The sequence below is a fragment of the Calonectris borealis genome, chromosome 2 (genome assembly GCF_964195595.1).
Source record: "Calonectris borealis chromosome 2, bCalBor7.hap1.2, whole genome shotgun sequence".
NCBI lineage: Eukaryota > Metazoa > Chordata > Aves > Procellariiformes > Procellariidae > Calonectris > Calonectris borealis.
Window position 1 is genome coordinate 25,541,561 of NC_134313.1, and position 113,219 is coordinate 25,654,779.

The window sequence follows — 113,219 nt, forward strand, 5'->3', positions numbered from 1 at the left end:
CACTGAGACCTGATGAGGTTATGAGGAGAAACACTGTCTGGGGTTTCCATTCCACTGTTGGGCATTTCTGTTCATTCCTCTGAAGTCCATCAGTGCTGAGAAATGCAAGTAAAAAAATCTTTTCTTTCCATAAGAAATATGTCTCACTGTCTTGCCAATCTCTTCTTGCCCCTTATCTTAGGGGCAGAGTTCAAGCCTTTTGGCACAAACAAACAATCAAACAATCCTGGTCAACCTGATCAGTGGTAGTCTCAGCCCATTAGTGGGCTATGTGCTGCAAGTGTTTGCTGGGTAGGCTTTGGGACAGAGGATTTGCAAACAGGGCTTTCAAGGTGAGCATGGTACGTGGATGTTTATGAATCTTGAGTAAGAAAAACTGACAGGTAGTACAGACAAAACCTTGAACTTCTAGACCAGAGGAATCAATGGAGGGATTCAGAAAGGGCAATGTGAGCAAAGGTATGGGCCAATGCTGAGCACGGGAGTGGGTGGTACGACCTAATGTTTGATCCAGCAGAGAGCTGGGTAGGAAGCAAGGCCAGTGACCATAGTCCAGGCAGGCTGATATCTGGAATATTTTGGTACAGGGGGACCATGCTCAGTGACCAAGTGGAGGGTACAGGACCCAAGGAAGGGTTCTGTGCTACAACTCAGTCAGTAAATTGAATGTGTGCAGGCTGAATCTCTGGCGCTGAAGCTAACTGGCACAGGAGGGGCCTTAAGCTCGCTTAGCTTCCAAAAAAGGATGACTGCATGCAAACCCTAACTTGAGCTACATCTCAAATCATGCTTTCAAACTGTTTAGGAGTGTTTGTTGGCGCAGACCCAAGGCACGACAAGGATTGTTCTTACAACCTTACAGTTACTGGGATTGAGTTCAGTGCCTAGGAACAATCTCTGGTGCTTTTCAATTTACTTACATAGATGATGTTTTATACGCAGCAAGGGACAAGACAAAGTGTAGGCCAAGGTCTGGAGCAAAGACCAGTCTTCAGTTGCTACGAACTCCATCATTCACAGACACACACACATGCTCCCCAGTTCCCTATGGCACATTATGGATCCCCAGTAAGGTCAGACACCGAGCCTACCCAGCAACTAGCCCTTGCATCCTCTTGTCTCCAGTTGCCTCATGCACAGAGACATGCACACACACGTGCACTTGCACACATAAACAAACGGGTCTCCCAGTCGACCCTGAGACTCCATGGTCTCTGCAGGAGTTGGCCTTGATCTCCTGGTGCCTCCAGTAGCCAGTTCCTCCAGTGGTCTCACTCACAGACATGCACATACCCAGCTCAGGCTTATGGCCACTTTGATACTCGGCTCCCAGGCCACTTCTACCCACCGGCTAGTCTGGCTTGGTATTTGCTAGCAACGACACACTGATGTACGAACCCTTACTCGCTCGGGTTGCTGGCACCCCAGGCACATGGGCCCTTACAACTTGTCGTCCAAATCTAGTTGCTGGCACTTAGACCTCCGTACACACTCATGCATGCAGAAAAGAGTCCCCTCACCCAGGAAAATAGAGATGGAGGTTAATGAGAAGAGAGGACACACTGTGCTGGTCAGGTGCAGGGCATGGCCCAGCAAACATACTGACCAGCCACGTGTTTATATGCAACCAGCCCCTTTTATTTCCTTATTTCTTTCTTTTCTCATGTTTGTTCCTCCAAAGCAATCTTGATCCATCTCTTTTCCCATCTGTGGTCCTTCTAATCATCCCATAATAAGTCCCATACCTCCCCCTCAGACTGGAAGGTGCTCTGGAGAGCCTTTCCATTGACTCACCTTGCTGGATGTCACTCCTGGCCCATGAGGCTGATCGCGCCTCAGTGACAGCCCCTGGAAGGTTTGGGTCAGGGGCTCTGTTTCTCTGATAACAAATCTTAACAGGCATAAAGCAGCATCAGAATTCCCTGATAAAAGTAACATTTTAGAAATAAAATACAGAAAAAATAGCAGGAAAAAGTGAAGGAATGTATGGATGCAAAAACTTACAAAAAAGTCAAAACCTTGTTACTGATGATCTGTACTAACCAAGACAGAAGGATGGTTTCCAAGGGAGATATTAAAGGTCTTCTGTTGGACTCTCCCTGAAAGCTTGATGTCTAGCAGTCATGTTGGCAAGACAGGTTGTGATGTAAAGTCAGCTCTGCATCATTTCCATAAAGACAGCAACTGACTGGGTGCTTCTGGGTGAAACCAGAAGTGCCTGTCTAAATTCCAGCATGGTGTGTTCCACTTAACCCACAACCAACAATACATTTTCCTTATGTCTGGATTGTTGGGACCAGGATATAATTTTAAAAGTTGCTCAGAGAGAAGCAGACAAGCGTTGGCACACTCACCCTCTGTGCTATGGCTAGGCAGTCAGGTCGGCAGTGAACAGGTCTAGTACATCAGGGTTTATGCCCCTTCCTCTGCAGCCATGTGAGGAGGACAGGCAGCGGACTGGTCACCGTGTGAAGCACTTTTTGGAAATGTTGGCAAGGAAGCTGCTGGGATGCACATGCACGGACGTGAATAAAAAAAGCATTTCCTTACCTTGTCTTGCACCATTGAATGCACAGGTGGGTTGGTTCTTGTTGCTTGAGTGGGGGAGCGGAAATATCATGGACCTCTTGTTGCTTTGTTCACAGGTGTCACTGTAAGGCTGGAGATACTGATTATTATGAATGAGATCTGGATCTCTTGGCCTTAACAGAAGTCTCATTGTAGAGCCACATGCTTTCTGTAAGGATGCTTCAAATGATAAGGGCTACAGTCTGAAGATACTGCTTTTGTGAATCAAGGTTACTGGTGATTTTGTCAGCCTTATGTAAAAAAACACGTATCCAAGACAGCTGTAGCTGCACATCCACTGACTGAGGAATGAGGAGATCAGGAGTTTTTGCTCCTTGGCATAGATAGCATAGATGTTGCACAGAGATACTGGTTCTTGGATTACATGGGAATAACAGTGCAGAAAAATCACATATCCATTACTTTTAGGGAGCAGATTTTCAGCTTTATTCTCCACCTAAGCCTGTAGCAGGAATAAGTATATGTCTTCCAGTGAATCCTTTAGGAGCTAAAAGCATTAAATGGTATTAAGCTTCTCCAACTCAGTTTGAAGCCAGAGTACAACAGATTAGAAGCCACTAATTAGTCCCTGCTGTCCCTGCTCCTCAGTTTTACTAAGTAGTCTCAGCTGCTATGGAGGATCTGGACTTTTCTGCTCACAAGTGAAGAATGTTCTCAAGGACCATGCTCCTGAGGCACAAAGCATCCATTGCAGCAAGCCATGTAGCCTGTCGCGAATGAGTGGTTTAGAGGCCGCTTAAAGAATCACCGTCAAAGAAATTAGCAGAAAGTGATTTTAATAGAGATTTAAGCGGCCTCTAAACCACTCATTCGCGACATAGCCTAAGAGCTATGTTTAGATGGGTGAAGCCACTATGGTTTGAATGACATCTGCAAATGTCATTAAAATGTTACTTTTCAGCCAACCTGGTGATTCTAACAAGAGGGTCCCCAGTGCAGAGACACAGCGTTAGTGAGCTGCCAGTGCAATTCCCAGCCCCATGCACTGTGCCGAAACCACATCTGCAGTAATGACACCAGACTTGGACGGCTTGGTGCAGAAAGTTATGGCCAGCTCTGGTCTCTGCAGAGAGGAAAAGGGAAGGGTTTAGAGTGACTTTGCACCTGTGAAACAATGTGCTGCTATTACAATGCCCAGCACCAGCCAGTCTTTGCTCCAGGGAGGCCTGGAGTGCTTTAGAAAGCTTTCGGTAACAGCTATGGTCGCTATAAACACAAACGGAGAAAGCAGCTATTAAAAGATTTTTGAAAGGCTCTCTGTTGGTTTCTGCTCTCTCTAGCTGCCTTTGGAAAGGTTAAGGATGCAGTGAATGCCAAACGACAAGCTTTGCAGTCCCCAACACTCCTGAGACCTGAAAGAAATCTGCTGGTAATTGTTTTAAGCTAATGATTCCCTGCAGGTTGATTGCTGCTTATGTGCCGAGGGGTGAGAGGCTGTAGTTACAGAAGTTATGAAAACAAATTGCCTCTGTGTTAGGGAATGCCAAGCCGCCTGCTCAGTCTAACCCACTTCTACATTTTTTATTTTAAGGTCTGTTTACAAACTCTGAGTTTGGGTTCTACTGATTAAATAGCCCCCTGCTAGGATTTACTGGGATAAATCCTTGAACCACAGGAGGGCATTGATAGCAGCATACTGTCTCTCGTAGTTAAATTAAGGGGGACTTCAATATGTTGCATTTAATGCAAATCACATTGGCTACTTTTGGGAACTTCCTTCTCTTGGAAAAATAGAAAAAAAGATGATCTTTTCAACAGATGGGAATTGTGTTTAGTCCCCATCTGTGACTAATCAATTGCTCCTCCATGGTATTAGGCTTGGGTTGGAGCTGGAAAATCACCTGGTCTCCAGAAAAGCCGGCAAGGAGACTTCATTCTGGGGCTGGATTCTCCAGAGGACTTGGATACACGGGTTCTGTCTGCATGGATCTGTAGGAGCCAGAGCACAAAATGTGGTTCCCAAACACCCCAGCTCAGTAACTGTCTAATTCTGGAGACAACTGAGGTCCCTGGGGAAAGGTGCAAGGAAGGCAAATGCCTGCTGGAACTTAGTATTAGGTGCTAAAACCAGAGAGGATGCCCAACCCTGTTGTGCAGTGTCTTTGCAGAGCATTAACCATGTGTGCCTGCCTGGTCAGCAGTGCTGGCAGACACAGGCAGGTTGGAGGCTGCCAGCTTTGAGCTACCTGGCACATAGGGCCAGGCACTGCCTATAGCTGTCCGGTAGGATAAGCTGAACCAGGATGTCCTAACCTTAAAATTCTGAGGTTAAGACGTTTTGCTTAAGGTGCAGCCCAGAGTAGTGTCTTCAAGTGAAGGTGGGTGAGATGTAGACCATTCCCGTGTGTTGGGTTGCCTCTTGGCTGCCTTGCGCAGTGAGCCACAGCCACACAGTGTGCCACCAAACAGTGCTGCCCCTCAGCACCATGTCTCCTGCAGGCTCCTTGCCGGTTCACCAGGGAAGCTGGGGCCGGGAGCCCTGCAGCAGCACCAGGCTCTCAGCTGAGATGCCTGCTGCACAGTGACACTGTCACCTCCTGGGGCAGTTTGTTGGAGGCAGAAAGCTGAGCTGGCTCCTGATTTAGAGTTGGTTTTAAACAGGTATGTGTGAATAAAAGTGAGGTCTGAAAGAAGACAGGGGGATCCTCTGATAGGGGAGTGTTCTTCAGAGCGTTGTAGAGAGAGGTAAGCTTAGCAGCCCATCCAGACCAGGCAGAGAAGAAGAAAACTGCTCCAGGGAAGGGATTCCAACACCCCCACACAGCCTAATGACCAGCAGTGCACTGGGCACAAGGTGCTTTGCAGGAGCACCTTTGCCAGAGAGACCAGGTCCTGCCTAAAGGAAGGCATTATGTTGGGAAGTCTAATTCAATGACAAATCCTGTGCTTATGTGGCCACCTGCCCTCGGCTGAGCAGAACGCACCTCGATGTTAATAATGGGGATGTACCCAGTTAACTCCAGAAGGCAGAGTGGGAGCAAGTGGACCTACAGGAGATCCAACAGATCAGAAGGTCAGGCAGGCTAGCAAAGGAGCAAGGTGAGCTGCACAGAAACTCCACTTGTTCACCGTAGTAGGCCTGGGGAGATGGCTTTGGGGCTGTGAGTCCTGTAAGCCAGTGACTGGGGTGAGGACTAGACCTGGGACTGCGCAGCACCTGCTGCAGCAGGTATAAAGGGAGATGCTCTGCTGTCTTGGTACATATGTGGAAGTAGACACCCAAAAAGTATGAAGTGAATGCAAAAAGACTCAGGTCTTATCTCTGACCACGGCTTGTCCTCTTCACGCCCTGTACCAACGAGGAAAATGTGTGGTTTCAACCTTCAGGGGTCAGTACTGGCCATTTTCAGCTTGCTGGGGAGCTATCGGGAAGCTGGCAAACTGGGCAGAAAAGGACGGATTTGGATTTTCCTCTAACTCTCCCTGAAGAGCTTAGAGGAGAAGTTCCTCACAGACCTTCTGTCCCCGCTGCAGCCCAGGTGACCGTGGCAGGGATTGCCCAGCAAGTGTCCAATGCACGTTGTGTCAAACCTGCATAGAAAGCCCTCTGCAGCAGACCTGTCTGCTTGACGTCGGCTATGGGATGCCACTGCAGGGACTGATGGGGTAAATGTATAGTAGTGGACTTGGTTCAAGCACTCATGTGCCTGTGCCATCCAACATTCAAAGGCAGAAGAGATCCAAGTGCTCTCCATTGATCACATAAAACTCACACCTGAGAATGGGCAACTGTCCAACCTACCTACATGGAAGGTGATTTGGGCCTCAAACACAGCATTAGGTCCAGGACTGGCAGGCAATATAGACATAATACCTAGAATTCCAGCTTCATTTTGTCAGTCTCATTTTTGATGTTCCATCAGTAGAAGTCCTATTCCCATTATTATTTCTAACATTACGTTTTTCATCACCACCAGCCCATGGTGATGTTCTAAAACAGTAGCATAAGCCCTGGATTTTTTCCATCATGTGCAGGCATTGAAATCATTCTGTAAACGCCTCAGCAAATAGGACACAAGCTTCTCTGGGAACCTGTGCATTTTATGTAAGATGAGTATGTGATCATTTTGAACTCAAAGGCTATTTTTGTGATGTGGGGGAGAGAAAGGCAGTTAGAGCTGAGAGCCTGGATGATTTCAGAGGCGTGCTCACCAAGGGAGGTGAACTTTTCCCCTCTCTGGAGCTTGAGTCTTTCAGTGTAATCACTGCTACGTTTTCCGATGAAGCCAACTTTGGGGAAATATTTATTATTATCTGCCGAGGGAAGAGACATGCATGAGATGATACCTACAAACAAGAACACGTTCTTTTCCTGAAGAATTTAAACTGATCAGAGTGGGAAGCAAAGTCTTGAAGACAGTATTATTATTCAATCTGTCCATATGAAACCTGCTTTTTCAGAATCAGCAGGACCTTCACAAATCTTGTAATAGGCAACTGCTTCTTAAAATAGTGTAACACAGACCAACAAGCCAACTGAAACCAAGAACAGTAGATTGCCTACACATTCATGATTTTCTTTAAAAATTACCAATTGATTACACCCCTCTCAGAGAAATATTCCTACCTATTGCAATACTCTGTTCAGCTATATCTGGCTGTAAGCTTCCAAGTCAAATAAGCTAGTAAGTGTATACACATTTATGTTTCTCTTGGTAATCATGACCTTTCCGTAGTATTCTGCAGGCAAATGCTCTAGCTGTCAGTGATATAATACAGATGCAAGTTTCTCTGTCAAATAAAGCTGTGCACTAGACATGCAATCTCATTGCTCTTGAAATAAAATCAACATGGAAATATTTTTATTTCTACAGTAACTTAAATTAGCAGAAAAATTGCAACTGACTATAATCCCCAAGCAACTAAATGGTATGCATTTTGGAACTCGCTTCTCTAATAAATTGACTACTACAATCAATATGGTCTGCATCATCGTCATGAAAAGAGTGCTTTCTTCCCATCCGTACAATAAGGCACATAATTACCTCTGCAGGCCAAGAAATCCTTCGGCAAATATACAAACAAAGAAATATAACAACAGAGGCTCACAACAAACATCTGAACAATTTCTATCAGTGATGTTTTTGATGGTATCTGTCACCTCATTTTAGGTTTCATTAAGTGATATGTATCACTGGCCAATCAAAACTTACAGTTATTCATTCCAAGAGCATTTCTCTGCCTATTACACTTGTTAGGAGATGAGGCAATTTTTTTAGCCACGCAGTTCATAGATGCAGGGGGTTTTTAAGCCCAGAAGGGACTACCAACTAAGCCCGACCTCCTGTGTATCTCCAGTTTTTCAATTACTTCCTATTACTTCTGAGTCCAACAACTAGTTTTTTACTAAAATTTAGCTTGCAGAAAGGCATTCTGACTTGAACAGGGGACATTATGAGAAAATTATGGAAAATCCATCCCTTCCAATTTTTTTCCCAGTGGTTAATTGTTCTCACTGCTAAGGATCTGTGCTTTATTTCTAATGTGAATTCATTTGGCTTCATCTCCCACCCATGGTTCTCGTTATGCTTTTCTCCATGAAAACAAAATGCCCCTTCAAATCGGTTATTTTCTCCTATTAACGTGCTTGCAAATTAGTTCTTTGTCTTCTTTCTTTAAACCAGGCTGATCTCTTTAAGTCTCCCAATGCAAGGCATTTTCTGTGGCCCTCCAATATTTTGATGTCTCTTTGCATCTTCTTCAGTTTCCCAGGAGCCTTCTAAAAAACTGAGAAAGAAAATGCTGGTGATACACAGTACTGTGTATCTGTGGTTTCAGTGCCCATACTCAGTGGCAGACTTCAGTTAGTTTTGCTCACCATCAAGGCCTCTACAATGTTGCACTGGGAATTTCTAGTAAGGTATTGGTTTACTGGGACTGATCACTCATCCCAAGCTAGGATCCTCTCTGCAAAGATTTGGTCTCCATTCCTTGTTCAGCAGTATATAACGTAGAATTTACCTATATTAAAGGGTATTTGGATAGAACAAGCGCAGACTTTCAGTCTTGCATAACTGTCTAGCCTACACAATTATTTACCTTTCTGTTATCAAATATCTTATTAGCAATGATTTTATGCTTCCAGATCACTGGTGAAGATATCAAACAGTGCCAGGCTCAGCACCCAGCCTGCCAGAGCCTTAATAAAGCCAGCCTGATTTGATGATGGCTGTCACTGTGATATGTCAGTTCCTCATCAGCTTAGTGTTCACTTTATTGATATTTTCTAACGCTGTCATCAGAGCATTGTGTAACACTAGATCTAGTACCTTGCCAAGGTGGAAGTGTATTATTTATACAGATTGCCTTTACCAACCGAAGTTGTGATGAAAAATAAAGTGGGGTTGTTGGAAAATAACTGCTCTTTACCTATGTATAGTTGTGAACTTGCTGAATAAACCGTGATCAGATCTAGAAAATGTAACATCCCCTCACTCTATAGAGAAAATAACTGCTCAGTGTGTATCGTGGTGGTGTGGTCCCAGCCATGAGCTCACGGCCACCAGCAGTTCCCAGAGCCTCCTGAGGGCTCGGCTTCTCCCTCCACGGCCCGTCTGAGAGCAGCTGCGCCCGCCGTCACGCTCCTGCTGTTTGTCCCACCCCACTTCAGCAGGCTGGAGAGATGGCGCCGCTGGGGAGGAGGCTTTTATTTACATTCATTTCAGTTTAAGAAGAGGAAGCAAGATGGGGTCTTAGGCCAGCCTAGTGTTGTCCTCCAAGGGCCTGTTTAGCCCTGGGATGGTACTTTCTCATCAGTGTTTGCCTTTTGTGAAAGTCACTGTGAATCTCCCCTGTGAAATGCCCTCTCCTCCCCCAGGAGCCAGGGAGCCTTAGACGGGCTATGGTAGCCCCACATATGTCCATTTGGTGACCTTCTCCATCCTTCCATAATGATCCTCTGCAATTGGAAAAACCGCATCTGGCTACATAAACCAGCTGTGGGTTAACTTCAGAGTGCTAGAGCAGCTCTGATAGCGCCAGTGGAGCTGGAATTTGCTGTGTAGCACTTGGCTGGCAATTGCAACAAACCTTTGAGTGGCCAAAAAAAAAAAAGCATGTGGGTTGCAAACCATGTGAAGACCCTTTTCTTCCCTTTGCAACTTCTCCCCCAGATTTGATGTTTTTTCCTTGATGGCAGGGCTCTGCTCTTTTCCTTTGTAACTGAAGAAGCTTATTGCTAGTTTGTGGGTTTCTGAATAAGTGTCACCCTTTATTGCTCATGTGCAGCAATGATATTAAAAATAAACCAGCCAGTTGTCATAGATCAGGAACATGCATATGAATTAGAAACAGACAGTAAGCAATATCTGGGAAAATCCATATCATCAAAAGCTTAGAGTGTTGTAGTCTAGTTTAGTTAGGTCACAGGTGAAGCTGTTTGGAAATAGGATCAATAAATAGGTTTGTATGAACTGTGAGTGTATTTTTAGTGAAACAAATTTTAACTCAGATTTAACCATTTTCCTGTAGAATCTGAAGCCTGAGCCCCGCTACGCTGAGTTTCTGCGGGAAAGGCAGGAGAGGAAATTGAGCAGAAATGAGCTATAAACAGAAATGAAACTAACTCGATTATTCTAAGTCCTGAGCCTGAACATAAAATGGGTGCCATTAAAATATGGAAATTTTACACCATGGTCATTTATCTTTCTCTTGGCAAAGTCTGGGGAATTCAAAATATTCCCCCCTCACAGAAAGTTTGAAAGAACTGATGCTGACAGTGAATATTCAGCATTGAATGCCATCTTCTGCAGAGGATGAGAAGCCCTCCTGATGACAATACAGGCTATTTATATACGTATAAAGCAATGTGGTACCTTTACTGAGAGCTCAGCTCTGTGCAGAAGGCCTCTGGTGCTGAGAGCTTTTCTTCAACTGGGAATGTGGTGTGAGGGCTGTGGGAGAGGCTTGGAGGGGTTGCAACCGGATCTAACCTGATGTCAATGCATCTTACTGGTTTATCTGCTGAAATGAGTTGTGCAACCCATAAAGTGAAGGTTTGTTTTCCTCATCCATATGACAACCAGCTTGCCAAGGCAAGTAATCTACTAGTATAATAAATGCCTAGAATACAGGGCAGTTGGCAACCAGACGGTGATTCTGTGAGTTGCTCCATATTCTGGGCTAGTGGCAAAGTTACTCTCTGCCGTGGAAAATATCAACGTATGAGATAGTGCCGCCAACACTGATTTTAACACAAGTCTCATCATATTTCTGTTTGGTTTTTTTTTTTTTTTTCTCCTTAGAGCTGCAGAGAAAAGTAATTGAGTGAGAATCTTAGTTTTTATTTGAAAATGGAAGGACAGTAGAAGAAAAACTCACAACATGATGCACATGCATCTTAATGCCTCAGAAGACAGACCAAAAAGAAAACACAAACAAATGGTGAAGGGATTGATTGATCTGCTAAAAATCACCTAGTTAAACTAATTTCATGATTTCTGTTTTGTAGGGATATCTCCTGCGTGTTTGACAGCTTTGGGCAATGCAGATGCTGCAGCAAGAAACCAAATGGAAAGCAACCTACATGACAAGGGGCATTCCTACCAGCCCAGGTAAAAGAGCAGTTTGGCTGTCTTTGCACGCTGTTTTTAAGCTAGCATCTGTGTTTATGGACACTCGGGGAGCAGCTCCACACCAGCTGGATGCAGGCCAGGGTGCGGCTGCTTCAGCTGCGGCCCTGGCTGGAGCCAAACCCAGCCAAACCCGGCTCCTCCTTGCGCTGGCCCTGGTGCACGTGTGGTGTGCTGGGGGCTTGTGTAAGACCTCGGGGCTTGGAAAATGTGAGATTGGGAAAGGGCTGAGGGGACAGGCTGGGGTTACAGGGTCTGTTGGAGATTTCTCTGTGTGTAAAAGGCCGGAGACTCCTTGCCGGCTTGCCTGACTCTGCAGAGCTGCTCCTGAAGGATGAGCTTGGGCAGAGGGCACCAGCCCCTCCACCAGCAGTGGGCCATGAGCGGTACGTCTGGCCTGAGGGAAACATGAGCTGCTTGATCCACAACGAGTGACTGTACTGGGTCTCCCTGTGACAGCTGGTGGTGGTCCTGCCTGCCTCTTGGGCACATTGCTATACCTCTAGTGCCCATCTCCACAGCCCCTGGACTGCACGGTCCTGCTGGGGCCAGAGAGGGCCCTTGCCTGTGACGAGGGGAAAGTGGGGCTGCTGGGTGAGTGTTCCCCCTTTTCCACTCAGGAGGCACAGAGACACCGGCTGTGGGATCCCTCCTCAGGCATGAAATGTGGCAAGGGAAAGGGATGGCTACAAACAGGCCTCAGCCAGTCTGGGTAAGGAAATGAACTCATGGTCAGTAATAATATCAAAAGGACAGTAGAAAAATTACAGCTGCGAGCCTGGAATACAACACAAACACAAAATAAACCTTAAAAGCCCCCAGAGAGAACTGCAGAGGTGCCTCCACCCTTTTTGGTTGTCAGCAAACTTCTCAATGGCAAAGGGAGTGGAAGGCATCGAAATGCACTCAAAACTCTGCATCCCTCCAGGCTCGTAACGTATGCACCTCGTAACTCAAGAAACGCAGGCACCAGCTCAACGGGCAGACAACATTTTTTAACCTCTTTCTATATCATCTTTTTTTTCCAATAGGAGAAAAGAGGCAATTGGACTCATATATTACTAGGGTTCATTAATTTGTCTCCTCAAATGGCAAGATGATTCACAAACTCATACTCAGTTGTTTTCCAAGTGGAATAATAGATTTAAAATTTTCCTTTCACAAACAAAATTCACGGGGCCAAAATTTGACAGTTGCTGCTGGCGAGTCTCTTCCAATGAAAATAGGTGTCCTTCACATGCCGAAACCCTGTGCAGAGCCAGAGCCTGTAAGCAGAGTGCCTTGCGCTTCTAAGTCTTTCTGAACAGGGGCCGAGATCGCTAAATCTGTAACATAAGGACCGTGTTCTGAATTACAGCACAGTGAATAATTGGCAGCGACTGACTTGCCTAGTGAACGTTACTGGCCTTCCAAGTAGACTTGCCCCAACGTTTCTAAATGCGTTCAATGTGAGCTGCTCATGCACAGATGTCTGTGCATCGCTCTGGCTTTGCCTGCTCGGTTGGAAGCAATTAATGATGTTAGTGTTTGATGCTCAAAATTCAGGCTGTAGAAGTCTCAGGAGTTCCTTTCCTCCCTCAGAGCGAATGGTTTGTGTTGTTTCAGAGCCCCAGTTAAAGGAAGCATTCAAGCATGTGCTGATGGATGGACGGGGCCTAAAGCAGGCTTCCAGGGTGGATGTGCGCAAAGCAGAGTTTGTTTTTTCCTGTAGCATTTGCTGACGCTGCCCCATCCTGGCTCACAAGCCTGCAAGTACACTCATCAGCCAAACTCAGTGCTTCAGGCAACTTCCTTACCAAATTTGCCAAAGATTCATGTTCCAAAAATTGCATCTTTCAGTTCTGAATAAAGGATGTTTATAGTCCTCATTACTGTGTAATAATGTGAAAAATGTATAAAACATGTCAGTGCTGTCTTTAAGTCTTTTTGACAAGTGGAGCTCATTTGAGACTCTAAATGCTCAGAAGTCCATGGACAGATTCCTGACTCCCCATTCAAACAAGCTTCGAATCAAGATCTGCGTGTCTTGGACTACATCTCCATTGTCTTGTAAAGGCAGTCTCAGGACCCCCATCAAGAGGGGCTGCGCCAGCCACGCTTGCTCCTACCCCCTTTGGCATGATCGGAGGTACAGCCCGCACACACGCTCCAGGGGACATGGGAATACGTGTCCAAACACCGCCACACGATGACCTGCCAACAGGCAGTCTTGCAGAAGCAACCAGCCAGTGGTCGCCACAGCAGCCAAGTGACTCAGAGATGCGCGGGCTGCTGAGCCCATCATCCTTCAGAGCTATGTAGACATAGACTATGAGATTAAAAGCCAAAATCGCGGGGAAGACAGATGAGGATTTGAGCCCACAGTCTACTGAGAATGTAGCAAAGCACTTAAGCAAAGCAACAGTCCAGCAAAGCACTTAGCATGCACTTAACTTTAAGCCTGTAAGCAATTAATTTTTGAGTATTCATAACTATAAGGAATCAAAAGAAGAAAAGCTGTCCTATATTACACTGGTGAGCAGATTCATAGGCCTGCAGTACGATGTTGTGAGGGTGGCCATATATTTTCCTTCCTTATTGAGTGAAATGAGACCTTCCAAAGCTTTAAAAATGTCCTGTTGATAATTATTAGATTGATTAGTAGTTACTGAGAAGGAAAGTAAAATGACGATTGCATCTTTCTTCCTCAACATCTGCCTAAACAGCCACTCTCCTTCCCCAGTGCTCTTACCAACGCTCCCTTGTAATACTGCGTACCGCGAGTCTATTAATGTATAATACTGAAAGAAACTCCAGCACTGTGCAGTGTACGATCCATCCTTGTATATTTAAGCTGTGTGAGTCACAGTGCATCTAGAGATCTCCTTCCATGTAAGTGTGATCTATTTACAAGCATGCGTAGGTTTTCAGAGTTTCACAATAGCTGGCAGAAGAGCATAATTTATCTAAAAACTCTCATTTTATTCTGGCCTATTTGCTAGTCATGTGAGTATAGCTTTTTTTTTTTGAAAATACAGCATCTGACTCCAAATTCAAAGTAAAACTTTGATCCTGCTCTATCTGAGGTGCTTCGTTTTCAAGAAACTTTCTCCTGTCCGGCCTTTGACATTCAACACCAGGTGTTTTAATGCAGAATAAACATGAATTTTATCCTTGTGTTTCTTGTAGAATCTGGTATCTCCATGTACTGTGCATATTTCAGAAGTCGAGGACATTCAGGCAAATAAAAGCCACTGGATTGTGCCTAACACAAAGCTGGTACACAATATAACTTTTACGAGCCTCACAAGATTAATTTAGACTCAGAAATCTTTATTATCCTCATTCCTTTGTTGAAAGTAATAACTGAAACCACAAACTACCATCAGAAGAACCACCCAAGCAGTGAGTTGGTCACTGGCAGATCTTTTATATTAGACCACTGGGGCTAAATTCCATTTGCCTTTCTGTGCCTGATGTTCCTATTGACTAGCTCCAGGCAGCTGCCTGCTTACTGTCTTATTTAGGTCCTATGAATCACCCTCTGAGGCTCCCCCACCGCCATAAGGAGATAGGTGAAATTTAGGCTACAGGTTTTTTTCTACACCTACTCAAAGATGAGGATGATTTCAGTGCAGCTGTGCGTGAGTGTGGGGCTAGGTCCACAAGTTGCTGGCTCCCTCTTCACTGACCTGTTTGCACCTACCCTTTCTTGCAGGTTCTCCATCTGTGTGTCGTAGCAGTGATGTTCTCTTGGAGAACAACAGCAGGTGAAGGCCTCCCTCTTCTTCTGTTCCTCCGGAATTGTATCAGATTGTGTAAAGCAATGAGCTAAATTAGGAATATGGAAGTTCCAGGGGTATATGGAAATAAAAAGGATTTGTGTTGCTTTGTGAAACATTTTGAGATGTATTGTTGGAGCATGCTATATACAAGCTATATTGATACATGCTATCAATAACTGGCAATTCAGCCCAGAAAATAAATTCAACAAATGTAGCACTGTGCAGAAGAGTGGAGCTCTCGCTTTTCAAGGCTTTGCAGATCACATTTGCATTCACAAATATGGTGAGGTGCCCCTAGAATATAAGTGCCCCATAGATTGAGACTAGCATTAAGTAAAGAAAAACAAAAAAAAGAACTGCAATGGAGCATCACCAGTCATCTCTATGCGCAGTAGTGGACAGGCTGTAAGGTGCGACTCAGGTGTAGTCACTGATTATTCACACCAGGTATCTGACTGGACACACAGGCTTCTGCTTAGACCCCATTTCTGGGTGTATTTCTGGGGTGTAGGAGGACGCAGCAATCATTTGTAAGCAGCTCTGTCCAATTACAGAAGGGGGACACAGCTTGGGTGTGTACCTGGCCCAACATGCTCAAAAACACTCACAATTCCAGGAGTTGACTTGCAACGTGTGTAATTTTTTTATCAAAAGAAGCAATTTCTGCCCTGGGCTGCATACTCACACCTCATACTTTGGAGTTCGCTCTGTGTATCTGATAGCAGAATTTAAAAGCAGCACAAATTTGCCAAATGAGAAACCATAAAGAATCCCTCTCCTGGGGCAGCAGCCTCAAAAATCCCATGAAACGGCTCTGTGAAAGCCTCCTGCAGCCAACTTTGCAGATAGTTCCTCTCTGTGGTTTCAGGCAAGTAAGAGCTGTGCAGTTCTCACCCTGTTGAATTAAATAGCAAATACCTCAATGACAAAGTGCAGCCAAGATTTCACCCAGGAATTTAAGTGCTACAGCACTATAGCTTCCTTTCCTGACAACTGGGAGAGACGGACAACAGCTTGTTTGGGCATATTTAAAAACAAACTGTTGAAAGGAAATATAAGAGTGTTGCTAAGATCCTTCGGGCATGTTCCTTATTCGTGCTATAAAACGTGACACAGAAAAGCAGGAGGATTTGTTGCTGAAGGTTAATGCTCTTTCCTTCATACCCAGCAACAGCACCGTGCTGTACTGCTTGGAGGAGCTGCTCCGGGGAGTACCTTGGTCGTATTTTGCCAGGAATAGGAAGGCTGATTTCACTGCTGCTGTTGGAATTGCTCCCTCCCTGCACGCTGTTGAATCATTTGTGCTGATGTGGACGTATTTTGGGGTATGCCTCCTCTTGTACAGAGATGTCTTTTGCTTTTTGGTAAGGATCACCTGTGCCACATGACAGGTACTTACAATTGGGGGTAAAGTGACCCGGAGCCTCCATTCAGGTTCTTCCTGCAAACCATATTTCTAGCTGATCTGCTTGAGCACTTCGTCAGAAGGATGAAACTGTTCCATAGTTTGTTTCCCTGATATTTTTCAGAGAGTGTCTGTGAAAGTTTCTGAGCCTGAGGGTGTTTCTCAGACAGGACAGAGCTTACCTGCATACAGACCTTTACAGTTGCTGGTGGTGCTACCTCCTCTCAGTTGTGAAGAAATGCTTTGGTTAGATGGGATGAAGGGAAATTCCCTCTCTTTCTTGTGAGCACATGCGACCCTGGAGAGCAAGATTTAACTACAGGAATTAGGAAAGGATTTTCTGAGGCTGCCTTGTTCAGCTTAGAGGCATGTCACTGGGACAACTCCGTGGCTAAGGTATTGGAGTGACTGCAGCAAGGCCATCACATTCAAGTGATACTGAACAGAGGAAACATTGGCAGGGCTATGGTGTCCTGGATCAATTTATGTACTGCAGTCAATCCTGGGGCTATGCAGACACACGTCTGGTTTCTCTAAAGAAATGTACCCAGGCCAAACCTCCTCAGGCCCCAGCTAGGTGAGAACATTGTTATATCTGAATCTTGAGCAAAACTTGATAATGTACCTTAAACCTTTTCCTTTGCCACGCCACTTTTAAAATAGATCTTATCAGGTAGATACGTGCAGACACGTTTTTACTGTTGAGGAGAATTTAACATTGGAGCAATTTATTTAGAGATGTGTCTCTCTTGGTCAAGTCTGGATGTGTTCAACAATAAGTTGGAGACATGATGCAGAAATCAGCCCCTGAGATTTTCTGTGTCACATGAGATCCAGCTACATGATTTTCAAGTATCCTTCCATCTTTAGACACTACATCTATGTCTTCCTTGGCCCAGAGAGAAAAAAGGCTTGAACGTGTGAATGGCATGCCTGTTGGCATGTACACGCTGTGGATAAAGTGGGTTGGGGCCTGAGAGAGACAGAACCCTTTATTTTTCTGTGCTTGACTTGATTTTTTATATATTTTCCTTGTATGTTATATACTTTTTTTTCTCCTTCTCCTGTGCTCTCATTGCACACCAAAAAGTGCTTTTCCTTACTTTCCTTGATTTTGAGAATCTTTGTATGGACATGAAAATTTTGCAATACTTGGGTAAGTTTTGGGTCATTCTTGCAAAAAGGTAGATCTAGTCCAAATCTACTCATTTCCATTCAGATAGCTGAGCATGTAATTCATATGAGTAAGATTCAAATGCAGCTCATAATAAGACGGCATGTATGCCAGGGAAGGAGATGATCTCCTTTAGGTGGCCTCTTTAGTTTGGACTAGATTCCCCATTTTAGTACTGCGAGTCATTTTAACATGTGAGTTTTGTTGTGTCATTAGAGGTGGTCCAAAAGCAGAGTGTCTGATGTGAGAAAAATTTGTAAAATACTGGCTTGGGCCAAATTGGCCTGAAAACTTTTTTCCTGTCTTCCCTACTTACATTCAGGAGCTGCAGCAGTCCCACCCTCCTATCCTGCCCTGCAGACAGAAAGGCTGGGGCTTGTCTCAGTCCTCCCAGGACTTGGCTCTGCAGCTGGGAATCAGGCAGCTCCACCTGCGGCTCTTGCGGGATGCCAGCATCCCTGCCCTGACCTAGGGAGCCAAGACCTGGTCAGAGCCGGAGCTTGCAAGCTTGTCACTTTTTGGAGTCGTTGGGTCTCCGGACTCAGGGCGTGCTGCCTGGCATCCCTCCCCCAGCCCTGCAGACCGGGCTGGCTGCCAGAGGCCCTGACTCCGGGGCTACCCTGCCTATGAGCAGAAGTCCCGACTGCCAAGAGACTATGGCAGACACGGCCGGCTGGGCTGGCCCGGCATCACGGACCCAAAGAGAGGGGCACTGGTTTTACATATCCTGCCCAGAATCCAGGCAGGGTTGTGCTTATTTAATTTAGTGAAAGCTTGAATGAACAAGAGTTTTTTCAAACAAAAACATTGCAGGAGTAGAAACAAAAGGTTTTCCCATGAAGTGTAGTTTTGTCAGGAAAATTCCTTGCCATGTTTCCTATGACTACAGGTAGCCTCTAGAGCTAGCAAGGAGCTTCTTTTCAAAGAATGCACATAGAGTCTAAGATATGAAGCAATAAGCCCTCCTCACTGGTGTTTCCTATTAGCCACTACAGCAATCTGTATTACCTTTCTCACTTCCCACAGATTTCTGAAAGATAAACTAATCCCATCATGATGAGGCCTGACCAGTCCAGACCAGATGCCCTCAAGAGCAAGGAGTGGTTCTAAGGATCCCTTCTGATCCTGAAAGGTTTGTAATAGAAACCTTTTGTAATTGTGCTAATCTTCAAAGAAGCGATGCGAAATTCATGATGGGGACGACAAGCCACAGGAGTCGATATTTTAAAAAAATGTATCATTTGCCAGGACTGCCAGCTGCTGGCCAGACACTGAATTAGCTGCCTTCCTCAAAGAGAGATGTCCCCCATCTGCTGAATAAACGCTTCTAAGTGCACATTTTCACAGCTGAGGTTTGAACCAAGAGCCTTGTGGTCTGCAGACAGCAGCTCCACAAAGGCAGCCAAAAAGTTTCTTGCTCTGGACTAGACAGGCAGGAAGCTAAAGCCTTTCTCAGCTGGAAGCATTCTTTGCCTATCTCACAACATCCCTTCCAATCATATAAAAATCTTTGAAGGAGAACATCTCCCTGCAATCCTTCACAGAGCGAATCCACTCAGGAAGGCATATTTTTGGGAAGGAGCCAGCTTTGCTTGGTGGTCCTGGCTTTTGGCATCCACCAGGACTCAGTAGGGAAGAGAGAATAAATAAAATACTATTAAGAGGTACAACAATGTTACCAAATGGGATTGTGCCTTTCCCAATTAGAGTTGTTTTTCCTATCTCCATATGTTGCATATTACAGAGCCCTTTTGTTGGTAAACATATCCATGGCTCCCTGCAGGGGTGCCAGGGCCACTCACCAGCAACTTGGAGACTGAAATTGTGCATGAAGTCCGACATGCCATGCAAAGATGGTCTTGTTTCCATGTGTACTCTACTATAACACAGAGAGGCTCTGAGAAGCTGGAAGCTGCTGGCAGTTGGCACAAGGATTCTTCCACAGGTACCTCTCCCTAAAAAAAGGAGGAAGGTTGGGAATAGGCTTAGCGATTTTTGTTTCTTTGTATGGTGGATCCACAGTAATGATGAAGCAGCTGAACTATTTCCGTTGCTCCCTTCTGTCTGGCAATCTCTGAGACCTTAGTAAGGACTACGGTAACATCACATTTGTGAGTCAGGCAATGTCATTGCAGTTTGTAGTTGAGATATGAAGAAGTAAAGTGATTTTTCCCAGCACTTAGCACAGGAGCTGGTAACACAGGCTTAACAACTCACTGTGCATCAGCTGAGCTGTGTCTGTGTTTCTGCTCTCAGCCCACAGCAGATCCAACTTTGCTGTCTTTCTCTGTGGATCAAGTTAAGTTGTTACCTAGCCTTTAGTGGCAGACTTAGAGGTTATAAACACACGTACAGACAGTTACCGTGGCTTAGCCGTTGCGTGATTATCTGCTATACCATCGTAACTCACTTTTGTGTCTAAGCTTTGAAATCACCTGGCACGTTGTTGGCAGAACAGGCAATAAAATTCCCAAATCCGGGTCCTCGGAACTGTACTTTAAGTACTGGCCTGTCAGTTCATTTAATGCTGCAGCAAACCAGGCACAACTTCATAACAAAGGAAGTTCCTTGAGCAGGAACCACAGGAGACTGAATTTTCTAGTGTAGGTACAGTATGGGCTTTGAAATAGGATCTGTTTCTGACTCCAGCTGTTTTTTCGTTAGCCTTTCCTGGCTAACTGAGTAAAAGCCGATGGGCACCGGAAAACATCTTTGTCGTCTATTTCTCCATTAGTTGCTCTGAATGTGTGTGATTCAAGACTGATGTAAATCATCGTTGCCACCTCACTCTATTTATCTGTTTCCTCAGCAGGCTCTCATGGTAACCAGCAACTACTGTATTTAAAGAATGCACTGTACCACACCTACTCGGTACAGTGCTTTGCTACCGAAGAGTGAGAGAAAGAGAGAAAGAAAGAGAAAGAGCTGGAGGTAAAAAAAAACCAACAAAAGAAGATGGAACCTCATGTCCTTTATCAGAAGAAGGGAAAGATTAGATTTATTTCTGGAGTGACTATGAATACCAGATCAGCTAACTGCAGTTTAGGAGGTCTTTCTATACAGTCTACCCAGTCCCAGTTATTTTAATTCTGTGTTGCCAGCTGGCCTCTGCAGAAATCTATTCAGGGTTCAATTCTAAACAGTAATGTTTGGGAAAAGTACAATCTAAAACAGACAGATCTGTATGTGTTTAGGTTTTGCTTTCTTTCCACTTTTAAATATTAAAAATTGACTCCAGCTGTGGGGTAAAGTAACGCCCAACCTATAAAGACACTGACAAATAAATCACAATGCAATTTGCTGTGCATTTTCTGAGGTCTAAACACCAGCTCTTGAAAGGAATTTTCCATGATTACATCTTGGGAAGATATCTGCACTATCAACAACTCATTTGACTTTTATACTTCTTAAAAGTCATCGCATTCCAGCAGGGCCAGACCCTGCCATTACTTCTCTGGCACATATCTCAGGAGTTAACTGAGCTATCTGATGTTACTTAGTACATATGCAAAGCTTCACTATCCCTATCTAACAAGTTGTTAACCAGAATAGCTACCTTATGTTTTTATAAACCACTTTTTACAGGGGTAAATCGCTGATCGACTGTTCAGCCCCCTCAGCCGATCAATTCTGCTTGGGTCCACTTCTTTGCTGTGTCAAGTTTAGGCAGCCTTGCCTGAAGTTAAAGCTTTTATTACTGTTCATCTCAAAATCACTGAATAGCAGAAGGTTTCCCACTTCATCAGTGTGCAGCCCAGAGAAGTCAGGTTTAGCTTCTGAATTTTGATCTGGCTTACCCTGGCTCATTTTGTGGCCCTCAGTGATCACTCCTGCCTGTCCTACATTTCCTCCCCAAAAAGGGCTAAATATTTTGTGTTTGAGAAAGGAAGACGACGACGGAAATTCCACCCTAAAGGCATGGCACTTCTTTTTTTCAGGGAGCAGCCATTAATCCACAGAGTCCCCTTCATCTGCACAGCCTGGGTAATAATCTAGAAATAGCTCCGATGTTGATATCATATTTTTAAAATTATAAATTAACTTACAATTGAAAAAATCTGGCTTTGAACCAAAACCCCTTGAACTATCCTATTTCAATTATTTACAAAACATTAAAAAAAGAAAGTTTCTGGCCATTGCCCTGTTCCTGCCAAAAGTTGCAATGTAAACTTTTTTGTGGGGAAAAATAATTAAAGCAAAAATTCCTGACCAGCTCTGCTCTGCATGGCATTTCACTGGCGCTTACTTCAGATCTGCAAGTTGGTCTCCCCTTCAGAGCCAGCCTGCGGAAAGCCTGTCCCCACCAGGGAGGGGATTTAAGAGGTTCCTGCTGTTCCCTGCCTCCAGCTACGCTACTGCTGCCTCTGTGGCATTGGCTCAGTGTTTTGTGTAGTTTTGTTCTGAACCAGATCAGTGAAAAATAAAAAGAAAAGGCTCTGCTAAAGTATGCTTTTGTTTCTACCGGATCAGTTTCCTGATCCAGGCAAAGTTTTGCATTTTCCTAATGAGGGCAATGGGAAAAAAAATGCTGATGGAGATGCTTGGACCCTCCTGCACATCTGCCTGGTCACTGGAGGAACCCTAAAGTACAACTTCACTTTTAAAAGACATCACTGGGCCTACAAACAGGTTGTTCTTGTCCCAACACTTTTGCTCTCCCTGTTCAAACACCCGCTCATAGGTTCACTCGTGGGCAGTGTCAGACCATTCTTCAGAGCATCACCCTCCCCACGTTCAGCTGAATCTTTTTGTTGGGGTTACTGGACCTTCTTGCCCTCAGGAGGAGTGCACTCAAGAGCTCCCCTTCACTTGGAAATCCAAGAAGGAGAAAAAAGGGCATGTTCTTAAGCTGAATAGAAACTACAACATAAGAATGAGGTAACTATGAGAAAGACTTAAAGACCCCAAAGCTGTTGCCAGCAGCAAGAGTTGCAAAGAAATCCAACCAAACCAAAAGGGTTTCAGTGAATGCAGCTGATGTCGAAGGTGAAGAAATCCTACCAAAAAGGCTGGAAAATAAGAAGTTTTAAGCAGATGCACGATGTAATTAATAGTAACAAGGGGACAGTGCCTTAGGGCAAAGCAGAGGGGAATATATGAAGTTTATTGTGGTGGGTTAGACATTTCATGCAGGAGGGCCTAATAAAACTTGGAAACTCAAAGAATTATCAAAAGCAATCTCTGACCAGAAGCAATTGACTTTCAGTTGTGGCAATATTGCAGAGTTAAGATAGATAAAAATACCTGCCTTTAAAAGGGGTGAGGGGTGGAGAAAGGGTCTGGAAATTTATAACTTAGACAGCTTTGCGATGATTTCAAGTTATTCAAATAAATGCATTTATTTAGGAGCACCTAGGTGGAAAAAATATGATAAGAAACAGGAACGTGGAATTGTCAAAAACAGATCACATCAAAGTAATCTACTTTCCCTCTTTGAAAAGAAATGGACATCATGGAAAGGGGGAAGTAAATGTGATCTGTCTTGACTTTTTAGTAAGATTTTCGACATTTTTCTATATGATGTTCTCATGCAGAAACTCGTCAGTCTGGTCTAGCTGAAACTGCTATGGAGAGGAGGCACAAATACTTGGAAAATGCAATTTAAAAGGTACTCGAAAAGTAGTTCTCGGGAATTTGCTGAATAAGTTGCACACATGAGGTTTCATAGAAATCTGTAGGGCTTGGTACCGTTCCGTATTTTCATGAATGTCTTGAATGATGGAAGAGCAAACGTGCTTGTGAAATTCACATATGACACCACGCTGGCAGGCTCTTTGGGGACCAGGAGAAGAATCTAAAATGATCTTGATAAATTTAAGAAATGGTCTGAAAGCAATTAGGTGAAATTCAATAAAGGCAAATACAAAGTCCTAGACTCGGGAAGGGAAAAATCTATCACAGAAAGACAAAATACATGCAGGAATGTCTCTTTCTAAAAATACGGCAATTTTTGAAGCAGAAAGGACTCAAAATTGCAGTCCAATTTTCATGAATCCTGAGAGCAATGAGAGTGTCAGGTAATGAATGGGTACTCCTCTAAGACTTTGGCCTTAACTTTTCACCTACATGAAAGATCACAGAAGCTCTCACATTTCCATTTCCTAAAAGACAGGGAAGGGGCAATAGGCTGGCTTTGTTCTCCCCTGGTGCTGCGACTCTTCCTTACTGTGCTACTGCTATAAGTTAAGGTGTATTTGGAAACCCCAGGAGGAAAGAATGAGGCAAAATATATGCCTTTTGTTTTCTTCATAAATATCTGTACGTCAATATCAATATCAAGACCCTCTTTATTTTCCTGGCTGATCATATCCTGCCTGGCCACATGGAGTTAAATCAAAGCAGGCTGTTAGCAGGAAATGAAACAATGTAAAGCCATAAGTAAGTATAAATGTATAAGGTCAGATCATGGAGAATACCAAGAGTCCCTGAGAAAGCGATGGGAATCGATCGATGAGAAAATGGCTCTTTCTGTGGCTCTGAGTGCGCGCAAGGTTTGTTACCGGAGGGAGATTTTGTTTCCCGGTGGGGAGGCACGATGGCCACCACAAGAAATCTTTGTTGAACGACAGCTCTGTGATGGGTTATTCTGCCCCGATCCCAGCATGGGGTCAAAGGAGAGCAACAGGCCAGGAGGACGCTGGTGTGGAAGGCAATGTGGGCAGGGGCTTCTGGAAAGAGCTGCTGCAGGACAGGCAGCCGCCCGGGGAGGGACAGGGGCTGCCTGCCCTCCGCCTGCGCGTGAGGAGCCTGGAGCCGATGCTCTCACTCTCCTCTGCGGCTCTGCAGCCTTGCGAGGATGAAGAGATCAAGCTTCTTTTTTAATGGTGTTAATGATCTCGACTCCCTCAGGTCTGTTTACAGTGACAGCATTTTACATATCCTTACTTACACAGAGAAAGGCTAATTTGGTTTTTAGAGCTGTTGTCACTAACGGGGCTCCTCTGGTCAGCACGGTGGGTTGGTTCACCGGAGGGTGACACGGGAGGCTTTCCCTGCAAAGCAGGATGCGCTGCCTGCACCTTCCTCCGCTCCCCCGGGGCGTGGGTGACCTCTGCCTCCCCCACTTTGTGAGGTGGGGCTCTGGGTCTGCTGTAGTTTTAAAAAAAAGCATTCTGGTGGATATAAAGGGCGTAGGCATTTCAGAGGCCTTGGGAGTTAAGTGGGTGTAGGAGAGAGCGTGTATGTCCTACATGAACCAGCTGAGGGCTATGCAGAAAGAGAGAAAGGGAGAGACGGTGCAGCGCTGGAAAAACTGAGCAAGTGACAAATGTTCTCCCTCTTAGTAAATGAGTAAGCAATAACAGAAAATAAATACAGATTCACTGTTTTAACTCAGAGCCAGCTCTTGCTGCCTTCAGCATGCGGGCTGTTCCTGGGCACAGCAGCCTTCAGCATCATGCAGTTTTAATGATGTCTCTGCAGGCACACAGACAAATTCTGAGGAGATCAGTGGTTTTATATAGGAGGACACGTGGGTTGCTACTGTCTCCTTTGTAAGCTTTAAGAAATTGGTGGCAATTTTGCAAACAAGAAGATCTGAAGATCTAAATATTAATATGCCACTTAGAGCCACTCAGCAAGTAACGCCCGCTCTTCCAAGGATGGCAATTGCTTAAAATAAAAGTTTCCATCAAAAGCCCAAATAATCTCAGTATTAAATCCAACTACTCTGCAACAAATGGCACTTTTTTCTCCTTGTCATTATACTGTAATGGCAAAATAGAGGCAATATTTTACCTTTTATTAATGTCTCTGTGTTTGATTAAATTATCAGTATCGTAAAGGCTATCAACTGCCACCCAGAGAGAACCAGGTTCATGACAACATGACTGGCTGATGGAAATGAATTGTGGCTATGCGCTGAGAAGTGGCGGTGTTAAACCAGTATTTGCTGTCTGAAGAGAGACGCTATTTGCAGAGGAAGCTCATTCCTGTGCAGAGGTGTTTAAATGTAATTCAAGCACTTAGGATTTTGCGGATGGGTGATTTTCACTCTATGTGTATTTACCTTCGTTCTCACAGCTGAAGAAGGAGATCATTGCTGTCAGCTCTGAAGTACTGAAGTGCCTCTGGAAAGGGAAACATCACCTGTGGCTCCCGTGTTCGTTGCCAGCCTCCCACGGCCCTGTGCTCCAGCGTGGCAGGTAACAGGGACACCTGCACCCATGGTTGGGCTTTCCTCGCTGCCAGCGAACGTGGCAGGGGTGGAGCTGAGGGCATTAGGTGAGGAGCACAAGGCTGTAACGATGCTTGTAGCCTGGCAAAGAAACACCGTGGATTCATATGACATATAAAGGGAATACGTCTTACTTGCAGTTGTGGGTAGGACAGCACTGCAAAGCAAACACCAGCCTTTCTCCTTACAGCATCCTTTTCCATGTCCAGGTTTTCTGGGTTTCCACCATAAACACAAAAATATTGCCCCTCCTAGCTGCAAAATGTAAGAAATCCAAGTGTAGGAGTCAAGCAGAGCCCATCAAATGCTATGGGATTTAGGTTTCCTAAATTCTCCAGCTGAGATCACGGTTATACTCAAGGACCATGCTGTCCCTGGAGATAGGGCACTTCAGACTGTTGTGCCTTTGCTTGCCAACTCTTGAAAGAAAGAGAAGGATAAATTAATCTCTTATGTGCTGAGGGTGTGTTCAGCGATCCACCTAGCTTGGAAGGAGTTTACGAAAAGGCTCAGGGCTCAGTTCTACAAATGTTTATTGCTACATTACTGTGACATTGTTCTGACAGAAAATGTTGGCTTCCTATCAATTAGTTAGGAAAGAGAAAAACGTCCTAAACCAGGCCCTTAACTCTAGATTGTCCTCTGTCTTTTGAGGAACAAGTAATTACAACAGCCTCTGCTTTTATTTACTCAGTCGCAGTCACTGAAGTTTCATGTAAGGAAAAATGTCACGAGTGAGACCAAACAGATCAGATAATCCCTTGGTCTCCCTGCTGACAGGGTGAGGTCAGTGCTTGCTTTAGCCCTTGCACCATACCAACTGCAAATTATTATTACCATAATTTTTTTTGCCTCCTGCAAAGCACATCCACATGGCAAGATGCTGAGTACATCGAAGCAATTTTCAGTGGTCCTTTCCTTCTGTGCTCTCCTGTCTCTGCTTCTCTGTCCCTCACTGCGCTGTCCTGAGAGCACTTTTTGTCAACTGTAAACGTGGAACTGTATGTGAAGCTGAGACTTTGTGATTTTGAAGTATCTGCTTTTGTCTGTAGGAAATCATTAAGTACCACTGGTTGGCTAGAGATCCAGGGGAATGTCAGTATTTGTTGGTGTATACCTTATAAATCATAACGTAACTCAGAGCTGTGAGACTGTGTAAGTGCCTACATTATATAGGCAAGTGTTGCTGCTGAGATCCCTGCTCTCCCTTGCTCTGCTCACCCCTGGAGGTACCTACTGCAGCTTTCCATTCCTCAGCACGGACAAACATCCTATTCAGGATCCAGCTGTGTTGATGGAAAAGATGCTGCTGGCAGGTGTCCACGTTCTTCATCCCCACAGCTTGCTTGTGGGGATGCAGGTGGAAGCGCTTTGTAGCCTAACCCCAGCATTGGCTCAGGCCAGCAATTTTAACTGTTTTAAGTCACCCAGGGTGATTTGGACTGTAGGAGTCACCCAGGATGATTTGGACTTGCCTGCTTGGAGGGATGGGGGTATTCACACCCCCATCGGTGCTAAGAGAGGGGAGGACAGTAATCACAGCTGCACCCAGAACTGCAAGGCTGCAACCTTGAATCCGAACAAGTGCACTGGCTTAATGGAATCCATTTAAAGCTGCCATAATTAAATTGATGCATCTCTGTACATGCAGAATAGGCGTGAAGTCTCACCTGAGCTTGTTACACTTGCATTACATTGGATTTGAAGCACATGAGAAAAGAGCTTGCACCTTCCCTGCACTGGCATCTTTGGACACTTTTGCAATACTAGCAACTGAGCCCAATGTTAATGTTGTTTGTTGGCCCTGCAACTGGAAAGAGACACCAGTGGGATGGTTTACGCTGGGAAATTACATCATGTTAGAACATGTTGCTCGGGACTCCTGGTGACTACCACAGTGTAATTTCCCGTCATAAACAAGGCCTGTGAGACAGCTGTGGGGAGGCCGAGCAGCAGTGGACTGGGCTGATCCTGCTCCCGTCTGAGCTCCTTGGGCAGCGGGTGACTCAGCCGCACACCGCAGGCGCTGCAGCCGGGGCAGGGCTGAGCCCCAGCCCTCAGCATCATTCCAATGGCATGGTGCAGGCACGCTGTGTAGCTTTGCTTACTGGCTGTAAGTGCCAACAAGCTTTTTTTTTGTTTTTTGTTTTCCTTTTTTTTTTTTAGTGGCCTTCAGAGAACTAGATCATGCTTTTTTTTTTCACAGTTTCAAAATAAGCAAAATCTCTCCTCTTCTCCTAGTAACTTTGGCAGACTGCTACCAAGATCAGAATAGGAAAGTGTTGATTAACAGGCTCTGTATGCTCAGTTCTGTGACTGAATGGGCAGTCAGTGCTTTTAGGCAAGGATAAATACGGCAAAACACTGTGCAGGCTTTGAGGTTCCACTATTTAAAATTCATTTGCTCCACAAAGCGAGGGTTCATTGGCTCCCTGCCATTAGGCAACTACGAAGAAAGAAAAAATAATAGCACCTGCAAGAACGGCTAATTTAAAATTTAAATGGGAGCCTATGGTTTAATTATGTGTAAGGAAAGGTTAAATACCAAAAAGTAGTTTGTTATATTTCAGATATTAGGTTAATTATTCCCAGGTCATGCCAAAGTATTCAGTACTTTGCTCATATCTCTTCAGTCATCCTGTGCACATGCTGCATCGCTTTACACAGGGTTTTGGTGAGGGGTGGTGGTCGTGGGACTTCTCACACCAGGTTCTTAAGCAAACTCAAAGAAACATGTTATTTTTGCATATTGTGGTGTGTGCATATTTTATAGGGTGAAGTAGGAGATTTTTACATCAAGATAAGGGTAACTGTAAGCAGAAAAAGGTATAAAACTAACCCAGGAAAAAAAAAAGAAAAAAAAATTCTTCAGCCAGATCGGCTCGTGTCTCTGATTTTCCACAGGGCTGCAGGATTGCAAGAGCTGAAATGAGAGGAGGGAAGGAGTGTGCAGCCAGGGCTGGGGCAAGAGGGATCTGGAGAAAAGGAAAATCTCTTCCAGTAGCAGTCCCTGTTAGATTGCTGTAACATCTCATCTGTGAAACCTCAGTTCCAGTCACATCCTTTAGGATCAACTTTTGTTCAAGGACAAAGTTTAGAGGATTGAGAGATGAGCCGAGGAACTCGGGATTACCGTTGGAATTGAGAAATTTCAAACATTGAAAGGCGTTAAATCGGGGACAGTCCTTGACATCTGAGATGCCAGGAAGACCACTTTGGACAGAGGGCTCTCTTTTGGTTCAGCACAATGCTTGGGCTTGCTTCATACACATATCTGTTTAACTCTACATTGCAGCACTAAAGGTCCTGTGGAAAGCAGACAGTGATTTCAGAGCCTTTGGTGTCTGGATGGAGTGCCTTGAAGTGATAAGATTTTCAAGATGAGATGTACAAAGCTCCTACAAAGCCAGGTCCCCACATAGCATTGCTGTATGAACTACCCAAAATGAAAGCCTATGAAACCCCTAGTCACTTGGAAGTCTTTGTCTATCATTATTCTCCACTGGATAAATAGGAAGCATGAACTGTGGGTAAGGCCTTGTAGAGGTACAAGACTTGAGCTATCCCTAGAGGAGCTTTCTCTTTACTTAATTTAAAAACACATCCCTTTCAATTCCTGTGTATTTTTTCCCTTGTGGTTAGTATCACACTCAATTTTACTGAAAAGCAGCTCACAATGAACCACTTCAAAGATAATGCTACATTTGCAAAGGAAGGAATTTCTCTCTGACAGTTCAGCAGCACCAGCATGTGCTGGAAAATAAGCAGGCACCACCAGACAGTGTGCTACACATGGGGAATCCTAAACAAACAAACTGCTTATAATGTGACCGCATGCAGAGATCTAACACGATTTCGAAGTAGCTGCTTTCAGTACCTTGGAGCACTGATTCAAACTGCACAGAGCAAAAAGAAGTTGCTGCTGGTCTCCATGTGAAAATCGTTATTAGGGGAAAGAATTATCGTTTTGTCATGTTTGTACAGTGGAGTCTTTGTCTGTGCTGGGGAATTGTAGGTGCCACCAGAATGCAAATTTTTAACAATAACAGACACCAAATATACTCTTCCTTGTTGAAAATACAGGGATTAGAGGAATCTGTATTCACATCTTCAGGCAACATAAAATTGAGCTACTGGTACAGAACTAATTTATTACAAAACCTTGATACTTGCAACATGCTATTTAAAACCACTGACGTATCTACACAGGGAACACTTGCAAGCCATACCCGAGGCTGATGGGTGACCTACAAAAGCTAAACCGCCTGGCAAATACTTTTTCCATTGAAATTTTTCAAATGAAAAATTTGCTTCTCTTCATTCTTTTTTGTCTTTTCTGTGGCAAAACATTCTTTCCTGGACAATTTCCAAATGTTCATTTGGAAACCTGAGACTGAGTTGTGCTTTTTTCAGGTCTAATAAGAAAAAAAAAAACACCATTGCAAAAAAATAAACATCCATTTTCCAAGCAGCCTTATCAGTGCTATGACTGCTCATGGTGGGAAATTCACATTCAGCGATAGGTAAGGCAAAAATAGCTAAAGGTTATTTTAGTCCACTTTGACCTGAATGTCTGTGCAACGCTACAAAGCCAATTACAGTTAGAGTCCAACCCAGCAGCCTGCCGCCCCGATCCCCATCCCCGGCACCATACAGCCCTGCAACGTGCCAGGCAGCCTCTCCAGCAGGCTGTAGCAGAAGCTGCTGTGCAGCAATCCCAGCTGAAAGACAGCATGCCCCAAATTCCTCTTCCCTCCTGCCACCAGGGATGGGCATGTGTATCTGGACTGGCATGGTGCCTGCCTGTCCATTGGGATTTCCTGTCTCCCAGGTTAACCCTGCAATACTTTTAGCAAGCAATTAGAATAATTTTTTTCTTCTTCTTTTTAATAGTCTTTGTCTACATTTGGAACTTTCTAAGTAGCAAACTCAGGAGCTATACAGGTTAAATAAATGCAATCTCAGAAGTCCACCACAGGCTTAATGGCATAATCCCTACTTTGCCATTCCCATATCCCAGGACAGAGGGGAAAAGGGAGGGTGTACACACACAAAACATTCATCCTGAAGGACAATACAAAAACAGAAAAGACAAGGGGACGAGACAAGACTTTACAAAAATGGCAAACACAGCTTGCATCCAATGTAAAAAGTTAAGGGAAACATGTTACAGCCTTCAAACTCCAAAATACCATTTCTCACAGAGAATCTAAATCACCCTCGAGGAAAAAGGGAAAAAATAAAACCTCCTCAAAATGTCAAAGACCTAAAATCCGCTCTGGCTTACAGTTTCTATCTGTATCTCAGCTATTTATAAAGCCAATCTCCACGGTTTCTGTCATACATTTCAGTTACACACGTCCTGAGCTAGCAAACTAGTGGATACAAACCTGACCTATATAACCATGGCAATAAGTGAAAGATATCTATGCACACTCTAAACCGTGCTTATTTAAATAACAAGAATTGCTGCATTTGATTTATAAAGAGATGAGTAGGTTTCTGCATGAAACTCTACTAATAGTTGAAAAAACCTGTTCCGCTATGGACTGGAAATGGCTCTCCCCACCCACACATGCATCTGGGATTCGATCAATGACCTTTAGGAGAAACCTATTCCGCTTAGAAGAGTATATTACAGGGCACAGGAAAACCTTGCAGGCTTGAGATTTGGGTGGAATCCATTTATTCCACATGTGCAAAGACTGGATGAGGAATTGGAGGATCCGCAACAACCAAAGTGAAACCCCTCCATGTGTTACACACATAAGCCACTCTTGATTGAAAACCTGTAAATCTTTTCCACATATAATATGTTTCCTTGTCTGGTAGAGCTTGATTTCAATTTATACTGCTCTTTTTTTCTTTCCATCATGTTCAAAACTATCATAAACAGTCTGTAAACTCTGTATTGCAAATGGCTTTCTAATAATAAAAGAGGTATTTTCAGAAGAAAGATCAGTTCCTCATGTCTAAGTCGAAAAAGGGACACTGTCACGCAGTCCAAGGTAAAAAAAAAAGATCTATTCATCTTAAAATTATTATAATATGGTAAAAAATATAATAAATATAGGAAGGAATGTTCTACAGACTCTAAATAAGGAACCAAATTTCTGGCAAGAAAAGAAATACTTTCCCCAAAGGAAGTTAAAACTCATGGAGCATCCTTGATGGAGGTATTTTCTATATGAGTTGTTTTTGAGAACTTGAGTACATATTCTAATAAAACTGTCTAGGTCTAAAAAAAACCCAGGTCACAGGCAAAATATGTATTTTCTCCACTAATGCAGTTAGTTTCTTCTTCAGTGAAGTACTTAAAATCCATTATTTGTCTGAATAAAATGTAACCCTCCCCCCAACAAACACCCTTGCAAAATCCTGTTTACTTACACTGTGATAGTATTCCTCACCAAAGCAAACATCTGCACTTCTGCAGCAAATGCTTTGGGGATCTCTACTTGCTCTTTCAGGAAACATCTGTGTCAATACACCTCAGTGAAGATGTTCTCTGTGAAAGAAATCTATCACCATGTTCTTGATTTATTATTATTTACTGTTGTGCTGTCCAAATAATCCCAAAAGTTTATCCCCATCTCTGAAGATCTGTACAGGTTTTGTTTGCTTGGAGGGTTTTACAAAAATGAAAGCAGCATTTCCGAAACACTGTAGTGAGTATTGTTGCAGTTAAAGCAAAAAACATTGGACTTTGATCTTTGGCATTTATAAAAGCTAGTTTATAATCAGGATATCTTATCTGTTCTTAGAAGGCAAAATGCTACATTTATGAAAACAGAACTTCTAAGGAAATAAACCTATTGAATCTTAATTTAAAACGCAAATGCATAAAAAGATTTTGTTCTTTGTAATGTGAAGAAAGCTTGTTTCCAATTCCCCAAATATTTTAACAAGCAATATTGTGTGTTTACAAGCATTGCGATATCAATTGACTGGTTATTAAACGTATTTGAGCTCTTCCCCTGCTCCCAGCACACTCACACACACAGAGAGACATATGTGGTATTCATGTTAACAATTTATTTCTTGGAGGGAAGAAACCAGTGCTTGCTCAGTCCAGTTATCCTGGTTGCCCCGGGTTATTTTAGATTTTATGTTTAATATTGCAGGGATTTTATGGATTTACCAAAATACCATAATTTTTATTTTTAAATCACATTTTTTTCCAAACAGATCCAATCCAGATCGGACCTTATCATACTCTGTTTCAGTTCACTGCCACCATATGTGAGTGTTGTCAAGGCTGTAATACATAAAGTATCTGGCTCCAGGGCTGGTTTCACTGTGGTTTTGGAATACAGATTTTATAATATGCAGTTTCCTTCCTCTGAAGTCAATGGGCTATTCAGTGGAATAAGGTTTCTGAGGCACAGGTCAGATCTTCAAAGGCACATAGGCACCAAAATCCTGTTTAAGGATATTCCACTGATTTGAAGCAAGGTGCCTGCCTTATTCCCTTCAAAGGTGGGGGGATTCCCCAAACCATAGCTAAAGCCAGTTTAAAGAGGCACTCAGGCACTCCCCAGACAATCTCATGACTACTTGTCCCCTAGCCTTACTGCTAGGCCACTAACATAAGACACAGGTGGGATGTGCCCTTCTTTAGGTGAGACTCAATTGATGCAAACAGAGCCATCCTCAGATTGCTCCAGCTCATGCTGTGGATGAGATTGAAAGACCTGGTGGATTTTTTGCCCTTGGATTGCTTTCATTTCCATGATGTTACTGCACACACACGTGCAGTGAGCTTGCTGCACAGATGGTCTGCATACACGTGCCTCTGGTATGGACATCTGATGCTTCTGGGACGCACCAGACTGGCTGAGCAGGAGCAAAGCAGCTGAATAGCACGTAGGCAACGGCGTTGATAGTGTCCAGAAGCACTGTGCTTTCTGTGTCTTCCCTATGAACGTGCGACCTCTGAAGCTGCCCCAAAGCATCAGATCTGCTGTGTTGGTGCGTGGTGACAACAGCACGTGCCTGCAGCAGAATTTATCATCTGCTGCAGCACAGTAGCCACGGCTGCGAAGTCTGGAGGGGTGCCAGTGCACTTGGAGCTATTGTACTGGACCTTCAACCAAAGCTGCTGTACGCCCAGAAACTTAGCCAAAACCAGAGAAATCCTCAAAATGAAATTAAATCTCCAAGAGAGAAAAAGAGGACATGTGCTGGAAAACTCAGCTGCGTGGCATTTTGACTCCCAGCTCCAGAGGAACATCGCCTTGCTCGGCTGTCCCTTGGGCTCTGGCTATCTTATTTGGACTCGTACTTTCTGATAGATCAATGTTCTCTGACTTCTTGGGATGTGTGTGGACAGTGGCAGACTTAGGTCAAAATTTGCAGTGGCAGAATAATGGCTTCAGCTCTCTACCTGTTGATTAAGAAAAACAGTTCTGAAAGGGCCTTTCAGGCCAGAGCTACACTACAAAGCCTTGTTGCTTTACCTGTTTTAAAAGGTGCAGGTAGGAAGGCTCTGCAGAGGGACCTGGACAGGCTGGATCGATGGGCCAAGGCCAACTGTATGAGGTTCAACAAGGCCAAGTGCCGGGTCCTGCACTTCGGCCACAACAACCCCAGGCAACGCTACAGGCTTGGGGAAGAGTGGCTGGAAAGCTGCCCGGAGGAAAAGGACCTGGGGGTGCTGATTGACAGCCGGCTGAACATGAGCCGGCAGTGTGCCCAGGTGGCCAAGAAGGCCAATGGCATCCTGGCCTGTATCAGAAATAGTGTGGCCAGCAGGAGCAGGGAGGTGATCGTGCCCCTGTACTCGGCACTGGTGAGGCCGCACCTCGAATACTGTGTTCAGTTTTGGGCCCCTCACTACAAGAAGGACATGGAGGTGCTGGAGTGTGTCCAGAGAAGGGCAACGAAGCTGGTGAAGGGCCTGGAGCACAAGTCTTATGAGGAGCGGCTGAGGGAACTGGGGTTGTTTAGTCTGGAGAAGAGGAGGCTGAGGGGAGACCTCATCGCGCTCTACAACTACCTGAAAGGAGGTTGTAGCGAGGTGGGTGTTGGTCTCTTCTGCCAAGTAACCAGCGATAGGACGAGAGGAAATGGCCTCAAGTTGCACCAAGGGAGGTTTAGATTGGACATTAGGAGAAATTTCTTTACTAAAAGAGTGGTCAGGCCTTGGAACAGGCTGCCCAGGGAAGTGGTGGAGTCACCATCCCTGGAGGTATTTAAAAGACGTGTAGATGAGGCCCTTAGGGACATGGTTTAGTGGGCATGGTGTGTTGGGTTGACGGTTGGACACGATGATCTTAGAGGTCTTTTCCAACCTTAATGATTCTATGATTCTATGATTCTATATGACTGGAGATTTAAATCATCAAGCCATCAGGACGTAGACTGGGCATGTTTGGTCATATTACAGGTCCTGCCATAAGACAGGTAAGAAGAGACAGGGAATAAGCCTGGCTGCAGGTTTGCCCAAAAGGCAAACCAAAAAAAAAACCCAAAAGGTTTGCCCTTACTCTGAAGAGCTGTGTCATTGATTTCAGTAGGAAAAAATAGAGCCCTCATATACATAGATTATAATCTAAAACTTGTTCTGAGCAGGTATTAAACTGGATAATCCAAAGGACAGTTTTGGCTTTCTGGTGTTTGCCAGAGTGGGAAAGAATGTCAGGAAAAAAAAATCACCCCAAAATTTTCCTACTAATATTTTTTTCCCTAAGCTGCCACCAGCCACTCTCTGTCCCCGCCTCCTCGGTGACTTCTCATGTTCCTACACAGCCAGAGCAGATACTGCTGCGGTATTTAGGGTCGAGGCGCATCTTCTTTAACTACGTGTATGAAAAGCAGGTCTTGGTTCCACAGCAAGTTCCTCCGCTTGCCCTGGATCCCAGGGAGGTCTAGATTGGGGACGGGGCTGATCCAGGCCTCTTGCAGGCCTGCGGATGGGGAGAAGGGGTGAAGGGAAGGCAGATGGGCACCCCCCAAGGATGGAAGAATTGAGCAGATATTGGAGCAAAACCTCACAGGCAATTTCTTCCAGCTAATCCCTGCCATAATTTTTCCCACAGCAAAGCTGATCCAGTACATCATTTCCATGAGACAGGAGGCAGTTTTATCACTGCTCACTTCTCAGAGGTCTTAGACACTTGCTTTTAATCATATAGTGTATGCTGACATCTGGTGGCATTCAGTAACCAAATCTTCATCAAATAAATAAGTTTCAGTTTTAAGGAGTCTGCATTCTTATTTTCCCTTAGTTGGGTCCAGAAACTGAGGATTCCCCCCCAGACCGTCTCAGACTGGGGATTACTCCAAAGCACACGTATGGGGCTGGCATGGTCCTGGACCTCTTGCGAGACACTTACATGGGCACTTGCCCCCAGGTAAGGAAGGACCTGCCAGCCAAGGGACCCGACTGCGTTCAGACACAGTCGTTGCAGCACAAAATGGAGCAAACGGCATCTCACCATTTCCCATTCTGAGCACAGAGAATCACTGCACTAAAAAGGAGTGATGCAAAACTACCATGGGCTTTAACAGGAACAGTCTCTTAGGTGGTAACGCTTCTCCTGTAATTTATTTTATCTTTATTTCAAATGGGAGAAAAAGAAGCAAAACGGCATGTATGAATAGCGAGTGTGATGTACCAAAACCTTGTTTCATGGCAAGTGAGAATAAGTAGCGTGGAGTCAGCTGTCATAGTTTAAAAGATATCCATGATGTAGCTGTTCCATTAAAATTTGGATTAAAATCATGTTTAAATTTCATTTCCTCCAGTCCTTATCCTGCTTTTGATTAGTTTTAAGAGCAGTTGATGGTCTTGTGATTTGAAGATTTTGCATTTTAAATTTTGTGTACATGGTCTGGAATTTTATGTGAATTGTGGGTTTGATCTTTGACCTCTGTTTACTACAGTCCTGATTTGCCACTAATTTGATAGCAAGGCATAAGGGCCTACTGTAAACAAGCTGCTCACTTTACATAGCTATGTTTGGCTCCTAAATGAAGAAGTATGTATGGAATATACTTTGGGTACTGTAGCCTCCTAAAGAAATAATAAAAACCACATCACTGCTTAGCTCTCCAGGTAACGTTTACATTTGGAGAAAATAAGTTGCATGCCTAATAGAGAGAGAAAATACAATTCTTATCCATCTTAGGTTTGTTTGTTTTAAATTGTTCTTTAAAGTATTTGAGAGCTCAGGCCGTCTCTTTTGAAGTCAGTGGGAACTTTGCCATTGATTTTGAAAGGATCAGGATTAAGCCTAAATTGGTACAGTCTAAAAGTCAAAACTGAAAATGTCCAAAGTCTGCAAACCTCTCACTGATCCACCATCCAGAAAGGAAGGACAAAAGCCTTCTCCAAGGTCTGTAATGTACATCTTGGTTCCAGGACTCCTGTTTTTTGTACGTTTGTAGACTTCAAGAGGGAAAGCAACTTCCAGTCAGGACTGTAACTGAGAGCATATAGAGTAGGACATACTTGCACCATGGACTTGTAAAGCTGCTGGGGGAAGGGAGATGAAAGCTGCTTGTAAAAACCAATAGGCTGTTTGCACACATCTTCCACAAGTTGTCTTTTGCTAACACTACACGGTATACCCTTGCCTGCAACCCACCCCGGGCAAATTCCCCAGCTCACAAGTTCGGGCCTTCAGGTACGGTCTTACACAGAGTAACTGACCCAGCAAAGGTCTGCTGGTGGACATTTAACTCAGAAACATTTCTGTTCATGCTGCACAAGCTTAGCACTTTTTATACTAATCTGGCACTAGCAGCCATGTTCTCTGAGCAGCAGGTAAAAGCAAGGTTTTCAGCTTTCTCCTGTATCACCCAGCTGGGACTATCTATCCCAGCAGTGAACTTCCCATCACCTGGGCTCTATTGTCACAGTGGAGAGCAGATGGTGGTGGGAACACCTCAGTACCCTGGAGGAAAGGCTGTTTTCCTATTTGGCAGAGGAGGAAACCATAACCTCTTTCATTTTCTGGCTTAGGGAGTCTTGGTAACTGTGACCAGAGCCCAGTAGTCAAGGACATGGACTCTTCTCAGCTAAGAACGTGGTTATCTACAGTGACAAAATGTAAGCTCAGAGAAGTAATGGGACATGGGCAAGCAAACATGAAAGGCTCTCTTGTTTCCTCTTCGGACACCCAAGTGCATTGAGAATCTGAAATGAAGTGACCCTGGTGACAGGTCAAGCTATCCATGGATGACTTCAGGAGGCTAAAGCAATTAGAGTTAGGAAACTGCATAATGACCCTGTTGGCTTATGTGATCCCAATATCAGACAAGCCAGAGTTCAGGGAGACACATGGATCAAGCACCTTCCCAGATCATCTGAACCTGAGGTTGACAAAGCACCACTGCAGTCTCCAAAGCCTTGTGACCCAACAGGGGAACATCACCTTCTGTTAACAAAGACCCATGCTTGGCCAAAGACTATCAGATACAAATACAGCATCCAAGTGAGGGAATCCATGCAATTAAAACCCACAATAATCTCTTGTGTCTCCATTGCTCAGAAGTAACCCAAGAGCCTGATGGGAGCCACTGAAGAAGGTGGGTGTCATTTCTCAAGCTGAGTAACCCCTTCTCTTCTACCCCAAAATGATTGGCAATAGAATGGGAGGACTTAAAGATTGCCACCTTGCAGATTACTCAGTTTAATCAACCTTGAGATTTTCTAGCAAACCAACTCAAGCAGCATCTACTCCATCTTCACAGGTGCTACCTCCTGCTGTGTGCTACTCAGAGGGAGTGAGATGCTACTCACAGGGAGAATCGGTCCTGTTCTGATTCTGATATGGTTCAGCCATGACAGCCTGACACAAACCTGTACTTCTGTTGCCTTTGCCCAGGTATAAAGACAGACAAAGCCAGCAATAGCAAGTCAGGTCACCTTCCCTGTGGTATTTCTTGAGCTATCCCAGAGTCCCCACAGTACAACAAGGACAACAACTGAAAATACACACACAGGGAATCATACATGGTGCATTCTGAATACATGCCCAGTGATGTGACCCTGACTCTGGTGCCAGATCTCTGCTGTGCTGTTTTGCTAATGTATTGTAGTGCCCCCTGAAAACACCTTATATTTCCATGGTTTTGAAGTGGCTCTAATCTATTTTGCTGGCTCACCTGGCAAAGGACATCCCTGCTTTGAAAGACCCTCAAACAGAACTCGACTTCGGGCAGAAGCTTGCAGCACAGCTGAGCGCCACTGAAAATTGGAAATAATGACGTTCTCAGTCTAAACATCCTGCAGATCCCATCTTCTGCTTCCACTCCATGGGACATTTCCTCAGAATATTTTAAGCGTATTTTAGGGCTTTAGTATCTTTATGCCAATCACCTCAGCATCACTTTCAGCCTGAAACCAGCAATGCACAAGTAAGGGACATTTGCACATACTGAATTGGTTTTTCTAATGTAGGGTGGTCACTGAGCAGAAATAGCTTCTAAAATGCTGTTTACTTTCTTAATAGGGTTGGTTTACAATGTACAGAAAGGTTAAGTTCATCTGAATAACTTTGGGCTCTTATACATGCAAGTCAATCAGAGCTTTTTAATAAATAAAAAACACACCCCTGGTGTGTTTAGACAGAGTGGGCATGTCTGGACCCAGTGCGGAACAGCGATCCATCACTGCTAGATCAACTTCAAAAGCAATTCAACAAGGGCTCCACATAGACATTTCAGAAAACCTGTTCTAATAGTTTTCTTATGCAAGAGAAAAACACAGTCACATTTGTATTTTAGGCAGTGAACCAGCAAGAACAAAGCAAAACAACAGCAACTGTCCTTTCACTCCCCTTACACTCCTTTTCAATCTCTCACCTGCTTGAGCATTTTTGGCAACAGAGAACCATACTGCAGAGGTCACTGGCAGCCTGGTGGGGACCACTGCGGCTTTTGGCTACCAAAGAAAACTTCCCCAGCCTGGGGAAGCATCGAAGTCTTTGCTCCTCATTTTGAGCTGGGGCAGAGGTGACTGTGGGTGAAGGAAGCAGAAGAACTGGAGAACTTTCCTCAGCCCAGCAACCTTTAACAATCAGTTACTGCTTTTCCTCTTCACCCCAGGATCTGCTATCCAGCAAGTGCAAATTGAGGATGACAAATAAGAACATTAGTCTGGTGTTTCTGCTAAAATGATCCGCCTTGAAGTAGCTGATGTTGACACTTAAATTGTCAGCAGACTTCCAGTTTAGCGCTCCAGTTAGAAGAATGGGTCCATTCACACTTCTCTCTGAGCTATTGTTTCAACTCTCTCTAGACTGGGCAAATATCACTGCAGCAGTTTACACTCCAGTTCCACTTTAAAGGGTTTTTTGCAACCATAACCCAAATTGCCTAGAAACTTTTTTTTTTTTAATGTAAGCTTAGACTCCGGAGAATAATTACGCAACGCTGTAAAAATAGTCTGCAGCAATTTAGATAGCCGTGAAATATTGGAGCTGGTTTTTTTTCAGTGTACCTACGTAGACATGGCTGCAGCGAGCTCCAGTATTTACAGAGGACTCACTGGAGCTGCGATCACAGAAACTGGTATTTCAAGTTAGGCCACACACATGAACAAAACATTTCTTGTTATAAGGCAAGGTTTTGTATTTTGGGGTGTTATATCGTCATCTAACTGAAGCTCTACCTTGCCACTTCTGCCTTTCCTATATCACCTTCTGGCTGGTTTCACATGACATCCATGTGGCTAATGCAGGCATTGTTTATGTAGTCAAGTAGGAGAGTATTAATTTAACTTCAGGTTCTTTCCTGTAATTGCATGTTCCTTCCACTTTCAAAGCAGTTAATCATACTGAGGGGCTGTATCCTCATTTCTCTCTCTGCAGTCAGCTTTGCTGCTGCTCATTTCTACAGGGTATCATATCTCACCTGCTGGAAGCTCACTCCCCAGCCTGCTCTCCCACTTGCTGACTTGTTCTCTCCTGATGCATCTTGCTTATGGTAGGACCACCAGTCCCACTGGAACTAAGCAATCAATCCCATTTCTTCTTAAGAGGAGGAGAAAACTCTGCTGTAGCAGGTGGTAGAATAACTGCCTGCTGACCCTCATCTGCTCCAGTAATTGTCAGGACTTTAGATATTTTCAAGCCCAGCTGACCCACAGGATAAACTAATACAACCCAATACCTCTGAGGTGCAGTATGAGCTCTCTAGATTACAAGCAGTTATCCTGTCCAGAGCCTGAAGATGCAGTGGCTTAATTTGTTCTTTCTATGCTTCTCTAGAAGCCTATTTCTGTCTCCCATGTAATTCTGCCAAGCTCCTACCTTGCTAGCTCCTATTCTCCATTTAAGGAGCTCTTTTAGTTGTTGTTTTCCCCAGGAGAGCTTAAGTGATTGAATCAAAACTAACAGAACTAATGGATAAAGCCACAGCCTGGGAACAAACTCATTGCCTGAAACCTCTGCAAAGAAACTGTTCAGGAAATACTTAGAAGCAAAGAATACATGGCAGAAGTAAGAATTTATGCAAGTGACTATATGCATATGGGAACAGCAACTTCCAACTCTTGTAACCTAACAGTGAGGAATTAATAATTGACCATTAGATTTAGGCACTGATTTGAAGGAGTTAAATTCCCAGGCTACCTTTTCAGAGCAGGGTGGGGCATTGGGGAAGTCAAAGAGAGAAAAAAAAGGCACCTGAATGCCCTGGGAAGGAGCAGCAAAACCTTCTGTCAAGCTCCCCTTCCTCTCCTACACTGCAAATAATACTCCCCAACTGAGGGTCTCCCGGTGCCCACCGGCAGCCGCAGCCCTCGGCTGCACACACCTGCGTGTGGGGTGACCCACGCGAGCAGCCTTTCCCACACCAGGAAGCGGGTGCCACGTCCCGGTCCTCCTTACCTCTCCTCACAGCCACCAGTGCCCGCTGGTGTGACAGCGCATGGCATGGCCAGTGGCTGGGGCCTGAGGGCAGGGACATGGGCATCCTCCCTGTTTCGGAGTTGGCATCCTGGAACGCATCCTTTGGGGGGCCGGACACCGGCAGCGGGCCCCTCTCCGGCCCCTGGTACAGCACACACAAGGTAAGTGCTGTGCAGCATCATGCTGGGGCCCAAGAACGAGTGGGGTTGGGGAGAGCAGGGTAATCATTTCAGCCTCCCCCCCTGTCCTCCGAAGAGCCCCCTTCCAGCGCCCGTTTGCTGCTGACACCTGCTCTCTCTTCACCCCGATGTTCAGCCCGCACCGCCCTGGCTTCCCCCTCCAAGCCGTCCTTTCTGAGCAGGAACCGGGCAGAGAGCTGTGCTGTTCTGCGCTAGCACATTGCTGGTTTTTGTCATCAGTGTTTCTGTCGCTGTCAGTGCTGTCAGTGTATTTGGGCAACTGCAAAAAAGAGACTGAAGCGGCCCCTGAGAACTAGCAAGTTGTAGCATCTGCTAACAATAAAAATGAATTGGAGGTTGATTAAACCTTTTACCTTTTCCCTGCTTTTTGCTTCACAAACTAGGAGGCATTGGAGGATACTCAACATTCTTGTTTTTCACTGCATAAGAAGCAAACCACTTTTTTACGATGCAAAGTATTGGTATAAATTGTGCATAAAATGGCTTGCAACTAACTGCTCTGCTTTCTCTGCGAGCAGCCCAGTAGCAGGTCATAACCTGGGGAAGGTCCCAAAAACTTTCCCCTCTGGATTCTGCATTTGCTACTGGGTTGATATCCGGATGTCGGAGGCATTTCTCAGCCCCAAGTTCTCAGCAGGAAGGAGAACTCTGAATTCCTGTGCTCGGGTCCCCAGAGCAGCAGGACTCCTGGCTGATGGCTGGTGGTCGTGCTTCCCAGGGCCAGAGCTGGGATCTTTTATGGGAGACAAGAGTGTGGAGCCAAGGATTACTGTGGGTTTGGGAGTTAGGGCCCCGGGGCTGGGAGTGCTTGCAGAGCTGCCGGAGGAAGGCAGCAATAGGGAGCTCCCTTGGCAAGGGGACACCCACCTGCATGTCACGGTGGGGTTATCAGTTTGCTTGCAAAACATTCCAGCCCTGCTCCTGTACTTCTCGGGGTGGTTGTGTGAGGATTGCTGTGTTTTAAGCCTGGTAGTTTTTTGGGAAGACCTGAATCAATTTTTAGTGTTGCTTGGGTATCTGCAGGTGAGACTGATTTTCTGTGCTTCCATTTACTTGTAGAGTTGAGTCTTTGGAGCAGGTAATGTGTAACTATGGGTCATGTGTTTCTGCCAACCTTCATTTTTCCAATAGTTAGATTCTTCTGTGCACCCCCATTTTCACATTATACATTTTGGAAATATCAGTAACCATTTCCCCCCTCCATTCCTGGCTATCCTGGCTGTGATTCAGTGGATCAGCCCAGTTTCAGGTCTTCACACAGGGACTCTTTCTCTTCCCCTTTTCTTGAGGCCATTTCATCCTCTTGATTTGGTTTGAAGAGGAGCTCTTTGTTTTCTGCCTCTATAAGAGACCATAACTGCACCAGCTCTCATCTGCCTGGAAACATCCCAGGAAAGCTGAGGTGAATTGCTTTTGGGGGGGATATTTTTCAGCCCCTTCAGCCCCACGAACCATCAGGAGGTGAAAGAGTGAGATCTCCTTTCAAGAGCCCCTAGATATGAGGGGCTCAGCATGGCTTCCAGCCGCAGCCACCCAGTGCCACGTGGGCATCAGAGACATTCACGTGGAATCAGCAGACCTTACACGTGCATTAGGGAAACTCGGGGCACTAGAGTAAGCCTTGAATGATGTCTGTAAACACTCAGCTCCCTGGAAGAAGTTAAAGTGCCTGAGTCTGCGTGGCTGTGTAGGCTCCTTGTACTGGCATTAGATTTCTTTGGGTTTTTTTATTTGGGGTTATTCTCCTGCCAGGTCCCTGATCAGGCTAATTGGTGCTAGCTGTCAGCATGAGGGTAGCAGGGGGAATGCGTGCTCTTGGGAAAAAAGGGTGGACTTCTCCTCGGCATCAGCGTGGATGTAACTTGATTGACACTGCTCGAGGAACTGCACCTCTGAAATCTGCCACACAGGATCCTGTGCTCCCACAGCCTGTCTCAGTGCTGCATTGTTTGTCAGGGGACATGGGCGTGTTTAATGATGCAGTAAAATCTGATGAATTATGTACTTAGTTACCTGCAGTATTTCCTGACAGACTAATATTATTGTAATATTTTTGAGTCTGCTGCTGCAGTAATGAACGTAAGAAGCCACCACATGTGGATTTAGTCTGCTTAATAGAAAGTGTGTGTAATTGCTTCAGTTTAATCCTTTTTTAATTCCCTCAGCACTTCTCAAAGGTTGTTTGTTTATTTCCAATATTGTTGTTTATGGACAAAAACATTTTGCAAGATCAGTTGAGATTATTAACTACAATATTGATCTTGGTTTGACTTTGTATCGGAGAAGGAGAAAAGAGCTGGACGGCAGTAGTCAATGAAAACTCGGATGTAAACTCCTTCCATAACTCAGTAGTTCACACGGCTGTTGTGTGTAGTCACTGTGTGTAGTTGTTCAAGTGCGGAAGCTGAGCTGGAGGTGGAAATTCGTTTCACTTCTGCTTCTTTTTCCTCCTTTGCCTGCCTCTTAAAAACTTGGAGTTATTACTGGCTGCCCAGACACTCACCTCGAGAGATTGTTTTATTTCATGGGTTGAGGTAATAAATCATTTTGGCTCTATATTTGAGGTTTAAAATGTTGACAGCTCTTTCAGATGGATCCGTGGCCTCTTGTGCCATGACAATATATCACAGCCTGTCACAGGCCATACGTGCAGGTGGCGAGTATGTGCAGCCAGGAAACCTGATCCTTCGTGTGCTCTAATCAGCAGGCAGTGGTGGCTGCTATCAGGTGTGATGAGAGATCCTACGGATTCTACGCTACCTTCTATCGTATACATGAAATCTTGATTTTGTGTGAAGTGCCACAATTAAGATTTTTAGCTCATTCTGTTCAAGGAGAAAGTCTTCAGTGCTTCAACTCACCTCACCTTGCTAAGGGCTTGATGTCTAGTGCCATTGAGCCTCAGCAAGGTGAGGGCATGGTTTGGTCCCGGTTTCTTCCAGTGGCAGCACAGTCCCTTGGTACTTCGGCTGCTGTGGGGGCTGCTGCCCCTGTGCTTTGAGAGACCCAGTGTAGGAGGGTAGGGAGCTGCCACCATGGAGAGGAAGATTATTTCTCCGTTTCCCTTGGCTGAGGAAGCACCCCAGAAACAGTGAGGGCCTCTTCAGCTGACACTGCCACCAGAGAAAAGAGTTGTCATGGCACATCCTACAAACATTCAGCAGGATATTTTAAGCACTCAAAAAATGAAATTTCCAATCATGGTTTTCAATCAGGGAAAGCTCTAGAGCAAGCCAAGGTGTCCATAGAAGTGCAAGTGGGAGCCAAAAGAGAAAGGGCAGCATGGCCACAGCGCACATGAGTTTCAGGGCAGCTTTCCTCTGCAAGAAGCAACCACCGGATATTATCAGGCTATTAAAGGTGAAGACAAACCCTCCTGTTTTTTTCCACTTCAAGTGTTCTGTAGGTTTTTTTTAATGTCATTTTCTCAGTCTCTGTAGGGTACCTCATGCTGCAGTCTGCTCACTGATGGGCTGCAGATGTTAACTGTTTCAGGTTAATTGGTAAACCAATCCCCAAGCATGGGCAGAGTAGAGACAAACATGTCCTCACCCAGCTCTCTGCTGCTGTACTCATCTGTAAAAACTACGGTGAAAAATATTTCCTCTTCCCCTCCAGCTCCTTATTCTAAAACTCTTCACTAAAAGCAAACAAGGGTATCTAAACACTGACTCAGTTTCATCATGTTGTTCTTTACCTGTCAGATTTCAGAATTCACACAGTTTCAGTTTCCTTTATTTTATGGGGGAATGTGTATGGGAGAAAATGCATCCTGTTTTTGTAGGTAGGAAATGTGTGTTATTTTCAGCCTTTATAAATCAAAAGTGAGGAAGAGGACTTTGTTCAGCCTTTCAAATGCACCTTTTTTGAATCAGTCATAGGGAATCTAAAAGTCAAAGCTTGTAGTGATGAAGCATTACAAACAGTTGCTGCCAGTGCTGGTGCACGCTCTTCTGGTGGTGTTTTGCTAACAGGAATCCAGTAGCATTTCCATGGCTCAGTCCCCATTTAATTAAGCTCTGCTAGAAAAGGATGTGTGGCTTTGGGTCATAAATGCAGGACTGTCAGCTGGGCCAGCTTTGCACCCAACCTTTCAGGCTCTGCCAGAGGTGTGGGTCTGATCTGCTGGGGATGGTGCTCTGCTTAGCATGAGTGAGAAGCTGACATGAGAAAGCAAAACAGAGCACTGGTTAGAAAGGGTGACCCATATCTTTTTTACAACCTCATACACCCATTCTGCCTTGCCAACCATCAACTTTCCCTGCAGATGTAAAGATCACACATGCCTGGTGTGAAATGAGCACACGGCTTATATAAGCTGCAGCCTCCAGTTAAAGAAAGATCAGCTGTTGCATGGGAACTTATTCATTACTCAAAGGTAAGGGATATAAGTACAGGAGAGCCTTACCCCTTGCCTGTCCCCTTGCATGGTCCTATAAGCATGTTTGTACCATCGCGACTCTCAAATTCCTTAGGGAAATGTAGCTTTTTTCCTTCAATCACTGCAAGCAGTGTGGGAGTAAACCATGGAGCACTTTATACCTCCTAATATAGAGGAGGCAGGGGATGGGGCAGCAGGTCTGGAACAGATGCCCTGGGAGGGAAAGTAGCCCAAAGACTGGAGGCAGTATGCAGCTTTCCAAGCCAGCCTGAGGAGTGACCTGCTTGTCTGGTTTCCACCAGGCACTACTCTGGCTCCCAGAACAGCCGAATTCCCTAGTGCTGTGTTATTGGCAGGCCTCTATCACCCTGCTCGGGTTTCTCCTACCAAGGCTGGAAGGTGCCTGTGGCAGTTTTCCCCCAAAGCCCAGCATGGTGCTGGGCAGCAGATACAACAAACCAACTCAGCTCCACGTTTTGAGCTTGGGGCACACAGACCCGAAGGAAATGCTATTGATGGGAGGCCTCATCCTCCATCTGTTCTGGACACTTTCATCTCTTCAGCATTGCTGGCAGAGTTGCTTAAATGTGTGCTTCCTAGCCTGACAGCCAACAGAAGCTGATGGGCAAAGCCCTTTTATTTAGGCTGACGACTCACAGTTCATTTTGACCAAAGCAGTCGTGGTGGGTCCTCTTGGACACCTCAGCCAGGACATTGGAAACAACTGTCCTTGCAGGGCTGGGGCCAACTGTCCTTGCTGCTGAGCACCAGCTATAGCTCTGCCGAGTGCCTATTCCCTGATCCTCACTGGGCTATTCTTCCCAAATCTCAGACTGCTTTCAGTGCTTCCCCTCCAACAGCTGCTATGGTAAAATGAATTTTCAGTTTTTCTGAGGACATTAAAGAACATGTGTATTTGATTTTACTTTTTTGTTTTAATGATTAAGGTGACAGAGAGTTAAACAGGAGCTTCGTTATTACGCTAATCTGTTTTAAGAGGTTTGAGAATGTTAATTTGGAAATTTCTAGGCAATAAGGAACATTACAATTCTTGTCATTTGTCAGAAAGTGGATGCAGAAGGCAAATGCAAAGAAACTTGAGTCACAAGATATACATATCCTACCTAGAGCAGGAATTAGTTTTGCTCTAGACTGCTTCAAAATGGTATTTTACAGAAAGATTGGGGGCATAGTGCAGACTCTGTCTGATATCCAGCTCAGCCACTGACTACTGGGCTTAAAACATAGGCACTGCTCTTCAGCACAGTGATCCAGAATAGCAGAATCAGATTTAGTCTGGAGCCAGCAAAGTAGGGTGAATGCTCCTCTTCCCTTGGTCAGCACTGAGTAGGAAATACCAGGCATGGGATGAGTCTGAATCCCTACCCTGCTTTGGAGATGTCTGGCTCAGTGCAGCGCTTCGCCCTCCCTGCCCCCAACTTCTAGACTACTCTGCAAATAATGGACTTCAAGTTAAACTGGCCGTGGCTACTGTGTTGGTTTTGGTGTCTCACAGCCTTGCCTGGGAATTGCAAGGTGATGTAGGGTGAAGGTCTGGCTGCTCAGGCAAACACCTGCTACTGAGATTTCATGAGGTTGCTCTGTGGATCTAGGACATCGCTGCCACCCAAAGAGGTGGTGTTGCTCCCATCTTGAATCTGTGCTTCTGCTGCTTCATTTGCCCTAGTGTTCTTTTGACTCTTTGATAAGGCAGTTTGTCTGGCTAAATCAACAGAAAAATACTCATTGATATAATTTTTTAAATAAAAGTTGCCCTTCTCATAAAATCTCACCTGACATCATGGTCCCTTATGATTTTGTGACCCAAAGGAGTCTTTATTGCTCTTTGAAGCTGAAGTATGATCTTTCTCTTCGTATGCTCTTGAAGTCTGCTTTGGGCATCAAAAAAAAAGATGTCTGAATCTTATCCTTGCATGTCTCCAGCAGTCTGCTGGATCTGATTAACTCCTGTTTGAAGGAATCAAAAGAATCCAAATGACTCAAGTAGAAATTTGACCAAACTCAAAACCCAAAGCTTTAGAAAGATAAGCAAACAGCAGACTGTGCACTTCAGTCATAAGGGAGGTGAGGACCTTTGGCTAACCTAGTAACTGGAGGCTGTGATTATTCCATTTGGAGTTTTGGTGACATGTATAAACTGTTATGCTCATGTTTGTAATGTCACCACAGATTGTCCTGGAAGAATGGCATTCGTTAATGTGAACAGTTGGGAGATATGCTTTCCATTCTGTGACTAATCTGGACTTTGAAACGTACTGCCAGCAGCTTCAAAAGACAGCCAGTTGGTGTGCGAATCAACGCCAGGCCTGGAGCAGAGATCTTAAGAAATGTGGCAGTGATATTTGCAGAATATGCTCAAAAGTAAATAGTCAATATAAAATCAAACAAATGTGTACTGCTTAAACTGAGGTTATACCAGTATAACTGCATTCTCCTCCATGATGTCCGTGGTTGATTTACATCATCTAGGCCAGAAGCTTTGGCCTTGTTTGGTGATATGAACTGTTTAGCCTGTAATAGGGAACTGAAGAGAGATTATGGAACTGTGATAGGGAGAAATTACAGGATCGTTGGAGTTTAACTCTTGGATGAAGCACTCAGTGACTCTCTTGCTACATTCCCCTTCGTATCCTGCTGTGTTCTGCAGAAACAACCCTGTGATGCAGAGGCCTGTGCTGAATGCAAGGTCTGGGCCATGATGAGTGCAAGGTTTGGAGGAAACACCTCCATGTATGGAAGCAATGTCTCACAGCAAAGCAAATGCTGGCTCCTTGGACATGGCTTCTTCATGCTGGCTGAGGTGAAGTAGTAACATAGAAGTACATCTCCTCTTGTGGACAAGCCTAGCTCTTGCTGACATTTAATCCCCTAGAACCAAATCAGCTTCATGGGAGCTAAAATCTCCACCAGAGTCTTAGCAAACATGTCCAATGACTTAACTGTCATCCTGCTCAAAACAAAGTCATTTTGCCAGCTGGTATGGATTGCACTTGAAGCCTTTTTCTTCAACAGCCAGGGATATCTCCACTGGAAAAAGGTTCCTGTGAAAAACAACCAAAATACGGGTTTTGTGTACATAACAGACTTGTACCCAGATAGGTAACTCCTAATTAAATACTACTTTAATTTTTTGGGGCTCCAGCTTGGGAGTAAATGGATTGTGACTCCATTTACTTTGTTTTATGACTCTAACCTATTATTTCTTAATGTTTCTCTTCCATTTTTGTGGGGGTTTGGGGTTTGGGTTTTTTTTTCTGCTTTGGAATTGTCACAAGGTTCTTGAATTTATTGACTTCTAGTGACATTAATCTCTTCGCTTTGTTTCTCTCTCTTTCAGTGACAATCTTTTGCTCCCTGCAGTGGCTAAAGTGCCATGAACATTATCATTCAGTGCTGTTATCATGCAGCAATGACTCAATCATCATGTCAAGATGATGGAGAGCAAAGCTTTTAGTGTCTGCAGAAGCTTCAGTCAAACAAATAATAGCAACTTTCATCTGATCAAGACTCTAGCTCCATCTCTTGACTATTGTACTGGTTTTGGCTGGAGTTAATTTTCTTCATGGTAGCTAGTATGGGGCTATGTTTTGGATTTGTGATGAAAACAGTGGTGATAACATGGGGATGTTTTGGTTATTGTTGAACAGTGCTTGCACAGTATGAAGGCATTTACTGTTTCTTATGCTGCCTTGCCAGCAAGTAGGCTGGGGGTGCACAAGAAGTTGGGATGGGACACAGCTGGGACAGCTGACCCCAACTGACCAAAGGGATATCCCATACCATATGACATCGTGCTCAGCAATAAAAGCTGGGGGAAAAAGGAGGAAGGGGGAGGACATTTGGAGTTATCATGACATTTGCCTTCCCAAGTAACCGTTATGTGTGATGAAGCCCTGCTTTCCTGGTAGCGGCTGAACACGTGCCTGCTGATGGGACATAGTGAATGAATTCCTCATTTTCTTTGCTTGCGCATGCAGCTTTTGCTTTACCTATTAAACTGTCTTTATCTCAACTCACGAGTTTTCACGCTTTTACCCTTCTGGTTCTCTCCCCCATCTTGCTGGGGAGGGGTGAGCGAGCGGCTATGCTGGCTGGAGTTAAACTGCAACAACTGCAGACCAGAGGCTATGACAAACTAAAAAGCAATGAGTGGTTTACAAAAGCATAGAGAGGATAGCATCTGACTCAGGAAAAGAGTGCTCAGTTCTCCTTCATTTTTTTAATTCCTGAAAGGGAGTAGACAGAATTTATCTTCATGGCCCCATCTCTACAATAATGCCTGTCAAGAAGAATCTTTCTAACTGTAATATCCTATACAATACTAAAATACTGGGAAAAAAGACACCAAGTTCTGTATGGGAGAATCCACATAAGGTACAGTTGCTGAAAGATCAATAATACTCAAAATTGGGGAAAAAATCTGCCACCTCGTTATCTCTTTAAGTGCAACAGAGAATTTAGAAAGGTGATAAAGGCACCTAGAAGGGATCATCCAGCTAAACTGATTTCTGTTTTCTGCAACAGAAGGCAACTATGTAGTAGATGTTTTGGATTCTTGTGAACTAGACACCTACTCCTTATGTTAACACCCACTATGAACTAGAAAATCGTAACCAATACTTTAAACCAGGTTACAGTTTGTAGCAAAAAATCAAAATGCACAACTGCAGTGTGTGACAGCTGGGAAAACATGAGCCCATTGCCTATATCTCAGGCCCCTGCAAGAAATGTGCATATGAGATCATTTCTTTAAAGAGTTTATTTGTTATCCCCAGATTTGCAGAAGCATCTGCAAATTAAATGCATCCAGTTGTGTGTTTGTGTGTGTATACACCCATATACATACATGTGAATATTTTAGAGACTGCAAGACCTCCTGTTTTTAAATCATCAGTTGTTTATATTTAAATGAATAATGTGGCTAACCAGAAGGTTCTGCCTTCTGGAGTCCAGTCATTTTTTTTGCATTAGGAACTATCTGTAAATGATTAACACTCTCTGTGAAAATGAAACTAGGAGAGCCAAGTGCATGAGGTGCAGGAAGGAAAGCAAGGAACTAAAGTACAGCACCCCTCCTCTGTAGGAACAACAGACCAAAGGGCCTTTGGGCTGCCCATTCCCCTACCATAAAATCAAGTAATTCTTTTAACAGATGGATCAAACTTCATTCTAAATGCAGTCAGATCTTTTCTTTTTCCCCTCCCCTGTTGTTACTCCTGTTAGAAACTGTTCTGAAATGCCACTGCCTTGGAAGTGTCCTCATTTCCAGCCTACATTTACGTAGCATGTGTGACACCGGGGTTCAACAACTGAGCATGTTCACTTGGGTTGTGATGTAGAGAAGTGTTTTCTGTGCACATCAAAGGAAGGGTTAGTTGTAGCTAACAGAGGATTAATTGAGACAGGATGAGAGACAAGCCTGCCTTTGTTGGAAAGTGATGCGGGAGAGGGGCATGCTGGAAAAGGCATGTCATTCCCCTGCTCTTCTCGGCTGGTAAAGGGAGATTTTAATATGAAAGTTCTTTCTAGGATTTGGTAAATAATGTATTAAGCTGGCTACATTGCTGTCAGGGTTTTGTGTATCTGATTTAAGTGGAATTAGAAATAGTTCATTTGTACTCCAGCAAGACTTGCGCTACAATAACAAGAGGGAATGAGCTAGCTAGGCTTGGTTTGGAGGCATGTTTGTGTGTACCCACAGAGCGAGCCATCTCTTCAACAGTAATCTCTGTGCCTTGTCCTGCAGCCTGATGTAACACTTAACAGCACTACTTACTCAGTTGTTCAGATAGCTCCCTTTTGAGCTTCCCTGTCTTCCTGAGCACAGGCAGAGCTAGCTCCATCTTGCAGGACTTGGACTGGTACACTCCAGCTCCCCATGAGCCTTGTGTCCCCTCCTGAGCTCTCGATTTAGTGGTCCAGGGAGCCACACGAGGCAGGGAGAGGAGCAGCGCAGCGTATCAATGTGAGCCAGGCTGTAGCTTCTGGGAATTAATATACCTAGGCTTTGAGTGGTCTGGCTTGAACCTTACCTTGTCCACCAGGAGCTAGACAGGGTCAAACAGGAATATCCAGAAAGCCTGCTCCTGGGCAGCAGTAGAGGGGTATCCCTGAGCCAACTGGCCATTTTGTGGGAGAAGCTGGTCAGGCAATGCTGGCTTGCCTCCTTGTTTCTCCTGAGGGACCTGGAAACTGGCAAAAGTTTATAATCCTATTCTTGCTTTGCCTGGTATGTAATTTCTATAGTTGCCATGGAGATGTTATGTGATGGTCCTTGAGAAAATCTTTCTATTAAGATGTTAGCAACTATGATTGAAATTTTTAGACCCTCTGTTATGTAGTCATTGGAGAGGCTTTTATTTGCAATATCTAACACGCAGTATTAAAAATATGAAATGGTCTTTGATTATGCAGCAAAGTATCCCAGGCTATTCACCTGAGGAACAGTGTAAAAATCCATTCTATCCCTTCCCCATTGTCCCACTTATTTCTAATTTTGACATTTGTTTCCTGAGAATAAGAAATTGAAATTTAGGAGTTGGGAGGTTTGGTTGTAACTCTTCAAAAAGGAAAAAAAATTACTACTCATAATGCTTGTTAACATTATAGTGGATGGATATGTTTGTATATAACTTTAGTGAGCATATCGAAAGTTACTTCAGTATATTTCATAATTCATATTCTTTGCCTCAGTTTGTTATCCGTTATAGACATTAATTAAAGTAATCAGACCAATGAATATAAATAAGATATCATGAAAATGATTAAAGCATGGAGATGAATAGGAGGGTCCCACTCTGTAGTTGCTTTATCCTCTCAAGTTCCCACACCTTTTGATAACTTACCAGGCTCTCCTTCCAGCCTTTACATTTTGTCTCTTTTCTGGAAAAAGATATATTTTAAATTTGTGAGGTAATGAAAGGTAAAACCTAGCAAAGGCAAGGGTACTGTAATATTCATGAGATAGGAACTTTATCTACTATGGTCTGGAATCCAGCCTGGTGACCTGTGTAAAACCTACTACTAACTGTCTTGTCTCCACTCAAATTTATCCTGACTTAGTTACCAAGTTCTCCTCTCTCCTTCTGTTCCTAACAAAAACGGTGTCAAATGTTTTAATTCTCTCCTTCTTGTATATTGAACAATGTCCTTTTTCTTTTTTGTCACAACGAGCAAATCATATGTATTTTCATTACATGTTCCAACACTGGTAATTACCCTTTTACTCTTATTTCAGGCCTCCTTCAGTACTTCGTATGGGCCTGAACCCATATATGAGTATATGAATTGCACTATGAAAACTATTGAAACAAGGACCTTGTTTTCTTTATACATCTGTAAAGCACCGAGTACAGCCAGAACGCTGTGAATAATAATAGCTAAATGATAAGCCTCTCCTAATTCCACATGGTGGCTCTTTGAAAAATATGGTTTTTGTTAAGGACTCTGAATTGCCCTTGCTTCAGACTTAACTCAGAATTGGAAGTTTAGGAGACATTTTCCCCCCTTTTTTTTAATAAGGTCCATTCAGATCTGACAAAATTCTAGTTGCTGGAAACGATGTGTAGTTTTTGAAGCAGTATATGTCATTAAATTTGTTGGAAACACCTTTAGATCACAAATGAATGCAGAAATAAAGAAAAATAGGAGGAACAGTTTAACTAGCCTTGATGAGTGAGCCGACAACATACATTTGAAGTGGTTTTTTTCTGTTTATAGTTCAATTTATAGACATAGCAAGTTTCCATAAATAATGGCCATATACCTTTTAGTCAATGCAAATTAGGTTAATCTTTCTAAGTTTTCATTTCACAGGCCTGGCAACTGCAGTCTAATGTGCATTAGGAAGACATACATGTAATATGGATAAATTGCATTTCATTGTATAACTGAGTCTCCAATGCAGATTTTAGTCTGCAAGGGATAAATTTATTAGAATTAGTGCCAAAGATTTAGATTTCAGCCTGGCTTTCATTTGCCATAAACCTCTTACTTTACTTTGACAATAAAAAGAGACCTTGCATGTAAAATGCCTTTTAAAACTGCCAAAGTTATGTGAAAAGGTGTTAGGGTAAATAAGGGTAAATAAGGCCTGCATGAGTGTTTGAAGCAGGACTGTGTGCAGCAATATGCTGTACTGCTGCTCGTTTATTTTGAATAGCACTGTGTTGCCACTCCACTTGGCAAATGGATGCCTCCTGACCGATCCTGCAAACCTCCCTTCCCCACGCCTGGGCTTGTGCAAGAGCCTCACGCAGCTGGGGCAGGAGATGCCAGGTGACTGCTGACGGTGCCTTGCTCGAGACAAATTTGCCACTTCTCAAACTCTTTCCCCTGGCAGCCCCCTGTGCAGTCACATCCCCTTGGCCACTGCCACCGCTGGCAAACTGTGACATTTCAAAACCCTTGCTGTGGCTTGTGAATTTTAATCTGCTTTTAGTGTTAAACATTGGCAGGTGGCTTGTAAAGAACATAATGCTAATGAGGTGTATTTTGGGAGGGTTATTTCAAACCTGGAACAGTGCCTTGCCAGCCTCACAAATTGTTGTTTTAATGCAAACGAGGCAGTGAGGGAATGAGGGGCCAGGGGAAGTCATTCCTCAAGCCAGCTCTGCCACCAAGGAAAATGTTGGCAGATCCACAGCCTCAGCCCATGGTCTGTGTGCTCGGGGACTGTCTAGAGAGGACTGCAAAGCCAGCAAGTGACTTTCATGGCTTGTTCCAAACCATATTAAGGTGAAGGAAATCAAATTTCTGTGGTGTTTTTTAACTTTCTGGAAAACTTAAGGGCAGGATGTTTCTGTGACAAGCCTCATGCATTTGGAAGCACTGGAAGAATGCGTCAACAGTTTGAAATCTGGGGTCCGACAAAGTGGCCTGGACATTCAGACAGATGTTTTGGTGATGAAGGGACTTGCATTTTATGCCAACAGTTTTGAATATTTAAGGCTTTTTTCTGTAGAAGTCCTTAGTTGACTGAAGTAGCACGATGGCTCTGAAGTTGTGTCTGCAACTGAATTCCCTCATGGAGGTTTGTCTCAAGACTTGTGTGTGGGAAGCCCTGCAGTGCTGCAGATGATATCACAACTGGATATCACAACTGGAAACTCTGTGTTCAGAGAATATCATGTTTATTACTTATAAAACTGGCTGTTTCACCAGTCCTCTAGCCTCTAAAGGATGCTGAATGGCAGACACAGCACAAATAATGAAGCCTTTTACATGAGAAGATGGGAACAGAAGGATTCTGGTGGCCTTCGGGGCAATACAGCAACCATTTTAGTTTGATAGGGCGATCTATCTTCTGTCGCAGTTCATCTGTCATTCATGCATGGTTTTACTAGCCTGAGATATGGTATCCTATTTTTTCTCTCCTTCTTTGAGCACTGCTGTGTATGATAGCTCTTGTGCATTAGAAAACGCCTGCTGATTTAAGATGCACTCTGATTTGTGAAATTTGCAATCCAATTTTCCTCTTTACTGCATTTTTGTTCCCTGTTGTTTTCTTTAATATTGGCGTGTCTGAGAATGAACCTGTACAAGACCGTTTTGCCATGCTATAGCTGCATGGCGTTACTGTACTTTCATCTCATCTCCCTGAACGGATCCATGTGATATTTGACCTCCTTGGGGCATCACATGCTGTTTTTAATCTTAGGGGTCTGTCCAGCCCTGGATTTGGAAGTATGGTGCTATCACCATATTAACCAGAGCTCATTAACACATGTCAGTCTGGAGCAGGCAGCGCAGTATATATGCCAACAGCAATGCTCAGGTGAAACATGTGGTCATTATGATAAAACGACCTGAGCAATGAGGGTAAGTTTTGAGCCTAGACTGCCACTACGAAAAGCACGCACTCTTTTTCCTCTAGCTTATGTGCAGACACACGAAGTTGCCTAAGTTAGGCACAAGGGAGTGTCACTTCAACAGCTTTGCATGTGTTTGCCAGGGCCCTGGGAGCACTCACAGCCCTGCCCATCCCTGCCCACCCCCGGGGCTCCCCCACCCTACCCAGGCCCAGGACCCCATTTCAGTCCCTGCCCCAGCAACACCGCAGCAGAACCCATCTCCAGCTCTCCACAGCCCTGCCCTGCCCAGCCATGGGACCTGCTGAGCCGGGCCCACTCAAGGGCCCAGGTACTGGCCCAGCCTCGGTCCGTCCCCATCTCCAGGGGGGTGCCCGATGCCTGGGGCTGTCTCAGTGCCCCCAGCTGCCCTGCTCCTGGCTGGGTGGGGATAGGCCCGGGCTACCCGGTCCTTCCCTGCTCCCATGGGGAGCCCCTCACGCTACTGGCCCTGGGACATGTCAGTGGCAATGCTGAGGGAAATTCTGATCTCGGTATTTCACAGGGAAGTACTGAGACATGGGTCACACATGTCTCAGTATTTCCCAGAAAATGAGGAGAAGATCGAGAATACCCAAGTTTTTGAGCTGTTTTCTGTTCCTGGCAGTTTCTAGAACCTGTAAGAAAAGCAATGACTTTTGGGAGATGGTTCCTGTTCAGACATGGGGTGGTCATCAGGTTAGAAATCTTACGCGTCCCACAAGGATATCTGAGCCAAGTTCACAGATACCTGAGGAAGCAACCACCACGGTACGAAAGCAGTCAGTTCTGGAGAGGACACCAGTGATGCAGGGCATTGGAAGACTTGCTGCTGGAGTCCCTACCCGTGCAGTGTGTAAAGCCATGAAAGGGGCATTCAATTCACAGTCTCTGGAGGCAGGTACTCAGGTCATCATCAGTACCCATATGTGGATCTGACTTTGCACATTTTTTTGGATGACAGGTGGAACACATAGCCTCATCCTCTGTCCACCAGCTGCATGCAAGTTTTACTTGAGAGCTGGATGGAGATCCTCCTTTGGGCTTGCTTGAGACCAGCTGTGTTTCCTCCCTGGGATGCTGGTTGCCTCCTGAGTCCTGCACAGTGCCTGTGACCCCCAGCTGAAAGCTGGGAGTAAGGAGCTGCACGGGGTTACCCAGAGATGCAGCCATAAGGGCAGGACCGGCCACTGAAACAGAAAGAGCCACAGAGAGACTGGCTTCTCTGCTGGGAGTGGTGTGGATGTATTACAATTACTGATGTGAAAGCAATAAAATGATGGGGTAAACGAGGTGGCAGTTTGTGCTTCCTATTCCCTGCTGTCTCCTTAAACCCTTCATGATGAGGCTGACAAGGCCACTTCTCCACCCCCTCACAAGGGAGGATGTTGTCATTGAAAAAGAACAAGTCTTTGGGAGCAAGAAAACAATTTCGATTTAACTGTTTTATTGAAGCTGCTATGTGTGCAGGATGACGATGGGAGTGCAATAATCCACCTTGACGTGGTCAAACTTTGTGCAAGATGTAGTACCACCAGCATCAAAGCCTCAGGAAGGAAAACCCACCCCCTGTACTTCTGCAGAGCGCTGTGTGGGGGCCGTTTGACAGCATTTCCCTAGTATGTAAAAAGGCTGCAAGGCTGCTCGTGTCCCTGTAACAGTTAGTGCCTAATCTCAGCAGAGACGTCTGTGCTGAGGTGTGCTGAGACGTCTTGTCATACACTGCCCATTGGTCCCAGTGAAGGGTGTTCCCAGCACATGGAAAATGCACCGTGTGTGAGAGCCCAGGACGTGCTGCTGGAGCAGCCACTGGGGGATACTGGGGTGGAGGGGAGAGGATGCAAGGTGGGAAGGACCTCCAGTGGCCAGGCACCAGAAGGTATGGGCAAAACCCTTGAGTAATGCTTCTGATTGGATGCTTCTTGCACACAGACTGTGGCACTGGTGGTGTATTACTTAGCACAGAGGGTGTGTGAGCAAAGGGAGCCCTCTCACCTCCTGCATTCCCCTCTCTACATCCCCTTGTATCTGTCAGTCACAACTTGGAGAGACCTGGCAGTTGACCAAGTGTTTCACCCAGAGCGATTCTGTTGTCTGCATCTCCTTCTGAGTCTAAGCCACTACAGAAATGCATGGGCTGGAGACAGTTGGATTCAGCTGTATCTCTTAATAAGGACATAATAATTCATTTGTAATAAGGCTGTTGTTTCTTCACACTTTTGGGGTTGCTCTTTCCTAGCCTGGGAATTATCTAGCCACAACAATAATCCCCCTTATTGTCATCTCCAAGGGCTTGCTGGACAACATATTGCTTCTTTGTAAATGTTGAGGGGCAACAGTCTCTGTGGCCGGTAGGCACTGTTCATAGGTGCCCAGGGACCTTCTTGGAGAAGAGTCATAAAAGCTGAGGCTGTGAGCAATGAGTTGGATGCTGCTTTTCAGCTTGCAAGCGATAGTTATGCTGGGTTATGTTACCATGACCTTGTTTATAAAAACTCACTGATAGTATGTTTGTCTTCTCTACAAGCTAATGGGCTCCTCACAGCACTATACTGGTGACCTTGAATGGATCTTGAATACACTTATGACAACAGACAAAGTGTTACAATATTTTGAAAGTAGACAGAGAGCTATACCGTGTACCTGTTATTTGAGTTTGCTGAAATGGCATCTTTAAATGGCTGCTTTCCAAAATAACGAATCCTGCTTGAATGTTTTTAATTTCTCAGCTTCATAGAAAGTTTGCAAATCTTACTGAAAATTAGACAGGCTGATTGGAAAAGAATTTGATGAAAAAACACAATACCTTAATGAAACTGTCAGGAGACCTATGTTCCTGGCTGCCTTGTCGAACAGTGTATATGTTAACACGTAAGATAATTGTGTTCCAATATGAACAGTTCGATTGCTGTTGATTTTCCTTCTGGATTATGTAATAAAACAGGTCCTTTTTTTTGGAAAAGAGGAGTGTAGTGTGTGTAGTGTTCAACTGTGACCTGTCTAGTTTTTTTCTTTCATGAGATTTAAGAAGGTGTTCTACTGACGGACAGCAAAACCACCTCCTGCACTGGGATGCCCTTTCCATTCCCAGCTCTTTGCTACTTAACTCCTAGTCAACTGTGCAGAGACATTTTTTTGATCAGTGAACTCCGTGACTGAAAAGTGCAATAATTTGTTTTTGATTGGGTTACAATGTGCTATCAGAAAACCACTGTTATATTGTTGTTCTTAAACTAATAAGTATTTTTGTATTTCTTTGTTTTGTGATCTTGCAGACTCAGCTCTTGGGAGTTTTACTTGCTGCTGCTTCAAATTTTCTGATTAGTGTCTCTTTGACTATACAGGTATAAAATTATTTCTCTTTATTGAGTTATTCATATTCAGCAAATAATTTATGTTACAATTTGTTTTTGTGGTGAAGTTCAAAATACAAATTTTGTTGCATTTGATAAACATTCCCTCTCTTTAACTAGTGTCCTGCTGTAGTTGTTGGCAGTATGATAGCTCTCAACTTGTTTAGTGCTGTGATTCCCATAGGGGAACAGAATAAAAATTCATAACTCCTCCTCCTCTTTGTAATTGCTATAAGGAAATACCAGCTGTGACCCGCTTCTGGTCCTATTGGATATCATGTGAGCCTGTCTCAGAGTGTCCAAATCTAAACCAGAATTGATCACGAGGTCTTAGGGGCTGCTTAATGGAGCGATTAATGTAATTAAATGCATAGTGACATAAAGTTTTTTGCAATATTGGGCCCCAAACCAACTTTGACCAATTTAGTTTTCCTTTGCAATTAGGATGAAATAATCTGAGTAAATATTATTTTAAATCATAAAAGGAATGGGAGGTGCTGACCTTACGACTATGGCAAAGTGTTGTAAGATGAGATTTATAAAATTCTTTCTGTAGTAATAATTAGAATACATACTCAGTAGAAAGTTAAATAATTCATTATAATCTGTATCTTGTAGACTTCATGGTATTTTTAGGGCTTCTAACAAAAGTTTTTAAAGCACAGAAGACATTGTTGTGTAAGTTGCCCAGAAAAAGTATTTTTGCTAGCTTGTATTTTATGAGTTGTATATGTCTCATATAAAGCTACTTACTGCTTTTTCTGTAAACGATGAAACAGGAGGCTGTGGAATATGGAATCTTCTATTCATAATAATCAATTTTATTAATGCTTGAAGGTTCTTCAATGATTCCCTTCTATTTTAAGTATCTCTAGTTGGAGAATCCCATAGAAAGAAATCTGCTTAGCCAGAGATGGCAGGCACGTTGAGATGACTGCTGCCTCTCCAATATGAGTTCCAATCTACTGATGGTGACAGTACTAGGACAGGCTCTGTTTCAATGGAAAAACTCTTGTTGGTGAAGTGGAAATTTGGTCTAACCCATAATAATGAGGTTGTTCAGACTTCGTATCTTTTGTCTGCTGAGGGCACTGAGTGCCAAAGTGGATGCTTTGCCAGGGGATGTGCTGAGGCATGCAGGCAGAATTCTATTGCCTTGTAATCATTAACAGCATTTACTGGATTTGAACTATCTTCCAGCTTTTTAAATGCTATTTAGGAAAACCCAATAGCTCTCCATTGCCATTTGACAGACAGTTTCAACTGAAATTTTTATTTATCCTCTAAAACAGGTTTTTCTCCATTTAGTAACAATATCTTATAAATATGAATAATGTCTTTCCCTAGATCTCAACATTTATTTTCACACTCATATTAAATGGACAGGCCAAATTTTACTGTTCTCTCTCCCTTTCCCACCATACAGTCAGTTATCCTCCCAATATCTTCCCTCTAGCTGGTTGTCAGCTAAAGAACAGCCCACCGTTTGCAATGTATTTCAGCTGGATTATAAACAGCCTCCACCTAAATATCATCCGCACACATTACTATGCAAAGAAGGCAGATATCTGGAGAAAGAAGGCTGTAGGGGAGCCGCTGAGCTCACCCTCCTGTGTTCGCTGCACATCTTTTCAATGACACTGTGCCCTCAAGAGTTATTCCTACAAGAATCTGGGGAGAAACCAGAGATCAGGATTCAGTTAAGAACTTGTCCTATTTGGTTTTCAGTAGAAACTTGGATTCTGATTTCACAATATTATTCAATATCCATTTCTCTTTTGGGCTTTTTTTGTTTGTTTATAAAAATGAAACATGCAAAATCCTGGACGTTACTGTGAATTGCTGATCTGTGGCCCAGGGAAGTTTGATTTCCTTATGCTCCCTTTCTCCTTGGTGGGCTAAACTTCTTCCTAGGATTTCATCCCCTCAACACGTTCCACAGCATGAAGCTGCAATAATGTGCTGTATCCTCTCAACAAGAGGAACGACTGACACTGTAGTGTATCACAGATGTTATTGTTTGGCCCATACCTCTCTAGCGCAGCCTACAGAGTAGAATGGGAGTGTGAGGAAAATTGTTTACAACTTCCCTGGGGACACTTCCAAAATCAAATATCAAGTGATGGAGAAAAAAATGTATTCTACCACCGTTTATACTACAATAATCATAGCATTTTGTTTCCAACTTTTTTGACCCATGTGCAGAGAGGCTATTGCAGAATCTGAGAAAAGAAACGATATTCTGCAGAACTAATGTGATAAACATTGCATCCTTCCCAGTCATGACACCTTCCTGATGGAGACTGCCTGGACTCTGCTTCAGAAGACCAGTGTGATCAAAGTCAAATTGTCTTGTTTTATACAGGTTCTTGCTGTACAGCCAGAGAGAAAACAATTACAACACATGTCAATGATACCTTCTCCATGTAACAGGAAGTGTTTATGAAGTATTACTTGAGTATATATTATACCTGTTGATACAGGTATGGTTGGTTTTCCTTCTGAAAATAATGTTTTACCTGAGATCATCTTCTAAGGTCAAACAGGAGATTGTAGCCAAATCCTAAATTCTACCTAATTAACTTAGAGTCCTTCCTACAGCAAATGTGATTAAGTCCTGTCTTTTTCATTTTGAAATTGTATTTCTCACAAGGATATGTTTCATGGAGCAGGAACACCATGTTGTCTGGTCCCCTTCTCCCAGTTTGTTGCCACAGTTCTGATTCTGCCCCATTACCTGCCTTTGGGTGTTTCCAGATTCACAGCACAACTGCTGAGCTTTGCTTTGAGAGAACAGAGGTGTGCAGTGATGGCTAAGAAGCACTAGCTAGTATTCACTTAATGTTTTTCAGGTTTATTCAGAGGTCTAATTTTTCAGTCATTTCCACCATGGCTAAGAAAGCACACATCTGAAACAGCACTGAGTTAACACAAAGCAGTGTGTCTGCAACAACAAGCTGAAAGTCATGTTTAAAAAGAAAACCTTGACACACCTGGAATTTGAAGTTGACAGCCCCCTTAATTATTCCACTTTTATCAGACATAAGAACACAATGGAAGTCTTTCTTTTCACGCCTGTTCCTAATAATTAATTTTCTAGAAATGCGCTCATCTCCGACTGGCTTGCCAAGGAGAGCCGAAGCCCTACTACATGAGCAAGCTATGGTGGTGTGGGATTACCCTCCTCGGGCTTGGAGAGGTGGGCAATTTCACAGCCTACGCATTTGCCCCCGTTGCACTTGTCGCTCCACTGGGAAGTGTATCTGTCATAGGTGAGATGGTTTGCTATTTCTTGCTTGGGTACTTTAATCGAACACTTGTTTGTGACTAGAGGATAATACTGCAGGAACTGCAGCAGGAATATAAGGGGAAAATGTTAATGTTGTGGTTTGAAAAGAAATTATTCATATAATTACATGAGCTGACAGTTTAACACAAACCCTCTACTTAACTCAGAGACTCTTCTAATATCTTTCTTTTTCCATAGTTTTGTCTTTTGTGTCACTCTGTGCTCTGCTAGTTCCTGCCAAGTTGGCCACCCAGTGCTGTACCAGCATTGCCGGCTCTGCAAGCTCCCGAAGCGGGGGGCTGGCATCCTGCTGACTGCAGGGAGCTGTGGTCTGATCCCGAGTACCTGCAACGTGTTTTCTATGTTACTGTCACACCAAGCGGTTTCTGCTGTCTGTCCCCTGCCCATCACCGTGATTCATGTTGACATGGGCACACTTGCTTAACTCTGTGCAGTGTGTGACAAAACGGGCCTTGAAATTTCCTGAAATGTTTAGTTTATTTATGGACATTATCGAAGTTGTTAATTTGTTCCTTCATGTGCAGATTAATTTGACTTCAGCAGAAGTCCTATCTCTAGGACTCATTTGATATGATCTTACTCTTTACTTTATGTGTTTTTTTGTAATTAAGGTATTGACAGGTATGAGATGTCTGTTTCTTTGATAAAGAAACATACATTTTAAAACATGTTTTCGTGTTGCGCTAATGCAAAGCAGACTGGGCAATACTGTACAGAAGCTGTGAAAACAGGAGTACAGGGTGCAGCTCTATCCCTTAATTGAGTCACTTCATATCCACGGCTGAAACATCCAGGGCTGAGATATTACAACAGCTCTGCATACGCTGGAGCTCATTCGCTTTCTCTTGACAAGTGATAACATTTCATGGTCTGTCTCCAGCTACCAGTTTCATGCTTGGAAGTGACATTGCAGTGAGTGATTCTGCATGGGAAGGTAGAAAAGATGAATTATCTTCCCGGTGGACTGCCCAGCTGTAGTGGAAGGAGGCAGCCAACCATATGTGGGTGCAATTTAGCAAAGAGATAGTGGGGGCAGGAAACTGCAGGCAATTTACTGTAACCTTTAATGTTAAACTATTGCAGAATTTTGGAGAATGAGATATAAAGCCACGGTAGTTCACCAATGTAGGAAAGATTTCTCACAGAAAGGAATGTGACATTACCTGAGATGAACATGTAAATTAATATGACATATCTTTAACAATTGTAGACATTTCCAGATGTCTCTGAAGATTGACCAATCTAAATTGTTGCCCAAACTGAATAAAATATAGAAATATATAGAAAACTAGCAAGAAGAAGTGAAAAGCAGTGGGAAGGGAAAAAAAAACCCATTGGTTATTAAACTGCTACAAAGAAGAGGTCACATTTAGGGTTGATTTTTATCTGGGCAGATTTCTTCTTCTTTACCTTTGCAATATGTGAAGAAATGTTGCATCTGTTTCCTTGATTCTCCATTTCCCCTTACTTATAACAAATACCAAGAAATCATTTTCCTAACTGTTACATCTTATCAAAATTCTCATCCACTCTTTTTTTTTTTTTAGCTGACCCAAAATGCTTATCCTAGAAGACCCTAGAAAGCACTTTAATATCTTATATTCCATTCCCATATATCAGCTGACAGTATCCATTTCATAGCCCAAACAATAGAGATATCTGGAATTTTATTTAGTCTAGCAAACATTCCCTTAAGGAAGGGAAAGTAAAAATGATGTAGACAGCCAATTACACCAATAACTTCCCAGTATTGGGAAGTTCCAACTTCCTACCACTAGATACTTTCCTGTCTTCTGAAATTAAAACCAGAGAAAGAAAACATCCTTTTAATTTTAGAAGAGTTCATCATTTAGGGCAATGACAAACTGACCAGGACACATGTGCATCATCTGCTAACAACTGGGCAAAGGACAGTTTAGGCAGCAGGTCTTCCAATTTAAAAGATCAAGAAAAGTTTTTCTCATTAAGTTGTGACCTCTTTTAGATGGTGGAGGATGGACTTTGCACAGTCTAGTTGGCAGTTGTTTTGAGGTATTGTTGAATGTATGTCTTTCGTAAGTTAATTTTTTAAATGAAGAAATTAAGCACTTGATAACAAACTCCAAATGTCTATCTGAACCCTAAGCCCACCCTTCTGATAAGCATTTTTTTCCAAATTTTGTGTCAACACACCCCACATGGTAAGAGCTGACTCTCACTGACATTGGGTACTCAGTACCTGTGGTGTACTGAGGGGAAATGTGCTTTGCAGCATGCCCTAGGAGATTCTCTGAAGATCTCCGTCACTCTGGGTCTGCATGGAAAGTTTCCTTTGCTTGGAAACCAGGGTTTTGGAGGAGGATAAGGCAGACTGGAGTCTCTGCCCAGAACAGATTTGGGCTGTACCCATCATGTATCTCCAGACCTCTGAGACGGGAAGCATCCCGGGTCTTAAAATAGATGGAGCCAACATCTATTATGCTCTGCTACCACATTTAACTGCATCCAACTGAATTTTGCACTTAACCCGGTATCAATTAAATAGTGAAAAGTTTGTGCCTCATTCTATTGAGCTGGGTGCTTCTGATGGCTGGTTTTAGAAAGAATCCAGCACCGCAGACCATGAATTGGCATGACACCAGTAGATTTTAAATATTTTTTTCTTAGAATTAAGCTAAAAAGACTATATTTTTCTTCTTACACAGTGGAAGTATTTCTGTGTGTGGTTGCAATGATGCAAGCTCTACATCTGTTCAGGGTTTTAAATAGTTTGAGAAGACAGCAGTTGTTTTCTTCAAGAGAAGAAATTGCTAAATTTTTAATTTAAAAGTGGAGGAGTAATACATGTTTGATGTGATCATTAAAAAGCTTTTTATACTTAAAAATTAAAAATCATGTTTTACATGTAGCTCGGGTAGTTTTAGGCTGCTGTGGTTTTTAGCTCATTGTCTTGCTTTTGCCTGCAGAAATAACTTGGGGGGGACTGAGGGGGGGTTGAGGAGAGGCCAGTGGTATCAGAGATCATTTCTTCTGCAGTTTTCATCATTCTATAGAGAGTTGTTTTACACTTAACTCACTTAGACTGACATTGTTGAGATCCCTTTGCATTTTTATATGCTCCTTCTAAATTGCTGTGGGGAAGAAATTGCTTTAGGCTTTGAAAATTGATATCCCTGATGGTGCTTTAGGAAAAAGATTCTCAGATATTCTCATAGAAATGGATTTCTCCCACTCACTGTAATGTAACATCTTTGTGGCCCAAGAACTTGGGATTTTGAGAAGTCTGTTACTAATGAGAACTGGGGAACATTCATCAGACTATTCTTTAAATTACTTTATTTGTACTTGTTGAGAATATGTAACAAAAGAATTTTCAGGGTTCTTCCTTCTCTCTGCATGTGTCTCTGTGTATATTCTATAATCCAGTTTCCAGAATTAAGCTCACCTTAATGGTCTCTCTTTTGAGCAATTCCTCTGATATTTGGCTTGCTTTTTTATTAGGATATTGGCATTAAGGATGGGGAAAACGTTTCATGTTTTGTCCACTGCTTTTCCAGTACTAATATTTAATCATGTTAGAAATGTTACGTGTTCAGTGTGCAGGATAAGCATCACGAGGACATACACCAACTGACTAAATTCTGTAATATCTTCCTTTGTATTCAGTGCACCATTAATATCTACGATATAAACTAAAAACAGGTTTGAGTAGTCAATTAGCTGTGATTAATTTGTTCCCAGATGCCTTGGGCAGAGCTAGCTCTCTGTTTAACTCTGGCTATGAATACAGGTATTCTTTAAGTTTGTCCAAATTTGTGTTAATTCTCTCTGGCACAGAGCTCTGGCCCTGAAGGGCACCCAGGTCGCACCAGGTCAAAATGCATCCATCCTCCTCATACCTGAATCCTCTCTCCTGTCTACCTCAAAATGACCCACAGTAGGTCAGCAGACTGGTTTTCCTTGATCTCCTGCCCTCCCCTTGAGCAAGACAGTATATCTGAGGTGTAGGCAGGATAAGATGAAGGAGGTTTTAAGCTAATAGTCTCAGGGCGGGGAGATTCTCAAGCATAAATTGTCTATATGTAGACTCCACCGTGGAGGTGGTGCTACAGGCACTGAAAACCAGCTGTGATTTACCTGTCAGTGCCTGTCCTTGTGCTTTGTGCATGGGCATTAGGGGCCGTCTGTGCTTCCCGTCCTTCTGTCCCCCCCAGTAGCCCTTTGCATGGAAGAGAGATGTTTTAGTCTGCTCTAAGGCTGTGAGCACAGCTCCTTTTTCCAAACCAGCTCTTTTCGTTCTGAATGTGCTTAATAAAAATGCTTGGGCACTTTTTTTTATATTTTTTTTCACACTATACTTCAGCTAAACCACATTCCTCTCATGACCAGCAACCTCATCAGTTCAGCCTTTTTTCTTGTCCCCCTCTTAGTGTGCAGCCTCTGGATCCCCTATGGAAATCCTGGTACTTGCCCAGGAAGACCTGCTCCCCATTCTCTGCCCCCTTAACTTCCTGCTCATCTGAGCTGCAGTGATCGAATGTACTACCTGCCTCATCATGTCTCCAGATCTTCCTGACTCTGTGGCAGATTACAATAGCTTGAGTTTGGGGATGGATTAAAGCATCTCTAAGTGCTTCTGTACTGGGATGGTCCTGAATCTCTTCAGCTTGGAAGGTAGACTGAGGGTCTGTCTGTATAAAGCATACTGTAAGGTCACATCTTAAAATGTGACTGGCAGCAAATGCATACTCACAGCTTGAGCACTGCTCAACGGATTTAGAGCAAAATCAGCTGGGTGAGCTTAAACTGCTTCATTAGATGGAGGCAGACACTTAAGTTGCATAAAACAGTGTAAATGCTTGGTCTCAAAGTGAAATGTTTTTCTTGTTGCACAAACTGGGAGAGGTGCAAACATTAAACAATAGTCTTTGAATCATGGCTAGTACTCCTCCTTTGGTATTTCATCCAGACCACCAGTGAAATGGGTACAAAAGTATTCTGCAAAATGGGTGGTTTTAAATGCCTTTACCTGACTGAATCAGTCAAGTTTAACAGAACAAACATTTGAGGCAAATATTAAATTTTGTGGTTTTATTGGAAAACTATTGGACAAGACAGAAGCGGTAAAAGCAGTCTATGCATTTATGAGGAGAGTACTAATCTATTTAAAATAGTACATAAAGCTCATCTAAGAATTGAAAAGAGGAAAAGGAAGGATATTCTAATATTTGAAGTTATGAACAGTTATAAAAGGAATTATTTAGTGTAAGACCTGACAATAAAAATAGAGGTAAAAACATGAGATTCATAAATAGCCTCAGTACCAGGAAAACAACTTAATAATGAAATATATTTATTTGTGAAATAGTTTTGGGTAGGAAAAATAAGTGATGGACACTCTTTCATTTGAGTTTTTTAAGGCTGGATTGGACAAAATACAGAAAATACAGTCTACGGATCAGTATGTATTTTCTGTCTTTAACTTCTCCTGTTGTATATTATCCCTTTCTTAAAGAAACAAACAAGAAACAACCCTAACAGCTTTCATGTCTAGGAGGCAGAGGAGTTGTTTTGTGAGCTGGCTTCTCACCATTTAGTGTCTGCTAGTGGCAGAACCCACATATCACATTACTCTTTATTTCTATTTGTGCTGGAAAAAACCTACATATGGAGATAATCGTAAACGATCACTCTCCTAAGAGAATGAGCAGCTGACTAAGTTATGTGTAGTACCATTATGGCCCTCCCTTAAGGCACTTAATTGCATAACGTGCAGAAAATGGACATTTTCTACCATTTTTTCAATTTAAGTTGAAATTCACATGCTGCAGTGAATATATATTCATTCAATAATGGGAATATATATTCATTCAATATATAGGGAATATATATTCATTCAATAATGAATACAAAACAGCCTGTTTTATGCTGACGTATGAGAAGATGAGGGTGTTTCAACATAACAATTAAACTCCTGAACAAACTCTTTTTTTCCCATTTTCTACCCAATAATTTTTATTTGTCATGATTTGGATGTAGTGTCAAGTCCTAATATTTTTCATTTTAAATACTCTGTATTTCCAGATTGAAGAGTTTCATGAGCCTTCAGAAAGGCTCTGTTATATGGATACAGATATTTTACAGCACCTATTTACTTCCCAATTTGTAGATATTAATATAAGCATGACGCAATCAAGGCATGAGATGAACTCAAGGATTTCATTAGGATGTGTTGGTTCTGTAATGTTTAATCCTTGACAGATCATCTCCCACATTTTCTGCCCTTCTCTTGATCTAGCAAGATATCTGCCACAACTCTCAGTGGGAGTGGGATCTGCCTAGTTTTGAAAATTTTACCTTAATAATTAGTTAAAAAGCTAAAAATGTTCTGATTCACCCAAAAGTACACAAGTCGTCTCAGACGACCAGGGATGCAGTCTTTGCTTCAGCGACTTACAGGCTGACAATTTGGGCTTAGAGCTGTGCATGTGTTGTATTGCTAAAACCAGTGGTTCAAAACCAATAAGATTCAGAACAATGATAAATTGCTTGTTTTGTTGCCAAGCTGTTGCCAGCTTACACTTTGACACAATTTTTTGTCTGTATTTCTGTATTGTTGTATTCTATTGCTGACCAATTAAAAAAAAAAAAAGACTATTCCTCACTCTGACCAGATCTCAATCTCTATAACTGTCTATAGCTTTTTTTAAAAAAAACAGGCAAACAAATGAACAGTTGCAAAGACACATTAATACTTTTCAGCACAGCAATTGCCCAAGTTCCTTGGTCTATTCATCCACAGAGTTGAACATAATGTTCAGTGATTTATTTCCCACATCAGTATAATGGTGTAGGAGGAGACACACAGCTTCTGTGACAGAAGGGGAACAAGAGGACGCTGGCGTGGGAAAGGGAAAATTGGGGCTGGGTGGTAGGAAGTTAGACTCATGCTACGGTGATGGGGCAAAATCATGGTGAAGTGGAAGTGGGCTAGGAGGAAAGTGCGAGGGTGTAACATCACTGGCAGTGAGGAGGAGAGGTGGGGAGATGGGAGGCACCTCACCTGTGGTCTGAGGGATGGTGGGAAAGGAGCAGAAAGACTGGGGAGCTGAGCACAGGGGTTTCAGCAGGGCTGCATTTAGGAGCTGAATTTGGGATGCAGTAAGGGCTTTAACTCATATATCTGGTAGGCTTAGCTGTGGCCTCTGGATGGCCACTTACTCTTCTGCCAAGGGTTCACAGGGTCCTAGGATAACTCAGGTTGTAAGGTACCTCAGGAAGTCCCGAACCCAACCGCCTGCTCACAGCAGGGTCAGCTTGGAGGCCATCAGGTAGAGAGGAGATGGTGGGGGAACGTGTTGGCCATCTAGCATATTGTCTTAAACTGCCTTTTCTGGAACAGTTAATGTCTTAAGCAGCTAAATGCACCTGAGGCTATGAGCTGGAGCCCAAAGGAGCTAAGGAAGAGGAGCAGAGCAGCTGTGAGGGCTGTGCATTTCTCACTGGGTTCCTGGGGTACACCTTGGTGCCTGCCATTCGTTTTGCCAGCCAGGGAAAGCTGCAAAGCCAGCAGAATACAAAATGAGCAAATGCCAGCCTGCGCTCCTGGGGCTCACAGCCTCCCTTCATACCCCTCCTCCTCTGGCCCATCATTTCTAGTGAGCCACTGTCTGTGTCAAGACGATCTGCCCTCAGTTTCTTTGATTTAACCTGGTTCAAACCCACGCAGCAAATTGAAGAACATGAAAGACTATTTAAAAGTCAAACTTACGGAGCTTAAACCCCAGAAAATTAACAAAACAGAAATAAAATTAAAATATTGTGTTAGCCAGTGTGTAATAACAAGGTGCTCTTTTGACTGTAATACTGTAACTTGCTTAAAATTCAGCCCTGAAGGTAATAGCCAAAGTTTGCCAGACTTCTGATCAGTCATGTTTGTCCTCTAGCATCTCATCCAGTCTGTGTAAGTGTTCTCTGCTTTTTCGCTTAGATTTACCCCATTTGCTTTTCTTCTTCACTTGAATGCATATGAAGTGTTTGTGGCTTATCCACAGGGACAGTTGTCTTTTGTGTTCAGAGTCTCTCCTGGGTCTCACTCTCCTCACCTTGGTGTTGCACCTCCCCCCCTACTTCAGTTTTTCCTCCAATGTCAGATGGCCTGATATATCTTCTTAAAACCTCTCCTATTTTTAGATTCCTCTACATATTAAACATCATAAAGACCATTAATTATACATACTTTCTGTTAAGCTCATGATCTCTTGTGCATTACCAGCTATCTCTGGAGAAAGAGCTTGCCACATTTGAATGCATTATTAAAGCGGATTACAGGCTGAGTGACAGGTTTCATTATCTGGATGCATTCCAGTGCCTCCCTGTGCCCACTGCCAGCCTCAGAGATTGTGATCCCCCCAAACTGCCATTTGTCATCTCCAGAGAAGTAGGCAGTGGAGCTTTGGGCACGACTCATCTCACCCCAAATTGGATGCCAACACTGGAATTGAACCCTAAATTGTTTACTAGATCTCTGCTGAATGCAGAGAGCCTAAACAAGGGGGTACTAAAAAACAAAAATCACTGAGGCATCAGTTCATTAAGTAACAGGTCTTTGCTGTGACAGTGACTGCTGGGTGGGTGGGCTGAGGTGGAGTTTGGGAGAGCTATGACAGCAGGGAGACAGGGCAGTGATTAATTTCTGCACTATCTTGGGTTGCTGCTGCTTCTTTCCTGGTTTTTGTCCTCTCTCTTTTCTAAACCTGGGTAGCTCTGCTGTTACCAGTGTTGCCTGGATACCAGTGTCTTTTCTCCAGCAAAGTTGTCACTGAAACATTGAATAAAGAAAACTCTGTCAGGCAGCTTACTTTCAGTGAGGCATTTTCAGTTGAAGATTCTTTTATTGCACTTATTCATTTGCATAGATCTCCATCACCCTTGATACAGTTTAAATTTATGACTTTTGCTATATCTGATTTTCTGCTGACTGGATAACACAGACATGATGCTGAATTCCAGTTCTCTGTTTACCTCTTGGTATGAACCTCCCTAGATTTATCTAGAGTACATCTACTAGCTAACCACAAATTAAATTTTCCATCAGAACAATATGAATAATGAGGCAAAGGTGGTTGCAAAAAGGTTGAACTGTTATTTCAAGAATAAACCAAGAATTTCACACTGTAGGCAGGAACAGAGCTTTTGTAACAGCATCCCATGATTTAGGTTCTATGTGTCCCTTCACTGTCCCTCCTGGGCAGAGTCTTTCTTTGAGGTTTCTAAACGAATCTAACGTTACCAATGCACCTCTCCCAAAGGCTTTTCCTCATCTTTTACATAGGAGCTATTCAGCCTCTTTTGCTTCTCCTTAGAGGTAGATGCTCCAATGTGTGCTGGAACAGAGCCATCTCTCCCAAGTGGCCAACAGTCTCATCTATCTTAAGTCCAAACCCCTTCTTCCCTTTCTAGCACATGTCCACACTGAGCTGCTTACCAGAAATCTGGCCTAGTCACTACTGCTGCTCACCCACCCACTGCTGCCCATTCCGAAGAAGCAGGGCTAGGAGCTGGCAGAGGGGAGATGCGAGAGCTGAACAAGGGAAAGAGTTGCCCAGGAACAGGAGGTCATTTCCAGGGCTCACTTCCATTTTTCTCCTTCCTCATTACAAGACACTCTAGAAGACCATGGGCAGTGCTCTTGTATGGTACATATATTGGTCCTTCCACCTGCTTGTTTGCAGACATCATGACCACTCTTTTAGTTCATACTAAGCAGCTTTTGCAGTGGCTTCCTTTCTCTCGGTTGTACTGCTGTTACTTTTCTTATACAATACATTGGAGTCTAAAGAAGCAGAATTTTATCTTTCTATGAGGCAACTTGCCTTCAGCAAGTCCATAGAGTGAGTTGGTGGCAAAACGGGGAGCAGAATGGTAAGGCTGATTGGTGCCCAGCTTTCCTGACACTTCCACATATGACTGAATCAGAGCAGTTTAAGCAGTGTCTGTGTGGGAGATGGGAAGGGTATTGTATCTCTTCAACCATGTAAGAGCCTGCTGGATACGTTTAAAATCTTACAAAAACTGAGGGCTGGTTGGTTGCTGGAATGGACTGCTGGCTGGTTATATCATGTTATGGTGCAAAAACAACAGCCATGAGATATATTTGTACTTGGCCCAGGGCAGCTTTTTGTTATAGCACTTGGTATTCTATCAAATATAAAAAATGTCTTTATATTTCTGTTCTAGGTAGTGCATTTATTTCTGTCTTATTCCTAAAGAAGACCATGAGGGCTGGTGATATATTGGGTAAGTAAGCGTTTGCTAATATGGACATGTGTGTTGCCATATGCTTAGCAAGCTGTAACTCTCACACAGCCCCCCACCTTCACACTCCCACTTGCCCGAGCAAGTGTTTCGAGGCAGATACTTTCAAAATTGGGAAGAAGTGATAAAAAGAGAGAGAATCTTCAATGCATATGGAAAAGACTGCATTCCCAAATCCTCTGCTCTTATAACCATAACTCATTCCTTATGTGTCCTTTTTGCTCAAATTTATTTTCATTGTCTATTTTTGCCTCTGAGGTTGTATTTAGCATTATCTTTATGAGTACAACACAATTTTAATAAAAACATGAAACTATTGAGGTATTCATTCAAATATAAGATTTTTTTCTTCTTACTGCATAGATATGGCACAAAAATTCAAGCTCAATTAAAAGTGACAACTTCCCTTTTGGTATTAATTTTATCACTTCAGAGAACAAATAATCATGTTGTCAATGTTTTGTTGGGAAACATGGTCTTCACTGTAAAAGCATGTCAACGTTTCGTCTGTGTCCAAGATTTTTTTGTGGATCAAAACTGCCCTGCTTGAACACAGTAATAGTGAGAGACAAACGTATTTAAGGATTTGGGCTTTACACAAGCCATCTCGGCTGGGAGAGTGCACCTGATGTTGCTACAGTATTTCTGTGCGGTTCCTAGCACCTAGGCTTGATTGTCCATACTATAACAAGGACATCCCAGCTGTTCTCATAAATGTTTTGGAGAGATCTGTTCAATATTCTTGCAGGAATACTATAATATTTATTTAGGTTTGGGATCCAAGTTTTCCAGCTCAGCTGCTACATTCAAAATCCCACCTCCCTTGACTGATCATGTTTCCCTTATGGCCTTATACATTGTGTGTTGCTTTAACCAGTGTTCAAGCACTGATTTATTTTATTTCTGTGAGTTCAACTTTGCAAGAAGGATTTAACAATGTTGCTACATTCCATAGGAATGAGCTGTATGATGGGAAATATGGTAATGTTTTTGCAAGCACATAAATATAGAACAGTTCTGCTTTTCCAAAGGAACTGTGTGTGATAGCAGTGCCAGCAAAGTCCTCCGGATGTGCTTTGTTTGGTATTCCTGAGCCTTGTATTCCACACCAATTTATAGGTTTGCCAAGAATTTTAAAGATTACTTGAAAAAAAATTGATTAGCTAATATCTTCCTTAATCCAATACAGTTTATGAGCTCAGGATCGGCTCACTTCTATCTCAATACCTCGATGAACATCTGTGTTTGTCAGCTGGCTATCCACAAGGCAGAACTTCCAGATTTTTATTAAAAGCACAATAATGCAAGTTTGACCTTGAAAAGGGGCCCTGGCAACCTAATGGCTGAACAGTCTTTTGCAAATCAACCTTTTATAAAACAGTTCATAGCTTTGCAAATACAACAGGGAGTGGCAAAATGTTGGCTTCGTGACAGCTTCACATGAGCATTGGACTGGAACATATCTGTTACGCTTGATGTTTCCCGGGCAGGTCCATAGCTGGTGCAGATCTCTGTGGCCACACTGACTTCAGGAGAACTGTGTTTATTTACCCTGGTTAATGATCTAGCTGTCTGCCTCAGTAAGCAACTTGTCCTTTCAATTTAGGGTAAGTTTATGTGACCTGCTTTGTGCCTGTGAGAAATACAAAGGATCGATTCTCCTTTGTCATGCACTTGGTATTAGAATTGAGAGTATTTGAAAATGCATTGCTGAGTTGGAACCCTAGTTCATGAGGCTTTACTGACAGCTTTTTTCATATTTCAAAATCCTTTGAGTCTTTAATAAAAATTACACTAGATAAGACCACAAATGCAAGGCAACTCAATTACCTAAGCCCAGATCTGATTAAATGGACTTAAATTTTCTTCAAGAAACTATTTCCAAGTCAGCTGGAAAACAGGGATGACAGTGATTAACAAACATTGTATTACCAAAATAATGTGTCCTTTTCTTTAAAGGAGGAACACTGACAGTAACAGGGACATACTTGTCGGTGACATTTGCTCCAAATGTACCCCAAGAGCTCACAGCAAGACAAGTACAGAATTACTTAGTGAGCTGGCCTTTTTTGGTATATTCGGTGAGTATCTGGTTCATACTACTCCCTAAATCAGAAAAACTGGGGTTATTGGGCTTTTTGCAGCATTATGAATTAGTGGCAGAAAAAATGCTCCTGAAGATAAGTTGTGTGATTCTCATAGGAGAGAGAGCAAGTCTCTGGGTCATCGCTCCAGTCCCCAACCTGAAAATAAGCTGAACCAAAAGTCTTTCAAACTACGTTCCAGGGAAAGTCACAGTTGCGCAGGATTAACAAGAATTGAAAGATTTTGGGTTTTAGTGGGCTTGAGGGAAAAACTAAATACTGGCACTGCTTGTATTTCCTATATATATGTTCATGTCACACTGTCTGCATGTACATCTAAGTTACTGTGCTTTTCTGGAATGTGATGGACTTGTGCTTTTAAAAATCAGGCTATGTATGCTCTTGGTCCTGCTTTTTTCTTTCATATCTGTTTTATCCCCATGCTGCTAAGCCTGGCCAAACGGAGCTTTGTATGGAGTTGAGATGTGGAGAGGCAGCCTGCTCCACTTCCACTCAGGTTAATCTGAACCTGAGTTTGAATTCAAATACAAAAATACCATTTTGATTAAATACCATACGTCTTCTTTGATGTATTTAATTAGCATCAGGAACAAGACCAGAGTGAGCAGGAGGAATTTCTCTCTCTCTCTCTCTTCCTCTGGAATGCTGAAAATTTGTTCCTCCAGCTGAATGTAAGAGATGGAATATAGGAGCTTCAGAAGCAGGTCCTTTTTTCACAGTAAAGTGACTCACTTGAGTTAGATTATTAGCGCGGTGGATTTTCTCAGTAGGAAGCTCAGTTAAAAAGCCACTGAGTAGATAGTTTAAGGATCTTAATCTTTTAGCCAGCCTGCAGGCTTTAAATGCACCTTTACTATCCATGAGACTACTGATTAAGCAGAAAGTACATGCTAAAAAATCTTGATCCTCTTGCTCAATTTTTTGTGCATTTTAAAAGCTCCTGAAAGATGGTGATACAGCTCAGTGGAAGAAATTAATGATCATGCTACATAACTCATAACATGCACTTTCAACCACGCAGTGGAGAGGCTTTTGAAGGCAATGCCCAAGAGTTTTGGGGTACTCAGTAAGGGTAGCTTCAGCCTCAGCAAGAGCTTCAGCAAATCCATGTAATCAACAGAGGGAGAAGGACTTCTTTATGAGGTAGTTCAGAACAGGGGTCTTGGTGCTCACTGGAGGACCCTCTCTCTTTCCTACTGAATATTCCCCTCTACCATGCAGTTCCACCTATAGATACTAAAACAGCCTGGCATTTTAGGCACTAATTTTAAATTGCTTCCTCACCCATTTGTGTAGAGGTGGTGGAGTGAGAAAACTCTCCATCTACGGCCAGTGACACCAGAAATGTCTGTGCTGTACGGTTTTCACATTTTCTTAAAACCAACAGGTTGCTAGAAAAGGGCTTTTCCCCATCTGAGGACTTTTTTGACTTTGTTTCAAGAAAAGTTAATAGGAACACAGTTGAATGCCTAGGAAGACTGTGCTGTCTAAAGAGATGTTAGGAGACTTAGGAGTCTTAGGAGACTTCTTAGGAGACATTATGAGGAGGTCGTAGGTAATCTCCGGACTTTCTTTCCCCTCTTCTCCCTTTTCCCTGCCTCAGACAGCATCCAATTCTACATGTACAGCATGGGTTGTAGGGAAGGATGGAACAAGTACACAGCAAATCTTGTTGACTCAACAACATATCAAGCTTATTTGTTCCTTCTGCTCCCTGGATTCATCTGTTTTGAGCTTCCTCTGTCCGAAGAAAAGGGAGAGTGAAAGGCTCCACAAGAGACTCTGAGATACCAGCCTGATTATCCTGGTATGCTGCTGGAAGTTCAAGCAAACCCTGCTGTAAACATTCTCTTTGGGCAGGGAAGCAGCTCTTCGTAATTGTTTGTAAAATGCCTAGCACAGGTTGGCTGCTGAGATACAAAAAAGCGCAGCAGAAGTTGCAGAGTTTCCAGTATAAATATATACCAAAGAATCAGTACAGCAGTATAATGCAGTCCAACAGTCTTTCTAAAAGTAGCCCCGAAGTGCGGTCTGCTGAGAAATACAAAGCCCCAATGGTACAAAATGTTCTGTGTGGGTGATAAACCATCCCCATGTGGCACTCCACTGGCATCAGAGGAGTTCTGCAGAAATAGCCTCTAGTTCTCACATGAGACAACTTTGAGTCACCTTCCGAGACTTTGCAGTAGCATAATCATGTCTGAGCAAGAATGACTATCCTAGCTTGTTTTTTTTCTTTTGCTTATGTGCACTTTGAGTCACTGCAGAAGACATCAATTATAGATGAAGCTCTTAGGTTTCCCTAAACATAAGCATAGTGAGTATTGGGTTGTTAATATTTAATCTCTGTAAAATCAGGTTCAAAGCATTTCTGCTTTTCCTTCAAAGTGCCTATAAGATCCTCCTGGTTCATTGGTCTCTATGTTGCTGTATATCCCAGAAAAACAGTTGAGGCAGACAATGTGATATTTTGTTCTGATGCCTTCTGGTAATGCTTAGAAACATGGAAAACATCATTATTATAAAAAAATGTTGATGAGAGGTGGGCTTGAGGAGACTTCAGTAGAGATTAGTTATAATAGCAAAAATGATTGTAAGCAGGTCAAGTTCCTTCAATCCCTCTAAACAGAGTATGTGAAGCTGATATAATCTACGCACTCCCCATTCCTGGACTTTGTATTTAACACTATCACAGCTATCAACCATGAGAGCGAGCACTGTTGTGGGTAATTCTCAGGACACAATCGTAGGTAACAGCTGGGGCACCCCAGGAGGGTCCCTGTCTGCGTGAGGTCCTGTTAGGAGCCATGCACTCTGCTTGCAGCGTGACTCAAGGTGATGGCCTCTCCCTTGTCATGTGATTAAAGGTGACCTGTTGGTGGGTCACTGAGTGGCAGAGAACCATGGAAGAATAGTTTGGCTGCTGGGCAGCACAAGGTGAGAACTAATTGTTTGAATTTCATGCTTAGTGTGCGAGACTTGACAGAGCTAAGTAAACTTAAATAACAGCCCTGAAAAGCAAACACCAGCTTTCTCCCCAGGTTTGGCCACAGGACTGCCACCTCTGGCCCCACACCACTGCTGTTCTTGGGGCTTCCCCAGGAGGCACAAGCAGCCAAGCAACAGTGACTTGGCTCGGTCGAGGTCAGTGGTGCTCGGCACTACCTGCCACTCCGGGGGTCGGAGTGAGGTGGAAGAGGGAGTGCAACACCAGAGCTGGTGTAATGGAGTGGTTTGAGCTAGCAACTGCCCCTGGGCTTGGTTTTGGATGGTTGTTCTTGCGTAGTTTGAAATTAAGTCACAGGGCAGATGATGGTGCTTCCTTCTATTGGCATTGTTATTAAAGTTGTCTAGGTGATACAAAACGACAATACCTGAGGTGTAGCTGGCTGCCTGCAGTAGGACTGTCTCATGTGTTTGTGCACACTCTGTGGCAACCAGTGTGACGGTCTGGGAGAGGTGCTCAGGTTTGCACTGGGGAGGAAGCAGGTCTTGCAGTGCTGTCTCACCTGGTGCCATGGCCCCATCCCAATCACACCATCCTGTGTGTGAGTCCTGAACTGGCACGTCATGGAGGAGACATCTCTGGAACATCTTTCTTAGCCTGGGTACCTTTCCATGTGGGAAATATTTATTTAGCACAGCTTTCTTCCATTCTGTTAGCAACTGTTCACTGTCAAAATAGCAGCTGAAGCGATTTGGAGGCTGTTGTAGCTGCAGCCTGATAATGCGATATTCCCCTCTGGCCCTAAGACATGTTTGCCAGTGGCATGAAGAGCGAAGCTTCTACCTTTACTTCTCCTCTCGAGTTCCCTCAAAACCCTATTGTAGTTTTTCACAGGAGGCCAAGATGAACTCACATGCCTGCAGATCTTCTATCTTCTGCAGACTTCTGCCTTAGTTCCTGATTTAGACATACCCAGTGTTACACTGTTGAATAAAGCTGGGGAGGCTGGCCAGGTTACTTGCTGTGAGACTGAGACAAAGGCCTCTGTTCTACCATCTGGTGGCCCAGCTCTCACCTTTGGGTGCAAGCCTGGTGGGGAGGGATGTTGCTCTGGAGGGAGATGAGGCCAGCACTCCACAAGAGATTGCAAAGATTATTAAACAAGGATTAATCCAGGAATGCTTTTTTTTTTAACCAACAGCAAAATGTTTTATTATACTCGACATATTTTACAAAAAACCCTACAGTTTGTGCTTTTTTTTTAATCTTGTGATAAATATTTGACATTTTTTAAAGAAAGAAATTTGTGTTTTTAATGTTCTGAGATGCAATTGTCTCTCGGTTGTCTTTGGGAGCAAGGATCAGTGTGAAGGTAAATAAAAAATGCATTAAAGCATAATTATGTTCTGTTCATATTTTTGAACACTGCTAATCTGGGGGAGGTGTGAGTGTGGTAGAGAATTTTAGTAACTGAATGTAGCTGATGGCTGCTTTCCTGCTGCAGTCACTCTCCAAATGAGAAATCAGCTATGTTACATTATATAACTGCCGCTAGTAACTGTTCAGTCGCTTCTTTGGAAATTTCGTCAGCGCAACGCCCAGGTCTTTTCAAGTCTAGTGCTGCCTTATGGCGACTGTTGGTTTAAAAGTGGAGTGGCATTATAAAACATAAATTAGTATGTTGGTGACGAAATGAAGGAGATAGACATGAGGTTTTTCTATGACTTGTTTTGTTGGTAAAAAATGACAGTAACCAGATTCATTAATGATGACAATCTCATTTTCTGCCTTATTTCCCCCATTTGATTACTTTCCAACATGCACAGATGAACTTCTCTTTCTCCATGCAGTCTCTAAGGCTACCAGGCTTCTGAGCACCTCTCAGTGCAGAGTTCCATCATCCCTGTTTTCATGAGTCTTCTGGGCTTCACAAAAGCTTTTTGGCTCTTGCACTTGCTGTTTTCTCTAGGCATAGAAGGGTATTTGGGCAATGTGGGTGGGAGGGAGAATACCCATGCTTTTGAGATGGCAAAAGGCAAGGGTTACTAAGGGAATCTGCAAAGAGACACATTATCAGCAAGTCAGTAAATTTAACTGTCTGTCATTTAGCTCTCAGATGTTATTGAAGGAGCAAGTTTGGACCATTCACAGTGTAGGTAAAGCTGCTTCAGCAGCTGCAGATGTCCTGCAGTGTGGTCTGCTAGTGTGTCGTTGAGCTTTTCAAGGCAAGCTCCTGACAGGTACCAGTGATTTGAGAACCACCACATGAAATAAATGTTTTCCTCCTTACGATGTATGGCAGAAAGTTTGAACAAAAAGACAGTGTTTGGGGGGATTTTTTTTAGTAGGATTGGGAGAAGGCAAAGAGGGTAGCAAAAATAAGCTTGCATGTCACAAAGAGTGACATTAGGAATACCAGGACTAGAAGGAGAGACTGCTGTTCCTCCAGGTAAGTGCTTTACTCCGTAGGAACTATAAACAAGAGTTTCTATAAGAATTATTACCGATAAACGTGGGTATCTGCTGTCACATTAAAAAAGTCTTCTCAACCCTACCAGTGACAAAATATAGCTGGAAGTGAAAAAAGAAAAACTAAAGAAATAAAAAATGCTCAAAGTTTAACTTTTGCTAGAATAGGAAAGTTAAATGACAATAATTGTTTGATAGCTCAGTCAACTGGCAATAAGGTTAGTTTTTAGCAGAAGATGCTTAATGAAGTAATTTGCCTTTGAACCATTAGAGCAGAGAAAATGAATGTGACATCTCACAGACTTTGAATGAAGCATTTATTACATAGTTTCACAGCTCTAACTTTCTTCCCTTTTATTTCCAGATCTTAGAAATTATGATATTCTGCATTCTCCTCTATTTTTACAAAAGAAAGGCTGTGAAGCACATGGTGGTTTTGTTAATGATGGTAGCACTACTGGGTAAGAACATTTTATTCACTTTAATGTTCTTGTCTGTTACTTGATAATCCCTTGTCACTCAGTCTCCCCAGCTAGTTTAGACCAGGGACATTTCAAAGCAGTGTGCTGAAGGAGGATCGTTGAAACATTTCACATGATTCTTACTGTGGTGTCTTTTTGAAGAGAAAAGCTGATTAAGAAACATAGTTTCTATGCTTATCGCTGGGACTATTTCTTTTTACAGATTTCCTGAAATTAATACGCTGTGTGCAATGGTGTTCTGAAGCTTTTTTTAAATAACGCTTTAGCTTTAGATCCCGGGAAAGGGGACTGTTAGTTTTAGAGAGCAGGCTAGCTGTGAAGTCAGTTCTTTAAATCAGAGCAGCTTAAGACTTTGTAAGCACTCTGTAAGCAAATGCAGTGATATGCTGTGACTGTACAGGAACTTTCTTTGAATTATCTATGCTTGCATATGCAACATTTCATACTTTACCACCTTTCCAGAAGCATAGCAAGAACTCAGTGGGCCACTGAAGTTTGCCTTCTGATTAACGTTGCCACAATCAATACCCAGGGAAACAAGGGAGATCATTTTATCAGACAGCTCTCAATAAAGTTAAACTTGAATCCGTTTTGAAAAATGTCAGGAGGTTATCTCTAAAGCTCTACTGCTTGCAGGCATATATTAAGAATTTGTTACCACCCCATGTTTTCTCCCATGCTTGTCTTGTCACTTGCCATGAAACCCTGATGGGACACCATGTTTCTTTGGTTGAATTGAAAGGTGCTTGAACTGTGCCACTGAAGTCAGTGGTTATATTTTCACCGAGTTCAGTGGGTGCGTGTATCCGTCTGCAAAGATTTATAAAGCACATTTCCAATGGAGCCGATCATGAGTGTTTTGATAAAACAGAATTTCACTAAAGTGTGCCAGTTACACAATTTGGATTTAACTGAACGTGAAAAACCCTCACAGATTTATTAACTGCCTGCCTTCAGATCCCTGACTGGTTTCTTACCCAGCTGAAAATCTCAGTCTTTCAAATCAACTTTTTTGGGACAGTCTTCCCACTTATGTTTTCCAGCACTAGGAACATTAGGATCTGTAGCTCTGCAGAAGCCTTGAAGGATTTCCATGCTCCTTGCATGAAGCAGAGATGGAAGAGCCCCTAAAGCCTTAGGTCTAACTGTTCGACTGCTCTAGGTTTGGAGAAGTGAAGTGTGAGCCCTGCCATCCCTCAGCTCCGAGCATGGAGCCTGGGAGCTTTGGCAGAGCTCACTTGAGCTGCTCTGCAGCTTCCAACCCTGCCATGAGGAGCGTGAAGTGCTGCTGGCTCCTGAGCGATGAGCGGGTCCAGCCTCCTTGTCGCATAGCTGGAAGCCTGAAGATTCCCAGATGGGCTTCCACACTTGACTGCAGCAGTTCTGGGCAGACCCACCGTGATGGCTGCCCCAAGCAAGGTTTACACATGGCTCTGGGAGACCTGGCCCGTTGGGCTGCGTAGCCCTGTGTGCTTATTTTGCTGTGGAGCCTGCCAGCCCTGATGCCACTGGTGCCAAAGGGACATGGGGAGCTGCTGAACAGCAGCAGGGCTGCAAACCTGTGCCCCCGCAGGCACTAACGGCAGTTTGGTGGTCAGGCTGCAATCAACCAAAAATAACAATTTCAGCTGGTGGCTGCTGAGGTTTTGGTGGGCATATGCAGCTTCAGCAAAAATGTGTCATTATTTCTGCTCTATTAAAAAAGACACAAACAAACAAGTTCTGTTTCATGGGAACTTTTGAAATACTGACATTTCCCTCGAGCAGGAAACCCAGAACTGTGGCTGGCTCCGGTTCCTGCAGCCGTCCTGGTGCCTGGCAGTCCCCACAAATCTACACTTAGAGCCTTCTGCTTGCTCCCTGACCTTTCTGCTGAGCAAAGTGATGGGGGGCTGAGAGAGGGCCCAGCAGCTTTGCTCCCAGCTGTCTGACACATGCACCGCCCTCGGAGGGCCCTGACTGTGGGAGGGGTGGGCGAGACTTGGGGTCTCTGTGCAGAAAATTCTCAGTGGGAGCTTGTGGAAGGGGATTTCTGCCTTTTCTCATATCTGCATAGATACATTCCTGGTGGAGGGTTTGTACAGACGTAAATGAAATGTAGAAAGGTTTCTTTAAAAAGAAGGCAGTCTTTGTGCTTCATTGGATATGAGAGCTACTTTCATTATGAAGAAAATACAGAGGTGATCAGAAAATCTGCAAACGTTTTGCTTAGTACAACTCTGCAAGTTCATTTGGTCAGAATTCTCTTACCTCATATATATATTGGGAGTTATCATAAGTTTGGGGGGAAATACTTCAGATTAAAGTGGGATTTCTGAGTTTCCTGCCCTAACAGCTGGAAAGTGACATCATTTGTCACATGAGCCTTGGGGGGGGGTCATTCTATCAGAGATAGGAAAACCATTTCCTAGGTTTTGAAACTTATTGCAGGGCTACTTTAACTAAAAAATCATTCCACTTTTCAAAAAACCCAAACCAACCAACCAACCAAAAAAAACCCTGATGCTTTCTTTTCTGGTTTGTTAAAATTTAAGGGATGGAAAATGTCCTTTCATCAGAAACAATTTTCAGCAATCTTTACCCTTAGTTGGACAATTCAAACTACTAATTTTTACCTGTAAGTGTTCTTTTAAAATAATAACTTCCTCATGTTAGAGTGCAAATCTCAATTTTTATGTAGGCTGCTTGTTGGGGCTTGAGTGTATTTTTTGGCTTTTTATCATACCATTAACACCACTGCAGGCCAGGATTTGACCTCCTCTGCTCACTTTTACTGCTGTGTTTGTTAAACTACTCCACCTACTTCCGTTACAGAGCAAGAAGTGAAGTACTAGGTGGAAAGGTTGTCATGAAAACAGTGAATTTCATGACGGTGAACAGGATCATCACAAGATGTATGCAACTCTAAAACTCCCCCTGAACTTTTGGACTTGCTATAAGAAAAATGCTTGCAATCAAAACCACAGACCTGAATTTGTTCTTCTCCCCCCACTTTTCCTCCCAACCCTTGGCCTGAACTTTTTGCGCAGTGCAGCTCTCCCTGCCAATTTGAATTTTGCAGTTACAGGAGGATGAATCAGACCACCGAAATCCAACACTCCTCAGCTCTGGAAAAGGGTGGAAGTGGATCCCAGCTGGGGGACGGTGCTCCTGACGATTAATTACCTTTCTTCAAAGATCATCTCTGCACCTTGACTCTTCTTATCATTTTTAGTTTCTTTTGAATTTGTTACATTTTATTTGCAGTAATCACAGCCTACTTGGGTTAGCTTCAACAAACCAAGAGAGCGCTCCAAAATGAAATCTAAAGTAACTCTTAGCTGAACTGTCAGCCCCTTTTAGAAAAGATGTATATTGCAAGACTTCTCTGAACCCGCGACATGTATTAAAATCATTGCCTGCTGTCAGAGATTTGTTTGTGGTGACGCAATGACAGTGACTAAATGGATTGAAAACACACTACTGAAGTATTCTATTCAGTGGGCTAAATGCAGTAATGGTCTTAAGAGCCTGGCCCCTGAAAAGAAACAGACCCCTGTGTTGGTTGCCTGCTCTCTGTACATAACCAGTGGGGAGAGTTAGGTGCTTTGTGATGTGATCCCAAAAGTCAGCTTTGGCCAGCTTTGGCCAGCTCCCGTCTCAGCAGAGAAATCCTGAGGGTAAGAAGTTATTTTACGCTGCTGGTGTCACATGCAGGCTGCTATTAAGAGGTGTCCCAGCTGCTTTGAACAGATAACGAGACCTCTCAGACCTCTCCTGAATAATGCAACATGGGCTCCCAATTAGCAGCTGGAGCTAAATAAAGTATGTCTAGAAGATGTGGAGGCTGTTGTACCACCTCTGGTAGTCCAGTGTTTAGGATGTGTGCCCAGCAGTGGGAAGTAGATCCACTTTCCTCTACCTGATCTCACCCTCACTCACACACGCACACAGAGTCCTACTTTGCAAGACTCTAGCTGACTCTAACCTCAGCTACCCTTTGAAAATGGGTAAACTTTAGGTCGATGCAGGGTTGCAGACCTCAGTGCTATAAGAACTTTCAAGCAAAACACAAAGCACACATGGAGTTAAGGCCAATCTGAGTTTAGGCAGTGGCTTAGTGAGTGTTTATAAAATCACACGCTTGGCTTTAGGTGCCCAAATCCTACCTCAGTGTGTCTTTAGGTGATGAGCTCTGTGTCTCGGACCTGGCACCTTGTCCTCCCTCACTGATGCTCTGAGGTCCCTGCTGTGAATCCTGCCCTGCTAATCTCTCCCTTTCCCTTTCAGCATCGCTGACTGTCATTGCTGTAAAGGCTGTGGCCTGCATGATAACACTCTCTGCGAAGGGGAAAATGCAGTTAACTTATTCTGTTTTCTATATCATGACTGTTTTAATGGCAACTTCTTGTGCTTTCCAAGTCAAGTAAGTGAGTTTCTACTTATCTCCTAACATTTGTACCCATTTATCTGTCAGTTTTGTTCAGTACTGATGTTGACTCCAGACCCAAGTTGCACTTAAAGGCAACAAATTCCTGGCGAAGCCTTGACAGATGCATGAATTGCCTGCAGCTGATTATATTGTTAATTTAGGCTTTATGTCTCAGTTTATAATTGATTAGTTACACAAATGTTACCTCATCTCATTATCACCTTACACAAGGTCTTCCCAAATTTAGTTCTAGTTTTGGCACAGTTTTTGAACTCATGAAATGAAATTTATGTTTATGTAATATTATTTTTTGTTACTTTTAGCAACCTTCATTGCTGAATAATCAAATGGCCACGTTTACCCTCATTATGCAACTCTCTTCCCTAGCTTATGTCACTTGTCAGACCGAAGAAGAGAGTTTACCCCAACTTTCTCCCTGCCTCTGTTAAATCTTCATGTTGCGCTTCGCTACCCTCTATGTCTGTATCTTTTTAGGAAATAGTTAACTTTTAGTGTGCAGGGGACATCAGAGTTTTCCCTGCTGGCCTCTGGCCTGTTAAGTGATTGTTTTATGCTGCCTTTGCAGACTGCTGGGGGTGGCAGCATGGTAAAATACAGCTCGCAGCTGAACAGAGAGTCCATTCCCTTTATGCTGGTCCCTCTGCTTCAGGTGCTGATAGCATCATTCAGTAATCTCATCTAGATTGCTCCAGTGAGTCTGAGTGTTTACTTGCATGATTATTTTCCGGTAGAAGAGCCAACCCAGCTTTCTCGTGGCAGAACATACCATTCCCATGTGGAATCAGAAAGTCCATGCGTTATTATGCAGTGACTCTCCACGGCTGACTCAGGAACTCCCCTGTAGCAGATTATAGAGTGATTTACATCCAGCTTGTCTTCACTGGGAGAAAAGCTCAGGGCATTTACAATAGGAAATAAAAGCTTGGTAAATAGGAGGCTGCTGAATTAACCTCTCCTTCTTGCCAGTTTTTTCTTTCTTTCATTTGCTGGGTCAAAATTAAAACAGAATTGAAATGTGCCCATTTCATCCCCTGGGCTCAGTGTCTCTCTCTTCTCTGTTGGACACATTTTCTAATGGAGACAGTGCTGTCAGTCTAAATTTTTCATTTTATTTGTTTCCTCTTTTATTTTATTTGACTGTCGTGTGTTAGCTCAGAACAGCCTGTGCTGCAACATCCTCCTGGATTCAATGCTGGGCCTTGGTATTACTGTTTTAGTCCCTGTGACCAAGTTTGTTGCAAATGGGAGAAAATAATGAGGTGTTTTCAATGACTTCAAAATCCTGACTATCCTGTGGATATGTAGGATTTCTTTATTTTTAAAGCACCATGGAGACTGTTCAACAGTTGCTAAAATAACCATACAATTACTTTAATGGCTAAAACAGATCCAAGCTTGGACTTTTACTGTGCATATATATTGTACCATTGAAACATTTAAGTATGGTTCTTTTTATAGGTTTTGAATACACTCTGCAGCCTCCTGATTTTTCTCTTTCAGTCTGAAATGCACCATTCACATAATAGAGTATCTGCTGGTGCATCCAAGAGTTCACACTCATGATTCATCACCCTATGGGTAAATGTTGATAGCTCTGGTCTCCGTACAAGTGGGTTAATTGCTTTGCCTTTTTTATCCGCTGATGCAGACTGTGCAGGCTGCTCCATGGCCAATGTCTCAGTCCTGCATTTGTGTGCAGTGTACGCTCCTGTAGTCCTGCACACTCTTGCTCGTGATTCTGGTGAGGGTTTGTATTGCCTTTTTGAGGAGCACAGCAGAGAGTTTCCAACCCAAGCAGCACAGGCTTGGAGCCACCTTCCTGGACTTTTCCGGCAGAACAGAGTGTGTCTGGGGTATGATTGCATGGATAAATATACAAATATGTGTTTTAGCCAAGTTGGATTGAGCAGTAGCAGCAATGTGGACTTCAGCAAAGCGAAACAGTTCCTACGAGGACTTGCGTGTTCATGTCCGTGCTGGAAATATACCCTTACACAACCAGTTTAAATTAGAGCAACTTGTCCCTGGCCGCTCACAGGCAGTACTGCTTCCAAGAACCGATGCAGACCATAAGCAGTAATATCCTAGCATTCCTCCCTTATCTGTGGCAGACAAAATTTTTCCAACACTGCTTCAAAGGACTCTCCAATGACAGCCTATGGCCAGAAGAATCCACTCCAACCTTCTTGTTTTCGCCCATTTGTTTGTAGTCTGCAGAGTCAAAACCGGAAGGTAAATTCCATATGCGTACGCATCTGTCCAGGGCTACTTGCTATTGTGGTAAGAAATGGTCACACTTATTGTTAAACTGACATAAAGTGACTTAACCTGACTTAAAGTGCAATGAACCTCCTGTAGGCATGAGGTGCAATAACACTTCTCTTCCAGGTTCTTGAATCAAGCAATGCATCTGTACGAAGCAACAGCAGTTGTGCCCATGAATTTTGTGTTCTTCACCACCAGTGCCATCATCTCAGGTTTGCTTCTGGCCTTCTGCCTCTACAGAACGATTTTGTAAACATCAAATTTTCAAGAATTACTGCCTGTGCACAGGAACACAAACCAGTCATATTTGTCTTCACAAAAAGAAGTTTTTCCTAAGTTACAGGTGTTTAAGTTCTGAAAAATGAGTAAGTTCACAACTTTTGAAGCAAAATAAAGGTAATCAAATTCTAACATTTCCAGAATTGATATGTACAATTTATTCTGCCTTCCTGGCTTACCTGCATTTATCCTAGCCTCATCTTGACATCCAGTAAATGCGTTTACCATGTGCACACCAGCCTCTCTACATCCAAACTGGTAGAGTAATTTTAACAGCCTGGCAAACTACTCAGATGACAACCAGCTGTGTTTCATAGTAGTTAGTGTATATTTCGTTTCAGAAGGTGGAATTCTAGGTTAAGTGAAGGAAGTAAAATGACTCCAAAGACCTTTTAAGCATTTAACATTTTATTCTGGGTGAGAACTTTGAACTCAGCGTTGTTAAAGAGGGACTGCAAATCTTGGAAATGGTACAGTGTAAGAACATGAGCAGGGAGGACGACTAAGATGCAGTATCAGCAATGAGCCAAAAAGATCATGTTGTTAGAACATTTATGACTCATTTTAACACACACTGGGGGCTTTCCTGTCATTGCTGTGCAGGAGTTTCTCATGCAGAGCTGCCATTAATGAGAAGGGGAGTTAGCTTCATGCACAGACTGCCTCAGCACCTGTGTTAGAAGAGACCTACACTTTGTGACTAAGAGGAGACTTGTGCCAAAAGGGGGTTGCGTTCTTGTGACCATATGGGGAATTTGGCCTTGTGCCTCCTTAAAAGATCGAGTACCTATTCAGGAATGGCTTAATAGCTTTGAGACTGCATACACATGCATTTGCACTAGGTTAGTTAAACCAGTGTATGGCTTAGAAGAACAACCTCTGCTGAATCTTGCTGGGGTGCTCATAGAAGATACCTCATTTCATGATTGCCCCAGTTACAGCCTTTGAAGATACAGTCAGACCAGATGCGCTGGTTCACACTCTGGTGTTTCTAAGCAAAAATGTGCTCATCAGTGGTTTAAAGCTAATATACTTGGCTGTGAATTGGGGCAGCTGAGATCCAGATACACATCTGGTTCTGTCACCTCCACTGCAGAGGTGCTAATTCCTGGAAGAAGGGTGACCAGAAAGAGCTAGTGATCCCTTCAGCCAGAAAGATTTGGCAAACTTGGCTGCTGGAGCCCTTAACTTGGTGTAAACATCAGGGGGACAGCTAGTTATTGAAAACCTGTTCCCAATTGGAGTTAAGATGTCCGCATGGTCTGTTGGAGTGGCTTAACTAAATCCATGAAGAACCTGTTAGCTATATCGGTATGACTCTGCTTGTGAATAAGACCTTGAGTTTGACCTGCATAAAAACTGTTGCTGACAACGCAAAAAATACCTGCATCTGTGCAGTTACTAACACAGCACATGCTCCAACCTGATAGACTAAATCTTCTCCAGTCCCATGCAGTATCTTGAGAAAGCCTAAATAATGGAATATGGGCACATAACATGAACCCATCACAATGTCTATTAATACCTTATTTGGGATTTTTTTGCTCTGTTTGAGCATGACACTGCTCCTGACCCTCCCAGCTGTAATTCATATCACTTGGAAGCCAGTCAAGATCTGCAATTCTTGTTTCTGTCACATTCCAGGGGTCATATTTTATCGGGAATTCCAAAGTGCAGCTTTGCTGAGCGTGTTCATGTTTCTGTTCGGGTAAGTGTATCGGCCTAAAATCTGCGCTAAAATTTGTACTGGCACAGCATTGCTTTGTGGAATCCCTTCTTTTCTCAGTAAGAAGAAACCCGTCTTGTTATTAAAGTATTATGGAATAGCCATTATAGTAGGACAAAAAAACATTAAAGAAAAGATTGATGTCTGTGCTTTGGGAGTTCGGAGGCCTGGTTTTGAATCCAAATATGTAAAACTGTGAGACACTTATGAACTACTAATCTCATGATGGAATGAAAAACCAGCAGCATGCGTTCCTCCAGCAGGAAGGAGAAGTCACTGCTTTCCACTAAAGATCATGTTACGGGGGTGCTTTTGCAACTGCGAGAAATCTCCTCCCCACGTCACCTTGCGAGTCCGGCTGGTCTTTGATGTGGGCAATGACATGAGTTGCTTGCCTACAAGGCAGTACTGTAATATCTCTTCCTCATCCTCCTGTGCTGAGAAAGACACAGCATGCCTGTGGAAAAGTCCAGAGCATGCTAAGAAGCTGTTAACAATAAATGTTTGAAGAAGGGCCTAGATGCTGTGAGAGCAGAAACCTTCTGCTGACTACCAGCACCGTAACACCTCTAGGGACAGGTGACAGTTACTTGATAGTGGGTGTGAGATGGTTAAAAGCATCTCCCAGAACTGCTGGAGGTGTCTTGCCACAGTGCTGTCAAATAAATGGGGCTGATAGCTACAGACATCTTCGTGCTCTGCAGTCGGACCAGAGTAGGTGCACACAACCGCTATCTTGTTTGACTGGAGGAAAAGTGACAGAAAATGGAGATGAGCAAATTCAACCCATGTATTTGGCAGGCAGGAATTAGTGGTTGTGTGTCCAACACAGAGCGGATAGACAATTTATCCAAGCATAGCAGTTTCTCATTGCTCCTGGCTTACTGCTTGCCCCTGAGACACACAGTCAAACGAGAAAAACAACAGAGATGTTGATTGTCTGCAGCTAGACTGAGTTGTTAATGAAATTGCAAATGCTAGAATGCTAGCTTAGATGCTCTGTGAAGATTTGCTCAGGGATTCAAATGTTGTGGTCTCACACTCACAGGCATTTGATTAGGTATATATTGCTGAAAGTGTAATTTTGCCTGTGGAGCCTTTGGAACTGATAATAAAGCTTCAGGAGGCAAAAACTAGACTGAAAGGTAGCCCAAGATGAATTTATAGAGCTGCCAGGAAGAAAAGTTTCTTTATAAACTGAGCAGCTCGGGTTTGGAAGTCCTTGAAAAAGAAACTTGGAAAGAAATTCTCATCTCAGATGCAGTGAACAGTTTCTAATGATACTATGCCACTGTTATTTTGCAGGTGTCTCCTATCTTTCCTTGGTGTATTTGTAATTGCAAGAAATAAAAAAGAGGAGCATTTACAAATTGCTTTTATTGACTGTGGACATATTCCTGGTAAGTGGGGCTTTTTTTCTGTCTCTCTGTTCAAAACTGAGATATCAGATAATGGGATGACCTAGGAGAGTTGAGTCACAAATGTGCTCTAGTCATATTTAATAAATATACTGTTCCCTTATTTTCTATTCCTGTTCCCAATAGATTTTTCAAAGAATTTTTCAGAGTTTTTCCAAGCTATTGTTACAACCAGTCAAATGAAAACAATGATTACTGGAGCAAAGAATGTTTAAATGATGGATTGGTGGGGGATTTGTTTTATTAAAATTCTTCACAGAGCTGTTGTTTTTCCCTTCTCTCACCCCATTTCCTTAGGACAAAAATTGACAGGCAAAATACAACCAGATTCTCACAGTTCACGCTATGGCACTTTGAATAATGAAGATGACTCGGTGAAAAGTCAAAGCTGAAAGAAGAAAGCACCTTACATGCCAATTAACAGGAGGAATGCCACTGGAACAAGGATTAGCAGCACCTTTTTGTTGGTCATATTCAAGTATATGTTAAACTCCTGTATATTGATGAGTCATAGTATTATTTAATCCTATTTAATTTATCCCATGGCTGTCCCAAATGTGTTCTGAAGATAAATGAAGCCTTAAGAAAAACTAAATAACCATTAATGAGACTGAACATTCTCCTAGTATCAATGCCTCTTGGGGATATTTTTAGAATGTTAATTGCCTTGAAATGCAAATAGGCACAGAACAGGATTATAAAAATTCCCCTTTGAAGCCCCCCAGGTCTGTGTAGATGCTTAAAGACAAAGGTGGCAAATGAGAATAATTTTCATAAGTGACTTCAAAGTATTCTGCTATGTGTATAATACTTTTAAAAATCTGATACTACCTGTTCAGGAGTCAAAACTGTGGGCACATATAGAGTATACAAAAAAATGTGTACACACAAAGTATTTTATATTATGTGTAGAGGGAAAATCCTGATTATCTTCTGCCATCAGATTAATTCTCTTATCTTCCAAGGAAATAAACACTTGTATGATGAGGGGGAAGGAACATAACATTCGCCATAAACCTAGGCACGTGTGCACATGCACATATTTGTGGTGCCCAGCCAAGGCAGAGCTAGGGAACCACGCTTGACATTTTACATCTTCCCAGGACAGTCCAGTGCACTGATCTGGACTGGACTGGGATATTCTATCTGTTTGTATAGTCTAGCCTGAGGTTTAGCCTCTGTTTTCAGGAAAACAAGGTTTTAGTGAAGAAAGTGCAAAGTTCTCCAGAGCAAATAGGGTAGCCAGGCTCCCTCTCTTGATGTCTTGGAAAAATACTCCTAAAACAGAAAAGTAGGACAACTCCTGCCTCCTTCCTAAACTGCTGGTAATCATGGATGAGGAAAGGCTGTAAAAAAACAGGATCACAAAGAGTTATGGTAACAGTACAATTTTTCCTTCATTAAATGGTAGTGTCCCTACACTGATTTGAAGAGCCAGCAGTGATAGGAACCATGGCAATACAGGCTCTGTGTTGAGGTCTGGGAGGTCTCAGTGTCCCTCAGCCCCAGCTTCCCGGCAAGAAAGCTTCTTCTGGGCATTCATCGTGGGTCCACTTACCCCTGCCTGGTAGCACCGATCTACCTCAGCTGGCACAGTGGGGGTCAGACACCTCCTCTGCAGAAACAAGTGCAGGTGGTCTTGAAAAGTGTTCCTGTCTAGGACAAGATACTTTTTTCAGGTGTGAATTAATCTGCAGTAATGGATAGGGGCCATAGGCTGTCTGTATTTTGTTTCAGTGGGATATGAGGAAACGAGGTCTCTTTTTTTTCCCCAAATAATTTTTTATTTCATTTTAAAACAGGTACAGCTGAAGATCCATAAGACAGTTTCATTTCAAACCCTACAAAGCGCACACAGAGCTGCATTTTTTCCTATGCAGCAATGTCCCAGGAGCCAGGGCGCAGGGCGGGGGCTTGTGAAGTTGTTTTCCAATGTGGATCTTTTCCAGCTGGCACAGGACAAGACTCTGTGTCTGCACCTTACTTGTACCAGCTGCCTGGCTGTGGTCTTCCTTTCCCCTCTTACAGCTTGAGTTCAGGTTTCTAAAGCTTAAAATAAAAAAAAGAGCACATTCTTTTCATATACTTTCTCCAGGGAACAAGGGCATGCCTCTATCTTTCTTTTGCAAGTCAAATTAAAGCCACTTTCTAAGTCTCAAGTGAGAGTGTGTGCTAAAGATGGAAATAGGAGACCTACAGATTTCGTTCTGTGACCTGGGAAACAAATGGGTGAAAGGATTTGGTTTTGTTTCTTTTTTAAATTATTGGCCTTGGGCATCATTCCGAAATCTGTTTCCATGATTCAGGAGGGCTGGAGGAGGATCATAATAAGGATCACCAGGTATAAGATTTTCTCTTTAAAGCAGGGAATCAAGTGTAAAAATCTGTGGCAAAAAGTTATTTATTTTAAACTACTGTATTTCTTCTTGAACAACACTTCTTTTCTTCCTATGGGTTTATAAAAAAATTATAAGGGTTAAAATGTTTTCTGTGAACTTGAATGTAATTGAAATTAATTTATGGAGCAAAACACTGGCAGGAATTATGTGCAATTAAAACTTGTGATTTGACATGATTTTTGAGACGTGAGCATGTTCCAACTGATTAATGTATTACAAGATCGGAAAAACTCAGTGTTGAGAATTCATTACTGCTCTGCCAAGAAAGGGACATGATTTGTTTCAAGAATCAGTTTCTAATCAATGTCGTTTTCAGATTCCACTTGCGATATTTAGGTTGCAAACACCACAGGCAAATGCCTGCTAAAAGAAAAGCTTTTTCACTGGAACACAAAAAAGTCTCTGGAGTCCTTCTCTTTAATAATGAGTTATTTTCTTGTGATGTTTTTCCTGACATCAAAAATGCGGGCCAGATATAAGCTGCAAAACTTGCACCTGCAGACTGAACTTTCTTGAACAGATCCTCCACAGGATCTGAGGAAATCAGACCATGGGAAGGTGTGGTGGGCAGGCAGCGGCTCAGTGGTCCCCCAGGCTCCAGCGTGGGATTTTTGACAGACCAGAACCAGCAGGACTCGTTTAGCGCTTGTTCCATGGCTGGTCACGCTGCGGTAAGAAATGAAGTATTAACTGGCCATGGGCCTGGAAATGGGAGCTCTGGAGTAGAGTGAGGCCGTTTAATTTTTGCCATAAAATATCAGGATGCATTTACCAAATGGTTTCAGCTGGCAAAAAATAAATTAATTTTGGACTAGATTTGTATTTCTGCCCATGGTATGGGTGTGGTGTTCACCTGGCAGGCTTCTTGCCTGCTCCTCGCTACAGCTCAGCTTTCGGTGGCCTCGTGTTTTGCATGTAAGAGTACCTAAAAACCAAAGGAGAGAGGTCGGACATTATAGGGGCTTGAGCTCCTGTGTTTTGAAGCTGTAGTTTCGTTCACCTGCTAGTGCTGCTAGAAGTCTTATCCTCTTTTCCCCAGCTGTGGCTCTCTGTGAGCCAGTTCAGCTCGCTCACCCCGCAGAAACCATCTGCTTTCTTCTCCTTGCTGGGCTGGCTCAGCTCGGAGAGCCAACCAGGCTGACTGGAGCGTTTGGTGGGAAGGAGGGGAAAAGGAGGAGAGGGTGTGAGACCTCCCTACTTCAGGGGGAAGTATTACATTAGTTTTCCCCTTCTGAGGAGCTTCACTGTACAGCAAGCACCCTGCTAAGCTCAATTATGTGTCACTATGTCCTAAATGCAGCAGTTATGAGCTTCCTGAAGCATTTTAAAGTGTCTGACTCCTGAGCAAAACCCTTAGGCAGACTCACTGGGCTATGCATGGTGAGTGTTGAGTGGCTTCACACGGGGCTAAGATAGGCATCTTGTGGCATGAGGAGTGTCCTAAGGTCAGCTAGAAGCCCGGACACGTGTCTGACTACACAACTTGTTCTAAGGACTGATTTTTTTCTTTCCATTGACTGTTTGCTAGAAGGGGCATAAACAGTGCTGGAAGGATGGACTAGGATGGACTGGGTCTTCTTGAGTCTTCTGAACTCAAAATGGTCTCCTCTTGCGATCGCTCCTTCCAACCCACTTTATGCAGGATCGTTGGTTATTCGCAGAGAAAAATGTTGACTCTGATAACACTGGGGTAATTAAACCGAGCTGTCTTTCCATTTGCCCTTTTGTTACTGTCCTGTGAGGCTTGGCCTTTTTCTTGTTTAAATTTGTTTGTGTATTCCTTTTGGAGAAATCAGCTGGACTGTGTTAGCAACTAGTCCAAAGGAGAGAGAGGCTAATTACCGTAATTATTATTGGAGGGCCAAGCTGGAAGATTTACAATCTGAGGCCACTTCAGGAGAAAAAGATAGAGAAATGTTTAGTGCTCTGGATTCTCAGGAGTTTGAGAAATCCTGTGTTTGAAATGTTTCTGGGTTCTGGGATAGAATTAGGGACATCAGTGAATAAATAGTGATTCCATATATTTTTGTACGTGGTTTTAGTTTGGCTATTTTATTTTTTTTTTCTGCTTTAGGAGTGAAGGATGACTATTTTTTGCCTAGAGAAGCAGAGAGGAAGTAAGACATTCCCTTGGCAGATGCAAGATGTTTCAACGTTTTGAAGCTGGGAGAAGTGTAGAAGCACCTTCCAAGCACCTTGGCTGAAGTAACCATTGAGTTATACAAGGAGGCAGCACTGGCAAATACATCACTACATATTAAGCAGTCATGACCATTTAGAAAGGATCCATGTGTCAAATCTGTTCAGAACACATGTAGCTGATCTGGCCCCTTAGGCTGCACATAAATGTGTTTTTGAAACATGCTGAACCAGTCTCTGGGGTCTGGGCCCCTTGAGCATTCTCAAGGGAATGTGGAAATTAGACTGTGTGGTGGGTACACACCACGGGCTTACTCTGATAAGAAAATGCATTATTGCCAGGGCATTTCCCTTGACCTAGGAAATGTTTATAGGGTACTGCCCTACAGTCAAAACCTACAGTCTTTGATTATGTTCCCTTTACTTTGTGATTCCCACCGCAGTAAGCAAGGGCAATTTTGGGTATCCATGGAAGCAGAGTTATTGGCACCTCAGGAACTTCCGGGCACAACAGATGGACAGTAAATAAAGAATTAGGGGGCTGCTGAGTAGGTTTCTTATTTAATCTAAATTCCAGTTTTTCAGTTAGGCCCCTAAAGTTCATCCAAGCCTTTGAGGGAGGAAGTGCATTTAATAGTACAAATCTGCAGTAGCATTTTGACTGCTGATGGACTTAAGCATCAGTGCCAGGGGAATTTATGTCAGTTCACAAGGTAACGGTGAGGGGGATGGTGTTCGGCAGCAGAATCAGAAAGTATCGTGGTGGCAGAGGAGTTTTGCATGAACACAGAGGAATGACTCCAGGGGACCACTAATATACAGTGGTCTCCTGGACTCCTTGTTGACAGTGTCAACAAGACATTTGTTGACAGTTTTCAAAGTAGAGCGACTGTAGAGGAATGGTTAAACAGGTGGTTCTAACACTGATGGTTTTACATGAAGTGAATGTATCACTGTAGCCCACAGCACTAATACCTTAAACCTGAGAAGTGGCCTGTGGCCGTTGATGAAGGAGCCAATTTCTGTACTTTGCTAGATCATATTGGGAAAAATAGAAATGATTGATTTAAGCCTCCAGCACAAACATGCGCTTGCCAGCTCTGCAGTTGGAGATTTCCACTCTTGGAATAGGCATTGCCTTGCCTAGATGAAATCTTTGGAGCATGCTGCCAGGTCTTTTGCCAGAATCATTAAACTGGTTGAAAGAACAGCACTGTCATTTGTCTTCTGTTTGATAGCTGGTGGGCATAAATCCAGAGCAGCATGAACATAAGATCAGGACTTTTCTCTCCATTTTGAAAAAAATTTTAAAAGTTTGTCTTGAATTTCAATAGCATGTGTACCAGGCCCAGAGCTTTATGCTGTCCAATGCTCTGTAATGCCCTCAGGCAAGAGTAAGAGAGAAAGCTTGCATGGCACAGAGGCTGCTAATCAGGCAGTTCTTACCTATCATTGAAGGTTACTGCTGGTAACACATCGTATGGTAATAGAGTACAACAACAAAGTACTGGAGCTTCTATTCAGTTTTCCAAGAATTGTTTTGTGTTTTACAAGGGAAAGGAGCTGAGGAATATGATTTACTATTACTAAGCATCACAGTTACCCATGTGTTTAGTTTTTCCAGACAATATTTAACAGTTAACTAACAGGCACGTCCTAACACTGACTGGATGCTGGGTGCGTGGATGTGCTGCAGGATTTGATTCAGCGGTGTGAATAATGGCAGGTTGCTGATATGAGACGGCAGCTCGATGTCATCTGGCCTGGCCTCCTGCACAGCTCCAGTCAGGCAACCTCCTCCAAGCACTTCTGTGTGAACCCTTTGGCCTATCTACAGAAGAAGGCACCCTGTCTTCTCCTACAAGTCAAAGTAGAGGATCCACCAGTGCCATTACTAATTTGTACTAGCAATGAGTCATTGTTTGCTTTTGAACTGTGCCTTACATCTATTTTAACTTGTCTGGATTTAGCTTGCAGCTATTTGTCTCTTGCCAGTGATTTAAAGCACTCAGTAAGTCCCTCTAGTAAAATACAGTAAGATGACTTGGGCTTTTCGCTAAGCCAAACAGACGGGCCTTTTAAGTCTCTCACCATCAGACATTTCAGTCAGCCCTCAAATTGTTTCCTGTGGTTGTTTTCTGCTCTCTCTCCATTTTTCCAGTGTCTGCAATTGGCCAAATACAGAGTCAAAATCAGATCCTAGCAGCACTGAAGAAGTAGCACAGAACTGGACCAGACCCAGCGCGCCGTGATCGGGTGCCCGGCTTCCCCTCTTCCCACAGCTGCAGCCCTGCCACCTCTCCCGGGAGCTGCCTACGCTCTGCTTGACACTGTAATTTAACGGCACTGTTTTGCACACCCAGAGATGCAGCAGCCTCGATTATTTTCAGTGATTTGACTTCTGACTCACTGCTGAGTTCGGTGACGGTCCAAAGGGCAGATGCCCCTGCTCAGAGGTCCCCAGGAGGCCCAGCACAGCAGGAGACCCCGAAACCCTCTGGCCCAGGGGCTGGCACAGACGCGGTGGCACCTGGCAGTGGTAGTAAGCAACCTCACAGACCTGCTCTTTCTCCGGCACTTGAGAGATTTGAGAGCTCAGCCTGCATTTGAGAGGAGGGTGACTCATTCAGTGACTGTTTAAGGTGCAGTAAGTAAATAGGCTCTGGGAGGGGTGCCTGGATGTGGGGAGACCCTGCCCAGGTCAGTTGGTCTCTCCTCAAGGATGGTGATGGTGCACCAGAGAGAAAAGATGTTCATATTTGTCATATACAACAGAAAGGCTTCTGCTCCCTCTGCCCCTTGCCGCTCACAGCCTCACGGAGAGGACGTGTTTTGAAAGCAGCAGTTTGGGCATCTCCCCTCTGAGAGGACACAAGCACCTGCTAACGCTGAATGGGGCATCCAAACCCCAAAGAGCAGCGGGATGTGCGTGCCAGCCCTGGCCTCTTTGGCTCGTTCAGGCAATCAGCCATTTGCTCGGGCTGTGGATGTCCCCACCCTGAGGTGCCCAAGGCTCCCCACAGGGCTCTGCTTCTGGGTGGACCCTCTGCTTCTGGTCCTGCTTCTTCTCCCTGCACAAGGGATGAGTCTCCCCCAGCCTTTTTGGGGATCTAGGTTTTGAAATGCATTTGTGTTGGACAAAACATTGTGGTGCATTTACAGCCCAAGGTCCCGTGTTACACCACAGAGCAGGCACAACTATTTTGTTGGTAGCCTTGCTCTGTGAATAGTTTGAATTCAGTGCTTTGAGGTGTTTGGGGCGGTTTTTCTTAGTTATTTCAAGTTAACAGATTGGTAATGTCACCTCAATTAGTCTGAGGTAATTTGTGGTGGAACTCTTCATTTAAAAAAAAAAAGCAAGCTGCTTTTAATAGTGAAGTCTTTGCAAATAAAAGGCCACGCTGGAGCACTTTGAATGTGATTACAGTGACTCACATTTTTAATGGCTTTTTTTTAATCTCAAAAATGGCTTTTTTCCAAACAAAGTCCTACAAGGCCTCATATAACAAACAAGGGTTACTGCTCTTTTCCACACATAACATGAAAAATATCCTTGAGCGGAGCGAACTGCAGCCCATCTGCTGTAGCTTGGCCCGGCGCGCGGCGCAGCTCCCTGACCATTACGCATGGCTCTTGGTAAAGCAAACCACCTGCTTCCTGCACGAGGTCCCGCCTCGAGCCTCCCCAACGCTTCTCCGAGGAGGAAACCCATCCAAACCGCTGATGGGGGATGACAACCTTGGCATTCCCTTTTGCTGCATTTGTTCTTATGCCATTTGTTGTTCACTCAAGTGCTCTGTGGACTTTCGTCTTCTTTTCCATCCAGACTAGAAAAAGGCAGGCTGCGCCAGAGATAGATAGACTCTTACTTTCCTGTTTATTGCACTCCCTTGCTCTCCAGCTGCAATCAGCAAAGTCTTCATTTGGGAACCCAAAAGGGCACCCTTGAAAGGGAGGGAAAAGGAGAGAGGGAAGTCTTGGGGCAATTTTGCCAAGGTGCGATCTGAACGTCAGCCCCCTCCTCCCTGATTCAGGGTCTGATGCTGCAGATGCTTAACTGAGCTGAGCCTTTCGTGAATCCCACTTATGTCAAACAGGTACTCACATGAATTCCAGAAGTGTCCCGGACGTGCACTTCCCAGACACTTTACCTAGACACTTATAGTGCAGACAAACCATAATTTTGCAAAGGCTGCGCTGAGTAAAAAATGGCATTTCCCCCAGCTGCTTGCCATCATGCTCCACAGCTCTGCCGGCTGAACGGACCGAAGCCAACACCATTACACAGCGCACGCTGAGCATCCTCGCGTTGCCGTCACTGTCGATGAGAGAGGGAGACCTCCGCTAATCTCACCGTCACTGCTCCAAGCAGATTAGGGACCATTTGCATAACCCCATCCACCAGCTACCTGGGAGGGTGCCCTGCAGCCCTGGGGCGAGGAAGTGGGCGTATCTTCAAAGGACACAGCGCTTTACAAAACAAGTGGCTTTCTATGGCCTAAGCGACTTCAGGGTATGCACTGCTCCAGGGTACCTCTTAGTGGTCAAAACATTAATGTGAAGTTTAAAAGTCGGAGTTGAAATCCTTTCCCAGTCTGAACTGGAGACCACTAGCTACATCTTCAGGAACTGGAAGAACTGGGCTCTTGGAGGATGAGGACTTCTGCTTAGCCGTGACCCTGCTGCTGCAGTCCGGAGGGTGCTGTGGTGCCACTTCATACGGCCGTCAGGACAAGATGCTTCTTTCCTCCAAATTAAAAAGAAAAGAAATTCAGTGCTGTTGTTTTGCTAAGAAATAAACAGTTCACACTACCTTTTTCTCTAAAGAAGTTAAACCATGTTGTTAAATCGTCTGATTATAAATAACCATCAGCGGCACTCTGAGGTAAACACCTCATATGAAAAATTTCAGCTCAAATGGTAGAAATTTGGCAGAGTTTTATGATCAGCTCAAAATGGGTTCTTACAGCAGAGAATGAAGCAGTCCTGCCAGCTGTGCCCAAGATCAGGACATTTGCCTTCTTGAAATAGTGTTATTTGGAGGAAAAAGTATTTGTGGATATGTCTGGCTAACTGGATACTTGTATGGCATAGATGAATATCCCACTGGTCCCAGCCCTGTTGTGCGTTTGTTAGCGTGCAACGTGCTGTGCCACTTGGTGCTCAGAGTGCACCTTTTTTTTATTTCTTTCTTAGAGACTGAAGTTGTGCAACATGCAGTAAATATCATTAGAGCTGGAAAAAATACTTATTTACTATGCATAAATAAGTCTTCTAATGCAACATAAAATCACAGCTTTAAACGTGTCATCATCAATCATTGGCCAAAACAAAATCATAGCTTAAAAATGTATCATGTCTGGCTGGCCAAAACTCAAGCCTATGTTAATTTGTTTTGTTATGCTAAATGGTGGCTTTAAACACACCAAGCCACAGCAGTTGGAGCTGTATGAAACAGGGTAAAATGTGCAATACACACTGCAGTAAAGCATTGGTTAAGATGGTGTCAACATCAACCTACAAGAATACAGTTGTGCTAAAAAATGATAGGAACAATCCTAACTCTATTTCAGCAAATGTTGGTGCTCATAGATTGCAGAAGCCACAGAGAATACCAGAGTTCCTGTGCTTTCCTTCAGCTGCTTAATAACTAACAACCAAACTGCTGGGGTGAGCTGGGCTGTTCCTGGGAGGCGTTCAGACCCTTGCCTTCAGAGCCTGCGCTTACAACAGACCATGCCCCAGCACAGGTAAGAGACAATCCTGAATTCCTGTGTGCTCGTGGGTACAGCAATGTTTTGGTTCCTTTTTTCAAAGAATCAAATTCAGGTGAAGTAGGTATAGTCATAAAACCTGGCCTTCTCCTCTCTGGAGCAACCACTCCTGTTGACTCTTCCCCATTCCCTCCATTTGCCTTTCACAGCAGGACTTTGGGGTATTTCTACGTTCCCTGTGATGGAAGAGGCACCAGAGCTGTCAGCAGTCGGGACACCAGTTTGAGTCCTCTGCACACGTTTGTGTTGAGCATCTTCTGCTTAGAGTCTCGTCCTGAATCCTTTGGGGTCAGCTCCATATGTAGAGTTTGTTGGATGCTCAGTGGCATCTGGATACGGCCCATGGGTGTGACTGCAGTACAAATAATTCACTAAGATAAAAGGCAGCATGAACACAAGAATAAATAGGCTTACATGTACCATAAAAATGTGTCTGGAATGACAAACTTTCCAACAAGCTCTGGTAGAAGCAAGCTCTGGAACAAGGCTCCAACAAGCTTTACAGTAGAAACAGCGGGAGCAAGAAACCTAACTAGTCTTAAGATGGAGCCTGCAAAACGTATGATCTGTTTGTCTGCAATAGCACACGAGCCTCTGATGTGGAGGTCTCTCGCCGCCTTATGCTCCACAGTCCGATAGCTGTTACATTCATTCTTGGCTTCCTGCAACTATAAAGCTGCAATGTGAACTTCTGTGCGTAGCAGAAAGCACCTCCTTTCTGTATAGCAGAGCTGTGAGGAAGGGAAAAGACTTGCATTTGAGCCGAGGCTGTGCAGTAGATGAGATATTCCAGGAGCAATATTCATACTGGAAAAGCCAACCCAGCCTACTGCAACAGTGGTAGTAAGGGCTTCGGCAGCATCTGAGGTGTGTCCAGGAGACAAAAGGAGTGGAGTAAAATAATATAAACCTGCTGGTTTTTATCACTAGCACTGTTGCATCTAGTATGCTTCATTCATGAGTATTAAGCACCTGGTGGCAGATGGAAGCCTGATGCAGCAATCTGTCATTGACTCTAAAGAGTACAGACAATGCATGAGGCAGGTATTTTGTGTCTTTCCAAAGAGATAAAATAGTGGACACGCTTCTCCAAAGCAGTGTTTCTCCATGCTTTTTAATCCAAAGATCCCCGAACTTTTTGGAGGACTAAGCTGCAGGCTCCTTGATCAGTCTTAACACAGTGGTCTTCATGAATAATCAACTAAAAATTAGGCCGCCCTTTGAAAGTTATGACAACATGTGTGTGTGGGTTTGGGCAGTTTTGGGATGGGGGAGATAGTGGGGAGAGTTGCTTTGTTTTAGAGTGATCTCACAAACCATTCTCTGAAGTCTTTCAGACCACGAGTGGTCCCCAGAGCACAGGTTGAGAAATACTCTCCCACAGACACAATAACATCTGAGAGCAGAACTACATTGTTCCCCAAAGCTGCCGAGTTCATGAGGGATTGCTTGGAGAGCAGGGGGTGGTTAGACCTCTCCATTGTTATTCACAGCTCTAACTTACAGCAAAATAGAAAATAGCGTTCTAATTGTTGTCATAGCGAAGGAAATGTTTAAACCCCAATGCAAATGTAACCCATGCTGTTCTTCTGCAAGCATGTGTGGAAAGCCTGAGATGTAAGATCTCCTGGGTATTCCCATGAACTAGAGTATAAAAGCAGAGCTGATACATTCAACGCCTTGTACGCCCTAACTGACGTCAGTGATGATCAAAACATGCAAGAACTGAGAAGGAGCACAGATTTTAAGGAAAGTTGCATCAGCTGTCACCAGCGTAAGAGCATCCCAAGGAAGAAAGGTGGGTGGGCTCTAGAAGATACAGACAGTAAATGTATGGACCCCTGAAAAGAGCCAGGTTTCCTAATGGGTTTCTGTCATTTTCCGGTTGAGGAATAGACTTTTAAGAGTCTGGAAACATTTTCTCAGTGAATGAGAGGTGCCTCAGAAATGAGACATAAAAGGATAGTCTGACTAGAATCAGAATTCCCCCCCCATCAAATTTCCTTTTGAATAGTAATAAAATGTAAATATTGAGGAGTCTCTTTTTGGTACTTACAATGGTCTTGATTTTCTGTTCCTTTTGAGGAGCACTTAAGAAAGATACCTCTTTTCCTTTGTCAGTAGGAAAGCAATAAAATTACAGTCATCTGAAAAATACCGGCATTAGCTCTGAAAACGGATAATGCAGAAATATGTCAAAGAAAAAAGAAGGAAAATTAAATTTTTGTCACAGTCTATTTAAGATAACTGAATTCCTCTAAGTAAGTAGCACATTTATCATTATGAATGTCAAAATTTCCAAAGGTAACCTTCATTAAGTCTCTTAAAAAGTCAACCATCAACACCCACGTGGTTCAGGGTTTGCACAGCAAAACCAACAATAAAACCAGTAGGTGTAATAATTGCTGCTTTTCTCTCTCCCCATCACATTCTTTCTTTATATAAGAGTACGTGCATGTGTGTGTATGACTGTGTGTGTGTAAAACAGACATAAATCTAGCAAAGAGCAGGACTTGCTTGTCTCTGCACTTATCATGCATTGATGACTCAAAAATATATCATTCTGAAAAATAAAGTAGTCTTCCTTCTCCCATATCATCCCCCTACAGGAAGAACTTTCTTTTTCCTGCCCAAATCATCACTTAAAACTTTTTAGGACTAAAATATGACTAAACCTAAACAGTTTCATTTGGAGCAAACATTTTCCAGCAGGTTTGGGTAGTCAGCTGTAGAGATCATTTGGCTTCTACAAAGTTATTTGCAAAGAAAAAAAAGGGTTGTTATACGTGATTTCATTTTTTTTCGAAGATTACTTTCTTGATAATGTTATACAATAAACCCCCAATAGCTGGTTTATAGGCCAGCTCCACAAGACAAACAGACCAACTACACAAGAGAAACAGTGAACAAATTGGCCTGGCCAAGGAAAGCTTTCCTAAGATAATTAAAACCACCTCGTGCCTGCATTGTGAGAAAGAAGACAGCTTTCAAAATGTTTATCTTTGAGCTAAAATACAGGTCCCAAGCCTGAGTTTGAAAAGCAGCTGAAAAATAGTTGGCCCCGGTAAGGAGCTGATGCGCAGCCAGGGTAGGTGGGCCAGGCTGTGAGCACCACGCAGGTGGGACCGGGCCAGCGGGTCAGCCGGGATGGTCCCAGGAGGAGTTGGGCAGGGACCTCCCTCCTCTCATTTCTCTTCAGCTTCACATCTCGGAGAGGCGCGTTCCCCTGTCTCAGAGGCCCATCCTCCGCCAGCTATCTCACAGTCCTTCCTCACATGAGGCTTCCCGTTAATCCGCCCCAGCACCTTTAGCCTCTCAGTTTGTTTCTCCCTTTCGGTCCCTCCATCCTTCAGCACCTGTGGATGACCATGCAGCACCACCGCACAGCTCCTCTGCCTCTCCTGCATCTTCTGTGGACCACCCCACTGTTGGGATACCCGAAATATCCCTGGAATACATGTCCTTCTCCCGTTGCTTCTCTTCATGTTGGCTTCATGTAAGTTATTTAGGCAATGGTTTATATGAAAACCTAGGGTGAGAACAGAGGTCGACATAGTAAAAAGGCTTTGGCTGTAACCTCACTTTCAGTCCCTAACTTTAGGAAACTGCCACCTCCCAGTTCCAGGTTTCCCAGCATCGCGGCTGCTTGCAACTCGGTGGTTTTGTTTATTTTGGAACATTTCCTTCACAAGAAGAAAGGAAGCAAAGTTCAGCCATTACCGCATGAGCAGGAAGTGAAGAAAAAAACCCTCTCCTCATTATAAAAATATACTCAGACCTTTTCCCTGCCTTCCCCCACCCTCCAAGCAAGACTTCAAAGCAAAAGGCAGTCTCAGGCAGTGACATCTGCTATGGAAATACATTCGTGGAGTGCAGCACAAGGCTGGGTCCCAGAGGAAATTTTTGTTGTTGACTTGATAGTTACAAGGATTTGGAAATCACCTAACGATCATGTGGGGTAGGGTGTTACTGTCTCACTCACTCATTAAACCTGCACCTGGTGCATTTCTGTGCAGCAAACAGCCACATGCAGGACTGCTGTCTCCAGAAATAAATGGCCTGAGGAAGCCAAGGGTCTGGAGAGAAGGACAAATCCTCTGCCCGGGGTGAGCTCTTGCAGGTTGCAAAATTGTACAGTAGTGCTCTCCCCTATAAGCCTCAGCCCGGCACGTCTGGCCGTCCGTCGGCTGCAGATGAGAGCCTCGCCGAAGCTTGTGGGCCAGCTCCTGCTCACTGTGCAAGTTCTTCTGCTAGTGCCACCTGCAGATGCTGTTGGGCTAACAAAAAAATGCAGTGTGCTCCGAAAATGCAACTTTCGGAGTTGCATTTGGACACCTAACTAAAGAATATGGTCACAATGGAATTACAGTTTTGAAGACCCGTTTCTCTGAGAACTAGGGAATAATAGAGCCCAATAAACAACACAAGGATACAGTAAATGCTGGCCATCTCTTCAGAGAAACCTGCACAGAAGAGTGATATCCTTGGATTTTGTGTCTCTTACTTTCTCTTGGCTAAGAGTGGCATCTCTTCTTAGTAAATACCTGATCTGTCCTCACTGCATTTTGTGCTACTAAATGGCTTTGTTGAGCCAGGAGATGGCACAGAAGCACAAGAAGCTCTGATGTCTTGCAGGGCCTCTGAGACATCACATCAGCTGTATCAGAAACAGCATGTAACATCCAAGGGGAAAAGTTTAAAACACCGTACTTGTGAAAAAAATTGTTAAGAAAAAGTTTCAGGCCCAGCGGGAAGAGTTTCTGAGGCTGAGAACCACGTGTTGGACTGAAGGACTACTAAACTGATAAAATGCAACATCAGATAACACCAGCAATGCATCCAGATCTTTATCTCGCCTCTGGCCACAACCAGTCGGTCCCAGAGGAAAGGGCAGGAACACCTGTATCCGGTAATTGCACGTTGGGTGAAAGTGTTGATGGTCTCCTTATCAAGAGTCAAGACTTCTAGGAACATATTCTTCCAGGATGAATGCAGCATTGCCTCATCGAAACAAAAAAAGGGGGGGGGATGTGCCACCAAATTGTAAGGGTAAACACCAGAGCAATATCTCCACGCGCTTATGTGCTTTCTGCTGACAAGTTACTCTTCCATTAAAGCCAGATTTAAGCCCTGAGCACACTGGACACACGAGTAACCTTGCACACACCTGAAGTTGAGAGGCTGCCTTGTCTGTTGCATGATTAGCAGCTGAGGCCTAGGCAGATTCATTACAGCTACAGCAGTTCTGCAGCACTTACTTGTACAGACAGAGCAAAACACAAATATGAAGCTGATAATTTCAGCAGTATGTCAGAGGTCTGTAGCAATACGGGAAAGGGCCAAAATGGATGGTGGCAAATAGTGGGGAAAAGGTCATGAGAAAAAAAATGAGGGAAGTAAATTGTAATAGCAGAAAAACAGGGCATGACCCTACCATTTGGCAAAGTTACAGAAATGTTAACCTTTGGAAATGCTATTAGTTCATTGCCGTTGGAAAGTTGGCTAGAAAGGCAACGCTCAGGACTGACTCAGTTCTAGGGTTTCTGCTGCGCTAAGCACAGTAACACATGAACACACCTCCCCTCTCGGAGGCACGCTCGTAAGGAACAGCCACTAAATACTGTGTTATTCCTAATATTTTGCTACCCTAGGCAACCAACCACCAACTCCGCTCGGCATGACACAGCCTGGAAGAACTAGATAGTCTAGAATCAATTTGCTACTCCAGTTGAGTTTGATTTTACGATCTTAACACTTGTCATTTTGGGAAGGAACAAAACATTCACTGTTCCCAGGGTATGTAATGCTACTGGGAAGCCATAAATTTTAATTCAGTGCTTTATTTCCCTCGCGAAGAGATGTTGTTCATATGTGCTGTCACAGTTGGGGGTTCCTCTTTTTTTTTTCATTTTGGTTGCTTGTCCCTTCATTAAGTTGGAACACACTCAGAAGCACGACAGCTTTTGTTTCTATCAATGATGGATGTTATAGTGAGAGTTTTGGTCTGGTTTCCTTGGACCAGGAATTGTTTCACATGAGTTTTTCTGCTGGATGAGCTGGCACTCCTTACTTGTCCTGGCTCCTTCTCCAAGCTCTGCCAATCACTATTTTTCTTCCTTCATCATCCGGCTTGAATTTGAAGTGGCAGGAAATAGAGATTGATGGGTTTATTCTTTAGAGGAAAGGAATCAATTCAGAGTGCATGCTGGTGCCCAAAAGAGACTTAGAGAAGTGCCCTGCAAGTTTATCCAAGGGTATTTCAGGGCTTGAAAGTGGAAACAGAAAACTTATTTAAATGAATATTTTAATTTATTGGAAAACCATACTCCTATAGAGTCTTCTGTAAGATATACTGCTTCATATTTGGGAAAAAAATACCTGGCTGCCTAAAGGCTCAGAGAAAATATCTGCTTTTCATTCTGCACCTTTGTATTTTCCACTTGAACAAAAATTTACCATGACAAAAACTGAAAGTACATACAGAAAAATGTCCAGTTAATTGAACTGCCTACTGCAGCCTATGAAAGAAGATAGGTGATATCCTAAAGGAAAGAAATTTAATGAGAGCAATCAAAGTTCAAAGGGGAATCTTTTAAGGGTTTTCTATAATTTTATGTTATAGGATAAAAGTATATCCTGTCTTGTGAGGTCAGAAACCCTGTTTAGCTCCTGTTTGAGAAGGAGACTCAAACTTCAGTCAGGAGGTTGGCTGAAGTTTTCATATTTTTCAATACCCAATGGTCTTAACATTTTGAGGATTGAAAAGGAGGAAACAGATACTGCAACTTGTACGTTTTTCTCCAAATCTAGGTCCCCACAGACTAATTTATATTCTTGAAAATATGCAAATTAATTTTACAAATGGATTTGGATAAGAATCAATTTTTAATGGTCATCAATTTAATGACCTTGCAGATAGAAGAGGTCACCTCTCTTGCTTCTTAATAAACTCTGAATTCTAGCTGACTTGTGGAGTTCACTGTTTTCAATGGTGAAAGGGAAGTTATTATTTTTGGTAGGGTTTTTTGTTCCCATCCCTGAAGACCACATGAAACCTGGCTACTGTCCTGGGACTTCTAGTTCAAGTTATTGTCTTTATGGTCCCTGGAGTTAACCTAATAGCCTGGGATCTTGTCTGTAGAAAACATTTGGAGAAAAATTAATTTATGTTGTATTTCCTGCGTATTTTTGATAGCTGCTTGGCCAGACTAACAGCATCCCTCCTTGTACTGTGGGACAGTAATCTTTCAGCTTTTGACGGCCTTTACAGAAGGAAATCTGAACAAAAATCACACAGGATTTCAAAATGAAGGCCAAGATTTACTCAGAGTAGGACCCAATTGGAATTTAAAACACAGCTACAGCATAAATGTGGCCTTTCCCTCTTCTGTGGTCTCTACTACACTTCAACAGGAAAGTTGTCAAAAAATAAGCTGTTCCACACCAAACAGCGAGGGCACTGAGTACGAACTCATGGGGGGAACTCAGCAGAGGACCTCACGGCAGGATTTGATGAGAACCAGAGTGGGGGCTGCAGACCCAACCCCCCCACGGGCTGAGGTCCCCTTTGGGCTGCTGCCCAGCTGCACGCTGCTGGTTTGAAATACTTCACTCTTAAAAACCAAGCTTTTTAACTACTGAAAGAGATCTATTACTTGAGACACATGCTAATGCTGTGGACTTACATCTAACTCTTCATTTGATGTGTTTTAATGTACACATTAAAGTGTATATGCTATAGTGTGTATGCTATAGAAAATAATCCCAAGGCTACAGTTACAATTAAAAAACTAAAGTGTTCTAAAATCATAAGAAATTAAATAGAAAAAAATCAAAACAGCAAATGGATGACTGCTACTGTTTACACAGGAGACTCCAAGAATCGGGCTTAGTGCCCATCCAGAGAACCAGCCAGAAGTTAGTGTCGCTGGTGGCACGTGTATCAGTTTCCTCGCTGTCCTGAACGAGTACAGGTCTTGGAAAAAACTCCAGCTGGGAACAGAATCCACCTTTCTAGCCCTGGAAGGGATGGATGCCTGAGGCACTGCAGGAGGGCCAGAAGACAGTACTTGGTGCATCTTTCTGCCTCATTTAAAAATGTGAATGACAGAACATCTTCCCCAAACACTATCTCGCTGCAGTATGCTGTTATGCTCTCTGTTACAGGGAGGCCTTTCCTAGGACTTCCATTTTTCTGATGTGACCTATTTTACTGCATCTGCAACAGAATTTCAACAGGCTGCAAGGACACCTTCCACTAAGAAAAAGGAACTGAAGTTGAGGCATTTTTACAAGTTAAAATATAGAATAATGTTCAAATTACCTTTCTAAATAAAGAGAAAACTCAAGCTTCAAATCATAGCTCTTTTACCAGGAGAGATTAAAAACACCTCTGGCTTTGGAGGTTTTGATTTTAAAGCTGCGTCAAGGCTCTTCTGCTCCTCAGGCAACCAACGAAAATTATTTGCTCCAAGGGAAGAAGTAATTTAAACGTATGTTCATTAGGAAGCCTCTTACCATGTGTGTCACGTGTGTTTGCCCGCGTGCAAGCACTTGCTCAGGAACGTTGGTGAGCTCTAGCTTTACACCAGCGTGTTGTACAACAAAAGGGGGTTGATTGCAGCTGATGTGAGAAACAAGCCTTCAGGCGAGGAATTGCTGTTTTCTGGATATTTCTGCTTTTGTTGGACAACTTAAAAAGGAATAAACCTAGCCTTCTGCATAACCTAAAAAGGAAAGTTGTTTTTTTTTTTTCTTTTTTTTCTTTTTTTTTTTTTGCAACTGAACCCAGAATGCCAGGATCGGGATCTCTCAGCTATTTGTTAGACTCACCCTTCCTTCTCCAACATCAAAGGACTCCAGAGCTTCGCCATCAGCACGGGAAGGACGGGCTTCCACAGCTTTTGACGGAGGGTGCTGTCACGTTGGTCCAGAAGGAATTTCGAAGCGGTTGTGTTCTGACGCTCCCGTGCCTGTCTCAGCCGGCGGCTGCTGGACGTGCGCAGGCGGGTTGGGCGCTGCCCTGGAAACCTCCCCGGTCCCAGCATCAGGTTTGGAGACACTTTAGGGGCTACAGAAAACTCTCGTTTTGGGGTTGCCTTTTTAGAAGTTGTGCCACTGTGTGCTACCTATAAGCATAAAAGTGAATTCTTAAAGACACTAATAGAAACTACAGCTAATTTCTTTAAAAATAATTTACTCTAACGCTTACAAATCATTAACAGCTCAAAATACAGTAGCTCAGTGAAAGTCTTAAAAGGACTAATGGAAACTGCGATTAATTCTCTTTTAAGACTTTCCCTGGACTACTATTTTATTGATGCCCTAACGTTTATTTTCATCTGCTTCTCTTTGAAAAAAAATCTGGTTACACTTCTTAGCCAATTTCATACGTTTTTGAGATTTCATTTGGAACCCCCTTGATATATTTGCCAACTAATTTACAAGAATTATTGCGTTGTAAAAATATTCAGAAAACCTGGATGCAATTGATTCCTGTGAGACATTTTGTCTTACAGGGAAATAAATTATCTATCGTTAACCCTTTAATCTCTGCTGGCCTGTATCAAAACCACTTCCATATGCATCTTAAAAAAAAAAAAAATTGAAAATCATTGCGTTAAGCAACTGCCAATCTGGAAAGTGTATTTTTAATTGCAGATTTACAATTTGTTCTTCTGCGCACGTACTCTGGATTTTTTGCAGTGCTAAGGAAAAGTAACAGACTCTGATGCGTGTGGTTCCTCTTTCTTACCCAACCCAACCCATTCTGAGCAACTGGCTTCTCCCGTGGGTGAAGCTGCCTTGGGTGACACCTGGTACAACCCGGGTAAAATTTTTCAGAAGTACATGTGTGGTATTTATAATTAATTACAACTGTAGACACATAGGATTCGTCACTAGAGCCATAGTTAAAACAACTGGGGTGTCTCAAGTGGGGAGGAGGAGGTAGCTTATTTCTGAGGTGGCATTTAATCTCATTTTTGAGTGATAAAGCTCTAAATAACTCAGGTTTTGCCTGTCCAAATTTGCTTTCACTTCACCCTTTTGCTAAGAGGCCCCCCCCCCCAAAAAAAAAAAAAAAGAAGAAGAAGAAAAGAGCCTTTTTGATATTACCCGATGTGAAAAAAAGAACAAAACAAGAAATTCAGAGAAGTGATGTGTGACAGTGAGCCCTGACGGGCACACGGGTTTTCAGATGCATGAGCTCTCCTATCCGTCACAGCCATTGTATTCTTTTTAAAAGAAAACATTTTCTGGGCTAAGAAACAGGATGCTGAGAGAAGGACTGAGCTAAACCAAACAGCCTTTCTCATCCTGGCTATTTATTTGATCTTGAGATGAAATGAAATATTGAATTGCACTATCCTTTCTAGAAATTACAGCAAATCCTCACATATTTGGATCATGAAATTTGAGCCGCTCTCTTCCTTCAGACTGCTTTTTCATTCTCTGCTTTACTCTTGCTGTGTCCTGGATGTCTTTTTGATTTCTGTTTCTTAAGAATCAGGCTTAGCTGTGCCAGGCTGTCAGATTAGCAGCACTGCTCTAAGCCCATGATGAAAAGACAGCTAAAACGTGTCAAGCAAGCTGATGCTGGTACATGTTATGCACATCTTGGGGCATCAAAAAAAAAAAAAAATCATTCTGTGTAGGCATTTTTCTTACTATAGAAGAAACTGTATTTCTTCAAGAAAAGACCCCATGCAATAAATGAAAGCTGTGTTTTGTCTATTCTGTTCTTTTGTCACCCCACCTACTTTGCAAACTACTTCGAAGTCATTAATTTTATTTTGTCCAGGGTCAAGCAGGCTCTGACTTTCAAAGCTGCCTCAAAATGGTTTCAGCCTATCTCCTCTGTCCTTTCCCAGAGTTCTCATTATTCAGTACAAGTTTACTTGCTCTTGCAGGGATTTGATGAGACCAGTGTTCACAAAGAAGAACTTTAGTACAGCAGAGTTGAATTTGAAGAGGTAAACTGCCGGTGCTATTTAGATCGTTGACCTCCGGGAAGAGCATTTAGAAGCATGGGGTTGGGTTTTTTTGCGTGTTATATTTTTGGAAAATAAAACGCTATTGCTTTTCTGCTTTTCTCAGTCTTAGCGCTTCAGAAACCTGCCTTTGGTAGTTTACTCCCCCGAGCTCTGTTCCTTCTACCTACCTCACATGGACATGTGAATGGATCAGGCTTGACTTATCGGGCTCTTCCAGATTTACAGCACTGAAAGAAAACTGTCATGCTGCATTTGACTGCCCTCTGTCTGTGTATGCCATGATCCCCCAAGGCTTCCACCTCCATCAAGAGGTCTGTCAGCCTGCCAATTATTTTCCCAGATTTGTTTCAACAACCCCAGCTGCCTTTCTGCCAGGTAACTTCTTCCATTACTTACATGCTGCTAAACAAACCGATTGCCCTGCACGTCTTAAACACACAACAATCTGGCCAGGGTCCCACCTCACCTCGTTCCACAGAGTAATCACCACCCTCTTCTGCAACCTCATTTTCTGGATTTGCAATGGTAAAAAATGCGCATCTCGGAGCCATGAGACCCTCAGCTTGGTAGGTCTATTGGTCACTGCGCCTGTCTTAACACAGCTGGCAACTACCATGTAAGTCATGGTTCAGGCTGAGAAAAGACCCTTCAGCAGGTGAGTCTCAAGTACAGCATTTATTCAGCTGCTCTGAGGGAGCCGTAGGAAGAGCTACAGGAGCAGCGCGGTAGCATTCGCGCTCTTCACAGTGCTACAGATAATGCCAGAATTGCCTTCTGTGCTTCACATCAGCTTCCAAAAGCTCTTGTCAAGCAAGGAATGAAAGCTAAGGGTTTGTGCTGGCATCCATTTTGAGAAAGTTATCG

General features: G+C 43.4%; 1 protein-coding gene across 1 annotated transcript; it reads left to right on the top strand.

Annotated features, from left to right (window-relative positions):
* Positions 1 to 41,317: 41,317 nt before the first annotated feature.
* On the top strand, positions 41,318 to 91,441 carry NIPAL2 (NIPA like domain containing 2). Its single transcript, XM_075144588.1, is given in 13 exon segments — positions 41,318 to 41,422; positions 41,425 to 41,607; positions 41,610 to 41,699; positions 59,243 to 59,311; positions 62,421 to 62,592; positions 72,849 to 72,908; positions 74,886 to 75,007; positions 80,812 to 80,908; positions 85,199 to 85,334; positions 87,750 to 87,838; positions 89,550 to 89,613; positions 90,937 to 91,031; positions 91,347 to 91,441. Coding segments are annotated over 13 exon segments (1,377 nt in total).
* The last annotated feature ends 21,778 nt before the right edge of the window (positions 91,442 to 113,219 follow it).